This window comes from Sus scrofa, chromosome 2 (assembly GCF_000003025.6).
Source record: "Sus scrofa isolate TJ Tabasco breed Duroc chromosome 2, Sscrofa11.1, whole genome shotgun sequence".
In the NCBI taxonomy this organism is placed as follows: Eukaryota; Metazoa; Chordata; class Mammalia; order Artiodactyla; family Suidae; genus Sus; species Sus scrofa.
In genome coordinates, this window is record NC_010444.4 from 56,465,126 (window position 1) to 56,609,304 (window position 144,179).

Sequence of the window (144,179 nt, forward strand, 5' to 3'; positions counted from 1 at the left end):
TTAGGTCCTATACTAAAGCACAAGGAACTATGTTCTATATACTCTTGGGATAGAACATGATGGAGTATAGTATGAGAAAAATGATGACTGGGTCTGTATGCTGCACAGCATAAATTGACACAACACTATAAATCAAATATACTCTAAATATAAAATTTTAAAAACTAATAATAGGAGATGGGGAAAAACCTATTACTACTTCCAAATCTGTTTGTTCAGGCTGCTTGGGAGCAAATGGTGGGGTGAGGGGAAACATCTTGCTTGTCTTTTGAAGGATGGCCAAGTACTAAGAAGAGGAAATCAGGTAGCTGCCTCAGAGTCACCAGCCAAACATTAAGGACACTCTGTTGAGTTTACTAAGAAAAATTTGCAAAAGATCGTGAGAAGGAAATTCATTCTTGTTAGCAAATACGACTTGGTATTTCACCCAAAGAAATCCAAAGTCAAGTAAAATCCCAGCCACTTGAGCACATTACATAAAAGCATGATGGGAGTTCCCATTATAGCTCTGTGGACAAGAACCTGACTAGTATCCATGAGGATGTGGGTTTGAACCCTGGACTCACTCAGTGTGTTAAGGATCTGGTGTTGTTGTGAGCTGCAGTGTAAGTTGCAGACTAGGGATCTGGAGTTGCTGTGGCTGTGGCATAGGCTGCAGCTGCAGCTATGATTTGACCCCTAGCTTGGGAATTTTATATGCTACAGATAAAGCCCTAAAAAATAAAAGCATAATTTATGTATTAATTACAACCGTTATTTAGGATCCAGACTTTTTGTATAAGGTTCTTGTCTTCTGTAGTCTCTTGTCTCTAAATTTTTCACTTGTCACTCAGTCTGTGACCTGATTTACCAAGGAATTTAGGGAAACAGCATTAGTCTGGATATGATATCTGTATGACCTGCCCAACATGCAGATCTAATTATGTCCTGGAGGGTGAAAAATTTGATCTTGTCTAACAACACACCACCAGTAAACATTGCTGACATATTTCTTGTTGCCCTATGCCATGTATTCTTGGAGGGGTCTATAATGTGACAGTTTCTATTTGGTTCATGTTATGGGACCAACAGCTAAGAGGTAGAATAAAATTAACACAATATATGTGTATGTGTATGTGTATATATATATATATACATATTCATCAAAAGAACAACTTTTCTTTGTCCTTAGGTAATTCACAGTAGGATGCTCTCACATGGCATTCAAGTATTGATACATTTTTATGGCCAATTGTTATGTCTTTCCTCATTATAGTATAAGGAAAGACTGAAGCAGTAACCCTGGCACTGTAACATCCTGGTCAACCTCCATCTCCTCAATCTAGAGCAAATCCCTGGGGCAGGCAGATGTGACAGGATTGTTGCACAGACTATATTAAACCCAGCATCAAGGTAAAAATATGCCTGACTATAAGATACCTTAGCAATAGTATACCCCTGCTCTGGAAACACAGTGTCAGAGCTCAGCCAAGTAACCACTGCAGCCAACTGAAATCATGCCTTCTTCTGAATTAGAGGGTTTTTTTTTTGAGCCCTCCAGTCCTTCCTGTCAGAAGCTTTTATTCCTATCTGACATTTCCTTCCTTCTTCCTGATCATCTCCATTTTATGCATGATTTCTATCAGTCTAACTATAGAGTCATTAATCTAAAATGGCACCTCATTTACACACACATTCATTAGCCCAAACTAACAAATTCATCCATCCCTCCAGTCAGTCTTGAAATTTAAAGAACTGCCTTTTTTATCATTTATTTAAATATATAATTTTTCTACTGTGCAGCATGGCAAGCCAGTTACACATACATGTATACGTTCTTTTTTCTCATATTATGTGTTCCATCATAAGTGACTAGACAGAGTTTCCAGTGCTACACAGCAGGATCCCATTGCTGATCCATCCTGAATGGCCATATCACAGTGAACTTGCCTGATCTCATCTGATCTCAGAAGCTAAGCAGGGTTGGGCCCAGTTAGTACTTGGATGGGAGAGCTGCCTTTTTAATGCTTGAGTAAATATTCGCATCACTGCAAAAGTCTCTGCTACAGCCCATGAGAAGTAGCTCATCTCTTAGATGACCATGACAGAGAGAGGAATGAAATAAAAATATATACATCTCTTAGTTTCCTCAAAAGCAGCAACTCATGAGGACTTACTGAAAGACTGGCAGACATAGACACTGTAGGAAGGAAGGAATTAAGAAATTCTGTTGCCAAGGTCCCAGCCATTAGCTGGACACAGTAAATCTTGGCAATGATGAGAGTGTAACAAAGGGGGAAACAGATGGCCACATATCAGAAATAAGTCAATGGCAGTGAGAAGGGAGACTTCAGCTTCCACCAGGGCCACCAGAAAGGAAAGCTGCAAAACACATCCAGTAAAAGAAATGCTGTGCTTCTCAGTCAAGAGGTTCTCAGCATCTTGAGAATGATAATTGATGGACAGAATATATCTAAGAGAAACAGATTTGCCAAAAAGTAATACTGATATGCACAATTTTTTCTCAATTCCAAAGGTCAAGAGAGAATGCCCTCATCAAGGTGACCTGAAAGATGGTGGCAAAGAGCACAAAGAGAGGATATCACACTTCAGGGAAGTCAGAGAGCCCTATGAGGATAACCTAGACACTGTGGTTTGACTATAGATACCCATCTTCTCCATCCACAAACATCCTTCTCAAGGGGATGAAATAAAAAAACACAGAGTAGAGTAAAAAGGCAGTGAGCCTAGCATTAAGAAATTCTTGGAAAAATCATGTGTAGGTGACAATGAATTATATTAGTTCTACTTGAATTAGACATTTCAATTTTAGAATGTTTTAATCATGAAATATCCTATATGTTCATATTTCTCAAAAGATTCACCCTAGCTCTTTATCAAAACGAAGGAGATGATTAAAAATTCACCTTCTCAGTAAATCCATTGTGAACCCACCCTTCAGCAGATTATGCAATTTCACAATTCAGTGAAATCTGATGGTATATTTCTAACACTTGCTTGAGTATTTACCTATTTTTGCTTGTAGTATCTCAATGTGTACAATTTTATGCACTATCTCAATTCTAAGTACTTTTAAGGTGGACATTGTATAAGATTATTCCTTGTTTATAATTTTGATCACTGTTAGAAACTAGCAGACATATAGTATAACAGTATTTATCTAAATAATTGTTGAGAAAAAAGAGTGAATGGTATATTACTTGCATCAACAAAGTTTTCTCTAAAGGAAAGAAATAAATAGGAGAATCACTTTATAGCTTTAAAATTATAATTATTTATATATGAACACAAACATTTATTTTCTACAAAAGTACATTTTAATAAAATTAAACTAGCCTACAAAATATTAATAAAACAAGATTGATAATGCCTGAATGTAACCTAAGCAAGAAACAAATATATTTATCAACATTTAATTTTTACCCTTAGAAGTTAATTGTTTTACCACAAGTATAAGAAAACTTAAGGAAATAAAGAGCTTCAAAAATTATATATGTTTGAACATATTGGCCATTCTAACTCAACTAAATTTCTAATTGAATTTATGTGTATTTCAATAGTGTATGTAATCATAATTTTAAGATTATTTATAAAAAACTTTAAGGTCTACAAATCAACACATTTATAAATTTTTCTGTCACTTTGAAAATGTTTTATTATCACATTTTATTTTAGAATCAAAGAAGGATGATTAAAATATAAAATGCAAAAATAATTTCAATGATTTCCTCCCCACATTTATTTTGACTTAGAGAAATTGTTAGTTATTTCTTTGTTCAGATAAACTATGTATATATATATACATATATATAAATAATACCCAATCATTTATACAAATGAGAAATTAAATTATTTTCTGCCATCCTTTTCCCATGCAATGTTTATATAAGAATCTCAACAGTCTCCATGAGAATGAGGTTTGATCCCTGGCCCTGCTCAGTTGGTTAAGGATCCAGAATTGCTTCAAGTGTAAGTCATAGATTCAACTTGGATCCGTTGTTGCTGTGGCTGTAGTGCAGGCCCTCAGCTACAGCTCCCATTTGACCACTAGCATGGGAACATTCACATCCACAGGTGCAACTATAAATTAAAAATAGATAAATAAAACATAATTAAAGCTTAGTTATTTGCCACCTAATTATAAAATGAAGATGATATTTCTGTTAACAATATATTGCTGATGAAGAGATTTATAAGCATCATTATTAACTGAAGAAACTTATAGTACACATACTAGAGAATCAGAGAAATTCTTATAAGTAATTCCTGATGCTTCAGAGCACTGACATACCTTGGCACATGCAAATCACCATAGAGTCACTAAGAAGAACCATTTTGGGTTTCACAAGTACAAAGTTTTGATAGGCACCCAGACTCTCAGGGCAGTTGATTGGTAAAGTTTATCTCTTAAATAAAATTGGTCTGTCAGGACAGAGAAAAGTGGTCTTTTCAATAATGCACAGAAATCCACACAGAAAGTAAAGAAAAATAAAGAAATGATGGAATAAATATTAAAGAAAACAAAATAACTCACCAGAAACCAACCAGAATGAAAAAAACATGAATGATTTGTCAAATAGAAATTTCAAAATAATGGTCATAAAAATGTTCACCAAGATTTGAAAATAAATGCACAAAGTGAAAATTTAAATGAATACTTAAAAAATTATTTAAATGTAACACATAAAATCATAGAGCTGAGAGATAAAGAAAACTGAACCAAAAATGAAATATAGAACTCTAACAGCAAAATAAATCAAGGTCAGAGGAAAGTAAATCATAATAGAGATAGGTCAGTGTAAATCACCCAATCAGAGGAACTACATTTTTGGAATAATAAAAAGGAATGAATACAGCTTAAGATATTGTGGAATATCAACATTCAACTAATCAGCATATTTTAATAAAAAATTTGCATATTATAACAGGGGGAATATTGTATTCAGATCAGAATGGAAGAAAGGCAAATATATTTCCATCCAAACAAAATCTGCAAGAGTTAATCACTGATAGATCAAATTTAAAAGAAACTACACTAGGATTTCTTCAAGAATAAAAAAAATGGCAGAAGGAAACATAGAATTTATGAAAATAGAAAATACACCAGAAAATATGATATATAGTAAATTTTAGAGTACTCCAATATTGTACAAGTGGTTGAAAAAAACACTTATGAATCTAGTATACAGTAGAAAATATGTATATATAAATAAATGATAAAAAAGACTAAGACACAAAGGTATTAACATTATCTAAACTAATTGTTACTGGTTACACAATATAAAAAGGCAAAATTTGAAGACAAAAATATAAACTGTGTCTGAAGAAGAAATAGGCTAGCATATTTATATAAAATCAAATTAGAATTATCTTTGGATTAAAATAAACTATTAAAACATTTAGTGTTTAATTTTCATGTTAACTAAAAAGTAAATAATTACAGTAGTTATGATAAAAGATAAATAAAAATGAATAAATGATAAAGAGAAAGCAATCAAAATAGAATATCATCAAGTCATAAAGGAAGAGAGAAAAGAGGGGGAAAATATGATCAGACAGTAATAGAACATCCAAGAAACAATTAACAAAATGACAACTGTAAAGACAAATTTATCAAAACTCATTTTAAATAGAAGTCAAATAAATTTTGTAATCAAAACACATAGAAAAACTCAATGGATGCAGAAACAAGTCTCACTTACATGCTGCCTAAAAGAGACTCATATTAGGCTTAAGAATACATATAGACTGAAACTGAGTGGATGGAAAAATATTCAATGTAAGTTGGGAAAAAAGAGAGCAGAAATAACTATACTTTTGTCAAACATAATAAACTGCAAATCAAAAATTGTCCCACGTGGCTGCCAAGGGGGAGGGGGAGGGAGTGGGATGGATTGGAAGCTTGGAGTTAATGGATAAAAACTATTGCTTTTGGAATGGATTAGCAATGAGATCCTGATGTGTAGCTCTGAGAACTATGTCTAGTCACTTATGATGGAGCATGATAAGGAGAGAAAAAAGAATGTGTACATGCATATGTAACTGGGTCACCATGATGTACCAGTATAAAAAATAATTGTATTGGGGAAATGACAATTAAAACATTTAAAAAAATTATCCCATGAATAAAAATCTTCATTACATAATGATAAAGAGTGTGATCCAAAAGATATAATTGTAAATATTTATGTATCCTAAGCTGAAAAGACTATATATGGAGAGAGCCTATATATTTTCATTCATAAATATATGTATATATTTACATGTATACATAACTGAAGGGAAAATTAGACAACAGAATAGTAGGAAACTTCAATGCCTCACATTCAACAATATAGGAAACATTAAAACAGAAAATCAGTAAAGAAAAATTAGATTTGAACTGTGTTCAACCAAATTAACCAAACAGACATTTACAGAGAATTCTATTCAGTAAAGCAGAATACACAGTCTTTTCAAGTGTGCAAAGACTATTCTGCAACATAGATCATATGTTAGACAACAAAACAAATCTTAACAAATATAAGAATATCGAAGTCATATCAAACATCATTTCTGACCATAATGGTATAACTACAGCAATCATTAAATGGGATAAGAACCAGAAAAGGCATAAACACATGGAAATTAAACACTGTACTCAATCAATGAAAAATAAGTAATTTAAAATTATTTCTTAAAATAATAAATAAAAATGGAAACCCAACATACAAAAACATTCAGGATGCAGTTATAAGATGGATATTTACAGTACTAAATGCATACATGAAGACAAAAGAATGTCATTGGTAATTTGATAGGGACTGAATTAAATCTGTAGATTAACTTTGGTAGTATAGTCTTTTTGACAACAAATACAAACAACTCATACAACACAACAACAACAAAAATAAACAACCCAATTAAAAAAAAATGGGCAGAAGACCTAAATAGACTTTTCTCCAACAAATATTTATAGATGGCATGTAGGCACATTAAATAATGCTCAACATCACCAATTATTAGAGAAATGAAAATCAAGCCAACAATGAGGACCTCACACTGGTCAGAATGGCCATAATTAACAAGTCTAAAAATAACAAATATGTTGGACAGGGTGTGGAAAAAAAGGTACCCACATTCACTGTTGGTGGGAATGTAAATTGGTTAAACCACTACGGAAAATATTATGGAGGTACCTAAGAAAACTAAATATAGAACTGCCATGTGATTCAGCAATCCCATTCTTGGGCATATATCCAGACAAAACTTTCACTGAAAAAGATACACACACCCATATGTTCATTGCAGCACTATTCACAATAGCCATGACATGGAAACAACCTAAATGTCCACTGACTGATGAATGGATTAAGAAGATGTGGTACATATATACAATTGAATAGTACTCAGCCATAAAAAAGATAAAATAATGTCATTTGAGCAACATGGGTAGAACTAGAGATTCTCATACTAAATGAAGTAAGCCAGAAAGAAAAATAAAAATACCATAGGATATCACTTATTTGTAGAATCCAAAATATGACGCAGATGATCCTATCTAGAAAACAGAAACAGATCACAGCCAAGGAGAGCAGAATTGTGGTTCCCAGGAGGGAGTGGAGAGGGAGTGGGATGGATGGGGAGTTTAGGTTTGGTAAATGCAAACTATTACATTTAGAATGGGTAAGAAACAAGGTGATACTGTACAGCTCAGGGAACTCTGTAGAATCTCTTGGGATAGAACCTGATGGAAAATAGTATGAGAAAAAGAATATTACATATGTATATAATATATGCATAAATATATATGTAGCTGGGTCACTATGCTGTGCAGCAGAAATTTACACTACATGTAAATCAACTATACTTTAATAAAAATAAAATTAAAATATAATTTAGTGACATATAAACAAATGAGTTAGCCCTATGAACAAAAGTCCAGGGCCTGATGGCTTCTGGGGAATTCTATCAAACACACAAAGAATAATTTGTACCCATCCTACTTAAATTATTTCAAAAGACTGAAGAAGAGGAACATTCCAAAAGACATTCTATGAAGCCACAGTCACCCTAAAATCAATACCAGAGAGATACAAGCAGAAAAAGAAAATGATAGGCCAATATCTTTGATGAATATAGATGCAAAAATTCTCAACAAAATTTTGGCCAAGTGAACCCAACAACACATAAAAAAGATCATACCCCACAACCAAGTGGAATTCATCCCAAGCTCACTAGGATGGTTCAATATACACAAATCAATCAATGCAATGCACCATAGTAACAAAAGAAAAGTAAAAAACCCACAGGATCATTTCAATAGATGCAGAAAAAAAATTTAACAAAACTCAACAATCACTCATGATAAATACTCTTATCAAAGTGGGTATAGAGGGAACATACCTCAACATATAAAAGCCATCTATGATAAACCCACAGTCACTATAATACTCAGCAGAGAAAAGCTGAAAGTCTTCCCATGAAAATATGGAACAAGACAGGGATGTCCACTTTCACCACTCTTATCCAACATATTATTGGAAATCTTAGCCACAGCAATCACAAAAACAAAAGTAATAAAATGTATTCAGATTGTAAAAGAAGAGGTAAAATTATCTCTATATGCAGATGACATGTTACTATATATAAAAAAATCCTAAGGACTCCACACGAAAACTACTCAACTTGATACTAACATTCAGCAAAGCAGCACAATACAAGATTAACATTCAGAAATCAGTTACATTTATATTTACTAAAAATGAAATATAAGAAAAGTAATGTAAAAAATAATACCTTTTAAAATCACAACCCCCAAAATTAAATACTTAGGAATAAACCTGACCAAGGAAGTAAAAGACTTATAATGCTGAGAAGTATAAAACATTGATAAAGGAAAGTGAAGATGATTCAGAGAAATGAAAATATACCTACACTCCTGAATTAGAGGAATTAGGAAAGATAAAATTACCATACTACTCAAAGTGGTCTATATATTTAGTGCAACACCTATCAAATTACCCATGACATTTTTAACAGAACTAGAGCAAACAATCCAAATATTTAGATATAATCATGAAATATCCCAAATGGCCAAAGCAAAGCTGGAGGTATAACCCTCTCAAACTTCAGGAAATACTACAAAGCTACTATATCAAAACTGTGTTTTGCACAAAAACAGACATATGTATCAATGGAATAGAAGAAAACCCAGAAATAAATTTACATGCCTATAGTCAATTAATCTTTATCAAACTAGTCAGGAATATACAATGGACTAAAGACATTCTCTTCAACAAATGGTTCTTGGAAAGCTGGACAACCACATATATTTCAATGAAGTTAGACCACTACCTCACTGCAAATAAAAAATAAACTCAAAATGGCTTAAAGACGTAAATATAAGACATGACACCATAAAACTCCTATAAGAGAACATTGGCAAAACACTCTCTGACATAAATCACAGTAATATTTTCTTAGGTCAGTTTCCCAAGGAAAAATAAATAAAATAAAAAACAAACCAATTGGACCTAGTCAAATTTGCAAGCTTTTGAACACCAAAATATACCATAAACAAAAGGAAAAGACACTTACATACTGAGAGAAAACATTTGCAATTATGCAAGAGACAAGGGCTTAATTTCCAAAATATACAAACAGCAGATAGAACTCAAGCAACCCTATAAAAATGGGCAGAAAACCCAAATAGATATCTCTCCAAAGAAGACATGTAGATGGTCAGTAGGTACCTGAAAAGATGCTCAACATCATTAATTTTATACAAATGTAAATCAAAACTGCAATGAGGTAATTCCTCACATCAGTCAGAATGGTCATTATCAAAAAATCTACTAATAAGAAGTCCTGGTGGAGAAAAGAATATCCTCCTACACTTTTAGTGGGAATGCAAACAGATGCAGTCAATATAGAAAACAGAATGGATGTTCATATGATCCAGTAATCTCACTCCTGAGTGTATAATGGGAGGGGGAGGGAGTGGGAGGGATCGGGAGCTTGGGCTTATCAGACACAATTTAGAATAGATTTACAAGGAGATCCTGCTGAGTAGCATTGAGAACTTTGTCTAGATAGTCATGTTGCAACAGAACAAAGGGTGGGGAAAAAATGTAATTGTAATGTATACATGTAAGGATAACTTGATCCCCTTGCTGTACAGTGGGAAAATAAAAAATAAAAAATAAATAAATAAAGTAGAGGAAGATAAGCCATGGAAAAAAAACGTACAGCCATGACTAAAAATAATTTTATAGAAAAAAAAAGAATAGACAAATACTCTAATTCAAAAAGATATATGCACTTCAAAGCTTATAGCAGTACTATTTATAATATCTAAGACATGGAAGCAACTTAAGTATCCATTAACGGATAAATGGATAAAGAAAATTGGTATAGATATAGATATATAGATATAGATGAAATAGATGTATATAATACACATATATATCTATCTTTCTATATATACACTAATTTACAATGAAATACTACTCAGCCATAACAAATGAAATATTGCAATTTGGAGCAACATGGATAGAACTAGAGATTACCACTAAATGAGCTCTGTCAGAGAAAATAAATAACATATGACATCACTTTATGTGGAATCTAAAAAGTTATATAAACTCTTAACTTATTCTTTGCATTTATTCTCCTCTCAAGGTCTTTGATCATCTTTATGATCATTACCCTTATAGTGTTCCTGGGTACATTGTCTATCTGTATTCATTTTGTTCGTCTGGGGTTTTATTTTGTTCCTTCATTCAGAATATGAGTTTTGCCTAATTTTCTGTTTTTATTTCTATACATCTGATTGATTGTATCCTGAACTTAAATAAGAAGCTTTTTATAGGAGACATCCTTTGCATCCCAACACCATACTCTTAGTAGTTCACCAGAGCATATGTTCTAGAGATGATAGCTGTGTGTCCTTTTTCTGTGGTAGCCTGACTACTGTGGGTGGTCTGGTAGGTTTAGTTGCCCCTGGTTCACTTGGTTGCCACTCTCTGCCTTGTACAAATGCTGCCATGTACCAAAGCTCTCAGGGTCGTGAGAAGGTTGGCTGCAGAATCCCAGGGACTCTGGGACTAGTGTAGACTCACTAGTAGGCAGAAAAGGGGTACAGGATATCCAAGGGCTGATGCCCACCAAGAAATGGGAGAAGCCAGGTCTTGATGTTCCTGCCAGTTCACCAGCAGGCAGAATGAGGTCCTAGGGTCTGGCTTCAGGGTTCAGAGGCTCCAGAGCTGGAGTCAGAGTCCTGGTGAATGGGGACAGTTCCTTTACCCTGCTGGATGTGTGGTCTGAGGTCTCTTGATGCCTGTACTTGCTTGATAGTGTGTGGGACCATGGCCCATTTGGTCCCAGGTCAGGTTCTATACTACTGGTGGGGGTCTTTGTCTATAATCTAGAGACTGTGGTTGTCCAGAAGTAGGTGTCTGCCCAGTGGTGAGTGAATCTGGTCCCAAGGCTAGAGTAGGTTTGCTGGTGGTCAGGACCAAGGATTCTGAGGCTGAAGCCTGCCCATCATTAGGCAAAATTAAGTCCCACGGTCTCTGACTGGCAGGACCCAAAGGGTCCCTGTTCTAGTTTCTGTGGACTGGTCTGCAGGACCTGGTCCTGAGCCCTCTGGCAGGCATGGGAATCTGAAGGAATGGATGAATCATCTGGAAGTTTTAAGGAATCCTCTCTCCTGGTGGGTCGAGCCCACCAGGAAAACCCTCCCTAGTTAATTGCTTGAATTGAGACATTTGATACTGTTGGGCTGGGAAGAACTGGGTCCTGAGGCTATAACTTTTATGTTATCAAAAATACTTTTTTTCCTTAAACCTCATGAACCAACCTTTGCTAGCTTCAAATTTTTCTTCTACAGCTTCCTCACCTCTCTCAGCTTTCATAGAATTGGAGAGAGTGAGAGACTTTCTCTGGATTAAGCTTTGCCTCCAGGGAATGCTGTAGATGTTTTGCTCTCATATCCAGATGATTACAACTTCTCTATGGAAGAATAATCTTTCATTTCTGGTATTTGAGTCTTTCCTCTTTTTGTTTTAAATTACTTATAAGTTTTCCAATTTTGTTAGTTTGGTAAAAATACCAACTATTTTGGGGGGGGCGAAAGACTATGCTTATGGCTTAAAAAAGTTCCCAGGCCAGGGATGAAACCAACTCCACAGCAGCAACCTGAGCCACAACAATGAAAAATACCACAATACCACATTCTTAACCCACTGAGACATCAGGGAAATTCCAAAAAACATCAACTCTTAAAATAATTATTCATTTTATTTATATTTTAAGCCTTTAAAAATTTATTTCTGCAGTTATTTTCATTATTTCCTTCTACATAATATCTTTAGATTTATTTTGGTTGGTTTTATTTTATTTTAAATTAAAGTACAATTGATTTATAATGTTTCTGCAATTTTTGTTGTACAACAAAGTGACCCAATCACATACAGTTCCCTGTGCTGTACCGTGGTATGCCATTGTCTATCCATTACAAAAGTTACAGTTTGCATCTACCAACCCCAAACTCCCCATCCACTCTCTCTCCCCTACCCACTGACAACTGTTTTCCATAGTGGTTTACCAATTTACATCCCCACAAACTTTGAAGGAGAACTGAGGCAGAATAATCTTTGACATAGATCACAGTAACATATTGTTTTATCCATTTCCTAAAATAAAGTCAATAAAACCAAAAATATAGTAATGGGACTTAATTAAACTTAAAAGCTTTTGAACGGTAAAGGAAAATCATTCAAAAAATGAAAAGACAAGTGTCACAGAATGGATACAAACTTTGCAAATGATGAAAATGTCAAAGGCCTAATCTACAAAATATACAAACAACACATAGAACTCAACAAAAATAAAACAAACAACCCAACCAAAAAAATGTGCAGAAGACCTAAATAGACATTTCTCCAAAGAAGACCCAGATGGCCAACAAGCACAAATAAAGCTGCTCAGCATCTCTAGTTATATTTTAATCTTAAATAAAAATATCCCAGTTCAGAAAAATCCCAGAACCAGATGATTTCAAGGGTGAATTCTACCAAACATTTAAAAGCATTAATGTTTATCCCTTCTAAACTCTTCTAAAAAAATTAAAAAGGAACAAAAAACTGCCAAACTAGTTTTAAGAGGCTTACATAACCCTATAACTAAAGAAAGAAAAGGGTCCTATAAGAAAAAATATATAGGTTAATATCTGAGATGAATGTAGATTTTAAAATTCTGCTCACAAAATTAGCATATTGAATTAAACAGCACATAAAAAAGTCCATTCATGATGATCAGTGGGATGTATACTTGGGATTCAATGATGCTTCAAAATATACAAATCAATAAATATGTTATGCCACACTAATAGAATGAAATATAAAATCATATAATCTCAGTAGGTGAAAAAACATATTTGACAAGATACATTTTTCATGTTAGATACACTCAAAAAATGGATATAAAAGTAATATACTCTTGGGCTTCCTTACAAATTTTAAAATGTACTGTTCTAATTCTGTGAAGAATGTCCTTGGTAATTTTATGGGCACTGCATTGAATGTGTAGATTGCCTTGGGTAGTATATTCATTTTGAAAATATTGATTCTTCCCAACCAAGAATGGTGTATCTTTCCATCTGTTTGTGTTGTCTTTGATACCTTTCATCAGCATCTTATGGTTTTCAGGGTATAAGTCTCTGTCTTTTTAGGTAGGTTTATTCCTGAGTATTTTGTTCTTTTTAATGTGATGGTAAATGGGATGGTTTCCCTGATATTTATTTCTGATATTTCATTGTTGGTATAGGGAAATACAATTGATTTCTTATATAAGTTTGTAAACAACAAATTTGCCAAACTCAGTGATGAGTTATAAGAGTTCTCTGGTGTTGTCTTTAGGATTTTTCTCAGTATAGTATCATATCATCTGCAAACAGTGAGAGTTTTACATCTTTGTTTCCAATTTAGATTCCCTTTATTTATTTTCTTTCTCTAATTGCTGTGGCTAAGACTTTCAAAACTCTTTTGAATAGTAGTGGTGAAAATGAACATCCTAGTCTTATTTCTGATTTAGCATAAATTTTTTCAATTTTTCACCATTGAGAATGAAGTTTGTTGTAGGCTGTTCATATATGATTTTTATTATGTTGAGGAGGTTGTTCATATTATGATTTTATTATGTTGAAGTTTGTTGTGGGTTGTTCATATATGGTTTTTATTATGTTGTTCATATATGGTTTTTATTATGTTCTATGCCTAGTCTATGGAGAAATTTTATCTGAAAATGTGTTGAATTTTATCAAAAGCCTTTTCTGCATCTTATTTAGGTATTCATAATGGCTTTTATTTTTCATTTTGTTGATGTGGTATATCACATTCATTTGTGGATATTGAATAATCCTTGCATCCCTGGGATAAATCCCACTTGATCATGGTGTATAATTCTCTTAATATATATTTGGATTTGCTTTTCTAGTATCCTGTTGAGGATGTTTGATTCTATGTTCATCAGTGATATTGGCATGTAATTTTCATTTTTGTGGTATCCTTGTATAGCTTGGTATCATAAGAGACCCTGGATAGCCAAAGCAATGTTGAAAAAGAGAAATGAAAATGGAGGAATCAAGCTTCCTGACTTAAGACAATACTATGAGGCTACAGTTATCAAAACAGCATGGCACTGGCACAAAAACAGAAATGTAAATCAATGGAACAGGATAGAAGGCCCAGAAATAAACCCAAGCACCTATGGTCTACTAATCTATGACAAAGGAGGCAGAAACAGTGGAAAACAAGATAGTCTCTTCAATAAATCATGCTGGGAAAACTGGAAGCCTACATTAGAAGAATGAAAGCATAACACTAACTTGATACAAAAAATATACTCAAAATGTATTAAAGATCTAAATACAAGGCCAGATACTATAAAATTCCTAGAGGAAGACATAGGCAGAATACTCTTTGACATAAATCACACAACATCTTCTTTGAAACAACCCCTAGAATAACGACAATAAAGACAGAAATAAACCAATGGAACCTAATGAAACACAAAACTTTTTCACAGTAAAGGAAGACATTAAAAAATGAAAAGGAAACCTACAGAATGGAAGAAAATATTTCAAATGATGCAACAGATAAGGGCCTAATTTCCAAAATATATAAACTCATATAATTCAAAAACAAACAAAAAATCCAACTGAAAAATTGGTAGAAGATCTAAATAGATATTTCACCAAAGAAAACTTACAAATGGCCAACAGGAACATGAAAAAATGCTCAGCATCACTAATCATTAGAGAAATGCAAATGAAAACTACAAAGAGGTACCACCTCACACCAGTCAGAGTGATCATTTTAACACATCAACAAATAACAAATGCTGGAGAGAGTGTGGAGAACAATGTACCCTCCTCCACTGTTGGTGGGAATGTAAATTGATTCAACCACTATTGAAAATAATATGGCGGTATCTCAGAAAACTAAATATAGAACTACCATATGATCCATCAGTCCCACTCCTGGGCATGTATCAGAATAAAACTCATTGAAAAAGATACATGCACAGTGCTATTCATAATAGCCAAGACATGAAAACAACCTAAATGTCCATCAACAGATGAATGGATTAAGAAGATGTGGTACCATATACAGTTGAATAGTACTCCGTCATAAAAAGATAAACTAATGCCATTTTCAGCAACATGGATGAAACTAGAAATTCTCATACTAAGTGAAGTAAGCCAATAAGAAAAAGAAAAATACCATAGAATATCACTTATTTGTAGAATCTAAAATATGGCACAGATGATCCTATCTACAAAACAGAAACAGATCACAGCCAAGGAGAGCAGACCTTTGGACACCCAGGGAGGGAGTGGGGAGAGAGTGGGATGGACAGGCAGTTCAGGGCTTTTGGATGCAAACTGCTATATTCTGAATGGAGGGAATATAGGGCCCTACAGTACAACACAGGCAACTGCATGTGATTGGGCCACTTTGCTATAAAACAGAAATTGAAGTAACATTATAAATCAACTATACTTTAATTTTTTTTAATGTAAGGAAAAAATTAAGTAAGTAGAGGACCAGGATTTTTTTTAAATAAACTAAAATAAAATAAATTTCCACATTTTTATTTACCCAGAAGAAAAGTAATATACCCAATAAAGCTCTTAAATTTCAAACCCACAGCCAACATCATACAAATGAGTAAAATTTGAAAACTTTTCTCTAAGAGCAGGAACAAGGTAAATGTGCCCACTATCTTCACCTCTATTCAGCATAATGGTGGTAGTCTTGGCTAGAACCAGAAGGTGAGAAAAAGAATAACAGACACCCAAATAGGAAATTTTTAAAAATTGCATTTCCTGGCAGGTGATATAATCTAATACCTAAAAAAAAATCCTAATGAAATCCCAATAAATTTCTAAAACTAAGCAATAAATTCAGTAAAATTGTGAGAAACAAAGTCAATATAAAGAAAATAATATATTTCTGTAAACTAACAAAAAATCTTTAAATAATTAGTCCATTCAAAACAGAGTGGGATAGATGGGAATTTGGGGGTTTTTTTGGATGAAAACTGTTATATTTGGAATGGATGGGCAGTGAGATACTACTGTACAGCACATGAAAATGTGTGTGACTGGGTCATTGTTGTACAACAGAACTTGACAAAACATTGTAAATCAACTATACTTTAATAATAATAATAATAATACATAAAAAGCATCAAAATTAATAACATACTAAAGAATAAATTTAATCAGAGGTAAAAGACATCTGCAATGAAAACTACAAGATATTTGATGAAAGCACTGAAATACAAAAAAATGGAAAGACATATTACATTACATTCATGAATTAGAAGAATTAATATTGTTAAAATGTCCATATAAGCCCAATTCATCTTTACATACAATGCGACCCCTATCAGATAGCCAATGATACTATTTATAGAAATAGAATAAATAATTCTAAAATTTCTACCGAGCCACAAAGGAACCCTAACATCAAAAGCAATCCTGAGAAAGAAGATCAAAACAGGGAGCATCACACTTTCTGTTTGCAAACTATACTGTAAGGTTATAGTATACAAAATAGGGTAGTGGCATTAAAAAAGACACATTGACCACAAACAAACAAACAAATATAATTGAGAGCCCAGAATAAACAATCATATACATGGTCAACTAATATTTATGAGGGAACCAAGAGTACTCAAAGAGGAAAGAACAGTAACCTCAAGAAATGGTATTGAAAATGTAAAATCACACGCAGAAGAATGAAATTGGACAAGAAACTTATAACATTCTCTTAAATCAATTTGAAATTACTTAAATATTTAATTTTAAGACTTGAGAACTTAAAACTCCTAGAAGGAAAAATAAGGGGGAGGGAACTATCTTTACACTGGTTTTTGCAGCAAATTCTAAGATATGGACAGTATAATATAAGCAACACAAGTAAAAATAAAAAAGCAGACAGCATCAAACTGAAAGTTTCCTTTGTACAGCAAAAGAAACACTCTACAAAATGACAAGGCAACCTACAGAATGGGATAAAATATTTGCAAATTATATGCCTGATAAAGGGCTAACATCTAAAACATAAAGAACTCAAATATTTCAATAGCCATAAAACCAACCTAGTATTTTTAAATGCCTAAAGAAATTAGTATGCTTTTTTTTCCCACAAAGATGATATACTGCTAATAATGACAGGTACATTACAAGATGTTGAGCATCACTAAACATCAAATAAATACAAAGCAAAACCACATGCAACTCACTATCAGAGAAAAGCTCATCAAAAAGACAAAAGACAACCAGTGTTGGCAAAAGTTTAGAGAAAAAGGAACACTGTGCACTATTGCTGAGACTATAAACTAGTTAGTGACACTATGTAAAAGAGTATGGACATTCCTTAGACATTAAAAATAGAATTACCATAAGATCCAGCCTTCCATATCTGAGTGTATATACAAAGGATATGAACACAGAATCTCATAGAATATCTGCACTCCCATGTTCATTGTTTATTGCAGCATTTTTTATGAGCCAAGATATGGAATGAACTAAAGTGTCTGTAAATGAAAAAGATGAGATTGAAATTTTATATGTATAAAATTATATTCACATTTTCTCTACGCATTTACACTACTATTAAAATCTCAGCTACATCCCATGAGAAGCAGGACAGATGACTGTCAAATGATTTGGCCAGGTTGTGTCTGATGACAGTAATTTTTAGAAAGGAAAGAAGAGAAAAATAAAATAAAGACATATTGATCTCTTACTTTTTCAAGAAGAACAAGCCCTGATAAGAGTGCAAGAGAAAAAATGCCTTCATCAAAGTATTGCCAGCTCTAAATTTGAAGTCCTAAATCCACAATAGGAGAAAATATATCATTCAGCAATTTCATCCAAATATTTCATGATTTTATTTTTTATTTATTTATTTATTTATTTTTTGTCTTTTTGCCATTTCTTGGGCCGCTCCCACAGCATATGGAGGTTCCCAGGCTAGGGGTCTAATCGGAGCTGTAGCTGCCAGTCTACACCAGAGCCACAGCAACACAGGATCCAAGCCGCATCTGCGACCTATACCACAGCTCAGGGCAACGCCGGATCCTTAACCCACTGAGCAAGGGCAGGAATCAAACCCGCAACCTCATGGTTCCTAGTCGGATTTGTTAACCACTGCGCCATGACAGGAACTCCAATATTTCATGATTTTATATTCTTGGGTACTACACTAATATTTCACTCAAAATATTAAAGAGAGGATACAGAGACAAAGTCTTTGGTTTTGCTTGTACATTTCTTTTCTTCAATTAATAAGTAAAATTATAATTATCTTATATCAAAACAAAAAAGCATAGGGAATTCTAGAACTTCCTTTTAGTTACAAATAAAATTTTCCTTTATTGGCCAAGGCCAGAGTTGTGGATTATGAGGTGAGGCAACTATTGTTTCCAATAGGACAGAATTAGATTCCAGATTTGTTTACTAATAAAGATATAACCCCAATGTCTTTAAGAATATTGCATTCAGACAAGAAGTGAAACATAAAATAAATGTTTGGATATCTGGTATGTAAAATGAGCAAATGGTTGAGCTCTTAATATTTTATTCAATTTTCTATGCTGTTACATAAAGAAATCCCAAGCATTTTTTATATGATGAGGACTTGATTCTTTCACACCACATGCAAACTTGGAAATAGAGCATAAAATAAGGAATAAAATACAACAAATAACAAATTTATGAGTCTAGTAGTGTTATTACTTCATTTATTTTTCCATGTATGCAAGGATTTTCCCACTCTTTCTAATATTAGGTTGGTGACTATGGTAGCGGGTTTACTCACCACACCTCCATGAACATCCCTCTATGTTGTGGAAGAGGTATATTAGGTCAATGCTCAATTTTTACTGAAAATGTAATTAATCCCAAAGCATGTCCTCTAACTCATGTGGCACAAGTACATATGATCAGGCTACCATTTGGTAAAATTTTGAAAATCACTAAGAAATCCATGACAATGCACAGGAGGAAGTGACAGGCTGTTTTTGAATAACATAATACCTCACTAGTGATATTATTCTATCATTTAGTGGTAATGGAAAGACAAAATGCAGATAGAAGGACAACAAAATATAGTGAAGGCCAGACAATGAAGAGAGAATGAGAAATGCAGAGAGTGGGGATATGTTGATAGTGATCATTGGAGAGTCTATTTTGAAAGTAATCGGGATGTCCAGAGTGGGCAGAACTTATGAGAAAAATTATACATGCTTTCTGACTTAAAGCAGTAGGGCAAAGAAAATAATCCTATCTCTACATGTGACAAGAAGAGGAAAGGTAGTAAAAATGGTGTATCCTCCACAGTCAGAAACTAGACTTCTCTATGCAAAGTTGATCAAAGTGCTGAGACTGGTCTCTTTCACAAACTTTGAGTAGCTAGGAAAATTGATTAAAAGATACAAGGTAGCACATAAAAATGTATGTATGTGTATTAAGTGATGATACTTTCAGTTTTCACCATGTTGAGGCTAAGAGGAGAGTAGTACAGTGAGCTGAATTAGATAACTAAATCAGAGACAAAACTAAGTACCTGTATTGTAGACACATACAGAACTGAGAATGGATAGGGACATCAAAAAGAGAGAGAAATAGAAATATAGAGGAGGTGGAAGATAAAACTGAAGAAATTGAAAGAAAAACATTAAGGAGAAATGCCATATTCAGTCAATCAAATAAGGGAAAGGAGCATAAGGATGATCTATAGATATTTATTTATAAGCAGATGAAAACATACAGATAATATGGTTTTTTTAAAATATGGTCTTTTTATCATATGGATACAAATATGACTTGAAGTCCAAGTTAACTTTATACAGGTTCACTTTAAAACTGATACACTAGTGAAATTATTAACATTTCTGTGCTTACATTAAAAAATGTCACATATTGGATGACAAGGTTCAGGTGGATATATAGATATAATTCTATAGAAAACTAATTATAGACATTTGTGTCTGTAAAGGTAACTATGTATTCTATATACAGCAGAAGAAAAATATTTTACAAATTATGAATTTATTATAAGTAAACTTTGAATCATTCACTTTTTTAAATTTAATTTCATTGGAATATAGTTGATTAAAAATTTTATATTAGTTTCAGGAGTACAGCAAGGTGAATCAGTAATACATATAAATGCAACAATTCTTTTTTTCCCATAGAGGTTATTACAAACTATTAAGTAGATTTTCCTGTGCCATACTATAAGCTCTTGTTCATCTATTTTATACAGTAGTTTGAATATATTATTTCTACCCTCCCAATTCAACCCTCCCCCAATTTGTATCACCTATGGTGACCATAAGATTTAATTTGAAATCATTGTTTGTTTTGTTTTTTTTAAAATATGGCCTTTTTATCATTTTCACTAGATTACACATATAAGTCATGTCACATGATATTTAATATTATACTTAGTGTAAAAATCCTCTATGACATAAGACCCTTCTGACTGCTCCTTTCACCTCTGTGTTTCTCAGGCTGTAGATCATGGGGTTTAACATTGGGGTAACAATTCCATATAACATGGAGATAAGTCTGTCTATTCCTGGGGAGTGTTGACTGGAATACGGGCGTACATAAGTAAATACCGTTGTGCCACCAAACAAACAGACCACTAGAAGGTGGGAAGCACATGTGGAAAAGGCTTTTCGCTTCCCTTCCACTGACTGGATCTTCAGGACGGTAGATATGATGTAGAAATAAGAGATAAAGGTGACCAGGAAGGCACTGATTCCCAAGATACCTGCTTCCACCAAAATAAGCATTTCTGCCACATAGGTGGATGAGCAGGAGAGGGCCACCACTGGTGGGATGTCACAATAGTACTGGTTAACTAGATTGTACTTACAGAAAGAAAGGCGGAACGTGGACACAGTATGAAGGAGGGAATTGAGAAACCCTGCTGTCCAGGTCCCAACAGTGAGCTGAACACAGCGGACCTTGGTAATAATTAGGGTGTAACGAAGAGGGAAACAGATGGCCACATAACGGTCATAAGCCATGACAGAAAGAAGGAAGACCTCAGTCCCCACCAGGGCCACCAGAAAATAAAGCTGTAGAGCACACCCAACAAAGGAAATACTGTGGTTCTCAGTCAAGAGGTTCTCCAGCATTTTAGGGACAGTGGTTGAAGGGCAGAATATGTCTAAGAGGGCCAGATTTGCCAAGAAGTAATACATGGGTGTGTGCAGTTTTTTCTCAGTCCCAATGGCCAAGAGAATGGCCCCGTTTCCCACCAAGGTGACTTGATAGATGATGGCAAAGACCACGAAGAGAGGGTAGCGCACCGCAGGGAGGTCAGAGAGCCCTATGAGGATAAACTGAGTCACTGTGGTTTCATTGCAGATGTCCATATCCTGTGTCCACAAGGGTCTTTCTGAAGGAAATATAACGAACAAACATGGGTTAGAGTCAAAAGCCAAGAGGCTAACAATGAGAAAGTCTTGCAAAATAGTTGGTCTGTGGTTGGTGATAAATTATATTACAATTATATTTTAATTAGAGATTTCAATTGTTTAACTACTTTAAAAAAATCATCTGTGTCCCTGATTCCTGAAAAATTCTTCCTCAGTTCCTTATCAAGAGGAAGATGTCAAGAAATAAACAACATTTTTTGAAATTTGCTACTCTGAACCCTTTAGGAGTGCTTGTGATTTCACAATTCAGTGACAGCTGAGATTTATCACACCTCTTGGATATTTATCTTATTTTGCCTTGTATAATCTTCATGTGTACAGTTTTATGTACTACCTCAAAACTATCATGAAAGTAGCAATAGTGTATTATTTGTTGTTATATAAATTTTAGTACCTGCTGTAAACCTGCAATCATTTTATGAGAATATTTATCTCAATGACTGCTGAGTAAAAGAATGATTGTTGTTTTACCTACTCAGATAAAGTATTTCTATGAGTAAAAATAAATATGGAAATGCTTTCCTAACTTCAAAAATCATACTATTTTAAACATCAACAAATAGGTATTTTCTTTCTAGAACATACATTAATAAAATTCTTTTAGAATATACTTTAATAAAATTAAATTAGCCTATAAAATATAAATTAAGTTTGGTTGATATTGTCTGAAAGTGACCCAAGCAAGAAGCAAATGTATTTATTAATATTCAGTTTCTTTTTCCTATTAAAATTTTAAGTTTTACAATATGTGTGAGAATATTTAAAGAAATACAGGTTTTCAAAAATTGTGTATGCTTGAACATATTGGGGATACTATCTCTTGTTCAGTTTTCTAGTTTCATTTGCTGTCATGTAATTATTGACATAATTATTGTGTTAAAATATTTACAAAAATGAATTTAATTGAGGTTCTACAAATCAATAGATCTGTGGATTTTTTGTCCCTCGGAAAATTAACTTTTTTTTTTTTTTTTTGTCTTTTTGCTATTTCTTTGGGCCGCTCCCGCGGCATATGGAGGTTCCCAGGCTAGGGGTCGAATCGGAGCTGTAGCCACTGGCCTACGCCAGAGCCACAGCAACGCGGGATCCGAGCCACGTCTGCAACCTATACCACAGCTCACGGCAACGCAGGATCGTTAACCCACTGAGCAAGGGCAGGCACCGAACCCGCAACCTCATGGTTCCTAGTCGGATTCATTAACCACTGCGCCACGACGGGAACTCCGGAAAATTAACTTTTTAAAAATATCACTTCTGATATACAAAAAGAGGATTAGAAAATAAAAGGCAAAACTCACTTTCATTGAGTTTTATCTGCCTAGTGGCAGTTAATGATTTCTTTCCTGAGAAAAAATACATTGGTACAAATAATACAATACATACACAATGATACCTTTAAACACAGGAAATGAAATTACTTTCTGCCACCTTTTCCCCATGAAATATATAAATAATGATCTCTGAGATACTTTGGAAGTTTTTACTCTTTCCACAAGCAGCACCAGATTTGTACCATGCTTGGGAGGAAAAGAACAAGAAATTCTTTTATAAATAATATTCATATCACGAAATGTAGGAAAGAAAATACTCTGATATTTTCTAAATGTGTAAATATCATAGCTCAATAAATAGAATATGTTAGAAGAGTGAGTTCAAAAGATCAAACATCTTTCTTGCCAGTTCTCAAATTCTCACATTTACAAGATTCAACTGAGCTGTGCAATTTCACTGAATCTACATCTTTATAAATTAATACTTTGAAAATAATATAGTAAATTTATGACATTTAAAAATATTTTAAGGAGTTCCCATTGTGGCACAGCAGAAACAAATCCAACCAGTATCCCTAAGAATGTGGGTTCAATCCCTTGCCTCACTTATTTGATGGGGGATCCCGCATTGCTGTGAGCTGTGGTATAGGTAGCAGATGTGGCTCAGGCGTAGGCTGGCAGCTGTAGTTCCAATTTGACCACTAGCCTGGGAAATTCTGTATGCTGTGGGTACAACCCTATTAATAAAAAAAAACACTTTGAAGAAAAATTAATATCTTGAGACAGTAAATATTAGGTTATATGTTAAACACTCATTAGACACTCATTTTCCTTATTTCCATACCTATTACTTTGACTCATTGATTTTTTTAGCAAAGATTATAAAAACAAAAACAACCTGAAAAACACATTAGTTAGTTCTACATCAGGTTACATAATCAACATGCATATTTTAAAAAGTAATAGACTTTCCTTAAATTTTGTAATTTATCAATTAAATTTATTAAAAGAAACTCAACAGTCTTAGAATGTAAAGTGCAGAATTTGCTCATCTGGGGTTGGACATTTTACTCATATTAACAAACTCCTCCTTTTTAATCAAACATAATTCAAACAAGTTATTTCCCATTAAATTAGAGACTAAGAATACCTTTGATTGTAAATGATACATTCTGAGAAAGAAATGCTATAACGTTTTTGTTAAACCAAGAGGTTGCTAACACATATATTAAAGAATCAAAGAAATTCTTATGAAATAAAACCTCTCACTTGCTTTTTGTAATTAATTGGTATAAATATAAGCATATGAGTGTATGAAGAATTCTAACTGAAATCAGTTTTTTTGTCATAAGCAGCCAAAAATATAATGACAATTAAACCTTGGGATGCGTGGTTTCATATTAGCCTTCTCTTGGAAATTACAAAGAAAACAAACTTTCTTATTTTCACATATGACATATACTTTTGCATATGGCAAAACCCAAGTGCACCATATATGAAGATTTTTTCTTCAGCAAAGAGTCTCTTCAAGCTTCCACTATTAGAGAAAAAGAAAAGTGGTTAAGCAATAATAATCACTGGAAAATATTAGATTTTATGATAATTCAAAATTTATAATTTAATACATCAATATCAAAAATTACATTTAAATTTTCTTTAAAAATTGGGATTTTTGGTTAAAACTATATTGCTAAAGAGGTTCTATAGTGTTCATTTTTAACTTTTGAAGTGATAGCCAATAAAATAAAGAAATTTTAAAAATCCTTTTTAAGTTTAATATCTCCACTTGCTTTGTGACATCTTTGTTACTTGAGGGTCTCATAGACCCCATTTTCTGGAGAGCATACACTCATATCAGAAAATTTGATTAGATACAGGAACATTTCACATACAGAGGTTTTGGCAACACAATTGTGTGGTTATACACAACTTTTAGGATTGATATTAGACAATTGAAAACATTTACATAGACAACCATTCTATAATATTTGAAAATTTTCAGTTTATCTTACACAATTAGTATTCAGCTTTAACTAATTTCTTATATGTGTACCTTTTCTCATCATATTATATATCTTTACAAATATCAAGTTATCTTAGATTTAAATGTCTAGAATATACTGCACAGTATTCTAGCCTTTTCAGTTTCAGAGGGCTCATTGCAAAAATATGAATATTCACTAAAAGTAAAGTAAGATGTCTAGTTCCTTCTCCTCCCAAAAAAGGTTCAGTAAACTAAAAGCAAAATTCTCATTCCTTTATAAGGTGTGCATTGCAATTTATTCCATGGTTTATATTATGCCCCCTTTTCCCTTAGGGGGAATAAACACAATAATAAGGACTGTAGAGAGTATATCCTTTTCTTCTACATAGTCTAAATTACTACCTACCTAACAATGGACAGTTATTAGTAATAATGGGCACTTACTCTATTGGTAAACAATTTAATGTAAATTGAAAATAAAACTAAAATATAGAGGGGTTAAATTTTCTTTAATTTTCTAGAGTGCAAATAAATGAAATATTTTCCCAGAATTGAATTGCCAGACAAAAGGTAGGATAAATTAATATTATTGATATTTTTTCTGTAAGCAGACTAATCATTTAGCAACATGTGGTAACATCATCCACTTTCTGTAATCTGCATATTTTAAAATAGATAATAAAATTTAACACTATCTGCATGCATTAAACACATGTTTTAAATTGTCTACCATCATGAAAAGTTGATTGCTACAATGATGCATACTTGAATTAAATTTCAACCTGTAACTGAAAATAAATTTTCTAGGAGAAAAACAGTTTATGTAAAACTAACTTAGATATATAAATTTCAAATACATATGTGTAGATAAAACAATATGTGTATATTTAGTGAATTTAAATGAGGGTTTATTTTGCCACTTGCATTTTTTTATAGCTTTGTAAATGTTCATTATTTTGAAAATATTAATGTTGAAGAAAAATTAATCATGAACTTTAAAAATTACAGAGGCAAAAATCAATTCTTCAATCCACTCTGGTGCCCACATACCTACCCAACCATTCTGCTATTGAAAAGAGCATCTGTATTTAACCCTACACTCCAATTTTCTTTTGGAAACATTACATTCCAGTGTATCCAGAGTAATTTGTCTACATGGGCTTCTCCTCTGTTTGCCTTTTTCATTTTTCAATACTTGTTTACTGAAAATTTGAAAGATTTGTAATCTCTTTTTAGAACTTTACATGATTTCTCTTGTACTTTATGAAATAGATTTTAACCACCATGGTTTCACGTTACTCTCAACTTTTAGGACTTTGTTCAATAGCGATGGATGCTCTCTTTAGAAATAATGTGGAAATGCCTATACATTTCTTCCCAAATCATCTTTTTTTTTCCTCTGCTGGAAGTTTGATGATTATGTATGTGCTGGAAATCATGATACCCTTGAATCAGAGAATATCCCTCAAGAATATTGTTAAATAAAAATTACAGTGTTCATTATTTTTCCAAGCTAAAGAAATATGGAAGAGAAATGACATCCCTAACCTTCACTAGGAACCTAGGCTCCTTTACGTTTGCCTTCAGCACTCTAACCCTATGGCTCTAATTCTCAGGAACCAAAGTCAGCATGGCAGCTCCAATGATCCAAGCACTACACCCACTGAAGTTACAAACATCCCTACACTCTGACTACAGCATTTCCAATCATTCTTTAGGGTCCCAACACTTGAAAAGAAAGAAAGGAATGTACACTTAGTTGAGCCCTGTAGAAGAACCTTTCCTAAAAGCAGTTCTACCAAATTCTACTAACTCTATTTGAAAGGGTTCAGTTTTCTGACCACTTCAAATGCAAGAGTCCTGGTTACATTGTTTTCATTTGAGGCAGCTCTTAGGAAAACAATCATAGATTTTAAGGACCACATATATTCTAAATTCTTATTCTGCTTAAATACATGTCTATATAATAACATACTAGTTTTATGTGCATATTTTTAAACTGTTTATTGATATTCAGGCTTAAGTGTTTGCTCTCAGGCTTATATAACATTCCAACCTTGTCTGGCTCAGAATTTTCATTTGTTACTTTGATAAACTACGGGTTGTCCATTAATATTTTTTTCTCATTTTTAAGATGGGAGTAGGGCTGGAGTGAGAGAATTTCCAATTTAAAAGTTATTAGTAAGCATGTCTTCCAGATTAATGGTTATGATATTCAGCCTCTCTTTTAGCTAAATGGAACAGTCATTTGATGTGCGTATTGTCCAACTTATAATTCTAAAAAAGGTAAGAAATTTGTTCTACACTCCTATTCTTAATACCCTTAATATTTCTATAATTTCAAATTGATAGCTTTAATAGTTTTGAAATAAAAAATTAAAATGTAATGTTCATATATATTTCCTTAACTTTAATTATTAATTTATATATTGGTATATGGACCTGCTTCTCTGGGTTTCTCTCTACAGGCAGAGTGCATTAGTTATAATTCCTATAATTATTATTTGTAGGTTTTTATCATTTTAAAAATTACTATTAAAGCAACTATACTTAAAAACTTTGATAAATATAACATGGATTTTTCCTCTTTATTTTTCCATTACGTATTTTTAGTTAATATTACAATAATATTAGCTTTCTTTTTTTAGTATACAGTTCTTTCAAGCACTTGTATTTGTTCTTTGTAACTACCACTACAATCAAATAGATACCTATTTTTCCACACCCCAAACCCTATGATTTTCCTTTGTGGTTACTCTGACTCAGTATCTAAACTCTGACAATGAATAGTCTGTTCATTACTATAGTCTTGCTATTTGGAGAATGTCATATACAAAGAATCTAGATTATGTAACATTTTGAGACTGCTTCTTTCACTCAACATAATCCTTCTGAGATTCATCCAAGTTGTTTCACATATTTACAGTTCATTTTTATTGCTGAGCTGTATTTCATTTTATAGGTATTAAACAGGTTGGGTATCCAATCCTCATTTGGATTGTTTCCTGATTTTGGTGTTCACAGAGTGGCTATAAGTACTCACATGTGCATTCTGCTTTAAATGTAAGTTTTCATTTCTCTCAAATGTATAGTAGTGTAATTTCTTGGTCATATGATTATTATATGTTTAACTCTATGATAAACTGAATTTTTCTTAGTGGCCATACAATTGTACATTATAGTCACCAGCAATGTGCGAGATTTTCAGCTGTACATCCTCACTATAATTTGGCATTGTTGATATATTTTATATTAATAATGCTTCCTCATGTTACTTTAAATTTGCATTCCCAATGTTGCTATGGATATTAAAAGTTTTCATGTATGTATTTATCATTTGTTTATCCTTTCAGTAAACTATTTTTTTTTCTTTTTGGTTGACACCCACAACATATGAAAGTTCTGCCACAGCTGCAGAAATATTAAATCCTTAACCCATGTTCTGGGCCAGGACTGGGATCAAACCCATGCTGTTGCAGAGACAATGCCAGATCTTTAATCCATTGCACCACAGCAGGAACTCTGAAGGGTCCAATTTTAATTTTTGTTTACTTTCTTCCTCTTAGGTATTAAGTGATTTTATTTTATTTTTATTTTTTAATTTTTTATATATAATGATTTTTATTTTTTCCATTATAGCTGGTTTACAGTGTTCTGTCAATTTTATGCTGTACAGCACTGTTACCCAATTACACATACATGTATGCATTCTTTTTTCTCACATATTCATGCTCCATCATAAGTGACTCAGTATAGTTCTCAGTGCTACACAGCAGGATCTCATTGCTTATCCATTCCAAAAGTAGTAGTCTGCATCTATTAATCCAAAGTTCCCAATCCATCCCATTCCCTCCCCCTCTGCCTTGAAAACCACAAGTCTATTCTCCAAGACCATGATTTTTTTTGTGGAAAGGTTCGTTTGTGCCATATATTAGATTCCAGATATAAGTGATATCATATAGTAATTGTCTTTTTCTTTCTGACTCACTTCACTTAATATGAGAGTCTCTAGTTCCATCCATATTGCTGCAAATGGCATTATGTCATTCTTTTTTATGGCTGAGTAGTATTCCACTGTGTATATATACCACTTCTTCCTAATACAATCATCTGTCGATGGACATTTAGGTTGTTTCCATGTCTGGGCTATTGTGAATAGTGCTACAGTGAACATGCGGGTGCATGTGTGTTTTTCAAAGCAAGTTTTGTTTGGATATATGCCCAAGAGTGGGATTGCTGGGTCACAGGATATCTCTATGTATAGTTTTCTAAGGTACCTCCATGCTGTTCTCCATAGTGATTGTACCAGCTTACTTTCCCACCAACAGTGCAGGAGGGTTCCCTTTTCTCCACAGCCCCTCTAGCATTTGTTGTTTGCAGACTTATTAATGATGGCCATTCTGACTGGTGTGAGGTGGTATCTCATTGTAGTTTTTGATTTTTTTTTGAATATTCTTAACACAAGTCCATTGTCAAAAGGTGCTGTTCAAATACCTTCTTCCAAAATATTGTGTACTTTGTCTTATTGTTTTTCCACAAACATTTATTACTTGTTTTAGTGTAGTCACTAATAAATAAGTTCACAGAAAAATAGAGGGAGAAGTATAAAGACTCCCCTTATACACCCTATCCCCATTATCAACATGCCCACACTTCCCCATTATCAACATCCTCAACCAGAATAATATATTTGTTACTATGGATAAACCTATATTGACATATTATAATAATAATCATATATTTTACTTCTTATTCACTGCTGCTATTGTATTAATCACCACAGTATCATAGAGAATAATTTCATTACCCTGAAATCTGTTTATTGAGTCCTATCCACTCTGCTCCAGCAGCCCCAAGAGCCACTGATTTTTTAAATTACTTAATGAATTTTATTACAACTATAGGTGTACAACAATCATCACGACCAAATTTTACAGCATTTCCATCCCAAATGCACATTGTATCCCCCACCCCTCAACCCTTCTCATTTGGAAACCACGAGTTTTTCAAAGTCTGTGAATCAGTATCTGTTCTGCAAAGAAGTTCCTTGTGTTATTTTTTTTTAAATTCCACATGTAAGTGATAGCATTTGATGTTGATGTTTCATTGTCTGATTGTCTTCACTTAAGATGCTAATTTCTAGGTCCATCCATGTTGCTGCAAATGCCATTATTTCTTTCCTTTTAATGGCTGAGTAATATTCCATTGTGTATATGTACCACATCTTCTTGATCCACTCCTCTGTCAATGGGCATTTAGACTGTTTCCATGTCTTGGCTATTGTATATAGTGCTACAGTGAACTTTGGAATGCATGTGGCTTTTCGAGTCATGGTTTTCTCTGGATAGATGCCCAGGAATGGGATTGCTGTATCAAAAACAAAACTAAAAATATGGGCCTTAATTAAACTTAAAAATTTCTGTACAGCAAAGGAAACCCTAAACAAAACAAAAAGACAACCCGCAGAATGGGAGAAATATTTTCAAATGAATCAAGTGACAAAGGACTAATCTCCAAAATTTATAAACTTCTCCTACAGTTCAATACCAAAAAAATAAACAACCATATCAAAAAAATGAGCAGAAGATCTAAACAGACAATTCTCCAAAGAAGACATATGGTTTGCAAAAAACCATGAAAAGATATTCAACATCATTAATTATTAGAGAAATTCAAATCAAAACCACTAAGAGGTACCACCTTACACTGGCCAGAATGGCCATCATCAAAAAGTCTACAAACAATAAGTGCTGGAGAGGTTGTGGAGAAAAAGGAAACCTATTACACTGTTGGTGGGATTGTAAATTGGTGCAACCACTGTGGAAAATAGTATGGCGATTCCTCAGAAAATTAAAAATAGAATTAAGATTTGATCCAGCCACTGATTTTTTCTCTGTCTCCACAGTTTTGCCTTTTGCAAAATCTCATATAGTTGGAATCATATAGTTTGTAGCCTTTACAAATTGGCTTCTCTTACCTACTGACTTGCCCTTAGGGCCCTTCTTTTATTTATTTATTTATTTATTTTTAATTTTTTTTTTTATTTTCCCACTGTACAGCAAGGGGGTCAGGTTATCCTTAGATGTATACATTGCCAAGGCTTAGGGCCCTTCTTGATTTTCAAGTCTTGATAGTTCATTTCTTTTAGCACTGAGTAAATAGTCCATTGTCTGGATATACCACAGTTTGGAAAGTGTTGGTTGTTTCCAACTTAAAGTTTAGAAAGCGTTGGTTGCTTCCAAGTCTTGGCATTTATGAATAACACTGCTAGGAACATTGATATATAGGTATTGTGCAGACCCAATTTCAAATCCTCTTGGTAAAGACAAAAAAATCATGGCAGCTGTATTGTATGGTTACAGTGAATTTAGTTTTTTTGTAAGATGCCACAGGACTGCCTACCAAAGAGACTATACCATTTCAAATCCTTTTTGTAATTGTTATTTCCCCAACACAATTTTTTTCCAGTGTTCAGTTACCCAGCTACCAGTTACATATACATGTATACATTCTTTTTTCTCCCATTATCCTCCAAAGATGGCAAGAATCTCTTGACATAACTGGGTAAAACAACAGAAAAGAGGTAAGAGAGAAAAGGGGAATCAGGACAGGATGGGACTAGCATTCCTGAGAGGGAGCTGTGAAGAAGAAAGGGAACCTACACCCTGGGAAGCCACCTAACTGACAGAAAGATCAACCTAGTCAAAGGGCTCTCCAGGACACCTAGAAAAGCAGCAGCAGGTCTGAGAACTGAAAAGATGCACAGAGTGAGAGACACACAGATCATATGAATCACTGGCACAGACAGCATTTTAAATTCTTAAGAGTAATGAATGAGCTCCACATCCTTGGTATTATCAGCATTCTGGCTTTTGTCATTCTTCTGGGTAGGTATTAGTTTCTCATTATTGTTAATTTGTATTTCCATAACATATGATGTGGTGTATCTTTTCATTTGCTTGTCATCTGTATATCATATTTGGTATATTCTGTCAGAACTTTGGCATGTTTTTAAGTGAATAGTTTTTACTTATTCTTGAGTTTTAAGATTAAAAAAAATTCATATAGCAGTCTCTTATCAGACATATCATATTTTCTCCAAGACCGTGGCTTTTCTCTCCTTTTTTTGACACTGCATTTTGCGAGAAGTTTTACACTTTAAAGAAGTCTTGCTTATTGGTTAATTATATGAATAATTATCACAGATTTTGTCATTAGTCTTTTTATTTTTTTAATTTATTTCAAAAGTAGGCATTTATTTTCCAAAATTTCTTCCTGTCTCCACTCATTGGTGATTTTAGGTAACAGATTTTTATTTTGATAAAGTCCAATTATCTTTTCCTTTTATAGAGTGTGCTTTTGGTGTTATGCCTAAGACTTCTAACCAGATTTTCTTTGTGCTTCTTTCTCCAAGTTTTATAAATTTATGATTTCTTTTAACAGGTCATATTTTATAGAATATGAGGATTAAGTCAAATTTCCTATCACATATAGATGTCTGAATATACTAACACCAATTTCAAAATATCATCCTTCTCCATTTAATTGCTTTTATATGTATATTTGTTAAAAATAAATCGCCACATTAGTATGGGTCAATTTTTTGGACTTTTCTAAAAACATGGAATACCATTTCACTTAACTTGTAATTTGATATCTTTCATCAATATTTTAAAGTTTGCATTGTACATATTCTGTACATACTCTACTTAGATATTTACATAATATTTTGTTTATGTTAATTGTATTCATTGTTCTTTTATATGTTGTATTCCAAAATTTTAACTCTATATGAGAGAAATACAGTATATTTTTATTTTCCTCATGTATCCTAAGATCTTGCTGCACTGATTTATTAAATAAACAGAGGGTGTTTTGTTTTAGCGCATTTTTATACTGGACATTTGATATTTTGATTTTACTATACATACACTTTGATCATATTGATGTTAATATTTTTATATTAAAATCATGTCTTCGGGAAATAGAAACATGTTAAGGTCTATTTTTTATCTCTATGACTTTTATTACATTTCCTGTCTTATTGCAATGGTGAACTCTTTAGGATAATGTTGAATAGGACTGTGGGGATTGAGATAATTGCCTTTTTCCCTAAGATTATTTTAGCAAGAAATCATGCTTATCATTAAGTATGACATTGAGTTTTATATAGATGATATTTCTTAGCCGATAGAATCGATTGGCTAATATTTTGTTGAGCATATTCATCCCCAAGTTTATGAAAGTTTTGTTTGTTTGTTTATTTAATTTATGGTACACATTGGTGTTGGTTTGGGATTCAAAGTCAGGAACAGAGTGTCAAATAAATGTCACATTTCACATCTTTCCGACTTACTCTTCTGCCATCAGTACGAGAAAGTGCTCTGTTTTTAAGACTTCAAGTGATTCCATAGGATCCACATGGATAATCCAGGATAATCTTCTGCTTTTAAGGTCAACCTTGCCACATGAGATTACAAAATAATGAGAATGATTTCTTATCATATTCACAGGTTCCAAGGAGTAGGACATGTAAACCTGGAGCAGTGTTAGACATTTTCCAAACACAATTAGACATATTAATTTTTCAGAGAATACTTTGGGTCAATATTTTTCCATTTTAAGTAGAGTGTAGAATTTTATCACCATATACATCCTTTTACCTCTCATCTTGATGTGTTTTGGTCTGTATGTTTTGACATCTCCAAACATTATACACCTCATGACACAAATTACACCTATCATAGTCTAACAACCAACATATTTTAAGGAATTCAAGCAAGAATAATTGATTAGCATTGTTTGACCCTTCATTCCTGCTGATTCCAAATTTCTATCTGATCCCATTTCTCATCTATCTAAAGAATATTTATTTAAATAAATTTTAACAAATTTGAAGGCAACAAATATTCTTAGTTTTCATTTAGCTGAGATTTTTTATCGCATTTTTATTCCTGAAGTATATTTTCATTAGGTAGAGAATTCTGGATTAGCTATTATTTTTTAGTACTAGAAACATTGTTCTAATTCCTTCTGTTCTCCATGGTTACAGATTAGAATGTGTACTCATTTGGCTTATTACTTACCTTATATAATATATCATTTTTCTGATTTCTATCAAGGTTTATCTTTGAGTTTAATTTTTATCAGGTTTGATTATATTGTGAGTATGCAAATACATGTCTGAATTTATTCTCATTAAGACTTCTTTAACTTCTGGAATCTATAAATTTGTGTTCTTTTCCAAATTTGGAATGTTTTCATCTATAATTTCTCCCAATGCTTTTTTAAGTATGAATTCTTTATCATTTCCTTTTGGGACCACAGTAAGAAGAATAACAGATTTTTTTTATTTCCAGTTTTTCATAAAGTTACCTGACACTTGATCTTTTCAATCTGCAAACTTTGATGTCAATATTACTCAGCTTGAAAAATTTCTAACAAAGTATCACAATATTTTCTGGTTCTTTCTTCTATGATCTTCACTCATTTGAGTTTATCTACTAGCATGGTGTCTGTTTTTTCCTCTAAAATTTCTGTTTGTTTTTGTTTTGTTTTTCATTCTTACAAGTTTTGGTATTTTTAAGTACTCTATGTATATTTTAAACTTTTTTGTAGATCATTATCAATGAAAAAAGAGTATTTGCAATGTTGTGTGTTTCAAGGGTACAGCAGTAATTAAGTTACACACAAAATATTGAATATAGTTCTTTGTTCTATAGAGTAAGTCCTAGTTGGGATATATATAAAAGAGATATACACACTGCTAAATATCTATATATAAACACACTGCTATGTAGATATGTGTGTGTATGTGTTAATCCCAAACTCCTAAATTAATCTTCCATCCAAACTTTAAACTTTGGTAACCATAAGTTTGTTTTCTATGTCTGTGTGTTTATTTCAGTTTTGAAAATAAGTTCATTTTTTAAGATTCCACATGTAAGTGATATCGTATGATGTTTGTTTTTCTCTGTATTGCTTATTTCACTTAGTGTGATAATCTCTAGGACCATCCATGTTGCTGCACATGGAATGGTTTCATTCTTACAGCTGAGTAATATTCAACTGTATAAATATACAACATCCCAGAATTTCCCATGTGTCTCAGAGGTAACAAACCTGACTATGAGGGTTCGGGTTCAATCCCTGGCACTGCTCAGTGGGTTAAGGATACAGTGCTGCCATGAGCTGTGGTATAGGTCTCAGATGCAGCTCAAGATCTGGCATTGCTGTGACTGTGGCATAGGCTGGCAGCTGTAGCTCTAATTTGAACCCTTAGCCTGGGAACTCCCATATGCTATGGGTGTGGCCCTAAAAATAGATAAAAAGATAAATAAATAAATAAACCACATCCTATTTATTCACTCCTCTGTTACTGGACATTTAGGTTGCTTCCAAACTCAGCTTTTGGAAATGGTGCTGCGATGAACATTGGGGTGGATGTAATATTTGAATTATGGTTTCTCCCCATAGCTGCCCAGGAATGGGACTACTGGATCATATAATAGTTCTATTTTTCATTTTTTCTGGAAACTCCATATTGTTCTCAAAAGTGGTTGTACCAATTTACATGCCCATCAACAGTGTATCAAGTTTGCCTTTTCCCAAACCCTCTCCAACATTTATTATTTATAGAAGTTTTGATGATGACTGTTGTGACTGGTATGAGGTGATACCTCATTGATGTTTTGATGTATATGTCTCTAATAATTAGTGATGTTGAGCATCTTTTCATATTTTTGTGTGTTTTTGGGCATTTATCTGTCTCCATTGGAGAAATGTATTTTAGAACTTCTGCCTATGTTTGTTTTTGTACCATTGAGCCATATGAGTTGGTTGTAAATGTGTGTTTAATCCCTTGTCAGTTACATCATTTGCATAGACCTTTCTCCCATGTAGTAGGTTGCCTTTTATCTATTTCCAAATCAAAGTTACAGATCAATCATCCCAATAATGCTCTCTTTTTTTACTGATTGTTTTATGTTATTTCTACCTAATGTTTTCTTATATTCTTCCTCCACTTATTCTCTATTTCACTCTGTCTCCCCTTTTCCTATGACACTTTCCATTCTCAGTTCTGCGTGTCCCTACAAGGAGTGAATCTCTGATTTAGATATCTAAATGGCTCAATATATTATCAGCATCTTAGCCTTTACATGGGCATAACTGACAGTATCATGATTTAATTTACACCACATCTCATAGACAGACCCATACACAGAACTTCTAATTAGGTACCTTATGATTTTTTTTTACATAATGAGTTTTATTTTTTTCCATTATATTTGGATTACAGCATTCTGTCTATTTTCCATTGTACAGCATGGTGACCCAGTTACACATACATGTGTACGTTCTTTTTCTCTCACATATTCAAGCTCCATCAAAAGTGACTAGACATAGTTCCTGGTGCTACACAGCAGGATCTCACTGCTAATCCATTCCAAATGCAATAGTCTGCATCTGTTAACACCATACTCCCAGTCCATCCCATTCTCTCCCCCTCCTCCTTGGCAACCACAAGTCTATTCTTTAAGTCCATGATTTTATTTTCTGTGGGAAGGTTCATTAGTTCCACATATTAGATTCCAGATATAAGTGATGTCATATGGTATTTGTCTTTCTCTTTCTGACTTACTTCACTCAGGATGAGAGTCTCTAGTTCCATCCATGTTGCTGCAAATGGCATTATTTCATTCTTTTTATGTCTGAGTAGTATTCCATTGTGTATATATACCACATCTTCCTAATCCAATCATCTGTCAATGGACATTTGCTTTGTTTCCCCGTCTTGGCTATTGAGAATAGAGCTGCAATGAACATGCAAGGGCATGTGTCTTTTCTAAGGAAATTTTTGTCCAGATATATGCCCAAGAGTGGGATTGCGGCATCATATGGAAGTTCTATGTATAGATTTCTAAGGTATCTCCAAACTGTTCTCCATAGTGGCTGTACCAGTTTACATTCCCACCAGCAGTGCAGGAGGGTTCCCTTTTCTCCACAGCCCATCCAGCACTTGTTATTTGTGGACTTATTAATGATGGCCATTCTGACAGTTGTGAGGTGGTATCTCATGGTAGTTTTGATTTCCATTTCTCTAATAATCAATAATGTTGAGCATTTTTTCATGTGCTTATTGGTCATTTGTATCTCTTCCTCAGAGAAATGTCTATTCAGGTCTTTTGCCAATTTTTCCATTAGGATGTGGATTTTTTTGCTGTGGAATTGTATAAGTTGCTTGTATATTTTAGAGATGAAGCCCTAGTCAGTTGCATCATTTGAAACTATTTTCTCCCATTCTGTAAGCTGTCATTTTGTTTTCCTTTTGGTTTCTTTGACTGTACAAAAACTTGTCAATTTGATTAGGTCATTTTGGTTTATTTTTGCTTTTATTTCTGTTGCTTTTGGAGACTGACCTGAGAAAACAGGTTGATGTCATAGAATATTTTGCCTATGTTCTCTTCCAGGAGTTTGATGATGTCTTGTCTTATATTTAAGTCTTTCAGCCATTTGGAGTTTATTTTGGTGCATGGTGTGAGGGTGTGTTCTAGTTTCTTTGATTTGCATGCAGCTGTCCAGGTTTGCCAGCAAGAATTTCTGAAAAGACTGTCTTTTTGCCATTTTATGTTCTTGCCTCCTTTGTCAAAGATTAATTGACCATAGGTCTGGTTTTATTTTGGGGTTCTCTATTTTGTACCATTGGTCTGTATGTCTGTTTTGGTACCAGTACAACACTGTCTTGAAGACTGTGCCTTTGTAATAGTGCCTGAAGCCTGGGAGAGTTATTCCTCCTGCTTTGTTTTTGTTCCTCAGAATTGCTTTGACAATTCTGGCTCTTTTGTGGTTCCATATAAATTTTTGGATTGTTTATTCTAGTTCTGTGAAAAATTTCATGGGTAATTGGATAGGGATTGCATTGAATCTGTAGATTGCTTTGGGTAGTATGTCCATCTTTACAATGTTAATGGTCCAGCCCAGGGCATGGAATATTTTTCCGTTTCTTTACCTCTTCTTTAATTTCCTTGATTAACGTTTTATACTTCTCAGCATATAAGTCTTTCACCCCCTTGGTCAGGTGTATTCCCAGTTATTTGACTTTTTGTGGTATTTTAAAAGCTATTGTGTTTCTGTATTTCTTTTCTAATATTTCTTTTTTAGCATACAGAAATGCGACTGATTTCTGAATGTTAATCTTATATCCTCTTACTTTGCTGAATTTGTTGATCAGTTCAAGTAGTTTTGGGGTTGTGCCCTTAGGGTTTTCAATATATAGTATCATGTCATCTGCATAGAGTGACAGTTTTACCTCTTCTCTTCCTATTTGGATGCCTTTTATTTCTTTTGTTTGTCTGATTGCTGTGGCTAGGACTTTCAGTACTCTTTTGAATAACAGTGGTGAGATTGGGCATCCTAGTCTTGTTCCAGATTTTAGTGGGAAGGCTTTCAGCTTTTCTCCACTAAGTATTATATTTCCTGTGGGTTCATCACAAATGGCTTTGATTATGTTAATGTATGTCCCTCTATACCCACTTTTGTAAGAGTTTTTATCATGATTGGATATTGTACATTGTCAAATGCTTTTTCTGCATCTATTGAGATGATCATATGGTTTTTGACTTCCCTTTTGTTAATGTGATGTATGATGTTGATTAATTTGCATATGTTGAACCATCCTTGAGCACCTGGGGTGAATCCCACCTTGTCATGGTGTATGAACTTTTTGACATGTTTTTGGATTTGGTTGGCTAAAATTTTATTGAGATTTTCTGTGTTTTTATTCATCAAAGATATTGTCCTATAGTTTTCTTTTTTTGGTGGTTTCTTTGTCTGGTTTTGGAATTAGGTTGATGATGGCATCATAGAATGGCTTTTGGAGTGTTCCTTCTTCAATCTTTTGAAAAAGTTTAAGGAGTATGGGCTTAAGTTTCTCTTTGTATGTTTGTTAGAATTCACCTGTGAAACAATCTGGCCCTGCACTTTTATTCATATGGAGTTCATTTATGACATATTCAATTTCATTTTTGTGATCCATCTGTTCACTTGATCTATTTCTTCTTGATTCAGTTTTGGCAGGCTGTAGGTCTCTAGAAAGTGGTCCATTTCTTCTAAGTTTTCAAATTTGTTAGCACACAGTTTTTTTAGTATTATCTCATGGTCTTTGTATTTCAGTAGTGTCTGTTGTGACTTCTCCTTTTTCATTTCTTATTTGGTTTATTTGGGTTTCTTATTTCCTCTTCTTTGTGAGTATAGCCAGAGGTTTTTCAATTTTGTTTAACTTTTCAAAGAACCAACTGTTGGTTTTATTGATTTTTTTTCTATAGTTTTTTAAATATCTATTTTATTCATTTCCTCTCTGATCTTTATGATTTCCTTCCCTCTGCTGACTTTAGGCTTTTTTTTCTAATTCATTTAGGTGGTGAGTTAAGCTGTCAATTTGAGATTTTTCTTCTTTTCTGAGGAAGGCCTGTATTGGTATGAATTTTCCTCTGTGTTCTGCTTTTGTGGCTTCCCATAGATTTTGAGGTGTTTGTCTTCATTATTATTTTCTCAAGGTAATTTTTAATTTCCTTCTTGATTTCCTCATTGACCTATGGGTTTTTTAGTAGAATGTTGCTTCATCTCCATGTAGTCATATTTTTCTCACATCTTTTCCTGTGATTAATTTCTAGGTTCATGCCATTGTGGTCAGAGAAGATACTTGAAATAACTTCTATACTCTTAAATTTGTTGAGGCTAGCTTTGTGCCTCAAATGTGATCAAATCTTGAGATATTCCAAGTGCACTTGAAAAGAAAGTATATTCTGATTTTTTTGGATGTAATGTCCTGAAAATGTGTATTACATCTAACATTTCTATTATCCTTTAGGATCTCTGTTGCCTTATTGATTTTCTGTCTAGAGGATCTGTCCATTGATGTGACTGGGGTGTTAAAAATCTTCTACTATGATTGTATTCCCATCAATTTCTCCCTTTATGTCTGTTAGTATGTGTTGGAAGTATCTGGGTTTTCCTATATTAGGGCATATATACTGATGATTGAATATCCTCTTCTTGAATGGGTCTTTTAATCATTAAATAGTGTTCCTCTTTGTCTTTCTTTATGGCCTTCATTTTAAAGTCTGTTTTGTTTGATATGAGGATTGCAACTCTGGCTTTCTTATCTTGTCCATTGGCATGAACTTTCTTTTCCAATACCCCCACTTTCAATCTATATGTGTCTTTTGCCCTAAGTCTCTTGTAGGCAGCAGGTTGAAGGTTTTTGCTTTTTTATCAAATCTGCCACTCTGTTTTTTGATTGGAGCATTCAGTCCACCATGGCCATTAAGGTGATTATTGATAGATATGTATTGATTAACATTTTAAACGTTGTTTTCCAGTTGAATATATGTTTCTCTTTTCTTCTTTTCTTTTTTGGGTTTGGGGCTTGAGTACTTTTTTTTTCAGTTTTTGTGAATGTAATGTTCTATTTTGATTTGTGGTTGCCCTGTTTTTAAGGATGTTAACCTCTTGCTATATATGCTTGTTTTAGCCCAATAGTCATATAGGCTGAAACACATCATTAAAATAAAAAAATAATCTCTATTTTCTCTCTTTCCTTCCCCACATTGTATGATTTTGATTTTTTTAATATCTTCATGTTTAGAACTGTATGCTGGCTTATTTAAGTGACTGCTTTCCAATTGTGGTTTCCTCCATCCTAATTCTTCTTCTTCTTCTTCTTTTAAATTAGAGAAGCCCTTTAAGTATTTCTTTTACAAAGGCTTTGTATTGCTGTACTCTTTTAGCTTTTGTTTGTTGGATAAATTCCTTATTTCCCCTTCTATTATAAATTATATTCTTTCTGGATACAGTATTCTAGGTTGCATTTTTTTTTCCTTTCAGCATTTTAAAGGTATCTTGCCACTCCCTTCTGGCCTGTAGTGTTTCTGTAGAGAAATCAGCTGAAAGCATTATGGGGGTTCCCTTATAATTAATGCTTGGCTTTTTCTCTGGCTGCCTTTAGAATACTCTCTTTATCTTTAATTTTGCCATTTTTATAATAATATGACTTGGTGTGGGCCTGTTTGGGTTCAACTTGTTTGGAGCCCTCTGTGCTTCCTGTATCTTGATGTCAGTATCCTTTATATTTGGAAAGTTTTAGTCATAATTTCTTCAAATATATTTTCAGTCCCCTTTTGCTTTTTCTCCTCTTTCTGGAATTCCTATTATACATAGATTGGCCTGCATTATATGATCCCATAGGTCTCTTATATTGCTTTCTTTTTTTTTAATTTGGTTTTCTGTCTTCTGTCCTGATTGGGTGATTTCCATTATTCTGTCTTCCATGTCACACATTTGTTCCTCTGCATCATTCATTCTGGTCTTTATTGCCTTTAGCTCAGTTTGTATGTCTGCAAATGAATTTTCTAGTTTTTCTTGGCTCCTCCTTATATCTTCTAGTTCCTTTCTAAAGGAATCTGCGTTACTGTCCATATACTCTCTTAATTCCTTCAGTATTTTCACTATCTCCCTTTTGACTCCAATTCTGTCAGGCTGCAGAGGTCTGTTTCACTGTTGACTGCTTTAGGTGAATTCTCCTGTTGCTTTAACTGGGAATCATTTCTGAGCTTCTTCATCTTGCTTGTGTTTTTATTTTTCTGTGAGTTTGGGGAAGCCAAACTGTAGTCTTGTGAGGCTACTTCAATGCAAATATACCCCTTTATATTTTTTGGGTGTTACTATTTACTTTTTGTGTGGGAGTTTGAATATTTGGTGTCTCTTTCTTCAGTGAGAGTAGGCTGTTATCCCCAGGATGTTCAGTGTGTTTTCAGGGAGAAGGAGGCAATGGGTAGGGCCCACAGTCAGTGTCTGTTTTTTGGGCTTTCAACAGCAGCAAGGATCTTCAGAAAGGTGGCACAGGCTACTCCTAGTTTCAGGGACCTGGGAAGTGGTAATTAGCTCTAGGCAGATCTACAATGTGACCAGAGCATTTGGCAGTAGCAGTAGCAGGGTGCATGAGTTCTCAGGTGGGAGGGAGAGCAATAACAGCTTGTATTTGATTGCAGTGTCCTCCTCTGAGGTGATTGGAACCCAGGTGGTGCCTCTCTGGGGACTCCTAGTGGGAACAGGCCATGACCACCTCTAGAGTCAATGATAACTGTGGTGATTTGCCCCACCCCACACACATATAGACCATCCATGAAACATCCCACCTCACTTAGCCCACATAGGAGGTGCTATACAGGCTGCTCCTAGTTGCAGGATCCTGGGAAGTGACAGAAATCAGGCAAGTGGGTACTGCCTGGTACATTTGGCAGTGGCAGCAGCAGAGTGGGTGTGTTCCCAGGGATAGGAGAAAACCAACAGGTGATTCAGTCACAACGCCCTCCTCTGTGGTGACCTGGAGCTGAATGGGTCTGCAGGTGATATCTGTGCATGGAACTCTAGTGATGGTGAGCCACTCCTACCTCTGGAGCCAGAGAAAACTGCATTGGTTTACCCCTGCCTCCTGTTGACCATGCCAGAAACACCTCATCCTGCTTAGCTCCACAGGAGGTGCTGAACAAGCTGCTCCTAGTTGCAGGTTCCTAGGAAGAGACAGTGATCAAGGGTCTGGGCAGTGCCCAGAGTGCTTGGCAGTGGCAGCAGGACAGGTGTGCTCCCAGGGGTGCTAGAGCAACAACAGGTATTGTTCGGTTGCAATGTCCTTCTCTCTGGTGCCCGCTGAGGTGGTTGGTGCTGCAAGTGATTTTTGTTCAGGTATCCATAGTGGCGGTGCACCATGCCCACCTCTGGAATCAGGGATAACTGCCATGGTTTGCCCCTGCCAACTGCTGACCATGCAAGAAGCACCTGTCCCACTTAGCCCACACAGAAGGTGCTGCACCAGTTGCTCCTAATTGTAGGATTATGGGAAGGGACAGTGACCAAGTGTCTGAGTGCTGCCCAGAACAATTAGCAGTGGCAGCTGCAGGGTGAGTGTGTTCCAAGTGGAGTGAGAGCAACAGCATATGGTTCTTGGTTGCAGTGCTCTCTTTTTTTCTTTTTTGACAACCCCTGAGGTGACCAGAGTCACAGGTGTGGCGCACTCACAGGCCCCTACTGGTGGAAAGCCACACCTCCCCCTGGACTCTGAGACAACCACTGCTGTCTGTCCCTGCCACCTGTAGATTGTGCAAGAAGCACCATATCACACTTATCCCCCAATGCCCTTAACCCACACAAGAGGTGATGGCCACAGTAGCCTGCATGAGAAGCACCCCATCTCCCCTTAATGATCAAGAGGCTTCTCTACCACCTGTAGCTTGCCCCAGAGCATCCCCACCTTCTGAGAGCCTGCAGGCATGAACATACTCAGGTGCAGGGAATTTCCTATGGTGGTCCACCCTTCCTCACTTGTCCTCCCCAACAATGGTGCCTTGACTCTCCTGTGGGCCCGGATCTTCTCCCGGGTTCCCTCTGCCTATCCCTGGCATTCCCCTACTCAGCCTGTGGTGTACCACTCCCCCACCCATGGCACATTGCTTCTTAGCTCTCAGGCTGTCCCCACAGTGCCATCCCTGGTCATTACACTGGACTGACCTCCAGAGCCTAAGTCTCAATGCTCAGCCCCCACCCAAGTGTCTCAGGTTGTGCTGTCCAGGCTAGTGGTTCATATTATTTGTGCAGCTCTCACTCTGCTTTGCTATTCTCAGTCCAGCTGCTGCACTTTTCTAAGCGACTTTGAGGTCCCTCCAACTTGGCTGATCTTCCTGTCAGTTAGGTGGCTTCCCAGGATGTGGGTTCCTTTTCTCCTTCACAGCTCCCTCTCAGAAATGCTAGTCTTATTCTGATTCCTTTTCTCTCTCTCTCTTTTTAATTTGTTCTACCTAGTTATGTCAAGGTTTTCGTGCCTTTTTTGGAGGTTTAAATTCTTCTGCCAGCATTCAGTTGATGATCTGTGTGAGTCGTTTCACATGTGGATATGGTTTTTTGATGTGTTTGTGGGGGAAAGTGAGCATGATCTCTTATTCTCTGCCATATTGATCTACCTTATGTTGTTTTAATCAGTTTTCTCCCACTATGCAAACTAAAAATCATGACACCAGACTGCTTTGCATTGAAGTCCAGCACTTCCATTAAATTTGCACCGAGATCTATAATTTCTGACTGTGGATGACACATCATCATCATCATCATCATCATCATCATCATCATTCCATTCACTTTTCTTGTCACATGTACAGATAGGAATATCTCGTACTGCTTTAAGTCAGAATTCATGTATAATTTCCCCCACTCTTGACATCCAGATTACTTTCAAAATTTACCCTCCAATCTGGTGATCACTAACAATATATCCCCACTCTGCATTTCTTACTCTCTCATCACTCTGCCATACAGTTGTCTTCTTCCTCCAGTCTACATTCTGTCTTTCTAAAATCACTAAGTGTTGGAATAACATCATAGTGAGGTATTCTGATGTTATTCAAAAACACCCTGTCTCTTCCTCCTCTGGACTGCCATAGTTTTCTTAATCATTTTCAGAATTTTACCAAATGATAGCTTGATAATATATATTCTGCCATGTGAGCTAGAGTATAAACACCTTGAGAGGCCATGCTTTTGGATTAATTACATTTTCAGTAAAAGTTTAGCAGTGATCTAATATACTACTTCCACAATATGGGCTATTCTTAGGTGTGGTGAGTGAACTCACTACCAGGGTCACCAACTTAATTTTAGAAAGAGTGGGGAAATCCTTGTATATGTGAAAAAGAAATGAGGTAATAGCATCACTATTATAAATTTTAGATTCATCTTACTTTTTATTTCTCATTTTATTCTCTATCTCCAAGTTTGTATGTGGTTTGAAACAATCCTGTCCTCATCATATAAAGACAGAATACATGAGATATGTTAATGCAACAGCATTATAAAATTGAATAAAATATTGTTTGGCCAATAGTTAATTTTATATACCAGATATGAAAATATTTATTTTATATTTCAGCATTTATTTGAATGTAGCATTCTTAAAGATATTGGAGTCATATCTGTGTTAGAAAACTACCCTGGAATCTATGGAGTTCCTGTCATGGCACAGTAGAAATGAATCTAACCAGGAGCCCTGAGATTGTTGGTTCAAGCCCTGGCCTCGCTCAGTGGGTTAAGGATCTAGCATTGCTATGATCTGTGGTACAGGCTGCAGATACAGCTTGGATCTGGTATTGCTGTGGTTGTGGCATAGGCTGGCAGCTACAGCTCCAATTCAAACCCTAGCCTGGGAACCTCCATATGCTGCAGGTATGGCCATAAAAAGACTAAAAAAATAAAGAAATAAATAAAAAATAATAATAATAAAAAGAAACCTACCCTGGAATCTATGTCCTATCAAAAACCACAGGTTTCCCACCAAATTCTCCCCAAGTCAGGTCTTGATCAACAATAGAAAAAGTTTTGGGAAATATCTTAAAAAGGAAAAAAGTTTCTAGAATTTTCTATGCTTATTTGTTTTAACATGAAATTATTGTAATTTTAGTTTCTTCTTTAGGTGTAGGAAAAACGTCCTCAAAGTACAAGCAAAATCATAGAATTTGTTTTTCCGTCCACCCTGTAATATTCTGTGTGAAGTATGTAATATCAAAGATAGTAACGTCATGAAATATTTAAATTGGATGAAATGAATGGCTGACAGTCTCTCCTTTACCTTGAAGCTATAGGACTCCTCAAATTTATGGATGGTAAAACTTTAATAAGAACATATCTGTTCACTTGAATATACATCAGGATTTGTTGCCCTTGAAAAAAGCAAAGAATGGATATGTCTATTTTATTTTCCTCTGCTCTCCTCTCTAAAATTCACAGTCATCTGAGAAAACTTGGCCATCATTTGACATCCTTCTGAGCAACTTTTCATGGGATGTAGCTGAGATTTTATCAGCAGTTTAAAAGCATAGATAAAATTTGCATATAAATACATACAATTTCAATCTCACACCTTCTTTCTTCATCTGTTCCTCCACTGACAGACACTATGGTTATTTTCACTTCTTGGCCATTGTGAATACTGTGGGTAAAACTACAAAGAATCTTATTCTATAAGATTCTGTTTTCCTTTTCCTTTGTCTATAAACCCAGAAGTGGGACTGCTGGATCATATATGAGATCTAACTGTGACTTTTATTTTTTTTTTCCTGAAAGAAAAAGATTTATTCAGGATCAGCAGAGAATTGAAACTTGGTTTTGAAACCATGTCACCATGGCAAGCCACATGACAAGGGAAAGAAAAGGCTCTTATAAGAGGGGAAGGAAGTCGGGAGGGCTATGGAAACACAGCCCATGACTTGTCATTAGCTGAGCCCTTGCCAGGTTCTTGGAAGAGTCTATTCTTACTGTTGGTCTCAGCTATTATCACCAGGTGTGAGAGCTTTCCCTTCTGGTACCCCAATTCTATTTGTTTGCACTTTCTAGTTTATTATTTATTTTGGTCACACTGAGTTTTATATGAAAAGCATCTCAACTGCAAATCAAAACTTTCATGTTCAAGAAATCTATATGAACTACATTCCCCCTCAGACTCATCACTATTGCTCCACACTTCCTTAGGACATATGGCCTGAATTTCTCATTTGGAAGTCAAGCACAATTTGCACTCCTGTGGTGCAGCACTGAAACTGTTTAGAGGATGATTCTATATTTTTTCAAGTGACCCAGGATCTTCAGAAGAATTTTTGCAGTCACCTAGTCTATTCTGATCTATATATAAATCAGAGTTATACAAATGTTCACAAATATTTTGTTAACATTTTCCTGCATTCTCAGTCTCTCTTGAAAAGAATTATGTTCTCGTTTTCTTCTTGAAAAGCTTCTTCAAATTCTTCAATGAATAAATACCAATTATATGATATACAATAATGAAAGTCACAACAACTCAAATATATACTCCTAAATATGAAAATCTTTCCTAACTTTCCCCTTCCTGAAGAATGACTATTTCTTTACATATATATATTTATATTATATATATATATATAACATATATATAATGATTTTATTTATTTTCTTATTACATCTGGTTTACAGTGTTCTGTCAATTTTCTTTTCTTTTTTCTTTTTAGTTAATTTTTTCCCACTGTACAGCAAGGGGATCAACTTATGCTTACATGTATACATTTTTCCCCACCCATTGTTCTGTTGCAATAAGAGTATCTAGACATAGTTCTCAATGCTGCTCAGCAGGATCTCCTTATAAATCTATTCTAAGTTGTGTCTGATAACCCCAAGCTCCTGATCCCTCCCACTCCCTCCCCCTCCCATCAGGCAGCCACAAGTCTATTTTCCAAGTCCATGATTTTCTATTCTGTGGAGATGTTCATTTGTGTTAGATATTAGATTCCAGGTATAAGTGATATCATATGGTATTTGTCTTTGTCTTTCTGGCTCATTTCACTCAGGATGAGATTCTCTAGTTGCATCCATGTTGCTGCAAATGGCATTAGGTCATTTTTTTATGGCTGAGTAGTATCCCATTGTGTGTATATACCAAATCTTCTGAATCCAGTCATCTGTTGATGGACATTTGGGTTGTTTCCATGTCCTGGCTATTGTGAATAGTGCTGAAATGAACAGGCGGGTGCATGTGTCTCCTTTAAGTAGAGTTTTGTCCGGATAGATGCCCAAGAGTGGGATTGCAGGGTCATATGGAAGTTCTATGTATAGATTTCTAAGGTATCTCCAACTGTTCTCCATATTGGCTGTACCAGTTTACATTCCCACCAACAGTGCAGGAGGGTTCCCTTTTTTCCACAACCCTTCCAGCACTTGTTATTTGTGGACTTATTAATGATGGTCATTCTGACTGGTGCGAGGTGGTATCTCATGGTTGATTTGATTTGCATTTCTCTTATAATCAGCGATGTTGGGCATTTTTTCATGTGTTTGCTGGCCATCTGTATATCTTCCTTGGAGAACAGTCTATTCAGGTCTTTTGCCCATTTTTCCATTGGTTGAGTGGCTTTTTTGCTGTTGAGCTGTATAAGTTGCTTGTATAGTCTAGAGATTAGGGCCTTGTCAGTTGCATCATTTGAAACTGTTTTCTCCCATTCTGTAAGTTGTCTTTTTGTTTTCTTTTGGGTTTCCTTTGCTGTGCAAAAGCTTTTCAGTTTGATGAGGTCCCATGGGTTTATTTTTGCTCTAATTTCTATTGCTTTGGGAGACTGACCTGAGAAAATATCCATGATGTTGATGTCAGAGAGTGTTTTGCCTATGTTCTCTTCTAGGAGTTTGATGGTGTCCTGTTGTATATTGAAGTCTTTCAGCCATTTTGAGTTTATTTTTGTACATGGTGTGAGGGTGTGTTCTAGTTTCATTGCTTTGCATACAGCTGTCCAGGTTTCCCAGCAATGCTTGCTGAATAGACTGTCTTTTTCTGATTTTATGTTCCTGCCTCCCTTGTCAAAGATTAATTGACCATAAGTGTCAGGGTTTATTTCCGGGTTCTCTATTCTGTTCCATTGGTCTGTCTGTCTGTTTTGATACCAGTACCACACTGTTTTGATGACTGTGGCTTTGTAGTATTTGTAGTATTTCTTGAAGTCTGGGAGAGTTTTTCTTTCTCAGGATTGCTTTGGCAATTCTGGGTCTTTTGCTGTTCCATAGAAATGTTTGGATTGTCTGTTCTAGTTCTGTGAAAAATGTCCTGGGTAATTTGATAGGGATTGCATTGAATCTGTAGATTGCTTTGGGTAGGATGGCCATTTTTACAATGTTGTTGATTTTTCCAATCCAGGAACATGGAATATCTTTCCATTTCTTTACATCTTCTTTGATTTCTTTGATTAAAGTTTTATAGTTCTCGGCATAGAGGTCCTTGACCTCTTTGGTCAGGTGTATTCCGAGGTATTTGATTTTGTGAGGTGCAATTTTGAAAGGTATCGTGTTTTCGTATTCCTTTTCTAATATTTCATTGCCAGTATATAGTATTGCGACTGACTTCTGAATGTTAATCTTCTATCCTGATGCTTTGGTGAACTTATTAATCAGTTCAAGGAGTTTTGGGGTTGAGTCCTTAGGGTTTTCTATGTATAGTATCATGTCATCTGCATACAGTTACAGTGTTATCTCTTCACTTCCTATTTGGATATCTTTTATTGCTTTGGTTTGTCTAATTGCTGTGGCTAGGACTTCCAAAACCATGTTGAAGATCAGTGGTGAGAATGGGCATCCCTGTCTTGTTCCAGATTTGAGTGAGAAGGCTTTCAGTTTTTCCCCATTGAGGATTGTATTTGCTGTGGGTTTGTCATAAATGGCTTTGATGATGTTCAGGGATGTTTCCTCTATACTCACTTTGGCAAGGGTCTTGATCATGAATGGATGTTGGACTTTGTCAAATGCTTTTTCTGCATCTATTGAGATGACCATATGATTTTCGACTTTTCTTTTGTTAATGTTGTCTATGACATAGATTGAGATTCGTGTATGTCAAATGATTGCTGTGAACCTGGGATGAACTCTACCTGGTCATGGTGTATGATATTTTTGATATGTTGTTGGATTCAGTTGGCTAAGATTTTGTTGAGAATTTTTCATCCATATTCATCAATGATATTGGGCGATAGTTTTCTTTTTTGGTGGTACCTCTGTCTGGTTTTGGAATTAGGGTCATGTGGCATCATAGAATGTCTTTGGCAGTATTCCTTCTTCAACTTTTTGAAAGAGTTTAAGGAGGATGGGCACCAATTCCTCTTTATATGTTTGATAGAATTCGCCTGTGAAGCCATCTGGTCCTGGACTTTATTTTGTAGGGAGTGTTTTTATGACCTCTTCAATTTCATTTCTAGTGATGGGTCTGTTCAGTTGGTCCGTTTCTACTTGATTCAGTTTTGGCAGGCTGTAAGATTCTAGAAAATTGTCCATTTCTTCCAGATTGTCAAACTTGTTGCCATATAGTTGTTCATAGTATTCTCTTATGGTTTTTTTGTATTTCTGCTGTATCCGTTGTGATTTCTCCTTTTTCATTTATAATTTTGGTTATTTGGGTTCTTTCTCTCCTCTTTTTAGGAGTCTGGCCAGGGGTTTGTCAATTTTGTTTACCTTTTCAAAGAACCAGCTCTTGGTTTTATTCATTTTCCCTATTGTGTTTTGAATCTCTATTTTATTGATGTCTTCTTTGATCTTTTTAATTTCCTTCCTTCTGCTGACTTTAGGTCTTTTTTGTTCTTCTTTGTCTAGTTCGTTTAGGTGGAGAGTTAAGTGGTCAATTTGGGATCTTTCTTCTTTTTTGAGAAAGGCCTGTATCGCTATAAATTTCCCTCTGAGCACTGCTTTTGTGGCATCCCATAGATTTGGAGAGGTTGTGTCCTCATTATCATTTGTGTCAAGGTATTTTTTAATTTCCTTCTTGATTTCCTCATTGACCCATTGGTTTTTTTAGTAGCATGTTGTTTAGTGTCCATGTAGTAGGTTTTTTTCTCTTAGCTTTTCCCATGTTTGATTTCTAATTTCATGGCATTGTGGTCAGAGAAGTTACTTGAGATAATTTCTATGCTCCTAAATTTGTTGAGGTTAGCTTTGTGTCCCAATATGTGGTCGATTCTTGAGAATGTTCCATGAGCATTTGAGAAGAATGTGTATTCTTATCTTTTTGGATGTAGTGTCCTGAAGATATCAACTAAGTCTAACTTTTCTATGGTTTCCTTTAGGATCTCTGTTGCTTTATTGGTTTTCTGTCTAGAGTTTCTGTCCATTGATGTGAGGGGGGTATTAAGGTCTCCTACTATGATTGTATTCCCATTGATTTCTCCCTTTATGTCTGTTAATATTTGTTGTATATATCTGGGTGCTCCTGTATTTGGGGCATATATATTGATGATAGTAATATCCTCTCCTTGGATGGATCTCTTAATCATTAAATAGTGTCCTTCTTTGTCTTTATGTCTTTTGTTTTAAAGTCTATTTTGTCTGATATGAGTGTTGCAACTCCTGCTTTCCTGTCATGTCTATTGGCGTGAAATATTTTTCCCCACCCCTCATTTTCAATCTATATGTATCCTTTGTCCTGAGGTCAGTTTCCTATAGGCAGCATATTGAAGGTTTTTGCCTTTTTATCCACTCAGCCACTATGTGTCTTTTGATTGGAGCATTCAGTCCATTGACATTCAAAGTGATAATGGATAGATGATTATTTATTGCCATTTAGATCCTCGTGTTCCAGTTGATTCTATGGTTCTCCATTCTTCCTTTCTTTTTTTTTTTTTTTTTTTTTTTGGTTGGATGATCTCCGGTTCTTATCTGTTTGAGTGGTTTTTTTTTCATTTTTTGCAAATGCAATGTTTGGTTTTGGCTTGTGGTTGCCATGTTTTTTAAGTATGCTAACCCCTTCCTATAATTGTGTGTTTTAGCCTGATGGTCCTGTAGGTTCAAACCCATTATTACTATACTAAAATTAAAAAGAGAAACAAACAAACAATGGCTCTATTTGTTTCCTTTCTTCCCTTGCCCACATTTTATGATTTTGATGACTCTTTTTTTTCTTTTTAATTTTATTTTGTTTGAAGCATATTCATGATTAAATCTGTATGCTGGCTTATTTGAGTGACTGCTCTCTGATTGCGGTTTCCTCAGTCCTAGTTCTTCCTCTTCTTCTTCCTTTTTTTTTTTCCTTTTTCCTCCCTTTCTTTCCTTCCTTTGTTTTTGGTTTAGAGAAGCCCTTTCAGTATTTCTTTTAGTCTCGGTTTGTATTGCTGTATTCTCTTAACTTTTGGTTGTTGAAAACAAAAATTATTTCCCCTTCTATTTTAAATGATATTCATGGTGGATAGAGTATTCTAGGTTGCATGTTTTTTCCTTTTAGCACTTTAAATATCTCTTGCCATTCCCTCCTGGACTGTAGAGTTTCTGTAGAGAAATCAGCTGATAATCTTATGGGGGTTCCCTTGTAGGTAACATTCTGCTTTTCTCTTGCTGCCTTTAGGATCCTCTCTTTATCACTAACTCTTGCCATTTTTATTATAATGTGTCTTGGTGTGGGTCTATTTTGGTTCAGCTTGTTTGGGGCTCTCTATGATTCCTGTATCTTGAACTCAGTATCCTTTAGATTTGGGAAGTTTCCAGTGATAATTTCTTCAAATATATTTTCCATTCCCTTATCTTTTTCTACTCCTTCTGGAATTCCTATTATGTGTAGATTGGCCTGCTTTGTATTATCCCATAGGTCTCTTATATTTCTTTCCTGCTTTTTGATTTGGTTTTCTGTCTGCTGACCTGATTGGGTGATTTCCATTATTCTATCTTCCATATCACTGATTCGTTCTTCTGCATTATTCATTCTGGTTATTACTGCCCTTAGTTCATTCCTTTGTATCTCTGCAAAGGAATATTCTAGTTTTTCTTGGCTCCTCCTTATATTTTCTAGTTCCTTTCTGAGGGTGTCTGCATTACTGTTCATATCTTCTCTTAATTCCTTCAGGATTTTCACTATTTCTCTTTTGAACTCCAGGTCTGTCAGACTGCAGAGGTCTGTTTCATTGTTGACTGCTTTAGGTGATTTCTCCTGTTGGTTCAACTGGGGGTGGTTTCTCAGCTTTTTCATCTTGCTTGTTGTTTTCTTTTTCTTGGTGGAGTTGTACTCCCCGTGGCTGGGTAGGGTTTGCCTTGGCACTGCTATGGAATATTTTCTGAGGGCTGGTGTTGTTGGTCAGCCTTTTTTGAGCAGTGTGGCTTTTCTGGAGTGTTGGCAGAGCTAACAGGGTCTCTCTGAAGCAAAGGAGGACTTCCTGAGGGCAGACAGGACTGGGAGATCCACACCATGATGATAGCAGATTTCACTTGGCCAGGCAGAGTTTGCTCTGATATTTTTGGGCTGTGGGGCTCTTCTAGGGGGCTGGTGGTGTAGGGCAGATGTTCCACAGGAGTGCAGCACCACCCCCAGGGTTGGAGCAGCTATATGGGTCCCTAAGATCCTAAGAGGCTCTTCCTCAGGCAGCCTGACTCAGAAGGACTGTCTGAGAATCTAGGCAGATCTTTTCACAGCCCGGCCAAGCTTTTTCTAGCTTTTTTATGGGCTGCAGGGGCTCCTTCAGTGGGCTGGGGGTGCTGAGCAGCTATTCCATGGGAGTGCAGCACCCTCTGAGTGCTGGAGTGGCTAGCTGGGTCGTTGTGAACCCAAGAGGCTCTTCCCCAGAGCAGCCTGACTCGGAAGGACTGTCTGAGAATTAGGCAGATCTTTTCACGACCCGGCCAAGCTTGTTCTACATTTTATGGGGTGCAGGGCTTCCTGCAGGGTGCTGGAAGTCCTGGGGAGCTGATCTGTGGGAGTGCGGCACCTCCCGAGGGATGTAGCAGCTAGCTGTGCTGCTGCAAATCCAAGAGGCTCTTTTGAGGGCAGCCCAACTCAGAAGTACTTTCCAAGAATTAGGTAGATCTTTTCATGGCCTGGCCAAGCTTGTTCTAGCTTTTCTGGGCTGCAGGTCTTTTCCCAGGGGCTCGAGGTGTTTGGTGCTGCTTCACAGGGGTGTAGCCCCTCCAAAGGGCAAGCAGGCCAGGGCAGTGGCAGCCCCTGTGGTGGTAGGCTTCAGGCAATTGTTGAGGCCAGCCCTCCTGGATGGCAGGCAGCCCCAGGTCGGATGTATACGAACTGGGTGGTGGGGAGGGGGGGAATTCACTGGGAAGCACAACTTTCTGATAGCTAACATACTGGTAAGCTTGTTTGGTGTGGGGAGAATTCTATGGGGGCCCACCCTTTCTTCTCTCCCCTCCCCAACACAGACCTGGCGCTTCTCCCAGGTTCCCTCTGATGTGACTTTCCACTTCCCCACCCTTAGCATATTGCTCCTTCCCCCTGTGATGCTCTGCTTTCTAGTCTCCCAGGCAGTCTCTGTCCTGTCAAACTTGACAGACCAGTTTCTAGACCTCCAAGCAGTCTCCCCTCCACCCCACCCCCTCCAGCCCTTTCCCAGGGACTAACCTGTGGAGCCAAGTTCTCGGTGCCCAGCCCCCACCCAGGTGTCTCAATTTTTGGTGACTGCGCTCGTAGTTCAGATGATCTGTTCAGTTCTTGCTCTGCTTTTCAGAACTCCGACTTACTGCTACACTCTTCTCTGCATCTGGTGATTCCTCCAGTTCGGTTGATCTTTCTGTTGATCTAGGTGACTTTCCAGGGTGCAGGATCCCTTTCTCCTCCACAGTTGCCTTTCAGGAGCATCTTTCCAGCTCAGATTCCCCTTCTCTCACTCTCCTCTTTTCTCTTGTTTTACCTAGTAATGTCATGAAATTCTTGCCATTATTGGAGCTTAGGTTCTTCTGCCAGCAATTGGTTGCTGTGCTGTGTGAGTCATTTATCTGTAGATGTGTTTTTTTGTTGTGTTTGTGGGAGAGGGCAAGCGTGTCCCCCTACTCTTCCACCATCTTGCCTTCTCCTCTAATTGTGACTTTTAAGAAACCTCCGTATTTCTTTCCACACTGTTTCTAACCAACCGACATTCTCACCAACAGTGCACAGGGTTCCTTTTTCTCCACATGCTTGCCAAATATTTTTACCACTTGTCTTTTCAATGAGCCACTCTGTCAATTGCATGTTGCATATGGTTTTGCACTGCATTTATTTAATGATATTGATGCTGATCATCTTCTAATGTACCTGTTGTCATTAATATAACATCTTTGGGGAGAAAGTGTATTTAGTTACTCTGTCCCTTTAAAAATATTAGATTATTTGGTTATAGTGCCATCAAATTATATCAATTATTTATACATTTTTGATATTAGCCCTTTATCAGATATACACATTGCAAATATTTTCTCTCATTCTGTAGGTATCCTTCTCATTTGTAGATTGCTTCCTTTATTGTACCAAGAAATCTTTCAATTTAAGTCAGTCTGTGTTTTTGTTTTTTTGTGATGCTTGTACTTACAGTGTTGTAACTCATATTTTTATGATCAGATCAACACAAAGAAGTTTTTTTTTTCCTATTTTTCCTTCTAGGAGTTTTAAGTTCTCAGGTCTTATGTTTAAGAATTTAATTATTTTATTATTTATATTAGCGAGTGTTATACAATACTGGTCCAATTTTATTCTCCTACATGTAGTTATCCAATTTTTCAACACCATTTCTTACTATCCTTACCTCAATGAGTACTCACGTCTCTCTTCTAAACATTAGTTGATTATATATGAGAGTTTATTCTAGGATTTCTTTCTTTCTTTCTTTTTTTTTTTTTTTTTTGGTCAATGTGTCTATTTTTATGCCACAGCCCTGCTATTTTGATTACTATAACTTTACAGTATTCCTTGAATTCAGGAAATGTGATGTCTTATGCTTTGTTCTTTCTTAAGATTGCTTTTGATATTCAGAGTCTTTTCTTACTCAGCACCAATTTTAGGATTATTTATTCTGCGTCTGTGAAAAGATGCATTGGAATTTTTACATAGAATTTCAGCACATTTATTGTATATTTAATGGCTATAGTTTTATCTTTTTTCATTTAAAAAAATTGGGGTTGTGATTGATTTAAAATGCTGTGTTAGTTTCAGGTGTACAGCAAAGTGAATCTGTTTAACATATAAACCTATCTATTGTTTTTTTAGATTCTTTTCCAGTATAGTTTATGATAGAATATCAGAGTTTTCTGTGCTATACAGCAGCTCTCATTTGGCCAAAACTTCCATATATGTCAGTGTGTATAAGCCAATCCCAAACACCCAATCCATCCCTCCCTCCCACCTCTCCCCATTGGTAACCGTAAATTTGTTTTTGAAGTCTGTGATTCTGTTTTGTAAATAAACTCATTTGTATTATTTTTTAGGATTCTACATATAAGTAATATCATATATTTGTCTCTCACTGTGTGACTAACTTAACTTAGTAAGATTATTTCTACCTCCATCCATGATGCTGCATTGGGCATTATTTCATTCTTTTCATGGCTGAGTAATATTCCATTGCATATATGTATATATATATATATATATATATATATATATATATGCAACATCTCCTTTGTCCATTTCTCTGTCAGTGGACATTTAGTTTGCTTCCATATTTTGGCTATTGTAAATATTGCAATGAACATTGGGGTGCACATATCTTTTTGAATTTTTATCTGGATAGACACCCAGGAGTGGGATTATTAGATCGTGTGGTAGTTGTATTTTTAGTGTTTTCAGGAACTTCCATTTTGTTCTCCATAGTGTTTGTACGAAGCATGCCCAACTACATTCCCACCATCAATGTAGAAAGTTTCCTTTCCCCCACACCCTCTCCAGCATTTATTGTTTGTAGACTTTTTAATGATGGCCATTCGGATTGGTGTGAGATGATACCTCATACTAGTTTTGATTTGAATTTCTCTAATAATTCAATGAAATATGTTGAAATAATATTGGAAATATATGTTTAATAATAATAAATATAGGTTGAGCATATTTTCATGTGTTTTTGGCCATCTGAATATATTCTTTGGATAAATGTCTACTTAGATCTTCTGCCCATTTTTGTTTGGCTTGCTTTTATCTTTTCTTTTCTTTTTTTCCCTAGCTTTGTGGGTTATTTGAATATCTTGGAGATTAATCCATTGTCAATTGCTTCATTTGTAGATATTTTCTCCTACTCTGGGTAGACTTTTCATTTTGTTATTGGATTTAATTGCTGTGTAAAACTTTTCAGTTTAATTAGGTACCATTTGTTTATTTTTGTTTTTATTTACATTACTGTAGAAGGTGGGTCTGAAAAGATATCGCTGTGATTTATATCAAAGAGCGTTCCGCCCATGTTTTCCTCTGAGTTTTATAATATATCTTACTTTTAGGTATTTAATCCATTTTGAGTTTATTTTTGTGCATGGTGATGGAGAGTGTTCTAATTACATTCTTTTACATTTAACTGTCCAGCATCACTTATTGAAGAGACTGCCTTTTTTTCCATTGTATATTCTTGCCTCCTTTGTCATAGATTAATTTACCATGGGAGTGTGGGTTTGTTTATGGGCTTTCTATCCTTTTCCAATGTCTATATTTCAGTTTTGCCAACATATTTTATTACTTTGATGATAAAGGTTTGTATCATAGTCTGTAGTCAGGGAGACTGATCCCTCTAGCCCCATCCATCCACCCCCAAACATGACTACTTTGGCTTAAGAGTCTATTGTGTTTCCATAAAATTAAAAAAATTATTTGTTTTACTTCTGTGAGAAATGCCATTGGAAATTTGATAGGGATTTCATTGAATGTGTAGATTTCCTTAGATAATACAGGCACTTTGAAAATGTGGATTCTTCCAATCCAAGAGCACAGTATATCTTTCTATATGTTTGTGTCATTTATAATTTCTTTCATCAGCACTTACAGTTTTTAGAATACAGATCTTTTATCTCCTCAGGTACATTTATTCCTAGGTATTTTATTTGTTTTGATGCAATGATAAATAAGGATTTCCTTACTTTCTCTTTCTGATCCTTCATTGCTAGCATATATAAATGATAGCAATTTTTAATTTTTTATTCTGCAACATACAAAATTCATTGATGAACTCTAACAGAGCTAGTCATATCTTTAGGACTCTTACGTGTTTAGGACTTTCTATAGTGCCATGATATTTGTAAAGAGTGACAGTTTTACTTTTCTTTTCCAATTTATATTTATTTTCTTTCTTTATCATCTCTGATTTTAATAGCTAGGACTTCCAAAACCACATTGAATAAAATTGGTGAGAGTGGACATCCTTGTCTTGCTCCTGATCTTATAGGAAATACTTTCAGGTCTTTGCCCTTGAGAATTATGTTGGCTTTGGGTTTATAACATATGCTCTTTACTATGTTCAGATAAATTCCCTCTATGCCCACTTCCTGGAGAGTTTTTATAAACAACTGTTGAAATTTGTCAAGAGATTTCCTGCATCTACTGAGATGAGGTTTTATCTTGTTCTTAATTTGGATCATATTTATCTGCCATCTCATTTTGTCAAGCTCTCTGCATTTTTAATCTTCTTTTCACAGGGCATAACATAGTAGTTCCTCTTGCTTCTGATGTCTGCCCTCTGTTGGGTGAGGTTGGTCCAGGGGCTTGTGGAGTCTTCCTGGTGGGAGGAACTGTTGCCTGCCCACTGGTAGAAGTAGCTTTGTTTTGTCTCTTTTGTGGGCAGGGATGTGTCAAGAGGTGTGTTTATAAGTGGCAGTGAACTCAGTACAGCTTTAGACAGACAGTCTGCTGATGGGTGTGGCTGTGTCTCTATCCTGCTGGATGTTTTTCCTGAATTGTTGCAGCACTGGGACCTATAGGTTGTTGGGTAGTGTCAGGTCTGATGCCAAAATGGCACCTTCTGGCAGAGCTCATGCTGGACAATATTCCCTGGGGCATCTGCCACCAGTGTCCTCCCTGACATGAGCCTCAGCTGACCCCTACCTCCCTAGAGACCCCAAGATCCATAGGTAAGTCTAGCCTAAGCTCTTATGGAGTTATTGCTTTGTACTGAGTCCCAGTGTATATGAAATCCTGTGTGAATTCTCTGAGAATGGAGTCTCTGTTTCCCAGCTCCATTAACTCCTGCACTCAAGGCCAGTTGGCCCTCAAAGCCAAAGGCTCTGGGATTTGCTCTTCCTAATGTCAGATCCTCAGACTTGGGAGCTAATGTGAGGCTCAGAACTCTCAATATTGTGAGAGAACTTCTACTATATAATTATTTTCTAGTTTATATTTCACTCAACTTGTGGATAGGTGATTATGTCACAAAAGTGGCCTTCTAACAATTTTGTTGTGGTCTCTTCTTTGTCCTTGAATGAAAAATATATTTTTTGGTATTTCTAGTCTTTTATGTTGATGATTGTTTAGTAGGTAGTTGTGATCTTGGGGTTTTCCTGAAAGGAGGTGAGCTCAAGTCTTTCTACTCATCTTGTTCCCAATCGAGGAGTTGATTTTAGTTTGGATGCATGTTGCCTATTTACTCAGTGTGTGCTGGCTGTTATCTTCTTGATGTAGAGTCTGCAGGTGTGGCACACCTTGAGCCCTCTGAGGACATTGGGGACAGTCTTGGTGCTTGTTCCCATACCCTAAAGGGGTGGCTTGAACCCACACACTCATGGGACACTGGGGACAGAACTCAGGATCTCTTGTGGGTTTGGCAGAGGAAGCTGGTGCTAGAGCACTTCTGCAACAGTAGGAGCAGGGCCCAATACCCTCTCATGGATCCAGAAATGGCAGCCGTATGTCCCCCATTCCCCAGAGAGTGAGGACAGGGTCTGGGGCTCATGTGTTTTTTTTCAAGGGTGCCTTGGATTCACACACCTCCAGGATAGCATGAGCAGGCAGAAATTAAATAAATAATACCCAAATTGATTAAATTAAATTAAATAAATTAATTTAAATTTAAATAAATAATAATAATAATAATAATAATAATAAATAATAATAAATAAATAATAAATAATAAATAATAAATAATAATAATAAATAATAATAAACAAATTAAATAAATAATACCCAAATCAGAGCTACAGCTGCTGACCTACACCACAGCCATGGTAACACAGAATATGAGCTGCATCTGCCACTTATACCACAGCTCATGGCAATGCTGGATCTTTAATGCATTTAGCAAGGCCAGGGATTGAACCTGCATCCTCATAGATGCTAGTCAGATTCATTAACTGCTGATAAAATGGGAACTCAAAAAGTTTATTTTTAAAATATAGTGTAGCTGATTAGAATGTGTGTGTGTGCGTGTGTGTGTGCACTTTGCTGGGTAGAATATTCTTGGTTCTGGATTCCTCCTCTTCATCACCTCAAGTATATTTTGCCACTCCCTTCTGCCTTATAGAGTTTCTGTGAGAGATCAGCTGTTATCCTTATGGGAATTCCCTTATATATGATTTGTTGTTTCTCCCTTGTGGCTCTTAATATTTTTTTCTTTGAATTTAATTTTTGTCAGTTTGATTAGTATGTGTCCTGCTGAATTTCTTCTGGGGTTTATTTTGCATGAAATTCTCTGTGCTTCTTCAACTTGAGTGAGCATTTCCTTTGCCAAATTTGGGAATTTTTCAGATATTATCTCTTCAAATATTTTCTCTGGCCATTTTTCCCTCTCCTCCCCTTTGGGAACCCTTATGATTCAAATGTTGGTATGTTTAATGTCCCAGATGTCTCTTAGAATCTCCTGGGTTTTTTTTCACTCTTTTTTCATTATACTTTTCTGTAGCAGTGATTTCCACCACTCTGTCTTCCACCTCACTTATTCGTTCTTATGCCTCCTTTAACCTGCCATTGGTTCCTTCTAGATTATTTTTTATTTCAGCTATTGCACTATTCATTATGCTACTCAAATCCTCTAGCTCTTTTTTTAATTTACTTTCATTTATTTTATTTTTTTGTCCATATATTCATTGATGACACAATTGGTAAAATAATCTAGCCTTTTTTGTTCTTGTTGTTTTTGAGAGTAATTTTATTTATTTCTTTATTTTTATTTTTTTACTGTTATTTCTGCCAATATAATTTTTTCCACTGTACAGCATGGGGACCCAGTTACACATACATGTATAAATTTTTTTTTCTCCCATTATCAAAACATTCTGTGACAACAACCTTACAAATGTTTTCTCAGTCATTCTCCCAAAGCAACAGAAAGAAAAGCAAAAATAAACCCATGGGACCTAATCAAAATGAAAAGCTTTTGCACAGCAAAGGAAACCAAAAAGAAAACAAAAAGACAACTTACAGAATGGGAGAAAATAGTTTCAAGATGCAACTGATGAAGGCTTAATCTCTAGAATATACAAGCAACTTATGCAACTCAACAGCAAAAAAGTCAACAACCCAATAGAAAAATGGGCAAAAGACCAGAATAGACATTTTTCCAAGGAAGAGGTACATATGGACAACAAGCACATGAAAAAATGCTCAATATCAATCAATCAAAACTACCATGAGATACCACCTCACACCTGTCAGAATGGCCATCATTAATAACTCCACAAATAACAAATGCTGGAGGGGCTGTGGAGAAAAGGGAACCCTCCTGCACTGTTGGTGGGAATGTAAGCTGGTACAACCACTATGGAGAACATGATGGAAGTACCTCAAAAATCTATAGATAGAACTACCATGTGACCAAGCAGTCCCACTCTTGGGCATATATCTGGACAAAACTTTCCTTGAAAAAGGCATCAGCATCCACATGTTCATTGCAGCTCTATTCTCAATAGCCAAGACAGGGAAACAACCAAAATGTCCATCGACAGATGATTGGATTAGGAAGATGTGGTATACATACACAATGGAATACTACTCAGTCATAAAAAGAAGGAAATAATGCCATTTCCAGGAACATGGATGGAACTAGAGAACCTTTTACTTAGTGAAGTAAGTCAGAAAGAGAAAGACAAATACCATATGATATCACATATCTGGAATCTAATATAGGGCACAAATGAATCTTTCCACGGAAAAGAAAATCATGGACTTGGAGAATCAACTTGTGGTTGCCTGGGGGGAGGGGGAGGGAGTGGGATGGATTGCAAGCTTGGGGTTAAATGATGCAAATTATTTCTTTTGGAATGGATTAACAATGATATTCTCTAGTTATTTTAAAAACATTTCTTTTAAGTTCTCTATCTGTGTTGCCGTTTTTTTCCATGATCTTGGATTATCTTTACTATCATCACTCTGAATTCTTTTTCAGGTAAAGCACCTATCATTATTTTGTGGGGTTTTTTGGGGTTTTTTCTTGTTCCTTTGTTTGATAGCTGCTACTTTGACCTCTCATAGTGTCTATCTTTCTATTTATCTTCTCGTTGACAGTTGATAAGTATATGTTGAAGCAGGTTCCTGGTCCTGGATTTCCCTGGGGTTCATGTATACCTTACTGCTGTGTAGGCTCTAGGAATATAAGAGCAAGTTCAATTGTACTGCCAGCACACTCCTTGCTTGGTCACTCTAAGGATCTCTCTCTAAAGCCTTGGGGTGGGGGGCTTCTCTCTACTTGTTGTCCACAGGCTCTCTCTGTAGCAGCAGAATATGTATTTCTGGTGGTCTCTCCCCCTGCCTTGCTGTTGGTAGGAGTGCTCTCTGAAGCCCTGCAGATTGGAATGTGTGTTAATGGGCTTTCCCGGGCTCCCATGGTATGAAACGAGTGCCACTGGCATGAGCCTTCACAGGCCACTTGCAGGGGTCCTGTATCTTGTGCTTTTTGCTAGTTGGGCAGCCCACAGCTCTGTTAGAGAGCATGCACCCCCTGTCCTTTCATGGGAATTGGAGCTGCCTTGCTGGTCCAAGCTTCTGCAGATTCTTTGGGCAGAGCTAAGGCACCTGTGTTATCCCTGATCAACAGGGAGTGGGCAATGGCAGTCTCTCATGGGAATGAACATGACCACACTGGCATGAGCCTCTGCAGATTCCCTGGGCAGGGCTGAGATGCCCGTGTTAGCCTGTGTTTTCCCTGCTCAGGCAGGTCACTGCTTTTTCAGGATGTGGGCACTGCTGCCAGAAGTTGTTTTTGGTGCTGCTTTGCTGATGTGAGCCACTATAGATTCTCTGGGCAAAGCCAAGTTGCCGGTGTTGTCCCTGAGTGGCAGGGAATGGGCACTAGTGACCTTTTTGTGAGAATGGGTGCAGCTTCTCTGGGAAGACTCCCTGTTTTACCTGCTCAAGCTGCCACCAGCAGCTTTTCTGGTGCTGCCTTGCTGGTCAGGTCCTCTGCAGATTATCTGGGCGGGTGAAAACTACCTATGTTTTCCTTGATCCCTCAGGGGATGAACCCCCCCCCCCCAAGGAGCTGTTCTGGTATAGGTTCGGCTCCACTAGCGTGGGTTTCCCACCAGGAGGAACTGGAAACTTGTGTTATTCCCCCAGGCAGTTACTCCACCTGCTCTAAGAAGTCTGTAGCCCTAAGGGTGGGGCTGCTTCCCAGTCATTACTAGGCAGCCCCTATAGCAAAGTGGTTCTAGAGATGATGCAGGCAGTGTCTTTCCCCTTGAGAAAGTGGTCTTAGGGGAACAAGACTGTAGTGGTGGATCCCACCCCTTCACCCTGAAACAGTGGTGTCTAGTCTGTAAGCCCAACTTGTTTGCCTCTGCTTAGAGGCCCTCCACTGGGGATGCCCTATACTCTAGTCCCTGCAGCCTGTTTCCACAAGGCCACCCTCAGTTTTTTTGCACATAGCCAAAAAAACCTGATCTCCCTCTTTGGGTCTGATCTCTTAGGCCAAATTTTATTCCCAATACCTGCTGGCACCTGTCTACAGTTGTCTTTTGCCCATAGCACTGACCATTTGTGTAGGACTGTCTCCTTCTTAACTGCTACAGGCCATTTGTGTAGAGTTCCTCCTCCATTTTTGGCTGTTATTGTCACTGCTGGGGGATCTTCCTGGGGTGGAGGAGATATTCCTCTTTCCAGCTCTCTCCTGGGAGAACAGGACTCATCACTTTTCCTTTCACTTCTTTTTCTCTTATTCTTCTTTTTTCTTATGTCCTATTTGGTTTTGTAATATTTTTCTTGTTCTATCATAATCTTTATGTCTTTTGATAGTTTTTGGAAAATTTTCTGTGTGAATAGTTCTACATATAGTCATAATTTCAATGCATTTGTGGGAGTAGATTGGCCGTACTTCCTGCTACTCCACCATCTTAGACATCTCTCTCTGTACCATATTTTCTTTTTCCATTCCTCTGTTCATGAACATTTAGGTTGCTTCCCTGTTTTGTCTATTGTAAATAGTGCTTCAACAAATATTGGTGTGCATGTGTCTTTTCAAATTATGTATTTCTCCAGATATATTCTCAAGAACAGGATTGCTGGATCATATGGTAGTTCTGTTTTCAGTTTTTAAAAGAAATCTCCATACCATTCTCCATAGTGGTTGTACCAATTTACATTCCCACCAGTAGTGTAGCAGGATTGCTTGCTCTCTACACCCTCTCCAGCATATATTGTTTGTAAACATTTTGATGATGGGCATTCTGACCAGTGTGATATGATACTTCATGGTAGTTTTGATTTGTATTTCTCTAATAATTAGTGTTATTGAGCATCTTTTCATGTGCTCATTGGCCCAATGCTTATCTTTTTTTCAAATTTTGCATAATTTTGGTCAGGTCATTCATCTATTTATTCCTGAGTTTCAAGCATTCAAGCTCAGGCAATTTTCATGGTTTTATGGTCTAATAAATTAGGAATGTGTAGTTCTTAAAGCAAATTTAGAATCTATTTCAAGGAGAAAGAGCAAAACTATTATACTTTGATGTGGATTTATCCATTAATATGTGGACTTCGAATTGACTGATATATTTAACAATTTGAAAATCCTTAAATACCTTGACACGAGTTTTTGGGGGCAATGCCCAATCAGAGCTGATTCAAGAGGTAATGGCAGGATATTATTGTGAATTGAAACGAAAAGTTTACTTCATAGTTTCAGGAGCATTTCAGGTAAATAGAATGTTGCTAAATCACAGTAAATACTGTATTTGTAAGAGAATAGGAATAAATCTATAGAAAAAAACAGTAATGCAAAAAGGACTTAAGGAGACATAAGAATTGCTATATTAACATTACAGCAGCTGGAATAGGAAGTGAGAGCTAGTACACAAGGAAAGAAACTGATTTTAGATAAGAAGGTTGATAATTCACTGGCAGTCAGTAATGACACAAGAAACTGCTTCAAGTAGTTTATCTCTTGCTCCAATGCTTTGACAGTTAACAAAAATACATTTTAGCAGTGAGTGACTTCAAGTATGTTTTATGAGCTACCCAGGTGAGTACCCTAGCATACTTCACTAGCATCTTACAGCAAGTCCTGATATCATTTCAGCACACAATTTCTTGCCCATCAACATCCAGCAGCACCTCAGCATATTTATCCACTAACCACTGATTCATAGCCACAGACATATTGATGAGGTCTGAAACTCATCCTAGAAAGGCACAAATTTCCAACTTTTCTCTCCATATCTGATATTTTTATTTCCCTAGAATTGTTTTTTCTGTCATCTTCAATAATGTTAGATATTGAAAATAATTTGATTATTCCATGACAATTCTATATCAAACAGTTTTCTTTGCACATGGAAAAAAACAAAAAACAAAAACATTGGGAATATTCTGTATATAAAACAATAAGTAACCCCACTGAACAAATTCCCATTAAATTCTCTCCTTGATGGTATGAGAATATGATCAGAAAACATTGATTATGCACACTATCAACACTGTACAATCACATGTTTAGAAAAAAGAAAATATTTCTTGCAAATTACATAAGTGGCAAACATAAAAATACTTGATGCTGTTTTCTGGGTGTTCATTATGGGGAAACACACAGCTCTAATTATGATTGGTCAACCCAGGCCAACACAATAGTCTCAGTAAAAATTTAGAAATCGTAAGTGTTTGTTTTTTCACAATTGCTCTTTATACTATGTGTTAACAATATAAACACAACATAAAAGATCAAAGTATACATATGCCTGTTGTTTCATAGCTCTGTGCATATGTATTTTTTTCTTTTCTTTTCTTTTCTTTTGCATTTAATGGAAGCCCACAGCATATGGAAGTTCTTAGGCTACAGGTTGAATCAGAGCTACAGCTGCGGGCCTACAACCTGATGCCATAGCCACAACAACAAGGGATCTGAGGCATGTCTACAACCTGCACCACAGCTCATGGCAATTCTGGATCCTTAACCTACTGAGTGAGGCCAGGGATTGAACCCACATCCTCATGGGTACTAGTTGATTTCCTTAACCACTGAGCCACAATGGAAAGTCTCCTAATAATTATTAATATTCTGAAAAATTGTCCCACAGCCAGTTTACTTATTGCCAGGACCTAGCTGTCTTGTCACAGTCACGGCTGATTTTCTCTTTCTCATGCACCAATATTAGTTGTGTGCCTTGCCTTACTATTCTGAGCTTGCACCAAATATATATTCTTTGTATATTCTTTGAACTATGCCCAGGTATTTCTTCTTATGGTTGTAAGAAAATCTCAGATTAATTTGAGGAGGGAAATCAAGGCAATAGTGATGGTTAGCACAGAGACCTGTATCACTTTTTTTGCTGATTTTTTTAATATGGATTTTCTATGCTCCATATTTGCTATTCTAATTCCATTGTAAATTGAAAAGCTGTAGGGTGGGAGCAGGACAAAGATCCCAGAGGAGTAAGACTTTACACTCACTTTCTTCCACAAACACATCCAAAAAAACCATTTACATGTGGGATGATTTGCACAGATTATCTATTGGATGCTGGGAGAAAACTTTAGACCTCCAAAAAAGGCAAGAAACCCTGCACAAAACTGGGTAGAACAAAAGGAAGAAAAAAGAGGTAGAGAGAAGATTGAAAAAAAGATATCAGGATAAGACAAACACTCCTAAGAGGGAGGTTTGAAAGAGGAAAGGAATTTGCACTTTGGGAGACAACCTAAATGATGGGGAGATCAGGGTGAATGGGGGGGACATCTCAAAATCTCAGAGAAAAATGGAATAGCTGGACTGAATATGGCAAAGCAGAAAGAAAAGAAAAAAGAGAAGGAGTTTGAAAAATATTTTACGAAATATAGGCTGAAAAATTTCCAAAATTAAAGTAAACAGATATCAAGATATGGGAAGCACAGAGGGCCCCAAAAATGTTGAACCCAAAAGGCCCACAGCAAGACATATTACAATAAAAATGGCAAACTTTAAAGACACAAAGAAGATTCTAAAGGCAGTAAGAGAAAAACAAGAATTAATTATAAGGGAACCCCCATAAGGCTATCAGCTGATTTCTCTACAGACACACTACAGGCCAGAAGAGAGTGGCAAGATACATTCAAATTTCTAAAAGGGAAAACTTGCATCATGGAATACTCTACCAAGCAAGATTATCATTTAAAATAGAAGGAGAAGTAAAGAAATTCTCCAAAAACAACAACAACAAAACTGAAAGAATACAGCAGTACTAAAACCATTCTAAAAGAAATACTGAAAGGTCTCCTCTAAATAGGAAAGAAGTAATATAGGATGGATGAAATTAAAACTGGAATACAATAATTTAAATAAGACAATATAAGGTCTAAAAGAAAAAAAACTTAGAAAAAGTGATAATTAACAAAAGGAAAAGCAAAAAGATAAACATGAAGATGTAAAAAACATCAAAATTTTAAAATGCAAGGAAGTATATTAAAAAAATCAAGATTAATTTTTAACAAGTGTAATTGAGCCTATGTGATTATCAGGCTAAAGCAAGCAGTTATATGAAAGGGTTAACTTACTTGAAAAATAGGGCAACCACAAATCAAAACCGCACAATACAATCACAAAAAAATAAAAATAAGACACAGCATAAAATAAAAGTAAATCACCCAAACAAAAAATAAATGAACAAAGGAGAAACAGAATCAACTGGAAATCAATGTTTAAAATGGGAATAAATACATATTTATCAATAATTACCTTAAATGTAAATGTACTGAATGCTCCAATCAAAGGATACAAAGTTTTAGACTGGATTAAAAAAAAAAGGAGCCTATACCATGCTGTATACAAGAGACTCACTTTAGGGCAAAGGACACACCTAAATTGAAAGTGAGGGGATGGGAAAAGATATCACATGTTAATGGAAAAGATAGGAAAGCAGGAGTGCAATACTCATATCGGACAAAATCAACTTTAAAATGAAGTTGATAAGTAAAGAAAAGGACACTATTTGATGATAAAAGGATCAATTCAAGAAGAGGGTATTACACCTCTCAGTATATATGTCCCTAATATAGGAATACCAAATGCATAGAACAAATACTAACAGGCATAGAAAGAGAAACTGATGAGAATATACTAATAGTAGGAGATTCTAACACCCCTCTCACAACAGACAGATTTTCCAGACAAAAAATTTAAAAAGGTGACATATATCCTAAATGACACAATAAAACAGATAGAGTTAATTGATATTTTCAGGACATTACCCACCCCAAAAAAACCAGAATATGCAATTTTTCAAGTGCACATGCAACATTCTTTAGGACTGACAACATACTGGGGTACAAGACTATCTCAAAAAATTAAAGGTTATAGAAATTATTTCAAACCTCTTCTCCGACCACAATGGCATGAAACTAGAAAATCAATCACAGTAAAATAAATGAGAAAAAAATGCTGACTACATGGAGACCAAAAAACCTGTTACTAAAAACACCAATGGTAAATGAGGAAATCAAAAAAGAAATTTAAAAATACCTAAAGACAAAAGACAATGATAAAGCAAACATTCAAAATCTCTGGGGTGCTTCAAAATAAAATCTTAGATGAGCATTCATAGCAATATTGGTCTTTCTCAGAAAAGAAAAAAAATCTCAGGTCAAAAACTTAACATACCAATTTTAAAAATAAGAATATAACAAACCTTAAGTCAACAAAAGGAACGAAATCACAAAGGTCAAAAGGAAATCAATAAAACAGAGATTCAAAAACTCCAATAGATTAAAAAAAAAGAGTTGGTTCTTTGAAAGGGTAAACAAAATTGACAAACATTTTGCCAGACTCACCAAGAAGAGAGGGAATCTAAATAAACAAAATAAGGAATGGAAAAGAAGAAATCTCAATGGTAAGAGTTTTGATCATGAATAGATATTGGACTTTGTCAAATGCTTTTTCTGCATATATTTAGATGATCATGTGGTTTTTTACTTTTCTTTTGTTAATGTGTATGACATTGATTGATTTTCATATGCTGAACCATCCTTGTGCACCTGGGATGAATCCCACTTGGTCATGGTGTATGATATTTGTAATATATTGCTGGATTTGATTAGCTAAAATTTTGTTGAGAATTTTTGTATTCATCAAAGATATCAGCCTATAGTTTCCTTTTTTGGTGGTATCTTTGTTGTTGGAATTAGGGTGATGGTGGCATCATGGAAAGTCTTTGGGAGTGTTCCTTCTTCTTCAAACTTTTGAAAAAGTTTAAAGAGGATGGGTATAAGTTCTGTTTGTATGTTTAGTAGAATTCGCCTGTGAAGCCATCTGACTTTTATTTGTAGGTAGTATTCAATTTAATTTTATGATGTATTCAATTTTGTTTCTAGTGATCTATTTCTAGTGATCTATTCATATGATATATTTCTTCTTGATTCAGTTTTGGCAGGTTGTAAATCTCAAGAAAGTTGTTCATTTCTTCTAGGTTGTCAAATTTATTGTCATACAATTGCTCATAGTATTCTCTCGTGGTTTTTGTATTTCTGTGATATCTATTCTGTCTTTTCCTTTTTCATTTCTTATTTTGATTATTTGGGTTTTTTCTTTCCTATTCTTGGTGAGTCTAGTCAGATGTTGGTCAATTTTGTTTACCTTTTCAAAGAAACAGCTCTTGGTTTTATTGACTATTTCTGTTGTTTTTTGAATCACTATTTTATTGATTTCCTCTCTGAGCTTTATGATTTCTTTCTTTCTGCTGACTTTATGTTTTGTTTGTTCTATTTTTCTAAGCCATTTGGGATAAGTTGTTGATTATATAAGACAAGACACCATCAAATTCTTGGAAGAGAATATAAGGAAAACATTCTCTGACATCAACCTTAAAAATTTTTTCTCAGGTCAGTCTCTGAAAGCAACAGAAATATAAGAAAAAATAAACCAATGGGATGTAATCAAACTGACAAGCTTTTGCACAGCAAAGGAAACCAAAAAGAAACCAAAAAGACAACTTACAGAATGGGAGAAAATAGTTTCAAATGATGCAGCTGATGAAGGCTTAATCTCTAAAATATACAAGCAATTTATACAACTCAACAACAAAAAAGCCAACAACCCAATGGAAAAATGAGCAAAAGACTTAAATAGACATTTCTCCAAAGAAGATATACAGATGCACAAGAAAAAATGCTGAACATCCCTGATTATTAGAGAAATGCAAATCAAAACTACCATGAGATACCACCTCACACCAGTCAGAATGGCCATCATTAATAAGTCCACAAGTAACAAATACTGGAGAGTGTGTGGAGAACAAGGCACCCTCCTGTACTGCTGGTGGGAATGTAAGCTGGTACAACCACTATGGCGAACAGTATGGAGGCACCTCAAAAATCTATACATAGAACTACCATATGACCCAGCAATCCCATGCTTGGGCATAAACCCAGACAAAACATTCCTTGAAAAACACACATGCACCCGCATGTTCATTGCAGCATTATTCACAATAGCCAAGACATGGAAACAGCCCAAATGTCCATAGACAGATGATTGGATTAGGAAGATGTGGTATATATACACAATTAAATATTGCTCAGCCATAAAAATAACAAAATAATGCCATTTTCAGCAACACAGATGGAACTAAAGACTCTCATCCTCAGTGAAGTAAGTCAGAAAGAGAAAGACAAATATCATATGATATCATTTATATCTGTAATCTAATATACTACACAAATGAACCTTTCCACAGAAAAGAAAATCATGGACTTGGAGAACAGACTTGTGGTTGCCAAGGGGAAGGGGAGGGAGTGGGATGGTCTGGGATTCTGGTGTTAATAGATGCAGACTATTGCCTTTGGAATGGATAGGCAATGAGACCCTGCTGTATAGCACTAGGAACTATGTCTGATGACTTGTGATGAATCTTTACATGTATTATAACCGGGTCACCATGCTCTGTGGTAGGAAATTGACAGAACACTCTAAACCAGCTATTATGGAAAAATAAAAATCATTCTTAAAAATCTCAAGGAATGCTGCAGTAATTAAAAACATAAGAAAATATAATGAACAATTATATGCCAATGAGTTTGAAAACATAGATGAAATGTGCATCTTTCTAGAGACATACAGCCCACCAAAACTGAATCAAGAAGAAATAGATCAACTGAACAGACTGATCATGAGAAATAAAATTGAAAATATAATAAAAATACTCCATATAAACAAAAGTCCATGACCACATTTCTTCACAGTTGAATTTTATCAAACATACTAAGAAGAACTTATACCCATAATTCTTAAGCTTTTCTAAAAGATTGAAGAAGGATCACCCCAAAAGACATTCTATGAAGCCACCATCACACTAGTACTAAAACCAAAGATACTACCAAAAAGAAAATGATAGGCCAATATCTTTGATGAATATAGATGCAAAATTTTTCAACGAAGTTTACCCAACTGAAACCATGATCATATAAATAATATCATATACAACCACCAAATGATATTCATCCAGGTTCACAAGGATGGTTCATCATACAAAAGTAAGTCAATGCCATACATCACATCAACAAAAGAAAATAAAAAAAAAATCATTTCCATAGATTCATAAAAGGCAATTTAATTTTAATTTGACAAAATTCATCATCCATTAATGATAAACTCTTACCAAAGTGAATATAGAGGGAACATACCTTAACATAATAAGAGCAATTTATGACAAACACACAGCCAGTAAAATACCTAGTGGAGATAAGACAAAATCCTTCCCAATAAAATCTGAAACATACAAGGATCACGACAGATGACTCTGAGCCAATGCAATGGCATAATATGTATGCCAATAAAATGAACAACCTAGAACAGATCCTTACAAATGTACAATGTACAAAGAATGAACCAGGAAGAAACAAATTATGAATAGACATATCACAAGTCTGTCACTGAGAATGTGGAAAAAATAAAAATCATTTAAAATGCGACTTAAAAACTTCCAAAAATCAAAACTCCATTACCTGATGGCTTTGCAGCTGAGTTCTACCAAACATTCAGAGAAGAGCCAACACCTCTTCTCCTGAGACGTTTCCAGAAAATTGCAGAGGAAAGAACACTCCAAAGCTCATTCAAAGTAACCTGATACTAAAACCAGACAAAGATACCAAAAAGAAAAAAAATTAGAGGCCAATATCTCTGAAGAACATAGATGCAAAAATCCTCAACAAAAGTTAGCAATATTGGTACAAATGTACATTACAAAAATCCTACACCATGTTCAAGTAGGATTTATCCCAGGGATGCAAGGATTCTTCAATATCCACAAAACTATCAATGCGATACACCACATCAAAAAACTGAAAAGTAAAAACCATATGATGCTCTCAATAGATGCGGAAAATCTTTTGACAAAATTCAACACCCATTCCTGATTAAAAACTCTCCAGAGAATGGACATAAAGAGGAACTTAATATAAAAAAGCCACTTATGACAAAACTACAGCTAACATCATTCCCAATGGTGAAAAACTGAAAGCATTTCCACTAAGATCAGGGAGAAGACTAGGATGTCCTCATCTTTCACTAAGGCTTTTCAACATAGTCTTGGAAGTCTTAGCCATGGCAATCAGAAAAAAAAGAAATAAAAGGAATCCAACATGGAGAAGAAGAAGTAAAACTGTCACTGTTTGCAGATGATATGATTCTATACCTAGAAAATCCTAAAGACATTACCAGAAAACTATTACAGCTCATCAATGAATTTGGTAAAGTTGCAGGATACAAAATTAATACACAGAAATTGATCACATTTCTATATCTAACAATGAAAGAGCAGAAAGAAAAATTAGGGAAACCATCCCATTTATATTGCATCAAAAAGAATAAAATACCTAGGAATAAACAAAAGACTTGTACACTGAAAAGTATAAGATGTTGATGAAAGAAATCAAAGAAGACACAAATAGAAAAATATACCATGCTCTTAGATTGGAAGAATCAATATAATCAAAATGACAATACCTTCTAAAGCAATCTACAGATTCAGTGCAATCCCTCTCAAAACATCTATGACATTCTTCGCAGAACTAGAATAAAATATTTTAAAATATGTATGGAGACAAAAGACCTCGAATAGCCAAAGCAATGTGGAAAATAAAAAAACGGAACCGGAGGAATCAGACTCCCTGACTTCAGACCCTACTACAAAGGTACAGTCATCAAAATGGTATGGTACTGGCACAGAAAACAGAAATATAGATCAATGGAACAGGACAGACAGTTCAGAAATATAGCCAAACAACAATGGTTAATTAATCTATGACAAAGGAATCATGAAATACAGTGGAGGAATGATAGCCTCTTAAATAAAAGGTGCTGGGAAAACTGGACAACTGACTACAAGAGAATGAAATTAGAACATTGTCTAACTAACACCATATGCAAAAATAAACTCAAAATGGATTAAAGACCTAAATGTAAGGCAAGACACTCTAAAACTCATAGAGGAAAACAGAGGAAGAATTCTCTTTGACATAAATCACAGCAGCATCATGTTTGATCTACCTCTTAAAGACAAAAAAGCACTTAAATAAACCAATGGGACCTAATTCAAAAGCTTCTGCACAGCACAGGAAAACATTAAAAAACAAAAACACAACCCACAGAATGGAAGAAAATTTTTGCAAATGACTCAACCGCCAAAGGTTTAGTCTCCAAAATACACAAATAACTCATACAACACAACAACCACAAGAAAGCAAACCAATTGAAAAATGGGCAGATGACCTGTATAGACATTTAACCAAAGAAGACATAGAAATGGACAGCAGGCACATGAGAAAAATGTTCAACATCACTAATTAATAGAGAAATGGAAATTGAAACTATAATGAGGTACCACCTCACACCAGTTAGAGTGGTTGTCATTAACAAGTCAACAAATAACAAATACTGGAGAGGATGTGGAGAAAAGTTAACCCTCCTACACTGTTGGTGGGAATGTAAATTGGTACAACCATTGTGGAAAACAGTATGGAAATCACTCAGAAAACTAAATACAGAATTACCCTTTGATACAGGAATCCCATTCCTGGGCATGTATCCAGAAAAATCTTTCATTGAAAAAGATACACGAACTTATATGTTCATTGCAGCACTGTTCACAATAGCTGAGACATGAAAACAACATAAATGCCCATAGACCAATGAAAGGGTTAGGAAGAAGTGGTACATATATATATACAATGGAGAACCACTCAGCTATAAAAAAAGGACAAAATAATGTCATTGCAACAAAATGAATGGAACTAGATACTCTTATACTGAGTAAAGTAAGTCAGAAAGAGAAAGACAAACAGTATATAATATCACTTACATGTTGGGTGTAAAATATGGCACAAATGGTCTACCTACAAAACAGTAAAGATCATGGACATGTAGTACAGACTCGTATTTGTCAGGGGGTGGAGGAAGGAGTGGGATGGACTGGGAGTTTGGGGTTAGTTGATGAAAACTTTTTCATTTGCAATGGACAGGAAATGAGATCCTGGTCTTCAGCACAGTGAACTATATATCTAATCACTTGTGACAGAAAATGATGGAGGATTATGTGAGAAAAAGAATGTATGTATATATTAAGACTGGGTCACTTTGCTGTATAGCAGAAATCAACAGAACTTTGTAAATCAATCATAATAAAAAATTAAAAATGCTCATATAACACAAAAATGTCACAAAGTGACATTTCTCTATACTAACAATTAAATAATAGAAAATGAATATAAAAATAAAACACCTTTTAAAATTGCACCCAAAAAAAAAATTCCTAGGAATAAATCTGACCAAGGAGGTGAAAGATTATATCCTGAGAACTATCAAACATTAGTCAAGGAAATTAAAGAGGATTCAAAGAAATAGAAAGATATCCCATGTTCCTGGATAGGAAGAATTAATATAATTAAAATTTCCATAGTCCCCAAAACAATCTACAGATTTAATGTGATCCCAATCAAGTCACCCATGACATTTTCCACAGAACTAGGACAAATAATCCAAAATTTTATATAGTGCTAAATTCCAGAATTGCCAGAGCAATCCTGAGGAAAAAAATATAAAAAAGCAGGATCTGGGACAGAAACTCTCCCAGACATCAGACAGTATTATAAAGCTGCAGTAATCAAGACAGTGTGATGCTGGTAGAAAAATATTCATAAAGTCCAATGGAAGTAGAACAGAGTGCCCAGAAACATACCCAGACACCCACACTCCATTAATTTTCAATATAGGAGTCAAGAATATAAAATGGGAAAAAACAGTCTCTTCTGTGAGTGGTGCTGGCAAAACTGGAGAGTTGCATGTAAATCAGTGAAACTGGAACACACCCTAACACCATGAAAAAAATAAATGGAAATGACTTACAGACTTAAACATAGGAAACCGTAAATGTCCCAGAACATAAAATATGCAAAACATTCTCTGACATCAACCATACAAATATTTTATTAGGTCATTCTCCCAAGGAAATAGAAATAAAAATAAACCAATGGGACCTAAACAAACCTAATCAAAGCTTTCGCACAGTAAAGGAAACCTAAATGAAATGACAGCCTGTGGAATGGGAGAAAATAGTTGGAAACAATGCAACCAACAAGGACTTAATCTCCAAAATATACAAACAACTCATGCAATTCAAGAACAACAACAACAAAAAAAAAACCAAAAAACCCAATTGAAAAATGTGCAGAATACCTAACTAGACATTTTTTTGAAAAGGACATATATGGCCAAGATGCACATGAAAAAATGCTCAACATTGCTAATTATTACAGAAATGCCAATCAAAACTACAATGAGGTACCACCTCTCACCAGTAGAATGGCTATTAGTAAGTCTACAAATAACAAACATTGGAGAGGGTGTGGAGAAAAGGCAACCCTCCTACTCTATTGTTGGGAATTTAAATTGGTACAACCACTATGGAAAACAGTATGGTAGTACCTCAGAAAACTAAATATAGTACTACCATATGATCCAGCAGTTCTTCTCTAGAGCACATTTCCAGACAAACTTTCATTCAAAAAGATACATGCACCCTTATGTTTATTGCAGCACTATTCACATTCAAGATATTGGAATGATCTAAATGTCCATCAGTAGATGAATGAAGAAGATGTGGTACATATGCATGATCGAATATTACTCAGCCATATAGAAGAACAAAATAATGCCTTAGCAGCAACACAGATGTAGCTAGAGATTCTCATTCTAAGTGAAATAAGTCAGAAAGAGAAGGGCAAATGCCATATTATATCACTTGTATGTGAAATCTAAAATATGGCACAGATGTATCTATCCACAGAACAAAAACAGACTCACTGACATGGAAAACAGACTTGTGGTTTCCAAAGGGGAGGTGGACAGAGTGGTGTAGATTTGTAGGTTGGGAGTACATGCAAACTATTACATTCAGAATTGGTAAGCAATGAGGTCCTGATGTGTAGCACAGGTAAATATATCCAATCACTAGTGATAGAATATGATAGCAGATAATATGAGATGTTCCCATTGTGGCTCAGCAGGTTAAGAACCCAATTAGTATCCATGAGGATTTGGGTTCAGTCCTTGGCTTTGCTCAGTGGGTTAAGCATCTAACATTGAATGCCTCAGAAAATCCACAGAATCAAACATAATTCTCAACTTTTAGGACATGATTTTTTTTCAGTTGACATACATAATTAATATTTAACAGATTTAGAATGCATAAATAAATACACACATTTTAAAAAGACAATATATAGAAATTTTAAACTATAAAAATGAAATACTATGTTAATTAGATGATCTCAAACAAGATCACAGAGGAAAGAATCAGAAAACTGTAAGAGTTTAATAGTAATTTTTAAAGTGATCAATATTGATATAAAATGTAAAAGCACAGAATCTCAGGAAACTTTAGGGCATACAACAAAGAAAATATCTGGCATTTTTATCACTAGGATCTGAAAAGAAGATGACAAAGAGTAAAGCAGAAAAAGCATTAGATGAAATTAAAGCTGAAAACATCCCAAATTTGGAAAACAACATAAATTTATAGATTCCAGAAATTAAAGAAGGTTTAACTAGAATAAACCCAAACATATATTTGCCTAATCACATAATAATCAAAGCAATAAAAAAGTCAAACAAAAAACTTGAAAGAAGTCAGAGAAAATTAATATGAATATTTCATAGGGGAAAACAATGATTCAAATGATTATGGATTCTCATCTATAACCATGTAACACAGAAGGAAGTAGTACAAAATATTTGTAACGCTGAAAAAAATTAGTTAACCCCGAAATATTTACCAAATTAAAATATCCTTCAGGAGATGAAAGAAAATCCAAGATAGGGGAAAACTAAGACTATTAATTGCCTTCAGGCTTGTTAAAAGCAATTCCCTTAGAAAAAAGTTTTGCAGTCCGATGTGAAAGAAAGAAATTTTAAATACCAGGAAGAGCGAAGTGTAACTGAAAAGCTAAATAAATGATTATTGTTTGAATGGTTTGAAATATACTTGATGGTAAAATACAGTAAGTATAATTTGTCCCTTTAAGTATAAAGTGGTTGGAGATGTCAAAATATACAGACAAATACACATAAGGGGAGGAAGGTAAAAGGACGTATGTGGTGATACAATTCTACATTCTACTTAAAATGGAAAAATATTGACTCTAAGCAGACTGTGAAATGTTAATGTGTGTATAGCAATCCCAAGCTTGTAATTTATCTACACTTCCCCACATTTCCCCTTTGGTAAAAGTAGGTTTTGAAATCTTTGAGTCTGCTTCTGTTTTGCAAGTTCTATTGTATAATTTCTATTAGATTCCACACATTAATGATACCATACATTCTATGTCGTTCTCTTTCTGACTTACTTTACTTAGTACGAGAATCTCTGGTTATACCCATGTTGCTGCAAAAGGCATAATTTCATTCTTTTCTTTATGGCTGAGTAGCATTCCATTATATATGTATATGTACCACACCATCTTAATACATTCCTCTGTTGATGGACATTTAGGTTTCTTCAACATCTTGGCTATTGAAACAGTGCTGTAGTGAACATTGGGATACTTGTATCTTTTTTAATAATGGGGATATATTACATGGCAAAGGGAGAATGACTCAGTATTGTGTGGTAGCTTGTTTTGGAAAAGAACCTGAAAAGGAATGGGTAAATGTATATGTATACTGATTTACTTTGCTGTACATCTGAGATTAAGCCAATTTAGTGAGTCAACTATATTCCAATAATTTTTTTTAAAGAGTTAGCATATCTAGTTGTGTTGAGAAAAAAGTCTAACAATGTTTCCCCAAGTTTGTGTCTCCTACTATCTGGAACCTGTGAATATGATGTAACATTAATTCCATTATTTTGTAATACTGTATGGAACAATTGACCTTAAGATAGAATGATTATTCTGGATTATCTGTGTGGGTGTACTGGAATAATATGTGGCCTTAAAAACAGAATTTCTTATACTAGTGGCAGAAGAGTAAGTCAGAAAGATGTGAAATGTGAGATTGGTTTGACATCCTGTATTTGTACCCCACAAAGTACAATAAAAGTAAACTAACAGACAATGGCTTTCATGAACAAAGAGATAAAATATCCTCAATATCCTCAATAAAATATTAGAAAATCAAATATACGAGCTGATAAATATCATTCACAAGAATTTTAAGTTATTATCTTATTTCTTAATGGAAAATTCAATACATTCTCTTTAGAATAGATAACAAAGCATGTGCCCCCACTTTTTTTTTCCTTTTTTTGTTTTTTTTAGGGCCACACCTGTGGCATATGGAAGTTCCCAGGCCACAGCAACCACCAGATCCTTAAACAAATGAGCAAGGCCAGGGCTCAAACCTGCATCCTCATAGATACTAGTCTTAATTCCCACTACTCCTGTTTAACATTGTACTAAAGCCTCAGACATTGTAATAAGACCAGACATGTAATAAAATCAATAAAAATACAAATAAAGAACTTAAAATGTTCTCATCACAGAAAGCATGATTTTCATTATAAAATGATTTTTTAAAAAACTACACAAAAACTACATCAAAACAAAACCCCTTGTAATTAATAAGTCAGTTCAGCAAGGTGAAAGATTACAGAATCAAAACAAAAATATACCATGAAAGTATGTTTAATAGTATATTTATATTTAATATAATATTATATATTTAATAAATATAAATATACTATATCTTAATGAAACATAAAATGACTAATTTAATAAGTATTCCATGTTTATAGACTACAAGAAAGAACATAATAAAGTTTTTCAATTCTTATCACATTTATCTATATGTTTAGCAGAGTTTCAGTGAAAATACCACTGAAGTTTTATAGATATATATAAGTTAATTCTAAAATTATACAGACTAGGAGAAGAAATTATTATAGATATAGTAATTTTGAGAAAAAAAAATAGGTGATTAGGCTATCTAATCTCACAAAATTATAAGAGTACAATAATCAGGACTTTGTGGCATTTATAAAGGAATGGATGAATAGGTCAGTGGGTAAATGTAGAGTCTAAAACTAGACTCAAACATGTGTGGCCGTTTGATTTTTGACAGATATATATGAAAGCAACTAAATGTTGAAGGATAGTATTTTGAAATTTGTATTAGACAATTCAGGAATCCCTGTATGAGAAATAATATTTGACTTAACCATTAAACTGCATAGAAAAGGTATTTCATAATACTTTTGTAAATTTGTAATACTTTTAGAAAAAAGCATAGGGAAAATTTCAATAATTTGAAATTAGTGTACTTAGAAAAGACACCAAAAGCACAGCCAGAAAAAAGGGAAAAATAAATAAATAAATAAATAAAACTATGAACTTTATCAAAATTTGAAATTGATTATTTAAGAACACTAAAAACACAAACTGTGATAATTACCCAGGATAATTTACTGATAAGGAAATTAAGATTATTTTTAACATTTAAAAATTATTTTGGTTGATTTACAAAGTTCTGTCAATTTATGCTGTACAGCAAAGTGACCCATTAATACATATATATACATTTTTTTTCACATTATCTTCCATCGTGTCCATCACAAGTGATCAGATAGAGTTCCCTGGGCTATGCAGCAGAATCTCATTGCTTATCCATTCCAAAAGCAATAGTTTGCTTCTACTAACCCCAAACTCCCAGTCCATACCATCCTTCTTGGCAACCATAAGTCTGTTCTCCACGTCCATGAGTTTGTTTCTCTTCTGTAAATAGGTTCATTTGTGCCTTATATTAGATTCTAGATAGTAAGTGATATCATATGGTATTTGTCTTTCTTCTTCTGACTTACTTCACTGAGTCACTAGTTCCATTCAGATTGTTGCAAATTATATTATTTTGTTTCTTTTTTATGGCTGAGTAGTATTCCCTCGTGTATATACACCACATCTTAATCCATTTATCTTTTGATAGACATTTAGGTGGTTTCCATGACTTGGCTATTGTGAATAGTGCTGCAATGAACCTAGGGGTTCATTGTTATCTTTTCCAATGAATGCTTTGTCTGGATATATGCCCAAGGATTTTATTGCTTGATCATATAGTAGTTCTATATTTAATTTCCTGAGGTACCTCCATACTGTTTTACATAGCGGTCATACCAATTGGCATTCCCACCACAAATTTAGAAGTATTCCCTTTTCTCAACACCCTCTCAAGCATTTGTTATCTGTAGAATTATTAATGATGGACATTCTGACTGGTGTGAATTTTGATTTTCTTTTCTCTAATAATTAGTGATGTTGAGCATTTTTTTTTTCATTTGTCTGTTGTCCATCTGTATATCTCCTTTGGAAAAATGTCTATTCAGGTCTTTTGCCCATTTTTCAACTGAGTTGTTTCTTGCTGCTTTTGTTGTTGAGTTGTATGAAACATTTGTATATTTTGGAGATTAAGTCCTTGTTGGTTGCATCATTTGAAACCACTTTCTCCCATTCCGTGGGTTGTCTTTTCTTTATGGCTTCCTTTGCTGTACAAAAGCTTGCAACTTTGATTAGGTCCCATTGGTTTATTTTTGTTTTTATTTCTGTTTCCGTGGGTGACTGACCTAAAAAAAATTTGTAAAGTTGATGTTAGAGAAAGTTTTGCCTATTTTCTCTTCTATGAGTTTTATGGTGACTTCTCTTACGTTTAGAGTTTATTTTTGTGCATGGTGTTAGGCTGTGTTCTAGTTTCATTGATTTACATGAAGCTGCCTAGTTTTGCCAGAACCACGTGCTGAGAAGACTTTTTCTTATTTTATATTCCTGCCTCCTTTGTCAAACATAGGTGTCTGGAGTTTATTTATGCATTCTCTATTCTGTTCCATTGGTCTGTCTGTCTATTTTGGTACCAGTTACCCTGTCTTGATTACTCTAGCTTTATGATATTGTCCGAAGTCAGGGAGAGTTATGCCTCCTGCTTTTTTTTCCCTCAGGATTCCTTTGGCAATTCTGGGACTTTTTATGTTTCCATATACATTTTTGCATTGTTAGTTCCACTTCTTTTAAAAGTGTCATGGGTAATTTGATAGTGATCACATTAAATCTGTAGATTGCTTTGTGTAGTATGGCCATTTAAAAAATATTATTTAATCTAATCCAGGGGCATGGAATATCATTCTATTTTTGTGAATCCTCTTCAAGTTCCTTGATTAATATTTTATAGTTCTCAGTAGATAGTCTTTCACCTCCTTGGTCAGGTTTGTTCCTAGGAATGTAAATTTTGGTTTCAATTTTAAAATGTATTTTTTCTTACATTCCTTTTCTAGTATTTTACTGTTAGTTTACAGAAATGCAACTGATTTCTGAATGTTAGTCTTGCATCCTGCTACTTTGCTCAATTCATTGATCACGTTGAGTAGTTTTTGTGTGGAGTCCTTAGAGTTTTCTATATATAGTATTATGCCACCTACATAGAAGTGGGAAGGCTTTCATCTTCTCTCCATTAAGCATTATAGTGGCTGTAGGTTTGTCATAAATGGCTTGATTATGTTATCTTCCCTCTATACCCTTTTGGAAGGTATAGAGGGAAGTGGAAGTTGAATTTTGTCAAATGCCTTTTCTGCATTTATTGAGATGCTTGTGTGTTTTTTGACTTTTCTTTTGTTAATGTGGTGTATGACGTTGATTGATTGAGTTACATATGTTAAACCATTGTTGCGAACCTGCAGTGAATTTCTCTTCGTCGTTGTGTATGATCTTTTTTATGTGTTGTTGGATTTGGTTGGCTAAATTTTGTAGAAAATTTTTGCGTCTATTTTTATCAAGGATATTGGCCTATCATTTTCTTTTTTGGTTGTATCTATGGTTTTGTTATTAGGGTTATGGTGGCTTCGTAGAATGTCCTTGGGAGTGTTCATTCTTCAAAATTTGTAAAAGTTTTTAAGAGGGATGTGTATAAGTTCTTTGTATGTTTGATATAATTCACCTGTGAAGTTATCTGGTCTTGGCCTTTTGTTTGTAGGGAGTGTTTTTATTACATTTACAATTTTATTTCTCGTGACTGGTCTGTTCAAGTGATCTGTTGCTTCTTAATTCAGTTTTCGTGGGCTGTCTCTAGAAAATTGTCAGTTTCTTCTAGGTTGTAAAAATTGTTGGCGTATAATTGTTCATAGTATTTTCTTATTTCTTATTATTAATATCATTTTTTATGTATTTCTGCAGTACCCAGTGAAACTTCTCCTTTTTCATTTCTTACTTTTTTGGGTTCTTTCTCTCTTCTTCTTGGTGAGTATGTCCAGAGGTTTGTCAATTTTGTTCACCCTTTCCAAGAACTAGTTCTTGGTTTTATTTATTTTTGAATTTTCTCTTGTTTTTTGAATCTCCAATTTATCAATTTCCTCTTTAATCTTTATGATTACCCTCCTTCCAATGACTTTAGATTTTGTTTGTTCTTCTTTTATTAATTATTTTAAGTGATAAGTTCTGTAGTTGATTTCAGATTTTTCTTATTTTTTGAGGAAGTCCTCTGTCACTATGAACTTCTCTCTAATAACTGCTTTTGTGGCATCCCATTGGTTTTGAATGGTTGTGTTTTCATTATCATTTGTCTTGAAGTGTTTTTGTTTTGTTTTGTTTTGTTTTGTTTTGTATTTGCTTTCTAGGGCCAAAACTGCAGCCTATGGAAGTTCCCAGGCTAGGGGTAGAATCCAAGCTGCAGCAATGCCAGGTCCAAGTAACATCTGTGAGCTATACCCCAGCTCAGGGCAATGCTTGATCCTTAATCCACTGGGGGCAGGGGCAGGATTGAACCTGAGTTATCATGAATACTAGTCAGGTGCTTTACGGCTGAGCCAAAATGGGAACTCCCTGTCTTGAGGTGTTTTTTATTTACTAATTGACCCATTGTTTTTTTAGTATCATGTAGTTTAGTCTCCATATAGTCAGTTTTTTTAATTTATTTTTCTGTCATTAACTTCTAGTTTTATGCTATTGTGCTGAGAGAGGATGCTTGAAATAGTTTCTATATTCTTAAATTTGTTGAGGTTAGTTTTGTGCCCCAGTATGTGGTCAATCCTTGAGAATGTTCCATGTGTATGTACTTGAAAAGAATTGTATTTTCTGTTTTTTTTTGGGGGGGTGTAATGTCCTATAAAATAGTATTTAGGTATAACTATTCTATTTTGTCTTTTAGAGTCTCTCTTGCCTTATTTATTTCTGTCTAGAGAATCTGTCCATTGATGTAAATGGGGTGTTAAAGTCTACTCTTATCATCTAGCCAACAATCTCCTTTTGTGTCTTCTAGTACTTGTTGCATGTATTTTGGTGTTCCTATGTTAAGGGCATATATATTGTTGAGTGTAATATTCTCTTCTTGAATTAATCCTTTCATCATTAAATAGTGTCCTTCTTTGTCTTTGTTTATAGCCTTTATTTAAAGTCTATTTTGTCTGATATGAGTATTGCAACTCATGTTCTCCTGTCTTTTCCATTCACAAGAAATATCATTTTCCATACCCTCACTTTTAACTTATATGTGTCCTAAGATGAGTCTCTTGGAGGCAGTATTATGTAGGCTATTGTAGGCTCTTTTTTTTTAATCCAGTCTGCCACTCTATGTCTTTTAATTGAAGTATTCAGTCCATTAACATTTAAGGTAATTATTGATGAACATGTATTCATTGCCATTTTAAACCTTGTTTTCATGTTGATTGTATGTTTCTCCTTGGTTCCTTTATGTTTGGGGATTGATTTCCTTTTATTTCATGCCAGTGTCCTCTTTTTTTGTTGTTGTTGTTAATATATTGTTTGGTTTTGATTTGTGGTTGCCCTCTTTTTCAAGTATGTTGAACCTTTCCTATATCTGCTTGCTTTAGCCCGATAATCATATAGGCTCCAAAACATTCTAAAATAAAAGAGTCTAGATTTTCTTACTTTCCTCCTCCACATTTTACGATTTTTGATGTCCTTTCTTACATGTTCATGTTTAACATTTTGCTCTTCCTTTTGTTTATCATCTCTTTTATGAATAGTTTTTTTTTCTTTTAGGGCTGTATAATGGCTTATTTAAGTGATTACCTCCCATTTGTGATGCCTTCCATCCTATATATTCTTACTCATTTCCTATTTAGAGGATATCTTTCAGTATTTCTTCTAGAATGGGTTTAGTATTGCTATATTCTTTTGGTTTTTGTTTGTTGGAAAAATTATTTATTTCTGCTCATATTTTACATAATATTCTTGTTGGGTAGTGTACTCTAGGCTGCAAATTTCCCCTATTAGCATTTTAGTTTTATCTTTCCAATCTCTTCTGGCCTATAGTGTTTCTGTAGTGAAATCAGCTGATAGCTTTATGAGGGTTCCCTTATAATTAACTTTGTTTTTCTCTTGCTGCCTTTAGAATCCTCTGCCTTTAGAATCCTCTCTTTATCTTTAATGTTTTCCATTTTATTATAATATGTCTTCCGTGCGTTCAACTTGTTTGAGGCCTTCTGTGTTTTCTCTGTCTCTCCTTTCTAAAATAATCTGCATTATTATTCATACGTGCTCTTAATTCCTTCATATTCACTCTTAATTCCTTCAGTATTTTTAAAATCTCCTTTTTTTAACTCAATGTCTGTTAGACTTCAGAGGTCTGTTCAATGCTTTTCTCCTTCATGGGAATTCTCCTGCTCTTTTAACTGGGAATTGTTCCTGAGCTTCTTTGTTTTTCTTATTCTTATTCTGTGAGTTTAGGGGAAACCACTGCTATAGTCCAGGAGGGTTGTTTAAATGCAAGCGTGCCCCTGGGTAGTTTGTGAGGACTGTGTGTGTGTGTGTGTGTGTGTGTGTGTGTGTGTGTGTGTGTGTGTGTGCGCGCGTGCATGCATGAGGGCTGTTTTTAGTTTGGATGTTTGCTGCACTTTCCTCATTGTGTGCAGGCTGTTATCCCCTTGATAGGGGATCTGTGGGTGTACAACCTGTGTCTTATTCCAGGGAGATGGAGGCAATGGTCAGGGCTAGTTGCCAGTGTCTGGTTTCTGGGCCTTTGATATTGGTGAGGATCTACTTGGGGATTGTGCAGGCTGTTCCTGGTTGTAGGAAGTGACAGTGACCCTCAGGCCAGTGTAGGCAGCACACAGAACATTTGGAAGTGGCAGCAGTAGTGTGTGGGTTTCCAGGTGAGTGACAGCAACAATGGGTGGTGCTCAGTTGAAGAACCCTTCTCTGCCATGACCCCTGAGTTGACTGGGGCCACAGTTGGTGTCTCTTCACAGACTGATAGTGGTGGGGGGGACTCTCTTAATTCTGGAGTCTGAGATGGCTGTGGTGGTTTTCCCCTGCCACCCATAGCCTACACAAGAGGCACCCCACTGTCTGAGAACCCACACCTATTCAGAGAAAGATATTCCTATGGCAGTCCTGCCTCTCCTCCTCTCACCCTCCCCCAAAACATTGCCTTATTATCCTGCAGACACAGGCCTCCTCCTAGATTCCCTCAGCTATGGTGTTCAGCTCCTTAGCCTGTGATGCACTACTCCCTATCCCCCTCAAGCTGTCTCCACATAGCAAACCATGGTCCTTTCCCTGGAATTGACCTCTGGAGCTTGAGTCTCAGTGCCTAGCCCCTGTCTCAGCCTCTCATGGTGTTGTGTCTGGTGGCAGTGGTACCTATGATCTCTGAGGCTCTCTCTGCTTTGCCCTCCTCAGTCCAGCCTTCGTCTGAGGCTTTGAGGTTGCCTCTCCATTTCCTGCTGATCTCTCTGTCAGTTGGGTGGCCTTCCAGGGTGCAGATTCCTTTCCTCTTTCACATGTCCATCTCAGGAGTGCTGGTCCCATCCAGTTTCCTTTTTGTTTTTCTCTTTTCTCTCTCTCTTTTTTTCTTTTGTTATACTCAGGTATATGGAGAGTGTTTGGCCCCTTTTGGAGGTTCTGCCAGCATTCAGTAGTTGTTCTATGTGAATCATTCTACATTAAGTTTTTTTGTTTTTGTTTTTTGGGTTTTTTTGATGTGTTTGTGGGAGAAGGTGAGTGCCATGTCTTTCTCCTCCACCATCTTGATCCCACCTCCCAACACACAGTTTAGCAAGGCTCTTATGTTGATAACATATAAAAATCACTCACTACTAAAGGAAATAAACAATTAAAAATGGATGCTTCACTAATAGGAGAAGCAAACGATAAACAAACACATAAACATATTCAATACCAATAGCCACTCTGAAAATACAAATTTAAGGTAATATGAGAGGCTATTATTAAAATAAGATCTTTCAACAATGCCAATTATAGTGAGGGTGTATGATAAATGGAAGTTTCACATATTGCTAGTGGCCATGTACAGTGGTATGGCCATTATGAAAAATTCAGTTTATCATATAGTTAAACATATATTAATCACATGACCAAGAAATCGCACTCCTAGGTATTTGAGAAAAATGAAATCTTCCATTTATAGCAAAATTTATTTATGAATATTTACAGCCACTCTAAACATAATCACCCAAACTGGGAAGAAAATTCAAATGTTTACATGTCCTTAAGTGAGGATTAGATAAACAATCTGTGATACAGCCATAAAAAGAAATACTACTTAGCAATAGATGAACTTTAGAATATGTGAAACAACTTGGATGAATCTCAGGACTATGTTGAGTAAAAGAAGCAGTCTCAGAAGGTTGCATATGGTAGATTCTTGGTGTATGACATTTCCCAAATGGCAAAACTGCGGAGATGAAGAGACAAATAATTGCTAGGGGTTAGGGATTGAATGAGGGTGTAACTATGAAGGGATATCAGAGGGTTGGGGGGAGGAATTGTTGAGTATTCTGATTTTAATGGTAGATACAGGAATTTACACATGAGATAAAATTCCTAAAACTGTATACCAAAAGAGGTGTCAATTTTATGCAATATTAGTATAAAATGATTAATTAAAAATAATGAAGAGTTCCCATCATGGCGCAGTGGTTAATGAATCCGACTAGGAATCATGAGGTTGCAGGTTCGATCCCTGGCCTTGCTCAGTGGGTTAAGGATCTGGCGTTGCCGTGAGCTGTGGTGTAGGTTGCAGACACGGCTCAGATCTGGTGTTGTTGTGGCTGAGGTGTAGGCAGGAGACTACAGCTCCGATTTGACCCCTAGTGTGGGAACCTCCATATGCCACAGGAAGTGGCCCTGGAAGAGGCAAAAAGACAAAAAAAAAATGAGAAAGTCCTTGTTATATATATATGATCTTAATGGGTTTTTACTCCAATATGAATTTTAATAATGATAATAATGGACATAATAATAACTAGCAGGAATTATAACACTTATGCACCCTGCCTGGGGAGAGAAATCCAGAGGAACATGACTATATGTCAAAATATGAATTAATAATTAAAGGGACTATGTATGAATGTTAAAATTTAAATTGTCATAATATAAATGCAATTAATTTGATAATATGGAAATATTAAGGGTATTAAGAATAGGAGTATAGAGGTCAATTACCAACTTTTAAAAATTATGACATGGACCATACATACATAAAATTTACTAATTGCTCATTAACTTGGACTTCATTAGATTGTTCCTTCTAGCTAAAAGAGAGTCTGGAAATTATAACCATTAGTCTGAAAGACATGCTTGCTGATAACTTTTAGATGGAGAGTTCTATGTCTCTAGCCCCACTCCCATCTTAAAAAAGAGAAAAAATATTAGTGTCCACCTCATAGTTTACCAAGGTAACAAAAGAAAATTCTGAATTAGAGGAGTTTGGAATGTAACATAAACCTGATAATTGTCAAATACTTCAGCCTGGGTAAGAACATATGCAGTTTAAAGATATGTATATCAAAATACTATGCAAGTATATATATTACATATCAGAATATATATAATTGAAGGAAATAAGAATTTAAAATATAGGCAATACTTGATATTTCTTATTGCTTTTCTAAGAGCTGCCTCAAATAATAACAATGTATCCAGGACTTCCTGGCATCTGAAAGTGGTCAGATAATTTAACCCTTTCAAATACAGAGTTACTGGAATTTAGTAGAACTGCTTTCAGGAAAGTTTCTTCCAAGGGCTCAACTCAGCTTATATTTACTTCCTTCTTTTCAACTATTAGGACCCTAATGGAATAATCGGAGATGCAGCAGACAAAGCGCACGGGTGTTTGAAGCTAAAGTGGGTGGAGCTATCATGATGACTTTGATTCCTGAGAATTAGAGCCATAGAGTTGGAATGCTGAAGGGAAACTTAATGGAGCCCAGGTTCCTGATGATGGTTAGAGGTGGCATTTCACTTCCATATTTCTTTAGCATGGAAAAAAATAATAATAAAAAACCCTAATTTTTCTTAAAGAGTATTCTTGAAGGGTACTCTCTGATTCAAGGGTATCATGATTTCCAACACAAACATAATCATCCAACTTCTAGCAGAGGGAAGAAAAAGAGGATTTGAAAGGGTTTGGAAGAAATTTATAGGCATTTCCACATTATTTCTTAACAGAGTATCCATCTGTATTGACCGAAGCCTAAAAGGCTGAGGTATCATATGAAGCAGTTGAGGTTAAAATCTGTCTTGTAAAGTAGAACATAAACCATGCAAAGATCTAAAAAGAAATTCCAAATCTTCCAAATTTCCACTAAACAAGTTTTTAAAAATGAAAAAGGCAAACAGAGAAGCCCAAATAGCTAAATTACTCTGAGTAAATGGGAATAGAATCTTTCCAAAAGAAAACACAGCATGGAGTTAAAAGTATTTGTTACTTTCACAATAATGGAATGGTTTAATAGGCCTGGGAGCATGGTAGTAGATTGCAACACTGATGTTTCCACTTGTCATTTTTTATGTTCATGTCTGATTTTTCCATGACACTTCATTTTGAACATTTATAAAGTTATAGAAAAATTGAAAATGTATAATGAACATCTACGTACACTACAACTGGATTCACTAAACATGCATATTTTTGAAATTTATAGATATAAATTATTTTTACATGAAATCATTATTTATTTTTTTAAAATAATTACCCTGGTTGCAGGAAAATATCATTAACATCAACTTATCCTCACTTTTTCCTCACTTTTATCTGGCAATATATTCCTGAAAAATATTTTGTTTAATTGTACTCTAGACAGTTACAAAAAAACAAACTGTTCATTTTTCTATATGTTAGCTTTTTTAACTTACATTAAATTTGTTAACAATGCATTAAGTGCCTATTATTATTAATGTGTCTGTTATTGTTAATAGATGTCCATTGTTAGGTAGGTTATAATTTATTATTTATATAAATAATATTTATTATTTATATAATAAATAGGTAGGTTATAATTTATTTATTATTATTACTGGAGCTCCAGTAATTTAGATTATTAAGAAGTATGTACTCACCATTGTCTTTATTATTGTTTTTATTCTCTCTAAGGGAAAAGTGGGCATAATATAAAGCCTAGAATAAATTGCAATATGCGCCTTGTATAGAACTGAGTAGCTGAGTTTTGGGGGATGGGTCACTTTATTTTCTTCTTAGTCAATGTTTGTATTTACAGTGAGTCCTCTGAAACTGAAAAAGGTTAGAAAATTGTTAAAGTCTAGACTTTTAAGCTAATATAAATAACTGGATTTTGTAAAGATATTAACATGGTGAGAAAAGGCACACATTAAAAAACATGTTAGGTAGTTCCCATTGTGGCTCAGCAGTAATGAACCCAACTAGCATACATGAGCACATGGGTTCAATTCCTGGCCTCACTCAAGGGGTTAAGAAACCAGCGTAGCTGTGAGCTGTGGTGTGTAGGCATGGCTCAGATCCCACCTTGCTGTGGCTGTGGTATATGCTGGCTGCTGAAGTTCTGATTTGACCGCCAGCCTGGGAAATTTCATATGCCACAAGTGCAGCATTAAAAAAAAAAAACCCAAAAGTTAAAACTAGATGCTAGATAGTGAGATAGTGAGATAAAATGAGAAATTTAAAATATTTTAGAATAGTTCTTTATAATGGTTATAAATTGTTTAATTTCAATCCTAAACATAGTACATCCCCATCATCTATCAAGTCACCTTGGTGGGAAATGGGGCCATTCTCTTGGCCATTGGGACTGAGAAAAAACTGCACACACCCATGTATTACTTCTTGGCAAATCTGGCCCTCTTAGACATATTCTGCCCTTCAACCACTGTCCCTAAAATGCTGGAGAACCTCTTGACTGAGAACCCAGTATTTCCTTCGTTGGGTGTGCTCTACAGCTTTATTTTCTGGTGGCCCTGGTGGGGACTGAGGTCTTCCTTCTTTCTGTCATGGCTTATGACCGTTATGTGGCCATCTGTTTCCCTCTTCGTTACACCCTAATTATTACCAAGGTCTGCTGTGTTCAGCTCACTGTTGGGACCTGGACAGCAGGGTTTCTCAATTCCCTCCTTCATACTGTGTCCACGTTCTGCCTTTCTTTCTGTAAGTACAATCTAGTTAACCAGTACTATTGTGACATCCCACCAGTGGTGGCCCTCTCCTGCTCATCCACCTATGTGGCAGAAATGCTTATTTTGGTGGAAGCAGGTATCTTGGGAATCAGTGCCTTCCTGGTCACCTTTATCTCTTATTTCTACATCATATCTACCGTCCTGAAGATCCAGTCAATGAAAGGGAAGTGTAAAGCCTTTTCCACATATGCTTCCCATCTTCTAGTGATCTGTTTGTTTGGTGGCACAATGATATTTACTTATGTACGACCATATTCCAGTCAACACTCCCCAGGAATAGACAGACTTATCTCCATGTTATATGGAATTGTTACCCCAATGTTAAACCCCATGATCTACAGCCTGAGAAACACAGAGGTGAAAGGAGCAGTCAGAAGGGTCTTATGTCATAGAACATATTTACTGCAAGTGTAATTTTAAAAGCAAATTACTCAATGCTCAGTTTAGGATGAATCCATGTAAATAATTCATAGGATAATTTTCAATTCATGTAGGAATTTATGAAATACAAACTGATACATAGAAATTTTTACACACCCATATATGTATATAACATTAGTTATATTTATCTATATGTGTATATCTCTATCTTTACAAACTAGAAAATTTAAGTTTGTCATCCAAAATTTGATATTTCAAGGGTAGGCAGAGAACTGTTAACAATTGCATGTATATACAATTAAATTAACTTAGATCTATGGACATATCCATATCCATATATTAGCCAAATGATTTTCTCAGAATTTGTTTTTATTTTTCAAAATTATTTTTTTCTTTTAAGAATAATTCATTACAACATTATATTAGTTTCAGGATTATAGCAAAATGATTCAGGTATACATACACATTTCTTTTTTTTTCAGTTTCTTTTCCCTTATAGGTTATTACAAAATATTGAATACATTTCCCTGCGCTATACAGTAGGTCCTTATCAGTTATCAATTTCATGTATAGTAGTTGTATATGCTATTTCCAAAATCTAATTTGTCCCTCCCTCACTTCCTTATCCCTTTGATAACTGTAAGTTTGTTTTCTGTGCCTGTGAGTCTATTTCTCTTTTGCACCGTTTTTTTTAATTTCACATATACATAATATCATATGATATTAATTGCCTAACTTACTTTACTTAGTATTATTATCTCTGGAACCATCTATATTGTTGCAAATGCCATAATTTCACTCTTTTTTATGTCTGAGTAATAATCCAAAGTAAATATGTGCCATATCTGATTTATCCACTCATCTGTCAGTGGGCATTTAGTTTGCTTCCATGTCTTTGCTATTATCAATAGTAATTCTGGAGTTCCCATCATGATGCAGAAGAAACGAATCTGACTAGGAACCATGAGGTTGTGGGTATGATCCCTGGCCTCACTCAGTGGGTTAAGTAAGGATTGAGCATTGCTGTGAGCTGTGGTGTAGGTCACAGACATGGCTCGTATCTGGTATTGATGTGGCTCTGGCATAGGCTGGTGGCTACAACTCCAATTAGACCCCTAGCCTGGAAACCTCTATATGCCATGGCTGTGGCCCTAAAAAGACCAAAAAAATACATAAATAAATAAATAGTAATTCTCTGATCAGTGGAGTGCATGTATATTTTCGAATTATGGATTCCTCCCAATATATTACCAGGAGTGGGATTGCTGGATCCCATGGTAGTTGTATTTTTAGTTTTTGCAGAAACCTCCATACTGTTATCCATAGTGGTTGTACTAATTTTCATTCCCACCAGCAGATAGGAAGGTCTCATTTTCCCCATTCCCTCACCAGAATTTATTGTTTGTAGACTTTTCTTTCTTTTTGGCTGTGCCTGTGGCAAGGAAGTTCCTAGGCCAGGAATCAAATTTGTGCCACATCTGTAACCAGAGCCACAGCAGTGAAAAACACTTGGTGCTTAACCCTCTGAGCCATAAGGGAACCCCTGTTGGTAGTTTTTTGATGATGACCTTTCCGATTGGTGTGAGCTGATACCGCCTGAAGTTTTGATTTACATGTCTCTAAATTAATGATGTTGAACATTTTGGGGGTTTTTTTTGGCCATCTGAATAACTTCTTGGGAGAAATGTCTACATATTCTGCCCAATTTTTGATTAAATTATTTTAAGTGAGTTGAATGTTTTTGTATGTGTTGGAGATTAATCCCTTGCCAGTTGCTTCGTTTGTAAAGATTTTCTTCCATTTTCTAGGTTGCATTTTCATTTTGCCAGTGGTATCCTTTGCTGTGAAGAAATTTTTTTAATTTCTATTTCCCCAAAACAATTTTTTTTCTTCTGTACAGCATGGTGACCCAGTTACACATACATGTATACATACTATTTTCTCATACTCTCATGCTCCATCATAAGTGACTAGACATAGTTCCCAGTGTTACACAGCAGGATCTCATTGTTAATCAATTCTAAAAGCAATAATTTGCAACTATTAACCACAAGCTCCCAATCCATCCCACTCCCTCCCACTGCTTCTTGGCAACCACAGGTCTATTCTTGAAGTCCATGATTTTCTTTTCTGCGGAAAGTTTCATTTGTGCCCTATATTAGATTCCAGATATAAGTGATATCATATGGTATTTGTCTTTCTCTTTCTGACTTACTTCACTCAGGATGAGAGTCTCTAGTTCCATCCATGTTGCTGCAAATTCTTTTATTTCATTCTTTTTATGGCTGAGTAGTATTCCATTGCGTATATACACCACTCCTTCCTAATCCAATCATCTGTCAATGGACATTTGCTTTGTTTCCCTGTCTTGGCTATTGTGAATAGAGCTGCAATGGACATGCAGGTTCATGTGTCTTTTTATTTATTTTTTTTATTTTTTTTGTCTTTTTGCTATTTCTTTGGGCCGCTCCTGCGGCGTATGGAGGTTCCCAGGCTAGGGGTCGAATCAGAGCTGCAGCCACTGGCCTACGCCAGAGCCACAGCAATGCGGGATCCGAGCCGCGTCTGCAAACTACACCACAGCTCACGGCAACGCTGGATCATTAACCCACTGAGCAAGGGCAGGGACCAAACCCGCAACCTCATGGTTCCTAGTCGGATTCGCCAACCACTGCGCCACAACGGGAACTCCTCATGTGTCTTTTTAAAGGAAAGTTTTGTCCAGATATATGCCCAAGAGTAGGGTTGCAGGGTCACATGGTAGTGCTATGTATAGATTTTTGAGGTACCTCCATACTGTTCTCCATAGTGGTTGTACCAGCTTACTTTCCCACCAACAGTACAGGAGGGTTCCCCTTTCTCCACACCCCCTCCAGCATTTGTTATTTGTGGAGTTATTAATGATGGCCATTCTGACAGGTGTGAGGTGGTATCTCATGGTAGTTTTGATTTGCATTTCTCTAATAATCAGAGATGTTGAGCATTTTTTCATGTGCTTGTTGGCCATCTGTGTATCTTCTTTGGAGAAATGTCTATTCTGGTCTTTTGCCCATTTTTCTATTGGGTTCTTGGCTCTTTTGCTGTTAAGAAAATTTTTAAGTTTATTTAGGTCCCATATGCTTATTTTTGTTTTCTTACTCTTTCATTACTCTAGGAGGTGAATCTGAAAAGATATTATTGGGATTTCTGTCTGAGTATTATCCCTATGTTTTCCTCTAAGAATTTTATAGTGTCTACATTATGTTTATGTCTTTAAGATATTTTGAGTTTATTCTTGTGTACAATGTTATAGAATGTTCTAATTTCATTTTTTACATGTAACTGTCCTGTTTTTCCAATACCGCTTATTGAAAAGACTGTCTTTTCTCATGAAGTTTTGATATAGCAATCTATATATCTGTATCTATATCTACCTAGCTAGCTAGCTATATAAAAGATTGTCTTGAGTTGCTGAACTTCTTAATTTCAAGTTAATTTTCTATATCCTGAATTTGTATTCTCTTCTCATGTTTTGGTGATTTTTTAATCAAAATTGTGTGTGGATGATTTCCTACTTTTCCTGTGTGTTTGCTTTTATTGGTGAGCATTCCCATTCATGAACTTATTATTTCTAGTTGTAGCTTTTTTTTATCATCTAGAGCAAATCCTTTAGCATTTTTTGTAAAGCTGGTTTGGTGCAGCTCTTACATGAGTGTATAGCTTTTGATTTCTCCCCCCAACCTGAATGAGAGCCTTATTTGGTAGAGTTTATTCATTAGAGTTTTTCCTTATTATCACTTTAAATACATAGTTCCACTCTCTTCTGGTGTGCAGTGTTTCTGATGAAAAAATCAGCTAACAATCTTATGGGGAATTAGAGGCTAAGAGGTTAATTGGAGCTGAAACTGCCAGCCTATGCCACAGCCACAGCAATGACAGATTCAAGCCACACCTGTGGCCTACACCACAACTCATGACAATTCCAGATTTTTAACCCACTGAGTGAGGCCAGGGCTTGAACCAACAATCTCAGGGTTCCTGGTTAGATTCATTTCTACTGTGCCATGACAGGAACTCCATAGATTCCAAGGTAGTTTTCTAACACAGATATGACTCCAATATCTTTAAGAATGCTACATTCAAATAAATGCTGAAATATAAAATAAATATTTTCATATCTGGTATATAAAATTAACAATTGGTCAAAATAATATTTTATTCAATTTTACAATGCAGTTGCATTAACATATCTCATGTATTCTGTCTTAATATGATGAGGATTGATTGTTTCAAACCGCATTCAAACTTGGAGATAGAGAATAAAATGAGAAGTAAAAAGTAAGACAAATCTAAAATTTATAATGTTAATGCTATTACTTCATTTTTTTCACATATACAAGGATTTTCCCACTCTTTCTAAAATTAAGTTGGTTCACTTTCCACACCTAGGAACAACCCTGTATGTTGTGGAAGAGGTATATTAGGTCACTGCTTAACTTTTACTGAAAATGTAATTAATCCCAAAGCATGGCCTCTCAAGGTGTTTATACTCTATCTCACATGGCAGAATACATATTATCAAGCTTTCATTTGGTAAAATTCTGAAAATGATTAAGAAATCTATGGCAATCCAGAGGAGGAAGTGACAGGGTGTTTTTGAATAACATCAGAATACCTCACAATGATGTTATTCCATCACTTAGTGATAAAAGAAAGACAGAATGTAGATTGGAGGAAGAAGATAACCAAATGGCAGAGAGTGATGAGAGAGTAAGAAATGCAGAGTGGGGATATGTTGTTAGTGATCACAAGACTGGAAGGTAAATTTTGAAAGTAATCAAGATGTAAAGATGTAAAAAGTAGGGAAAATTATACATGATTTCTGACTTAAAACAGCAAAGCTGAGAAAATATTCCTAACTCTAATGTGACAAGAAAAGTGAATGGAATGATGATTTCATCCAGTCAGAAATTATAGCTCTCAGTGCAAATTGAATGGAAGTGCTGGGCTTCAATGCAAAGCAGTCTGGTGTCATGATTTTTATTTTGCATAGTGGGAGAAAATTGATTAAAACAACACAAGGTAGCTGATTAGAAGGTGTGTGTATGGGTTTCTGTGTAAGGTGTGGTGTAAATTAAATAATGATGCTGTCAGTTTTGTCCATGTAAAGGCTAAGATGCTGATAGCATAATGAGATAAATTAGATATCTAAATCAGAGATGCACTCCTTATAGGGACAGGCAGAACTGAGAATTAAAAGTGTAATAGGAAAAGGGAGAGAAAGAGTGAAATAGAGAATAAGTGGTAGCTAAATTTGAAGATGAGGAAGAGTATAATGAAAACATTAAGTAAAAATAACATAAAACAATCAATAAAATAAGGGAAAGAAGTATAAAAATGATTGAATCATAACATTGATTTAAAAATAGGTAAAAGACAACCTACAACATGGGAGAAAAATCTATGCAAATGATGTAACTGACAAGGGATTACACTCAGAAATTTACAACCAACTCATACAACTCAATAGTACAAAAACAAACATGGGCAGATGTTCTAAAATACATTTCTCCAATTGATACAGATGGAAAAAAAAAACCACAAAAATATGAAAAGATGCTCAACATCATCAATTATTAGAGACAACACATCAATGAGGTATCACCTCATACCAGTCACAGTGGTCATCATCAAAACTTCTACCAATAATAAATATTGGGGAGACAAAATGGCAGAAGAGTAGGGGGACACGCTCACCCTCTCCCACAAACACACACACAAAAAAACACATCTACAGGATAAATGACTCACACAGAATAGCAACCAATCGCTGGCAGAAGAACCTAAACTCCAATAATGGCAAGAATTTCGTGACATTACTAGGTAAAATGAGAGAAAAGAGGAGAGTGAGAGAAGGTGAATCTGAGCTGGACGGACACTCCTGAAAGGGAACTGTGGAGGAGAAAGGGATCCTGCACCCTGGAAAGTCACCTACTCGATGGAAAGATCAACAGAACCGGAGGAATCTCCAGATGCAGAGAAGAGTGTAGCAGTAAGTTGGAGTTCTGAAAAGCAGATCAAGAACCGAATAGATCATCTGAACTATGGGCACAGTCACCAAAAATTGAGACACCTGGGTGGGGGCTGGGCACCGAGACCTCAGCTCAGGAGGTTAGTCCCCAAGAAATGGCTGGGGGGGAAGGGTGGAGCAGAGACTGCTTGGGAGGTCTAGAAACTGGTCTGTCAAGTTTGATGGGGCAGAGACTGCCAGGGAGACTAGAAAACAAAGCTGTCGCAGAGGAAGGGAGCAATATTCTAGGGGTGGGGAAGTGGAAAGTCACATCAGAGGGAACCTGGAAGAAGAGCCTGGTCTGTGCCCATGCTGGGGAGGGGAGAGAAGAAGGGGTGGGTCCCCATAGAATACTCCCCACGCCACAGCAAGCTTACTGGCCTGCTAGCTAGCAGAAAGCTGTGCTTCCCATTGCATCCCCTCCCACCACCTCTGCCACCCCCTATGCACTCGCTGGACCTGTGGCTGCCTGCCATATGGGAGGGCTGGCCTCAACAATTGCCTGAAGCCTACCACTGCAGAGGCTGTCCCTGCCCTGTCCTGCTTGCCCTTTGGAGGGGCTACACACCCGCAGAGCAGCACCAAACACCACCAGCCCTCGAGAAAAGGCCTGCAGCACAGAAAAGCTAGAACAAGCCTGGCCAAGCCATGAAAAGATCTGCCTAATTCTCGGACAGACTTTCCAAGTCGACCTGCCCTGGGGAAGAGCCTCTTGGGTCTCAGTGGCACAGCTAGCCACTCCAGCTCTCGGAAGGAGCTGCACTTCTGCAGAACAACAGAACAGGACTGACAGCTACCGGCAGGACCCCCCACACCCCAGAAAAGCTAAAACAAGTCTGGCTGGGCTGTGAAAAGATATGCCTAATTCTTGGACAGTGTTTCTGAGTCAGGCTGCCCTGGGGAGGAGCCTCTTGGGTTTGCAGTGGCCCAGCTAGACGCCCAAGCCCTCAGAGGGTGCTGAGCTCTTGCAGATCAGCTGCATAGGACTGCCAGCTCCAGGCAGTTCCCCCTGCAGCCCAGAAAAGCTACAACAAACCTGGCTGGGCAAGGAAAAGATCTGCCAAATTCTTGGAAGGTCTGTCTGAGTTGGGCTGCCCTGGGGAGGAGCCTCCTGGGTTCGCAGCAGCCCGGCAAGCTGCTCCAGCTCTTGGGAGGATCCGCACTTCTGCAGAACAATGGCACAGGACTGACAGCACCGAGCAGGACCACCTGCACCCCAGAAAAGCTACAACAGGCCTGGCCAGGCCTTAAAAACATCTGCCTAATTCTCAGACAGTCTTTCTGAGTCGGGCTGCCCTTGAAAGGAGCCTAGTGGGCTTGCAGTGGCGAGTTAGCTGCCCAAGCCCTCAGAGGGAGCTGAACTCTCAGGGAACAGCTGCATAAGACTGCCAGCTCCAGGAAGGACCCACTGCAGCCCAGAAGAGCTACAACAAGCCTGGCTGGGCCGTGAAAATATCTGCCTAATTCTTGGACAGTCCTTCTGAGTCGGGCTGCCATGGGGAAGAGCCTCTTGGGGTTTCAGTGGCCCAGCTACATGCTCCAGCCCTCGGGGGGAACCACAATCTTGCAGAACAGCTGCATATGACGGCCAGCTCTCTGCAGGACCCCCTGCAGACCAGAAAAGCTACAACAAGACTGGCCAGGCCGTGAAAAGATCTGCCTACATTTTCAGACAGTCCTTCTGAGTTGGGCTGATCTAGGGAAGAGCCTCGTGGGTTCTCAGTGACCAAGATAGCTGCTCCAGCCCTCAGGGGATGCTGCACTCCTGAGGAACAGCTGCCCAACACCGCCAACCCCCTGCAAGAACCCCACAGCCTAAAAACACCAGAGAAAGCTCTGCCTGACTGAGTGAAATCTGCTACCATTGTGGTGTGGCCCTCCCAGTCCTGTCTGCCTTCAGGAAGTCCTCCTTTGCTTTAGAGAGACACTGTTAGCTCTGCCAACACTCCAGAAAAGCCACACTGCCTCAAAAAAGACTGACCAACAACGCCAGCCCTCAGGAAATATTCCACAGCAGTGACAAGGCAAACACTGCCTGGTCACGGAGAGTACAACTCCACCAGGAAAAAGAAAACTACAAGCAAGATGAAGAAGCTGAGAAACGACCCCCAGTCAAACCAACAGGAGAACTCACCTAAAACAGTCAACAATGAAACAGACCTCTGCAGTCTGACAGACCTGGAGTTCAAAAGAGAAATAGTGAAAATCCTGAAGGAATTCAAGAGAAGATATGAACAGTAATGCAGACACCCTCAGAAAGGAACTAGAAAATATAAGGAGGAGCCAAGAAAAACTAGAAAATTCATTGGCAGAGATACAAACAGAACTAAGGACAGTAAAAACCAGAATGAATAATGCAGAGGAACGAATCAATAATGTGGAAAACAGAATAATGGAAATCACCCAATCAGGTCAGCAGACAGAAAACCAAATCAAAAAACAGGAAAGCAATATAGGAGACCTGTGGGATGACATAAAGTGGGCCAATCTACACATAATGGGAATTCCAGAAGGAGTAGAAAAAGATAAGGGAATGGAAAATATATTTGAAGAAATTATCACTGGAAACTTCCCAAATCTAAAGGACACTGAGTTCAAGATACAGGAAGCACAGAGGGCTCCAAACAAATTGAACCCAAACAGACCCACACCAAGACATATCATAATAAAAATGGCAAGAGTTAGTGATAAAGAGAGGATCCTAAAGGCAGCAAGAGAAAAGCAGAATGTTACCTACAAGGGAACCCCCATGAGATTATCAGCTGATTTCTCTACAGAAACTCTACAGGCCAGAAGGGAATGGCAAGAGATATTTAAAGTGCTAAAAGGAAAAAATATGCAACCTAGAATACTCTATCCAGCAAGAATATCATTTAAAATAGAAGAGGAAATAAAATTTTTTTCCAACAAACAAAAACTAAAAAAATACAGCAACACAAAACCCAGGCTAAAAGAAATACTGAAAGGGCTTCTCTAAACCAAAAAGAAAGGAAAGAAAAGGGAAGAAAAAAGAAAAAAAAAAGAAACAGAAGAAGAAGAAGAAGAAGAGGAAGAACTAGGACTTAGGAAACCGCAATCAGAGAGCAGTCACTCAAATAAGCCAGCATACAGATTTACTCATGAACATGCTTCAAACAAAATAAAATTAAAAAAAAGAATCATGAAAATCATAAAATGTGGGCAAGGGATGTTCGGAAATACATAGACCCTTTTTGTTTGTTTGTACGTTTCTCTACTTAATTTTAATATGGTAATGAAGTGTTTGAACCTACAGTAACATCAGGCTAAAACACACAATTATGGGAAGGGGTTAGCATACTTAAAAAACAGGGCAACCACAAGCCAAAACCAAACATTGCATTTGCAAAAAAATGAAAAAAAAAAACAAACAAAAAAAACCATTCAAACAGATAATAACGAGAGACCATCCAACCAAAAGAAAAAAAAAGAAAGAAAGAAAGGAAGAATGGAGAACCATAAAATCAACTGGAACACGAGATTCAAAATGGCAATAAATAATCATCTGTCAATTATCACCTTAAATGTCAATGGACTGAATGCCCCAATCAAAAGACACAGAGTGGCTGAGTGGATAAAAAGGCAAAAACCTTCAATATGCTGCCTACAAGAAACTCACCTTAGGACAAAGGATACATATAGATTGAAAGTGAAAGGGTGGGGGAGTTCCCATCATGGCGCAGTGGTTAACGAATCCGACTAGGAATAATGAGGTTGCGGGTTCGGTCCTGCCTTGCTCAATGGTTAACGATCCGCGTTGCCGTGAGCTGTGGTGTAGGTTGCAGACGCGGCTCGGATCTGCGTTGCTGTGACTCTGGCGTAGGCGGTGCTACAGCTCCGATTGGACTAGCTGGAATCTCCATATGCCGGGAGGCCAAGACAAGAAATAGCAAAAAGACCAAAAAAAAAAAAAAAAAAAAAAGAAAGTGAAAGGTGGGAAAAATATTTCACGCCAATAGACATGACAGAAAAGCAGGAGTCGCAACACTCATGTCAGACAAAATAGACTTTAAAACAAAAGACACAAAGAAAGACAAAGAAGGACACTACTTAATGATTAAGGGATCCATCCAAGGAGAGGATGTTATTATCGTCAACATATATGCCCCAAATATAGGAGCACCTAGATACATACAACAAATATTAACAGACATTAAGAGAGAAATCAATGGGAATACATAGTATGAGACTTTAATACCCCCCTCACATCAATGGACAGATCCTCCAGACAGAAAACCAATAAAGCAACAGAGATCCTAAAGGAAACAATAGAAAAGTTAGACTTAGTTGACATCTTCAGGACCCTACATCCAAAAAAATCAGAATACACATCCTTCTCAAATGCTCATGGAACATTCTCAAGAATCGACCACATGTTGGGACACAAAGCTAACCTCAATAAATTTAGGAGCATAGAAATTATCTCAAGTACATTCTCTGGCCACAATGCCATGAAATTAGAAATCAACCACGGGAAAAGGAAAGAGAAATAACCTACTACATGGACACTAAACAACATGCTACTAAAAAAAACAATGGGTCAATGAGGAAATCAAGAAGGAAATTAAAAACTACCTTGAAACAAATGATAATTAAGACACAACCTCTCAAAATCTCTGGGATGCTGCAAAAGCAGTGCTCAGAGGGAAATTTATAGAGACACAGGCCTTTCTCAAAAAAGAAGAAAGATCCCAAATTGACCACTTAACCCTCCACCTAAATGAACTAGACAAAGAAGAACAAAAAAGACCTAAAGTCAGCAGAAGGAAGGAAATTAAAAGGATCAAAGAAGACATCAATAAAATAGAGATTCAGAACACAATAGAGAAAATGAATAAAACCAAGAGCTGGTTCTTTGAAAAGGTAAACAAAATTGACAAACCCCTGGCCAGACTCACTAAAAAGAGGCGAGAAAGAACCCAAATCACCAAAAGTATAAATGAAAAAGGAGAAATCACAACGGATACAGCAGAAATAAAAAAAAACCATAAGAGAATACTATGAACAACTATATGGCAACAAGTTTGACAATCTGGAAGAAATGGACAATTTTCTAGAATCTTTCAGCCTGCCAAAACTGAAACAAGAAGAAACAGACCAACTGAACAGACCCATCGCTAGAAATGAAATTGAAGAGGTCATAAAATCACTCCCTACAAATAAAAGTCCAGGACCAGATGGCTTCACAGGCGAACTCTACCAAACCTATAAAGAGGATCTGGTGCCCATCCTCCTTAAACTCTTTCAAAAGGTTGAAGAAGAAGAAGGAAGACACCTAAAGACATTCTATGATGCCACCATCACCCTCATTCCAAAACCAGGCAGAGATACCACCAAAAAAGGAAATTATCGCCCAAAATCACTGATGAATATAGATGCAAAAATTCTCAACAAAATCTTAGCCAACCGAATCCAACAACATATCAAAAAAATTATACACCATGACCAGGTTGGGTTCATCCCAGGTTCACAAGGATGGTTCAACATACGCAAATCAATCAGCATCATACACCACATTAACAAAAGAAAAGTCGAAAATCATATGATCATCTCAATAGACGCAGAAAAAGCATTGGACAAAGTTCAACATCCATTCATGATCAAGACCCTCGCCAAAGTGGGTATAGAGGGAACATTCCTGAACATCATCAAAGCCATTTATGAGAAACCCACAGCAAATATAATCCTCAATGGGGAAAAACTGAAAGCCTTCTCACTCAAATCTGGAACAAGACAGGGATGCCCATTCTCACCACTGATCTTCAACATGGTTTTGGAAGTCCTAGCCACAGCAATTAGACAAACCAAAGCAATAAAAGGCAGCCACAGCAATTAGACAAACCAAAGCAATAAAAGGCGTCCAAATAGGAAGAGCAGAGGTAAAAATGTCACTGTATGCAGATGACATGATACTATACATAGAAAACCCTAAGGACTCAACCCAAAAGCTCCTTGAACTGATTAATAAATTCACCAAAGCAGCAGGGTAGAAGATTAACATTCAGAAGTCAGTCACATTTCTGTATACCAGCAATGAAATATTAGAAAAGGAACACAAAAATACAATACCTTTCAAAATTGCACCTCACAAAATCAAATACCTCGGAATACACCTGACCAAAGAGGTCAAGGACCTCTATGCCGAGAACTATAAAACTTTAATCAAAGAAATCAAAGAAGATGTAAAGAAATGGAAAGATATTCCATGTTCCTGGATTGGAAAAATCAACAACATTGTAAAAATGGCCATCCTACCCAAAGCAATCTACAGATTCAATGCAATCCCTATCAAATTACCCAGGACATTTTTCACAGAACTAGAACAGACAATCCAAACATTTCTATGGAACAGCAAAAGACCCAGAATTGCCAAAGCAATCCTGAGAAAGAAAAACTCTCCCAGACTTCAAGAAATACTACAAATACTACAAAGCCACAGTCATCAAAACAGTGTGGTACTGGTATCAAAACAGACAGACAGACCAATGGAACAGAATAGAGAACCCGGAAATAAACCCTGACACTTATGGTCAATTAATCTTTGACAAGGGAGGCAAGAACATAAAATCAGAAAAAGACAGTCTATTCAGCAAGCATTGCTGGGAAACCTGGGCAGCTGCATGCAAAGCAATGAAACTAGAACACACCCTCACACCATGCACAAAAATAAACTCCAAAGGGCTGAAAGACTTCAATATACAACAGGACACCATCAAACTCCTAGAAGAGAACATAGGCAAAACACTCTCTGGCAACAACCTCATGAATATTTTCTCAGATCAGTCTCCCAAAGCAATAGAAATTAGAGCAAAAATAAACCCATGGGGCCTAATCAAACTGAAAAGCTTTTGCACAGCAAAGGAAACCCAAAAGAAAACAAAAAGACAACTTACAGAATGGGAGAAAACAGTTTCAAATGATGCAACTGACAAGGCCCTAATCTCTAGACTATACAAGCAATTTATACAGCTCAACAGCAAAAAAGCCACTCAACCAATGGAAAAATGGGCAAAAGACCTGAATAGACTGTTCTCCAAGGAAGATATACAGATGGCCAGCAAACACATGAAAAAATGCTCAACATCACTGATCATAAGAGAAATACAAATCAAAACAACCATGAGATACCACCTCACACCAGTCAGAATGGCCATCATTAATAAGTCCACAAATAACAAGTGCTGGAGGGGCTGTGGAGAAAAGGGAACCCTCCTGCACTGCTGGTGGGAATGTAAACTGGTACAGCCACTATGGAGAACAGTTTGGAGATACCTTAGAAATCTATACATAGAACTTCCATATGACCCCACAATCCCACTCTTGGGCAACTATCCAGACAAAACTCTACTTAGAAGAGACACATGCACCCGCATGTTCATTGCAGCACTATTCACGATAGCCAGGACATGGAAACAACCCAAATGTCGATCAACAGATGACTGGATTCAGAAGAAGCGGTATATATATACACAATGGAATACTCCTCAGCCATAAAAAAGAATGACCTAATGCCATTTGCAGCAACATGGATGGAACTAGAGAATCTCATCCTGAGTGAAATGAGCCAGAAAGACAAAGACAAATACCATATGATATCACTTATAACTGGAATCTAATATCCAGCACAAATGAACATCTCCTCAGAAAAGAAATTCATGGACTTGGAGAAAAGACTTGTGGCTGCCTGATGGGAAGGGGAGGGAGTGGGAGGGATCGGGAGCTTGGGCTTATCAGACACAACTTAGAATAGATTTACAAGGAGATCCTGCTGAGTAGCATTGAGAACTTTGTCTAGATACTCATGTTGCAACAGAAGAAAGGGTGGGGAAAAATATAATTGTAATGTATACATGTAAGTATAACTTGACCCCTTGCTGTACAGTGGGAAAAAAATAAAATAAAGTTCAAAAATTAAAATAATAATAATAATAATTAATATCGGAGAGGATGTTGGAAAAGGCAAACTTGATACACTGTTGATGGCAATGTGAATTGTTACAACCACTACAGAGAACAATATGTAGGTTACAGAAAAAATTAAAAATAGAACTACCATATGATCCAGTAATCCCACTCCTGGGCAAATATCAGGAGAAAACATAATTCAAAAATTACAACCACCACAATGTTCATTGCAGCGCTATTTCCAAATGCTGAGACATGGAAACAACGTAAATCTCCATTAACCAAGGATTGAATAAATAGGATATGATTTATTTATTTATTTATTTTTTTATTTATCTATTTATCTATTTTTAGGGCCACACCCATGGCATATGGGAGTTCCCGGATAAGGGTTGAATTAGAGCTACAGCTGCCAGCATATGCCACAGCCACAGCAATGACAGATCTGAGCTGCATCTGAGATCTATTCCACAGCTCATAGCAGTGTTGGATCCTTAACCCACTGAGCAGTGCCAGGGATTGAACCCACATCCTCATGGATACTATTCAGATTTGTTACCTCTGAGCCCCATTGGAAACTCTGGGATGTAGTATATTTACACCATGGAATATTACTCAGCCATAAGAATGAAACCATTCCATGTGCAGCAACATGAATGGTCCTAGATATTTTTATACTGAGTGAAGTAAGAGATACAGACAAAGACAAACATCATATAATATCACTTACATGTGGAATCTTAAAAACGATAAAAATGAATTTGTTTTCAAAACAGAAATAGACACACAGACATAGAAAATAAACTTATGGCTACCAAGGTTAACAGTGGGGGAAGGAGGGATAATTTAGGAGTTAGGTATTAACACATACACATAGATATCTATATAGTAGTGTACTTATATATTGATATACATTACTTCAACAAGGGCTTACTCTATAGCACAAGAAACTATATTCAATATTTTTTGTGTGTGTAACTTAATTACTACTCTACTCTTGAAATTAACACATCTCTGATTTAATCAACTAATATTTTGATTAAAAATTATCTACAAAAATGTTTAAATTATACAAAGTGTACTTAAAAATACAAATGTTTGTAAAAATAATAAACAAAACAAAACAAAAACAGAAATTTTAGAGGAAAAAACAGACACCATGCTAGTAGATGAACTCAGAGTGAAGATCATAGAGGAAAGAATCAGAAAATATTGTGATACTTTGTTAGAAATTTTTCAAGCTGAGTAATATTGACATCAAAGTTTGCAGATTGAAAGGATAAAGCGTCAGGTAACTTTACAAAATACAAAAATATGTCATTCTTCTTACTGGGGTCCCAAAAGGAAATGATAAAGAGTTCATGCTAAAAAAAACACTGTGAGAAATTATAGATGAAAATATTCCAAATTTGGAAAAGAACACAAATTTATAGATTCCAGAAGTTAAAGAAGTCTTAATTAGAATAAATTCAGACATGTATTTGCATACTCACAATATAATCAAACCTGATAAAAATTAAACTCAAAGATAAACCTTGATAGAAATCAGAAAAATGATATATTATATAAGGTAAGTAATAAGCCAAATGAGTACACATTCTAATCTGTAACCATGGAGAACAGAAGGAATTAGAACAATGTTTCTAGTACTAAAAAATAATAGCTAATCCAGAATTCTCTGCCTAATGAAAATATACTTCAGGATAAAAATGCGATTAAAAAATCTCAGCTAAATGAAAACTAAGAATATTTGTTGCCTTCAAATTTGTTAAAATTTATTTAAATAAATATTCTTTAGACAGATGAGAAATGGGACCAGATAGAAATTTGGAATCAGCAGGAATGAAGGGTCAAACAATGCTAATCAATTATTCTTGCTTGAATTCCTTAAAAATGTTGGTTGATAGACTATGATAGGTGTAATTTGTGTCATGAGCTGTATAATGTTTGGAGATGTCAAAACATAACAGACAAAAACACATCAAGAGGGAGAGTTAAAAGGATCTATATGGTGATAAAATTCTACACTCTACTTAAAATGGAAAAATATTGACCCAAAGTATTCTCTGAAAAATTAATATGTCTAATTGTGTTTGGAAAATGTCTAACACTGCTCCAGGTTTACATGTCCTACTCCTTGGAACCTGTGAATATGATAAGAAATCATTCTCATTATTTTGTAATCTCATGTGGCAAGGTTGACCTTAAAAGCAGAAGATTATCCTGGATTATCCATGTGGGTCCTATGGAATCACTTGAAGTCTTAAAAACAGAGCGCTTTCTCGTACTGATGGCAGAAGAGTAAGTCAGAAAGATGTAAAATGTGACATTTATTTGACACTCTGTTCCTGACTTTGAATCCCAAACCAACACCAATGTGTACCATAAATTAAATAAACAAACAAAACTTTCATAAACTTGGGGATGAATATGCTCAACAAAATATTAGCCAATCGATTCTATCGGCTAAGAAATATCATCTATATAAAACTTAGAGTTAATGTCATACATGATAAGCATGATTTCTTGCTAAAATAATCTTAGGGAAAAAGGCAGTTATCTCAATCCCCACAGTCCTATTCAACATTATCCTAAAGATTTCACCATTGCAATAAGACAGGAAATGTAATAAAAGTCATAGAGATGAAAAATAGTCCTTAACATGTTTCTATTTCCAGAAGACATAATTTTTAATATAAAAATATTGACATCAATATGATCAGAATTTAATCAAGTGTATATACTAAAATTAAAATATCAAATGTCCAGTATAAAAATGTGCTAAAACAAAACATTCTCTGTTTATTTAATAAGTCAGTGAAGCAAGATCATAGGGTGCATGAGGAAAGTAAAAATGCACTGTATATCTCACATATAGTGTTGAAAATTTGGAATACAACACAGAAAAGAACAAATACAATTAACACCATAAATAAATTAAATATTATGTAAATATCTAAATAGCGTATGTACACAATATGTACAATGCAAACTTTAAAATATTGATGAAAGATATCAAATTACAAGTTAAGTGAAATGGTATTCCATGTTTGTAGATTATAAGAAACAGCATAATAAAATTATCAAACATTACTATATTTATTTATAACTTTAGCAAGATTCCAGTCAAAATACCACTGGGTTTTTATAGATCTACACAAGCTGATTGTAAAATTTATGTAGACTATGCTAAGAAACTATTAGACCAAACAACTTTGAAAATAACTATTTGGATGAATCAGTTTATTCAATCTCAAGACAGACTGTGAGAGTAGAATCATTAAGACTTTGTGGTGTTAATTAAGGGACAGACAAATAGATCAATAAACAAAAGTAGAAAAGTCAAAAAAATTGACCCATACTAATGTGGCCATTGATTTTTAACAAATATACATATAAAAGCAATTAAGTGAAGAAAGATGATATTTTGAAATTGGTGTTAGTACATTCAGACATCTATATGTGGTAGGAAATTTGACTTAATCCTCATACTCTATAAAATATGACCTGTGAAAAGAAATCATAAATTTATAATACTTGGAGAAAGAAGCACAAAGAAAATCTGGTTAGAGGTCTTAGGCATGACACCAAAAGCACACTCTATAAAAGGAAGAGATAATTGGACTTTATCAAAATAAAAATCTGTTGCCTAAAAACACTAATGAGGGGAGATGGAAGAAATTTTGGAAAATAAATGTCTACTTTTGAAATAAATTAAAAAAAAAGACTAATGACAAAATCTGTGATGATTATTCATATAATTAACCAACAAGCAGGACTTTAAAATGTAAAACCTCTCCTCTGCAAAATACAATGTCAAAAGGGGAGAAACAAGCCATGGTCTTGGAGAAAATGTTTACAAAAGATATGTCTGATAAGGGAATGTTATCCAAAAATATTTTTTAATATTAAAACTCAACAATAAGCAAACAAACTATTCACTTAAAAAATCCAAAAGATCTAACAAAATATACCAAATAAGGTATAAAGATGACAAATAAGCATATGAAAAGATATTCCACATCATATATTGTTATGGAAATATAAATTAACAATAATGAGATACTAATACCAACCTAGTAGAATGACAAAAGTTAGAATGCTGTTAACACCAAATGTTGGCAAGGATGTGGAGCTCATTCATTACTCTTAAGAATTTAAAATGGTACAGTCTCTTTGGTAGACAGTCTTGTGACTTCTTACACAACACTAAATTCACTCTAAACATACAATCCAGCAGCCATGATTTTTTTTTTTTGTCTTTGCCAAGAGGATTTGAAATTGGATTTGCACAATACCTACAAGCAAATGTTCACAGAGGCTTTATTCATAAATGCCAAGACTTGGAAGCAACTAACCCTTTCTAAACTTTTAGTTGGTGAACTGTGGTATATCTAGACAATGGACTATTACTTGGTGCTAAAAGAAATGAACTATCAAGACTTGAAAATCAAGAAGTGCCCTAAGGGCAAGTCAGTAGGCAAGAGAAGCCAATTTATAAAGGCTACAAACTATGTGATTCCAATTATATGAGATTCTGCCAAAGGCAGAACTGCAGAGACAGCAAAAAATCAGTGGATGTCAGGGCTGTCAGAGCAGGGTACATAGGTAGGACTGAATAAACAGATTTTTAGGGTGGTGAAATTATTCTATATGATACAGAGATGATCAATACAACAGCAGCAGTGAACCAGAAGTAAAATACATACTTATGATTATTATAATATAGGTTTATCCATAGTAATGAATATACTACTCTGGTTGAGGATGTTGATAATGGGGTAGTTTAGGCATGTTGATAATAGGGATAGGGTGTATAAGAGGAGTCTTTATAATTCTCCCTCTATTTTTCTGTGAACTTATTACTGACTGCTGTAAATCAAATACAAATAAGTGATAAATAGATGTTTGTGAAAAAACAATAAGACAAAGTACATGATACTTTGGAAGAAAGGATTTGCATGGCACCTTTTTACAATGGGCTTGTGTTAAGAATATACAAAAAAAAAATCCCTCAATACCTAAGAGGAAGTATACAGCAGCACTGTTCACAATAGGCAAGATGTGGAAACCACATATGCCCATCCACGGATAAATGGGTTAGGAAGAAGTGGTACATGTATACAGTGGAATAATACTCAGCCATAAAAAAGGACAAGATAATGCTTTTTGCAGCAACACAGTTGGAACTACTCTGGCACTGAGTGAAGTATGTCAGAAAGAGAAAGATAGGCACCATATGATATCACTTATTTGTATAGCCTAAAATATGGCACAAATGATCTATATACAAAATAGAAAAGATCATGTACATGTAGAACAGATTCATGTTTTCCAGGGAGGAGTGTGAGGGAGTGGGATGGATTGCAAATCTGGGGTTAGTAGTTGAAAACTTTTGCATTTGGAGTGGATGGGCAATGAGATCCTGCTGTATAGCACAGGGAACTATATATCTAATCACTTGCAGTGGAACATGATGGAGGATTATGTGAGAAAAAGAATGTATATATATATATATATATATATATATATATATATGTATCACTGGGTCATTTTGCTGTACAGCAGAAATTTACAGAACATTGTAAATCAATCATAATAAAAATTTTTAAAAGATAAAATTATGTGCTACATGTATACAATGGAGTATTATTCAGCCATTAAAATGAATGAAATACTATTTGCAGCAAAATGGATTGACATAGGTATTATCATACCAAGTGAAGTAATTCAAAGACAAATATCACATCATATTGCTTATGTGTTCAATCTAATAAAAATGATACAAATGAACTTATCTGTAAAACAGAAATAGACTCAGAAATTTCAAAAACAAATTTAGGATTTGTTAAGGTAGAACTGAAGGGAGAACATTGGGGGAGGGATAAATTAGGAGTTTGGGATTAACATATACATACTTCTGTATATTAAATAGATAACCAATAAGGGCCTACTATATAGCACAGGGAAATCTACTCAATATTCTGGAACAAGCTAAATGGGAAAATAATCTGAAAAAGAATGAATATATGTGTATGTATATGTATATGTATAACTGAATCATTTCACTGTGTTCCTGAAACTAGTACAATATTATAAGTCGACAATACTCCAATAAATATTTCTTTTAAAGTACAACTTGATAGTTATACATATACATATATACATAAACACACACTCTTGGAAATAATAACCACAGATAAGCTAATAAACATATCCATTAGCACATGTGGGAACAAATTCTCTTTATTCCTATGTATTTGATACAGAACACAGTTTACTGTAGAGGAACAAGTTCTTTCTTCTGGGATTTTATGCTGACTCAAGTACACAAACCATACATGGTCTCCTGTTCCCCATGGCTTACTTAAAAAAAGTGTTAGGAAATGGCTCATCATCACCTCATTACTTGTGATTCTCAATTTCACATACCCATGTGTTTCTTTCTGAAGAATTTGTCATTCATAGATCTCTGCTATGTTTCTGTGATTGTTGCTAAATTTGTTCTCAATTCCCTTATAAAAAGGAACACAATATCCTATATAAAATATTAAAAGGAACACTATATCATTTCCTGAGTGTGTTTTCCATGTGTTTTGTGTGCACATGTGAGTGTTTCTGTGTGTGTGTGTGTTTTGTTCTGCTGACTGGCCATTCTCAGGTAATATCCTATGACCATTATGTGGCTATCTGTCATCCACTGCACTATGAGATCATGAACAAAGAAACCTGTGGACAGGTGCTGTGGTTTTATACATCAGCATAAGAGTCAGGGGTCTCTGGAGCACTGCACATGTCAGCAACATTTTATGCAGAATATATATATATATACATATATATATATATTTATTTATTTATTTATTTATGTATTCATTTATTTTAGGGCTTCACCCATGGCATATGGAGGTTCCCAGGCTAGGGGTTGAGTCAGAGCTACAGCTGCTGGCCTTCACCACAGCCATAGCAATGCAAGATCCGAGTTGTGTCTGCAACCAAAACTACAGCTCACTGCAATCCCAGATCCTTAACTCACTGAGCAAGGCCAGGAATTGAACCTGCAACCTCACAGTTCCTAGTTGGATTTGCTTCCACTGCACCACAATGGGAACTCCCACAGAATACTATATATGTATGTATACATATAATATACATGTCTATATAAATATAAGGAAATTTTATTCAGCCATAAAAAAGAATACAATTTTGCCATTTTTAACAACCTGGGTGGACGTGGAGGTTATTATTCTTAGTTCAAGTCAGACAGAGGATGACAAATAACTTTTTTTTTCACTTATATGTGGAATCTAAAAAATAAAACAAATAAATGTATATAGAAAACAGAAGCTGACTCACAGACATAGAGAATAAACTGGTTACCTGTGGGTTACCTGTGGTCACCAGTGGATAGAGGGTCAAGATAGGGGTTGGGAATTAAGAGATACAAATTACTCTGTACTCTATATGAAAACGATAAGTTGCAAAGATATTTTGCACAGCACAAGGCATAATAGCTAATATTTTATAATAACTTTAAATGGAATATAATATATAAAAAGACTGAACCACTTTGCAGTACACCTGAATCTAATATAATAACGTAAATCTACTATAATTTATTTTTAAGAGAGCTTTCCAACTAAGAAAAAACTAAATATTATATTGCTTTAATTCTACCAAACATTTAAGAGCATAAAAATCTTTACAGAATCAAAAAATAATTTGATAAAATTCAACAATTATTCCTAATTATTAAAAAAAAACCAGCAAAATAGGAATGCTTGGACCATCTTTATTGTGGTACAGTGTAACTATAAAAACAAACATAAAACTTCATACATAAATATGAATTAATACTTGGTATTGTTCTGAATGCAAGAAAAAAACTGATGTTGCAATCAAAGAAAAAGCTGGGATATTTATATAAATCAAGGTGTCAAGAATTATATATACATAGACAATTACAGTGTTGAATAAAGGATAGATAGATATGATCAACTGAACAGAGTTCAAAAATTGACATGCTCAAAGAAAGACAAGTAATGTATGACAAATGTACTACAGAGACAAGGTCAAAATATCATGCTTCTGAGAAAGGATGACAGACCAATCTGATGTTAATAAAGAGCAATTATTAGCTTTATCCTTTACCATGCTCAAAAGGAAGCCAATAATGAAAGAATACTGAACTGTAAAAACCAATACCATCTAGAAGATAACATAGGAAAATATCTTCATGTCCTTGTGTTTAGAAAAGATTTCTTAAGCTAAAAATGATAAATTGAACTACATTATATTTGATTAATTTTGAAAGATACCACAGATAGTATAGAAAATAGGAAGCCATTTAGGAATACTCCAGGGGGAGCTACTTAAATGATACACACACAACAGGTGCTAAAAATTATGAATATGTGAGTTTTTTGTCCAAACATCTCTTTTCCACAGGATTAAGATGGTGGAATAGAAGGACTGGAGCTCAACTTCTCTCCTAAAAACAACAAAATTCACAACTAAAGACTGAGCATGCTTCATCAAAATGGACTGGAAACCTTAAAAAAGATATGCTACTCCAAAAGAAAAAGAGGAGGCCACATCAAGAGGTAGGAGGGGTGATCTCGCGATATAAACAACCTCATACCTCCTGGGTGGGAAGCTCCACAGACTGGAAACTAACTTGTTCACATAGACTCACCTATAGGAGTGAGAGTTCTGAGCCACACATCAAACTCTCACGTGTGGGGATCTGGCATAGGGAGAAAGAGCCCCTGGAGCATCTGGCATTGAAGGCCAGTGGGGCTTGTGCACAAGAGCTCCATGGGACTGGGGGAAATGGAGACCCCATTCTTAAAAGGCTCACACAGACTTTCACGTGCACTGGGTCCCAGGGCAAAGCAAAGTCTCCAAGGGAATCTGGGTCAAACCTGACTGCAGTTCTTGGAAAACAGGGGTGAAAGTGGCTTGCTGTGAGGGAAGGACATTGAAGGCAAAGCTCTCGGGAATATTCAGCAGCCTGCCTTTCTCTGGAGGGGGCCATTTTGGGAAAATCTGACCCCAACCATCAGCCAGCTGCTGAGAAGCCCCAGAGAAAACAACAACACAGGTGGGATCACAGCCCCACCCCTCAGTAAACAGGCTACCTAAAGACCCCTCAGGCACACAGCTGCCTCTAATCCCATCCAGAGACTAAGCCCCACCCACCAGAGGGATTAAAATCGGCTCCTCCTACCAGGGGGCAGGCATCAGCCCCTCCCATCAGGAAGCCTACACCAAGCCCCATACTGACTTCAGCCACAGTGGGGCAGACATCAGAAGTAAGAGAGGCTACAACTCTATTATCTGTAAGAAGGTCACCACCAAAAACCTATCAAAATGAAAAGAGAGAGAACTATAATTCAGATGAGGGAGAAAGGAAAAACCCCAGAAAAACAGCTAAGCCATGAGGAGAGTCTCAGACTCCAGGAAAAAGACTTTGGACTGTGGATGCTGAAGATGATGCAAGACATTGGGAATACACTGGAGGCAAAGATGGATAACTTACAGGAAACACTGACCAAAGAGATACAGGATATAAAACTTAAACAAGAAGAGATGCAAAATACAATAACGGAAATAAAACATTCACTGGAAGCAGCTAACAGCAGAATACAAGAGGCAGAAGAACGAATAAGCGAGGTAGAGGACAGATTAGTGGAAATTACGGATGCAGAACAGAAAAGAGAAAAAAGATTGAAAACAAATGAAGAGGGCCTCAGAGAACTCTGGGACAACGTGAAATGCACCAACATCCATATTATAGGGGTGCCAGAAGGAGAAGAGAGAGAGGAGACAGAAAATATTCCAAGAGATAATAGCCAAAAATTTCCCTAATATGGAGAAGGAATCACTCACTCGAATACAGGAAGCACAACGAGTACCATACAAAATAAACCCAAGGAGGAACACCCCAAGACACATACTAATCAAACTGACCAAAATTAAAGACAAAGAGAAAACCTTGAAAGCAGCTAGGGAAAAGAAACAAGTAACATACAAGGGAACCCCAATAAGATTATCAGCAGATTTTTCAACAGAAACTCTGCAGGCCAGAAGGGAGTGGCAAGATATACTCAACATGATGAAAGGAAAAAAACCTCCAACCAAAATTACTCTACCCAGCAAGACTCTCATTCAGATTTGAAGGAGAAATCAAAACCTTCACAGATAAACAAGAGCTGAGAGAATTCAGCAACACTAAACCAGCCTTACAACAAATGCTAAAAGAACAAAAGAAGAAGGAAAGGAAAAAGAACAGCAAAAACAAAACCAAATTAATACTTGGCAATAAGAACATACATATCAATAATTACCTTAAAGGTGAATGGACTAAACGCCCAAACCAAAAGACATAGACTGGCTGAATGGATACAAAAACAAGACCCATATATATGCTGTCTTCAAGAGACCCACTTCACTTCTAGGGACACATACAAATTTGAAGTGAGAGGATGGAAAAAAATATTTCATGCAAACGGGGATCAAAAGAAAGCTGGAGTAGCAGTACTCATATCAGACACAATAGACTTTAAAATGAAGAATATTTTCAGGGACAAAGAAGGACATTACCTAATGATCAAAGGATCAATCCAAGAAGATGATATAACAATTTTAAATATCTACTCAACCAACACAGTTTCAACACAATATATAAGGCAACTGCTAACAACCTTAAAAGGACAAATCAACAGTGACAAAATCATAGTGGGGGACGTTAACACCCCACTTACAGCAATGGACAGATCAACCAAACAGAAAATCAATAAGGAAACACAGGCCCTGAATAAAGCATTAAACCAGATGGAGTTAATAGATATTTTTAGGACATTCCATCCAAAAGCAACAGAATAAACATTCGTCACAAGTGCACATGGAACATTCTCTAAGATAGGTCATATCCTGGGCTACAAATCCAACCTCAGTAACTTTAAGAAAATTGAGGTCATATCAAGCATCTTTTGCGACCACAATGCTATACAACTGGAAATCAACACCAAGAAAAAAACTGCAAAAAACACAAACACGTGGAGACTCAAAAATATGCTACTAAACAACCAAGGGATCACTGAAGAAATCAAAGAGGAAATTAAAAAACGCCTAGCAGCAAATGACAATGAAGATACAACACTCCAAAACCTATGGGATGCAGCAAAAGCCATTCTAAGAGGAAAGTTTATAGCAATACAAGCCCACCTCAGGAAACAAGGAAAAGCTCAAATGAACAAGCTAACTTTATATCTCAAGCAGCTGGAGAGAGAAGAACAGACAGGACCTAAAGTTCATAGAAGGAAAGAAATCATAAAGATCAGAGCAGAAATCAATGAAATAGAAACAAAGAAAACCATAGAAAAGATCAATGAAACGAAAAGCTGGTTCCTTGAAAAGATCAACAAAATTGATAAACCCCTAGCCAGACATATCAAGCAAAAAAGAGAGGGGACTCAAATCAATAAAATTAGAAATGAAAAAGAAGAAACAACAGACATCACAGAAATACAAAGGATCATAAGGGACTACTATATGCAACTATATGCCCATAAAATGGAAAACCTAAAAGAAATGGAAAAATTCTTAGAAAAGTACAATCTTCCAAGACTAAACCAAGATGAAATAGAAAAGGTGAATGGACCCATCACAAGAACTGAAATTGAAACTGTGATTAAAAAACTTCCAACCAACAAAAGTCCAGGACCAGATGGCTTCACAGGGGAATTCTATCAAACATTTAGAGGAGAGCTAACACCTCTTCTTCTGAAACTATTTCAAAAAATTGCAGAGGAAGGGATACTCCCAAACTCATTCTATGAGGCCACCATCACCCTTGTACCAAAACCAGACAAAGACTCCACAAAAAAAGAAAACTACAGGCCAATTTCACTGATGAACATCAATGCAAAAATCCTCAGCAAAATACTAGCAAACCGCATCCACCAATACATTAAAAGGATTGTGCATCATGATCAACTGGGATTTATCCCATGGATGCAAGGGTTCTTCAATATCCACAAATCTGTCAGTGTGATACACCACATTAACAAACTGAAGAATAAAAACCATATGATCCTCTCAATAGACGTGGAAAAAGACTTTGACAAAATCCAACACCCATTTCTGATCAAAACCCTTCAGAAAGTGGGCATAACGGGAATCTACCTCAACATTATAAAGGCCATATATGACAAACCCACAGCAAACATCATTCTCAATGGTGAAAAGCTGAAGGAATTACCACTGAGATCAGGAACAAGACAAGGATGTCCACTCTCACCACTACTCTTCAACATAGTTCTGGAAGTCCCAGCCACAGCAATCAGAGAAGTAAAAGAAATAAAAGGAATCCAAATTGGAAAGGAAGAAGTAAAACTATCTCTATTTGCAGATGACATGATACTATACCTAGAGAATCCTAAAGACTCTACCAGAAAACTGTTAGAGCTTATCCACGAATTCGGCAAAGTTGCAGGATACAAAATCAATACACAGAAATTGACTGCATTTCTATATACTAACCATGAAAAAAGCAGAAAAGGAAATTAGGGAAGCTATCCCGTTTACTATTGCATCGAAAAGAATAAAATACCTAGGAGTAAACCTACCTTAAGAAACAAAAGACATGTACTCTGGAAACTACAAGACACTGATGAAAGAAATCAAAGATGACACAAATAGATGGAAAGATATACCATGCTCATGGATTGGAAGAGTTAATATTATCAAAATGACTATACTACCCAAGGCAATCTACAGATTCAATGCAATCCGTATCAAATTACCAAGGACATTTTTCACAGAACTCAAACAAAATATTTTAAAGTTTGTTTGGAAGCACAAAACACCCAGAATAGCCAAAGACATCCTGAAAAAAAAAATGGAGCTGGAGGAATCAGGCTCCCAGATGTCAGACTATACTACAAAGCAACAATCGTCAAAACCATACGGTACTGGCACAAAGACAGAAATACAGATTCGTGGAACAGGATAGAAGCCCAGAATTAAACCCATGCAACTACAGCCAACTCATCTATGACAAAGGAGGCAAGGATGTACAGTGGAGAAAGAACAGCTTGTTCAATAAGTGGTTCTGGGAAAACTGGACAGCCCCATGGAAAAGAATGAAATTAGAACACTCCCTACTACCATACATAAAAATAAGCTCAAAATGGATTAAAGACCTAGATAGAAGACCAGACACTATCAAACTCCTAGAGGAAAACAGAGGCCAAACACTCTCTGACATAAACGACAGCAACATCTTCTCAGATCCACCTATCAGAGTATTGACAATAAAAACAAAAATAAACAAATCGGACCTAATCAAACTGAAAAGTTTCTGCACAGCAAAGGAAACCCTAAACAACACAAAAAGACAACCCACAGAATGGGAGGAAAATCTTTGCAAGTGAATCGACTGACAAGGGATTCATCTCCAAATTTACAAACACCTTCTGCAGCTCCATACCAAAAAACCAAACAACCCCATCAAAACATGAGCAGAAGATCTAAACAGACAGTTCTCCAAAGAAGACATACAGATGGCCAAGAAACACATGAAAAGATGTTCAACATCACTCATTATTAGAGACATGCAAATCAAAACCACTATGAGGTACCACCTTACACCAGCTAGAATGGCCAGCATCCAAAAGTCTACAAACAAAAAGTGTTGGAGAGGGTGTGGAGAAAAAGGAACCCTAGTACAGTGTCGGTGGGATTGTAAATTGGTAAAACCACTGTGGAAAGCAGTATAGAGATTCCTCAGAAAACTAAACATAGAACTACCATTTGATCCAGCAATCCCACTCCTGTGCATCTACCCAGAGAAAACCACGACTTGCAAAGTCACATATACTCCAATGTTCATTGGAGCACTATTTGCAATAGCCAAGACATGGAAACAACCTAAATGTCCATCAATAGAGGAGTGACTAAAGAAGATGTGGTACATATACACAATGGAATATTACTCAGCCATTAAAAAGAACTAAATACCAGCATTTCTTGCAACATGGATGGACCTAGAAACTATCATGCTAAGTGAAGTCAGCCATACAACGAGACACCAACATCAAATGCTTTCACTGACATGTGGAATCTGAAAAAAGGACAGACGGAACTTCTTTGCAGAATAAATGCTGACTCACAGACTTTGAAAAACTTACGGTGTCTGGAGGAGACAGTTTGTGGGGTGGGGGGATGTGCCTGGGCTGTGGGTTGGAACTCCTGTGAAATCAGATTGTTATGATCATTATACCACTACAGATGTGATAAATTCATTTGAGTAATAAAAAAATGAAAAAAAAATCTCTTTTCCATCATAACTAGAAACACTGGCCCTGGAATAATAGTATTTGCATCACTTTTGTTCGTACGGAATGAACTGGATAAGACCATTCATGTGGCCTTATTTTATGATAATACTACAACTTAAATTTTGTATTTCTTATTTTATTAAAAGTATATCATCCTCATTTATCCATTTATGAAATATATATATGTTATTCTTATTTCCTTCATAAATATATTTTCAAAAGAATTGAATCAACAGTAATGAGATTACTTAGCATGCAATTACACCTTGGCAAAAAGGCAAGAACTTTTAGAAAACCTAAATTATACTTTCAGAGCATCAGCCTTTATGGAATATACTTACTAAAGATTTACATATTATTATAACAATATACAAGGCACCAAAGGAAACCGTGGTCCATGTATCATTCCAAATTTAAAACATCTACTGTTGTATTCATCACCAATTTAAAAAATGTTCTCTGAGCATATAAATATTACTGTATAAAACACTTATAATTACAAAATATCATGAAACATGGATTTGCCAGAATTCTAAAACATGATGTAAACTGATTGGTTTTATATACAGTTATAACTCATATTAATTTTTTTTATATTTGAGTATCTAGAGTATTCAAAATTGGGTCCCCTTATTTGTACAAAACCAAGTTTTACCTATTTTTTTCTATTTCTTTTGTCACCTACAATAGGAGAAAACTTCCCCATGTTTATTACTAGTCTTTTTTTCACCAGGCAAATGGCAATCTCATCTGAATTCTTACCATAATGTTACTCACTGTGCTTTCTATGGGATTTTTCAAATAAGATGAAGCACCTGTTGGGAGGAAAAGTTTAGATACTCTTCCTGGCAACAGTTAAATAAGGTATCTAGTAGGCTGTGAAGATTTAAACTGTATTGCTTTAAGTGGGGAAATTTATTTGATCATTACATATTTGAATATGACACTGCAAAGTCAAATTTCCATAGGCAACTCTTAGAAAGTATACAGGCTTTTTAACTCAAAGTCTTCTTCAAGGAAATGTTCAGTGTTCACTTCAACCTGAATTGATCAGTGCAAATACTAAAGAGAGATAGCCAACTTCCACACATAATATGAAGACACCTTATCCACAAGAGAAAAACCTCATTTCATATCAATTTATATAAGCCTTTCTTCTTTCCAAATGTACATTACCATAGTTCTGACGACCTAGAAGTCTCTATGCTTTTTTAAAAGAATTATTGCAGTATAATTGACTTACAATGTTGTGTTAGTTTCAGGTATACAGAAAAGTGAATCAGTTACACACATACTTATATCCATTCCATTTCATATTCTTTTCCCGCATAAGTTATCACACAGTATTGAGTTAACTTCCGTGTTATACAGTAGGTCCTTGTTACTTATTTATTTTGCATATAGCAGTGTATATATGTTAATCACAAACCCCTAATTTATCCCTCCTCTCATTGTTTCCCCTCTGGTAGCCATTAGTTTGGTTTCTATTTCATGAGTCTATCTCTGTTTTGTATGTTCTTTTGTATAGTATTGTACTAGATTGACATATTAGTGATCCATATGACATTTGGCTTTCTCTCTCTGACTTACTGCACCCAATATGATAATCTCTGGACCCATCCATATTGCTGCAAGAGGCATTATTTTGTTATATTTTGTGCCTGAGTAATATTCCATACCACATATTCCTTATTGATTCATCTGTTGACAGATATTTAGGTTATATCCAAGTCTTGCCTATTGTAAATACTATTGCAATGAATATTGGAGTGCATGTATCTTTCCACTTAAAGTTTTCTCTGGAGATATGCCCAGGAGTATGTGCAACCATTCTGGAGAGTTCCTTAAAAAGCTAAATATAGAACTACCATATGATCCAGAAATCTACTTTTGTTAATTCCACCGAAATCATATAAATACATTAAACTGAAAAAAAATAAGTACAGCAAAAATAATGTGGAGTATGCAAAAGAATTTCCATCTGCTTATTGATTACTATCCTGTCTTCTTCATAAATAAATGATTAAACATTTGAAAGGCCTTTTATTCAATGATATATATCTCTATGTGTCCATGCATGTGGCGTTTTTAGTGTGTGATGGGCATGCATTTCAGGTTGCATTTTTAATTTAAAATGTCTCAAAATCTCCTAAGTTCATACAGATGTATTACACAATATAGATGAACTATAATGTGTTTAAACTTGTATGGATGAGCATATAAGTTGTTTCTAATTCTCATTATTTCAAAAAATTATTTGATTATGGTTAAGTGCATATTCGAGTCATTAGCTTTACAGAATTAGTTTTCTTGATCAAATATTTCACATTTTTAAAGTTTATTATATGTTCCTGAACTGCTTTTGTTATTTTAGTTAATACATAAACTTTCCATCTCATTATTGGTAATAAGTATTTTTGACATATACCTACATTCAGAAGTTGGAGCAACATCTACAACCATGTGCCAGTGTTAGAAATAAAAGTTTTTTATAATGCCACATCATAGAGCCAAATGGAAAGAAGTGATTGCAAATGTTTATTTCATTACAGTGAAATAAATCAAAGTTATACCACAATTCTCAAAACTATTTCTCATCTAAACCTGATTCACCCATTTGCTTAGTTCCTTCTTTTACAGAGTTTCAGATGAGGAGAAGGGGATGTATAATTAACATTTCATATTCTTATATGGCTTAAATTATTTATTGAGAAGCAGAAACTATTGATTATTCTGATATCATAATTATTCCAACATTATTACCATTCCATTCAAAGATGTAATTCTTTTTTTCTCCATGGAACTTTTTTTATTATAGTGAAATATACACTAAATATTTATTTTTCTCTCCTAATTACTCTGGCTATAATTCTAGCACTAATTTTCATAAGACTGAGAGTGTTGAAAATGGATGGGCACATTTAACCATAGCTCCTTACCATAGAAACAAAGGTTTCAGGTATTCATTATTGAATATTATATTAGCTTTGGGCTTGCCTTATATGTTCTTTACTATGTTGAGGTATTTTCCCTCTATACCCAATTTATTGATAGTTTTTATCATGAAAGCATGTTGAATTTTGTCAAATGCTTTTCCTATATCTGTTTGTGTGATCATATAGTTTTTACCCTTACTTCTGTTAATGCAGTGTGATATATTTATTAATTTGCATATATGCTGAATGATATCCCAAGAAAAATCTCACTTGGTCACAGTGTATGATCTTTTTAATGTGTTGCTGAGTTAGGTTTGCTAGTATTTTGTTGAGGATTTTTTCAACTATGTTCATACAATTATTACTGTAGTTTTATTTTCCCATAGTGTCTTTGGCTCTGGTATCAGGATAATTCTGGCCTCATAAAATGATTTTGGAGGTATCCCCTGGTCAATTTTCTGGAAGTGTTTTAGAAGTGTTGGCATTCATTCTTCTTTAAATGTTTGGTACAATTCACCAGTGACTCCATCTGGTACAAGGCTTGTCTTTGTTGGAAGTGGTGTTTTTATTTTTTTACCACTTTAATCTCCTTACTTGTTAGTAACATGTTCACATTTTCTATTTCTTAATTAATCAGTTTTACTAGGTTATGTGTTTCTAGAAATATATCCATGTCATCTAGCTTAATATTCAGAGACATATGCTTAATAAAAGAGAGATAATCTATTTGGATGAGACAAATAGTTTTTTCAGAGCCACCTGCATGTCTTTGTTTCTCAGACAGTAAACAACAGGATTAAGACTGGGTGTTAGAATGGAGTAAAACACAGACACTAGCCGTCCTTGAAGGGGAGAGTAATGAGAAGTAGGTCTTAGATAAGCTATGCTCCCAGTGACATAAAACAGAATGACAGCAGTAAGATGAGAGGAGCAAGTCGAGAAGGCATTCCAGCGGCCACCAGCACAGTGGATCTGAGCGATGGTAGAGATGATAAGAACATAGGAGATTATGGTGAGGGCAAAGGCACCAAGAATAATACACCCACCCACTGCAAATCCAACTTCCTCATTGGTGTGGGAATCACTGCAGGAGAGTCTCATGATTGGGGAGCTGTCACAGAAAAAGTGGTCAATCACATTGGGCCCACAGTACCAGAGGGAGAAAGTGTTGATGGTGTGAAAGATAGCATAGAGAGCCCCGCTAAACCAGGCCACAATAACAAGCTCCATACACATCTTTCTGCTCATAATGACCCCATAGAGGAGAGGCTTGTGGATAGCTAAGCAGCGGTCATATGCCATGGATGTAAGCAAGAAGCACTCAGCAGCACACATCATTACAAATAAGAAGAGCTGAACTACACATTCCCAAAAGGAAATGACTTCGGAACCCTTGAGTGAATTGATCATTGCCTTAGGGATGATGACTGTGGTGTAGCACACATCCAAGAAGGACAAATTCTTCAGGAAGAAGTACATGGGAATGTGGAGGTGGCTGTCTCTGGTCACAGCTGCTATAACGGAGATGTTCCCCAGGAAGGCAAAGAGATAGATGAAAAGGAAAAATATGGTGCTAATAAGCTTCAGTTCAGGCATGTCTGAGAAGCCCTTCAGAATAAATTCAGTCACAGTGGTCTCATTTGTCATTTCCTTTCCAAGTCATGGCAAGAAAGAATCAAATAATATTCAAGATGGATGTGGTCTTTGTCATATTTAGTACAAAACACACACTCACAAATTAGTCCATGGAGGTGGTCAAAAATAAATTGTTCTCAGCATGGTTCATGAGTTCCATTTACTCTTATTTTTTCTCTCTTGCTCTTTCATTGCTAAGTCTGAGCAATAAGAAATTAAAAATAAATGAAACAGATATGTATTTCTTAAGATACTATGGTTATATGTATGCATGATAAAAAACAAGCTTTGAAATGACGTTAATTATGCAAAAGATGAAATCATTATAATGATTGGCTAACAGGGACTTGTCATATAGCATAGGGAACTCAACCCAATAGTCTGTGATGGTCTATATGGGAAAAGAATCTGAAAAAGAATGGATGTGTGTTACACTGTTGTACAGCAGAAATTATCACAAAATTATAAATCAATTATACCTCAATAAAATGTTTATTTTTTCAAAACTATAAAAAAATCAACTTATTCATTCACTAAATATCCACTTAAAAAGTGTTACATTTACTACGTTAGGTAGAGATTGTCAGATGTGGTGGGGGGAGCTGAAATGGCTATAACACAAATGCTTACAAGAGCTGGTAGTAATGGGATTACTAAGGGTTTCTCTATGAGTTTTCAGTTACTCTAAAGTCAAATCATCACATGTTTTTTAGTAAAAATATATGTGATTTTAGCATAACTTTTCCTAATTTCCAAACATAACAACTGCAGACTGAATTTGACCTAGTCATGCCTGCTTCATGCATGACTATACACAGTCCATGGGTTTTCTCTTACAGTAGAAATCTTGCTAGACTATGATCTTGAAAACCACAGTTATGGGTCTTTTTCCATGAACAGCATGTGGATAGTGACCTGAAATACTGGCACATGACTGTCCTGTTTCAGCAACCACCAGTAGTAAAGATTGCCTCCACCTGTGGCACTTGAGTGGTGGCTGGTTCATCACTCTCACTGCACCTTGAAAGAGCCATAAGAACCCTCACAGGTTTCATTGCTTTGCATGCAGCTGTCCAGGTTTCCCAGCAATGCTTGCTGAATAGACTTTCCTTTTCCCATTTGATGTTCTTGCCTCCCTTGTCAAAGATTAATTGACCATAGGTGTCAGGGTTAATTTCCGGATTCTCTATTCTGTTCCATTGGTCTGTCTGTCTGTTTTGATACCAGTACCACACTGTTTTGATGACTGTGGCTTTGTAGTATTTCTTCAAGTCTGGGAGAGTTATGCCTCCTGCTTGGTTTTTGTTTCTCAGGATTGCTTTGGCGATTCTGGGTCTTTTGTTGTTCCATATAAATGTTTGGATTGTTTGTTCTAGTTCTGTGAACAATGTCATGGGTAATTTGATAGGGATTGCATTGAATCTGTAGATTGCTTTGGGTAGGATGGCCATTTTCACAATATTGATTTTTCCAATCCAGGAACATGGAATATCTTTCCATTTCTTTACATCTTCTTTGATTTCTTTGATTAAGGTTTTATAGTTCTCGGCATATAGGTCCTTTACCTCTTTGGTCAGGTGTATTCCGAGGTATTTGATTTTGTGTGGTACAATTTTAAAAGGTATCTTATTTTTGTATTCCTTTTCTAATGTTTCATTGCTGGTATACAGAAATGCAACTGACTTCTGAATGTTAATCTTATATCCTGCCACTTTGATGAATTTATTAATCAGTTCAAGGAGTTTTGGGGTTGAGTCCTTAGGGTTTTCTAGGTATAGAATCATGTCATCTGCATACAGTGACAGTTTGATCTCTTCTCTTCCTATATGGATGCCTTTGATTTCTTTTGTTTGTCTAATTGCTGTGGCTAAGACTTCCAAAACGATGTTGAAGAGCAGTGGTGAGAGTGGGCATCCCTGTCTTGTTCCAGATTTGAGTGAGAAGGCTTTCAGTTTTTCCCCATTGAGGATTATATTTGCTGTGGGTTTCTCATAAATGGCTTTGATTATATTCAGGAATGTTCCCTCTATACCCACTTTGGCGAGGGTCTTGATCATGAATGGATGTTGAACTTTGTCAAATGCTTTTTCTGCATCTATTGAGATGATCATATGATTTTTGACTTTTTTTTTGTTAATGTGGTGTATGATGTTGATTGATTTGCGTATGTTGAACCATCCTTGTGAACCTGGGATGAACCCAACCTGGTCATGGTGTATAATTTTTTTGATATGTTGTTGGATTCGGTTGGCTAAGATTTTGTTGAGAATTTTTGCATCTATATTCATCAATGATATTGGGTGATAGTTTTCTTTTTTGGTGGTATCTCTGCCTGGTTTTGGAATGAGGGTGATGGTGGCCTCATAGAATGTCTTATGTATTCCTTCTTCTTCAACCTTTTGAAAGAGTTTAAGGAGGATGGGCACCAATTCCTCTTTATATGTTTGATAGAATTCACCTGTGAAGCCATCTGGTCCTGGACTTTTATTTGTAGGGAGTGATTTTATGACCTCTTCAATTTCATTTCTAGTGATCGGTCTGTTCAGTTGGTCTGTTTCTGCTTGATTCAGTTTTGGCAGGCTGTAAGATTCTAGAAAATTGTCCATTTCTTCCAGATTGTCAAACTTATTGCCATATAGTTGTTCATAGTATTCTCTTATGGTTTTTTGTATTTCTGCTGTATCCGTTGTGATTTCTCCTTTTTCATTTATAATTTTGGTGATTTGGGTTCTTTCTCTCCTCTTTTTAGTGAGTCTGGCCAGGGGTTTATCAATTTTGTTCACCTTTTCAAAGAACCAGCTCTTGGTTTTATTAATTTTCTCTATTGTTTTTTGAGTCTCTATTTTATTGATTTCTTCTTTGATCTTTATAATTTCCTTCCTTCTGCTGACTTTAGGACTTTTTTGTTCTTCTTTTTCTAATTCATTTAGGTGGAGGGTTAAGTTGTCAATTTGGGATCTTTCTTCTTTTTTGAGAAAGGCCTGGATTGCTATAAATTTCCCTCTGAGCACTGTTTTCGCAGCATCCCATAGATTTTGAGAGGTTGTGTCTTCATTATCATTTGTTTCAAGGTAGTTTTTAATTTCCTTCTTGATTTCCTCATTGACCCATTGGTTTTTTAGTAGCATGTTGTTTAGTCTCCATGGAGTAGGTTTTTTCTCTTTGCTTTTCCCATGGTTGATTTCTAATTTCATGGCATTGTGGTCAGAGAAGATACTTGAGATAATTTCTATGCTCCTAAATTTATTGAGATTCGCTTTGTGTCCCAATATGTGGTCGATTCTTGAGAATGTTCCATGAGCATTTGAGAAGAATGTGTATTCTGCTTTTTTTGGATGTAGTGTCCTGAAGATATCAATTAAGTCTAACACACCCTCACACCATGCACAAAAATAAACTCCAAATGGCTGAAAGACTTAAATATACGACAGGACACCATCAAACGCCTAGAAGAAAACATAGGCAAAACACTCTCTGACATCAACATCATGAATATTTTCTCAGGTCAGTCTCCCAAAGCAATAGAAATTAGAGCAAAAATAAACCCATGGGACCTCATCAAACTGAAAAGCTTTTGCACAGCAAAGGAAACCCAAAAGAAAACAAAAAGACAACTTACAGAATGGGAGAAAATAGTTTCAAATGATGCAACTGACAAGGGCTTAATCTCTAGAATATATAAGCAACTTATACAACTCAACAGCAAAAAAGCCACTCAACCAATGGAAAAATGGGCAAAAGACCTGAATAGACATTTCTCCAAAGAAGATATACAGATGGCCAACAAACACATGAAAAAATGCTCCACATCACTGATTATAAGAGAAATGCAAATCAAAACAACCATGAGATACCACCTCACACCAGTCAGAATGGCCATCATTAATAAGTCCACAAATAACAAGTGCTGGAGGGGCTGTGGAGAAAAGGGAACCCTCCTGCACTGCTGGTGGGAATGTAAACTGGTACAGCCACTATGGAGAACAGTTTGGAGATACCTTAGAAATCTATACATAGACCTTCCATATGACCCTGCAATCCCACTCTTGGGCATCTATCCGGACAAAGCTCTACTTAAAAGAGACACATGCACCCGCATGTTCATTGCAGCACTATTCACAATAGCCAGGACATGGAAACAATCCAAATGTCCATCGACAGAGGATTGGATTCGGAAGATGTGGTATATATACACAATGGAATACTACTCAGCCATAAAAAAGGATGACATCATGCCATTTGCAGCAACATGGATGGAACTAGAGAATCTCATCCTGAGTGAAATGAGCCAGAAAGACAAAGACAAATACCATATGATATCACTTATAACTGGAATCTAATATCCAGCACAAATGAACATCTCCTCAGAAAAGAAAATCATGGACTTGGAGAAGAGACTTGTGGTTGCCTGATGGGAGGGGGAGGGAGTGGGAGGGATTGGGAGCTTGGGGTTATCAGTCACAACCTAGAATAGATTTACAAGGAGATCCCGCTGAATAGCATTGAGAACTATGTCTAGATACTCATGTTGCAACAGAAGAAAGGGTGGGGGAAAAACTGTAATTGTAATGTATACATGTAAGGATAACCTGACCCCCTTGCTGTACAGTGGGAAAATAAAATTTAAAAAAAAAAAAAAAAAAAAAAAAAAAAAGAACCCTCACAGGACCTAACATTTTGAGAACAGGAATGTGAGTGTAGAGCAAAAGGCTCTGATTTCAGGATGAGCAAGTCAGCTGACCTACATAATTCAAATGAAAGGAAGGTGTTATTCTGAAATCAGTCTTAACCAACAATAGTGCAATAAAAACAACTTGGGACCTATTTAAATTTGATTTTGTAAAATACTGACTTAAAATTTGTTTTGGATGAATTTGTTACCTCTACAACTTTTACTGTTCATATTATACCTTTTGTGTTATTCTAAATAAATAGATTTTTAAAACATGAAAATTAATTTATCACTTATTATAAAGGATTTTTATGGTCTAGAAACTCTGAAATTCATATATGAAATATCATTGTGTTTATCTTTGGGAATGGAAATGGGATAACAATAGTTTCCAAAAGTTAGAATGAGTACCTACTGGTATTTTTAAAAAAATAAAATATTATCAAAATTATTGCAAGAACTAACTTGAGTTTTATAGTTCTAATATTTTGATAAAGCTATAAAGGAGAAATATGTGAATTTTGGAGGGGCTGTTATAACAAAGTAATATATATGGATAACTTAAACATGAGAAATGTAGTGTTTCACAGTTCTGGAAGCCATAAGTCCTACATGAAAGTATTGGCAGGGTTAATTTCCTTGATGTCTCTCTCCTTGTTCTGTAGATGAATGTTTTCTCTCTATATATATCTTCCCATGGACTTTCTTCTGGGTGTTTTTACATTAAAATTTCCTCTTCTTATGAGAACAGAAGTCATATGAGATTGAAGCTCAGCACAAAAACCTCATTTTAACTTAAAAACCTCATTGAAAGCCTTATCTTTAAACTAAGTCACATTTTGAGGTACTGGGCTTGGATTTCAAGATGTGAATTTTAGAGAAGATAAAACTCAACCTATAATGGTCAGTAAGAAAAAAAGCACATTACAAGTTATCTTTGTGGAAGACTGTCATGTCCAAAAACTACTCATCTAGAAAGACAAGATCTGGAGGGAGGACAATCTGATCTGCCTGGCAATAACACTGTTTCTCAGAGACAGAGAAGACTGCTAAATTCAGATTAACTTTTATCTGCCATCAAGCATGAATTGAGTCACCTTTTCTATAACATTTGCCCAGAGTAAGAGTAATCTTTTCCTGATTTACTCTAATATCCAGTCAACGAGAGGGATTGAAAGAATATGTTTTGAATGTCATAGAATGGTGGCCTCAGGGTGACCTGATTTCAAGCTTAGCTAATAATAGTTAAATTACTTAAATTCTAAGCATAATGTCTTAAAAATTTAAATTAAGGAAAGTATATTTATGTCTTAAGTTTGTCTTGAGAGTTAGTGAAACTCTGTGGATCAAGCTCACTGTTTCCTCACTGGCCTAAAGAAGGAGTTTGGACACAATGACTTTGGGATCCCATTCTGACATAACAGCCTCAGAGTCAAGCAGAATGTCCAAGAGTGGCCACAAGAAAACAGAAAACTTCACTTCTGCACTTTCAGTTGCCTCCATTGTGCTCTCTGCTGGAGCTGACTCCTTCCTCCATGGATCTCTGCCTGGCTCACTCCCTCCTTCACATCATCTTTCCATAAGTTGATAGATACCTGATGCCAATCACTCAGATCTCAATACAATAGAATATTATTTCTGCTAGTGATGTCTGGATTTAAAACTGAATGTTTTCTTATCAGTGAAATATGTTTACCTTTATTCTAGTCATTGAGCATTAATGCATGGGTGTAAATTATGGTTTAAGGATAAGATGAATTTATTCCTGACAAGGAGGTTCTTTGTTAATTTGATGAGTCCTTGTGGTTGCATAAAACTAAAATGGTGGCTTTTTCATTACATGCATGTTAGCAGAGAGCACATGGCTTTCATACACATGTATTAAATCATGTTTAAATACATTATTTCTCAAAATATTAAATGTAGAATTTTATCATGTCTACTTTGATCTTAGTGCTTGTTGAATTCAAAGAAATAAGCTGGTGAGCTTTGCAAACCATATTAGAATCAGCAAACAATCCAATGCACACACTGGTAATAGAGATAGCAGTTGTTCTATACTTACAGCAGTTTTCTTTTTTAGCAGGCCTTATTACCTTTCTGTTAATTCCTTCACCTATGAGGCAAAAATAAGTATATTCCTTGCCCCCATTGTTTATTATGAGAAGCTCAATTAGATAATGGACATAAAGTAATAAATACATCTAACAAATAAATCTATAATATTACCATTTCTCTTTAACGAACATACAATAAACAGGTAAGACAACATATAAAAGATAGTAAAAACACAGAGACACGTATTCCACCACAAAGAGAAATTTATAATTATGAATGAAGAATAGAATTTTTCATTGACTCTTTTCTACACAGCTACTTACTTTGCACTTTCTTTTTGCCAGGAATTATTTTTGGATTTTTTTATAATCCTTCTCACTTCTAATCCATTCCTCCCTATTTATTTTATCTATAGTATCTGTTTTTATGCTGTCTTTTTATGAAGAAAGTGTTATCCATGAGGTCAAATATGAACAACAAAAATGTCTGCAAGAACATAGCACCTTTTTTCTTTTTACCTCATTTAACAAAAATTGAATGTTTAAAATATCATTGGTGGAGTTTCTGTTGTGGCTCAGTGGCAACAAACCAGACTAGTATCCATGAGGATGGGGATTCAATACCTGGTCTCGTTAAATGGGTTAAGGATCCAGTGTTGCTGTCAACTGTGGTGTAGGTTACATATGTGGCTTGGACCATAAGTTGCTGTGGCTGTGGCTGCAGCCAGTAGATGCAGCTCTGATTCTACTCCTAGCCTGGGAATTCTCATATGTTATGGGTTTGGCCCTAAAAAAAGCAAAAAAAAAAAAAAATCATTGGACTATAAAAATAAATACATTATAATTTCTGCCTTTCAAGTGTCCATAATGTATTTTAAAGATGTATAAAGTATTACATAAAATGTATCCGATTATTAATACCAAATGTTATATATAGTAAGGACACTACGTAAAATGAAATTTGAAGATACATATATAATTATTTACAATTACAATTTATAGTATGTATCAATTATTATATATACACTTTTGAAATATATGTGAAGTTTGAAATTCAGAAATGACTAAGATACATCTATCTCTTTATTTATCTATGTAGCAGATATCATTGTGTGGTATAGGTATTAAAGAAATCTAGGCACCAGGGAAAACTTTCTGAGTTGTTGGTTAAGTAAAATTTTAAATTACAATATGAAGAATGGGAAGGAGTTTGAGTAAATGAAAATTTCCAGTTTCCAGGTGGAGGAAAGATTCAGGGTTATGGAGATGGAATTGTAAATGACACACATTAATGAAATTAGCATTTGTATAATCTGTGGTGGATAAAGAATTAAGAAACGATTTAAATTGCCATGATTTGTTAAAATTGCATAAATGATCTTTTGATTACATAATTTCATGTTTCCACTATATAAGTATCTGTAGAAACAACGGTTTAAATGGTCTTCCTCATAACATATCAACAATCACTCCAGAGATGATTGACCAAGACTTAAATATAAAAATTCATACATTAAAATGAATAAGAGTGTACTACCTGGGTAGTTTATTTTGATGGTTAATCATTACAATTATTTATCATGTAGATAAAGCCAGATAAAGGAATGATGAGAATAAAATAAAGATGGGACAAAAATAGAAATTTGAACTGAAAAAAGATGGTTATATGGATCATGTAAGAATTTCCAAAGATAAACATTAATTATAAACAGAAGTAAAAGGCATGAGCCAGAGCTATGAGCAAAGACATTCTATATGAAAGCAGTTCCAATACTAACTCACTCATAAACTTCTGATGCTGGTAGACTATCATCTTGGATGATTGCACAAGGATTCTTCCCAATTATCTGAATGCTATAGGATTTACTGTGAGAATTTCTTTTGTACATAATAACAATGTGAATAATTAAACTATCCACCAGTTTTTTATATTAGTACCTTTTATTATTTAAACTCTGGTATCAAACTCACTTGAGGACCAAACATTTGCAATCCCAGAATGTGGGCTATTTTTTATTCCCAGACATTAGACCAGTCAGCATGGATAGGTTAGATTTCCCTGGGGCTAAATTTCTGACAACAATTCCAACAACTCATAAAATTGGGCAAATCAGACTATCCAGTAATTAGTTATTTAGCCTGTATGTATAAAAATTCATCTTAAGTGCCCATTTACTTTTAGAAAATTAGTCAAACTTACTAATAGAAAAGTTAAAATTAGACTTTCTATACAATCTTTTGAATTGTTTGGACTTATTTGACAAGTCAAATGCATTTTGTGATGCAATGTTTCAAGAAGGCACATTTAAAACCTGATGGCTAGTCTGATGTGTGTGTACCTAAGTAATGAATTCATGTAGCTCATAATTTTTTCACACTTAGAGAACACTTTGAACATAGTATATATTAATGTTTATGACATAGCCTCGATAATTTTTCCTCCATTGTTCTGTAATTACCATTTTTTTCCTTTTCAGAGCTTCACCCACAGCATATGGAAGTTCACAAGCCAAGATACAGCTGCCAGCCTATACCACAGCCACAGAAATGCCAGACCAAGCCATGCCTGCGACCTACACCACAGCTCACAGTAACTCCAGATCCTTAACAAACAGAGCAAAGCCAGGAATCAAACCCCCAACATTATGGTTCGTAGTTGGATTCGTTTTTGCTTGCACCATGATGGGAATTCCTGTAATCATCAATTATTGCAAAGTAAATCTCTTGTATTGACATAAACATAATAACAATAAATTCCTTTCTTTTTTATTTTTTATTTTTGTAATTGTTATTTTCCCAATATAATTTTTTTTCTACTGTACAGCATGGTGACCTAGTTACCCATACATGTACACATTCTATGTTCTTATATTATCAGTTCCATCATAAGTGACTAGACAGAGTTCCCAGTACAATACAGGAGGATCTCATTGCTAATTCATTCCAAAGGCAATAGACTGCATCTATTAACTCAAAGCTCCCAACCCACCCCCTCCCCCTTAGTAACCACAAGTCTATTCTCCAAGTCCATGATTTTCTTTTCTGTGGAAAGGTTCATTTGTGTCATATATTATATCCCAGGTATAAGTGATATCATATGGTATTTGTCTTTCTCTTTCTGACTTACTTCACTCAGGATGAGAGTTTCTAGTTCCAATGTTGTCACAAATGACATTATTTTTTATGGCTGAGTAGTATTCCATTGTTTATATACACCATGTCTTTCTAATCCAATCATCTTTCAGTGGATATTTGGGTTGATTCTATATCCTGTCTATTGTGAATAGTGCTGCAATAAACATGTGGGTGCATGTGTCTTTTTTAAGGAAAGTTTTGTCCAGATATATGCCCAAGAGTGGGATTGCTGGGTCATATGGTAGTTCTATGTATAGATTTCTAAGGTACCTCCATACTGTTCTCCATAGCGGTTGTACCAGCTTACATTCCCACCAACAGTGCAGGGGGGGTTCCCTTTTCTCCACAGCCCCTCCAGCACTTGCTATTTGTGAACTTATTAATGATGGGCATTCTGACTGGTGTGAGGTGGCATCTCATGGTAGTTTTGATTTGCATTTCTCTAATAATCAGGGATGTTGAGCATTTTTTCATGTGCTTGTTGGCCATCTGTATATCTTCTTTGGAGAAATGTCTATTCAGGTTTTTGCCCATTTATCCAGTGGGTTGTTGACTTTTTTGCTGTTGAGTTGCATAAGTTGCTTCTATATTTTAGAGATTAGGCCCTTTTCAGTTGCATCATTTGAAACCACTTTCTCCCATTCTATAAGTTGTCTTTTTGTTTCTTTTTGGTTTCCTTTGCTGTGCAAAGTTCCAATGGTCTCATTGGTTTATTTTTGCTTTGCTTTCTGTTGCTTTTGGAGTCTGACCTGAGAAAATATTCATAAGGTTGATGTCAGAGAATGCTTTGCCTGTGTTCTCTTCCAGGAGTTTGATGGTGTCATGTCTTATATTTAAGTCTTTCAGCCATTTTGAGTTCATTTTTGAACATGGTGTGCCCTCATGCACAAAATACTCTTCTAGTTTCATTGATTTGCATGCAGCTGTCCAGGTTTCCCAGCAATACTTACTGAAAAAGACTCTTTTCTCCATTTTATATTCTTGCCTCCTTTGTGAACATAGGTGTTTGGGTTTATTTCTGGGTTCTCTATTCTGTTCCATTTGTTTGTCTGTTTTGATACCAGTACCACACTCTCTTGATCACTGTGGCTTTGTAATACTGCCTAAAGTCTGGGATAGTGATGTTATCCTGCTTAGTTTTGTTCCTCAGAATTGCTTTGGCAATTCTGGGTATTTTGTGGTTCCATATGAATTTTTGGATAGTTTCCTCTAGTTCTGTGAAAAATGTCATGTGTAATTTGATAGGGATTGCATTGATTTCTTTGGGTAGTATGGGCACTTTTACAATATCAATTTTTTTCAACCCTGGAGCATGGGATATCTTTTCATTTCTTTATATCTTCTTTAATTTCCTTGACTAATGTTTTATAGTGGTTGGCATATAAGTCTTTAACCTCCTTGGTCAGGTGTATTCCCATGTATTTGATTTTTTGGGGTGCAAATTTAAAAGGTATTTTATTTTTGTATTCCTTTTCTAATATTTCATTGTTAGTATACAGAAATATGCCTGATTTCTGAATGTTAATCTTATATCTGCTACTTTGCTGAATTTGTTGATCAGTTCCGGTAGTTTTTGAGTTGAGTCCTTAGGGTTTTCTATGTATAGTATCATGTCATCTGCATAGAGTGACAGTTTTACCTCTTCTCTTCCTATTTGGATGCCTTTTATTTCTTTTGATTGATTGCTATGGCTAGGAATTCCAGTACTATGTTGAATAACAATGTTGAGAGTGGGCATCCCTGTCTTGTTCCAGATTTTAGTGGGAAGGCTTTAAGATTTTCTCCAATGAGCATTATATTTCCTGTAGGTTTGTCATAAATGTCTTTAATTATGTTACAGAATGTTCCCTCTATGCCCACTTTGGTAAGAGTTTTTATAATGACTGGATGTTGGACTTTGTCAAATGCTTTTTCTGCATCTATGGTTTTTGATGTTTCCTTTGTCAATGTGGTGTATGACATTGATTGATTTACATATGTTGAACCATCCTTGTGAACTTCAGATGAACCCCACCTGGTCGAGGTATACAATCTTTTTGATATGTTGCTGGATTCAGATGGCTAAAATTATGTTGAGTTTTTTTGTGTCTATATGCATCAAAGATATAGGCTGATAATTTTATTTTTTCGTGGTATCTTTGTCTGGTTTAGGAATTAGGGTGATGGTGGCATCATGGAATGTCTTTGGGAATGATCCTTCTTGAAACTTTTGAACAAATTTAGGAGGTTGGGTATAAATTTTATATTTTGTAGAATTCTCCTGTGAGGCCATCTGGTCTTGGACTTTTACTTATAGGGAGTGTTTTATGACATTCAATTTCATTTCTAGTCATCAGTCTATTCAGTTGATCTACTTCCTCTTGATTCAATTTTGGCAGGCTGTAGGTCTCTGTAAAGTTGTATATTTCTTCTAGGTTGTCAAAATTTGTTGGCATACAACTGTTCATAGCATTCTCTCATAGTTTTTTGTACTTCTGTATTATTCTTTTTAACTGCTCCTTTTTAATTTCTTATTTTTATTATTTGGTTTTTTTCCCTCCTCTTCTTAGTAAGTCTACCCAGAAGTTTATCAACTTTGTTTACCTTTTCAAAGAACCAGCTCCTGGTTTTATTGATATCTTCTATTGTTTTTTGAATCCCTATTTTATTGATTTCCTCTTTGATCTTTATGATTTCCTTCCCTCTGCTGATTTTAGGTTTTTCTTGTTCTTTTTCTAATTCATTTAAATGGTGGGTTGTCAATATGAGATTTTTCTTCATTTTTGAGGAAGGCCTGTGTTGCTATGAATTTCCCTCTAAGCACTGTTTCTGTGGCATTCCATAGATTTGAGTGGTTGTGTCTTCACTATCATTTGTCTCGAGGTATTTTTTAATTTCCTTCTTGATTTCCTCATTGAACCATTGGATTTTTAGAAGTATGTTGTTTAGTTTCCATTTAGTGTGTTTTTTCTCATTTCTTTTCCTATTGTTGATTTCTAGGTTCATGCCATTGTGGTCAGAGAAGATACTTGAAATAACTTCTATACTCTTAAATTTGTTGAGGTTAGCTTTGTGCCCTCGTATGTGATCAATTCTTGAGAATGTTCCATGTGCACTTGAGAAGAATGTATATTCTGATTTTTTTTGATGTAGTGTCCTGAAAATGTTAAGTCTAATGTTGCTATTGTTTCCTTTAGGATCTCTGTTACCTGATTGATTTTCGGTCTAGAGGATCTGTCTATTGATGTGAGTGGTATGTTAAAATCTCCTACTATGATTGTATTCCCATCAATTTCTCCTTTTATATCTGTTAGTATTTGTTGGAAGTATCAGGGTACTCTAATATTAGGGGCATATATATTTATGATTGTAATATCCTCTTCTTGAATGGATCCTTTAACCATTCAATACCGTCCTTCTTTGTCTTTCTTTATGGCCTTCGTTTTAAAGTCTGTTTTGTCTGGTATGAGGATTGCAACTCCTGCTTTCCTATGTTGTTCATTGGCATGAAATATACCCCCCCTCACTTGCCCTAAGGTGAGTTTTTTGTAGGCAGTAGATTGAAGGTTTTTGCTTTTTTATCCAATCTGCCACTCTGTGTCTTTTGATTGCAGCATTCAGTCCATTGCCATTTATGGTGATTATTGTATTGACATGTATTTATTGCCATTTTAAACCTGTTTTTCAGTTGATTCTATGTTTCTCTTTTTTTCTTTCTTTTTTTTTTTGTTTGGATGGTTTCCATTTATTTTATGCTTAAGTGTTTTCAGTTTTTGTGAATGTAATGCTCAGTTTTCATTTGTGGTTGCCCTGTTTTTTAAGTATATTAAAATATTCCTATATCTGCTTGCTTTAGCCTGATAGTCATATAGGCTCAAATACATCATTAAAATAAAAAATAATCTATTTTTTCTTACTTCCCTTGCCCACATTGTATGATTTTGATGTCTTTTTTAAATTTTAAACATCTTCATATTTAGATCTGTACGCTGGCTTGTTTAAGTGACTGCTCTCTGACTGTGGTTCCTCCATCCTAGTTCTTCCTTTTTTTTAATTTAGAGAAGACCTTCTATTCTTTCTTTTAGAATGGATTTTGTATTGCTGTACTCTTTTAGTTTTTGTTTGTTGGAGAAATTCTATACCTCCCTTTCTATTTTAAATTATATTCCTGCTGGATAGAGTGATCTAGTTTGCAGATTTTTCTTTTCAACACATTAAATATCTCTTGCCATTCCCTCCTGTTGAGTTTCTATTGAGAAATCAGCTGATACTGTTATTGGGTTTCCCTTATAATTAACACCCTGCTTTTCTCTTACTGTCTTTTGCCATATTTATTGTAATATATCTTGGTGTGGGTCTATTTCTGTTCAAATTTTTTGGGGCCCTCTGTGCTTCCTGTATCTTGAAATCAGTATCCTTTAGATTTGCAAAGTTTTCTGACATAATTTCTTCAAATATGGTTTTAATACACTTTTATTTTCTTGTCCCTCTGGAATTTCTATTATGTGTAGATTGGCATGCTTTATGTGAACACATAAGTCTCTTATATTGCTTTCATGTTTTTTCATTTGGCTTTATGTCTGCTGTCCTGATTGGGCGATTTCGATTTTTCTATCTTCCACATCACTCACTAGTTCTGCATTATTCATTCTGGTCTTTATTGCCTTTTTTTTCAGTTTGTATTTCTGCAAATAAATAAACAAATTCATTTTTATCGTTTTTAAGATTCCACATGTAAGTGATATTATATGATGTTTGTCTTTGTCTGTATCTCTTACTTCACTCAGTATAAAAATATCTAGGACCATTCATGTTGCTGCACATGGAATGGTTTCATTCTTATGGCTGAGTAATATTCCATGGTGTAAATATACTACATCCCAGAGTTTCCAATGGGGCTCAGAGGTAACAAATCTGAATAGTATCCATGAGGATGTGGGTTCAATCCCTGGCACTGCTCAGTGGGTTAAGGATCCAACACTGCTATGAGCTGTGGAATAGATCTCAGATGCAGCTCAGATCTGTCATTGCTGTGGCTGTGGCATATGCTGGCAGCTGTAGCTCTAATTCAACCCTTATCCGGGAACTCCCATATGCCATGGGTGTGGCCCTAAAAATAGATAAATAGATAAATAAAAAAATAAATAAATAAATAAATCATATCCTATTTATTCAATCCTTGGTTAATGGAGATTTACGTTGTTTCCATGTCTCAGCATTTGGAAATAGCGCTGCAATGAACATTGTGGTGGTTGTAATTTTTGAATTATGTTTTCTCCTGATATTTGCCCAGGAGTGGGATTACTGGATCATATGGTAGTTCTATTTTTAATTTTTTCTGTAACCTACATATTGTTCTCTGTAGTGGTTGTAACAATTCACATTGCCATCAACAGTGTATCAAGTTTGCCTTTTCCAACATCCTCTCCGATATTAATTATTATTATTATTATTTTAATTTTTGAACTTTATTTTATTTTTTTTCCCACTGTACAGCAAGGGGTCAAGTTATACTTACATGTATACATTACAATTATATTTTTCCCCACCCTTTCTTCTGTTGCAACATGAGTATCTAGACAAAGTTCTCAATGCTACTCAGCAGGATCTCCTTGTAAATCTATTCTAAGTTGTGTCTGATAAGCCCAAGCTCCCGATCCCTCCCACTCCCTCCCCTTCCCATCAGGCAGCCACAAGTCTTTTCTCCAAGTCCATGAATTTCTTTTCTGAGGAGATGTTCATTTGTGCTGGATATTAGATTCCAGTTATAAGTGATATCATATGGTATTTGTCTTTGTCTTTCTGGCTCATTTCACTCAGGATGAGATTCTCTAGTTCCATCCATGTTGCTGCAAATGGCATTAGGTCATTCTTTTTTATGGCTGAGGAGTATTCCATTGTGTATATATATACCGCTTCTTCTGAATCCAGTCATCTGTTGATCGACATTTGGGTTGTTTCCATGTCCTGGCTATCGTGAATAGTGCTGCAATGAACATGCGGGTGCATGTGTCTCTTCTAAGTAGAGTTTTGTCTGGATAGTTGCCCAAGAGTGGGATTGTGGGGTCATATGGAAGTTCTATGTATAGATTTCTAAGGTATCTCCAAACTGTTCTCCATAGTGGCTGTACCAGTTTACATTCCCACCAGCAGTGCAGGAGGGTTCCCTTTTCTCCACAGCCCCTCCAGCACTTGTTATTTGTGGACTTATTAATGATGGCCATTCTGACTGGTGTGAGGTGGTATCTCATGGTTGTTTTGATTTGTATTTCTCTTATGATCAGTGATGTTGAGCATTTTTTCATGTGTTTGCTGGCCATCTGTATATCTTCCTTGGAGAACAGTCTATTCAGGTCTTTTGCCCATTTTTCCATTGGTTGAGTGGCTTTTTTGCTGTTGAGCTGTATAAATTGCTTGTATAGTCTAGAGATTAGGGCCTTGTCAGTTGCATCATTTGAAACTGTTTTCTCCCATTCTGTAAGTTGTCTTTTTGTTTTCTTTTGGGTTTCCTTTGCTGTGCAAAAGCTTTTCAGTTTGATTAGGCCCCATGGGTTTATTTTTGCTCTAATTTCTATTGCTTTGGGAGACTGATCTGAGAAAATATTCATGAGGTTGTTGCCAGAGAGTGTTTTGCCTATGTTCTCTTCTAGGAGTTTGATGGTGTCCTGTTGTATATTGAAGTCTTTCAGCCCTTTGGAGTTTATTTTTGTGCATGGTGTGAGGGTGTGTTCTAGTTTCATTGCTTTGCATGCAGCTGCCCAGGTTTCCCAGCAATGCTTGCTGAATAGACTGTCTTTTTCTGATTTTATGTTCTTGCCTCCCTTGTCAAAGATTAATTGACCATAAGTGTCAGGGTTTATTTCCGGGTTCTCTATTCTGTTCCATTGGTCTGTCTGTCTGTTTTGATACCAGTACCACACTGTTTTGATGACTGTGGCTTTGTAGTATTTGTAGTATTTCTTGAAGTCTGGGAGAGTTTTTCTTTCTCAGGATTGCTTTGGCAATTCTGGGTCTTTTGCTGTTCCATAGAAATGTTTGGATTGTCTGTTCTAGTTCTGTGAAAAATGTCCTGGGTAATTTGATAGGGATTGCATTGAATCTGTAGATTGCTTTGGGTAGGATGGCCATTTTTACAATGTTGTTGATTTTTCCAATCCAGGAACATGGAATATCTTTCCATTTCTTTACATCTTCTTTGATTTCTTTGATTAAAGTTTTATAGTTCTCGGCATAGAGGTCCTTGACCTCTTTGGTCAGGTGTATTCCGAGGTATTTGATTTTGTGAGGTGCAATTTTGAAAGGTATTGTATTTTTGTGTTCCTTTTCTAATATTTCATTGCTGGTATACAGAAATGTGACTGACTTCTGAATGTTAATCTTCTACCCTGCTGCTTTGGTGAATTTATTAATCAGTTCAAGGAGCTTTTGGGTTGAGTCCTTAGGGTTTTCTATGTATAGTATCATGTCATCTGCATACAGTGACATTTTTACCTCTGCTCTTCCTATTTGGACGCCTTTTATTGCTTTGGTTTGTCTAATTGCTGTGGCTGCCTTTTATTGCTTTGGTTTGTCTAATTGCTGTGGCTAGGACTTCCAAAACCATGTTGAAGATCAGTGGTGAGAATGGGCATCCCTGTCTTGTTCCAGATTTGAGTGAGAAGGCTTTCAGTTTTTCCCCATTGAGGATTATATTTGCTGTGGGTTTCTCATAAATGGCTTTGATGATGTTCAGGAATGTTCCCTCTATACCCACTTTGGCGAGGGTCTTGATCATGAATGGATGTTGAACTTTGTCCAATGCTTTTTCTGCGTCTATTGAGATGATCATATGATTTTCGACTTTTCTTTTGTTAATGTGGTGTATGATGCTGATTGATTTGCGTATGTTGAACCATCCTTGTGAACCTGGGATGAACCCAACCTGGTCATGGTGTATAATTTTTTTGATATGTTGTTGGATTCGGTTGGCTAAGATTTTGTTGAGAATTTTTGCATCTATATTCATCAGTGATTTTGGGCGATAATTTCCTTTTTTGGTGGTATCTCTCTCTGGTTTTGGAATGAGGGTGATGGTGGCATCATAGAATGTCTTTGGGTGTCTTCCTTCTTCTTCTTCAACCTTTTGAAAGAGTTTAAGGAGGATGGGCACCAGATCCTCTTTATAGGTTTGGTAGAGTTCGCCTGTGAAGACATCTGGTCCTGGAGTTTTATTTGTAGGTAGTGATTTTATGATCTCTTCAATTTCATTTCTAGCGATGGGTCTGTTCAGTTGGTCTGTTTCTTCTTGTTTCAGTTTTGGCAGGCTGAAAGATTCTAGAAAATTGTCCATTTCTTCCAGATTGTCAAACTTGTTGCCATATAGTTGTTCATAGTATTCTCTTATGGTTTTTTTTATTTCTGCTGTATCCGTTGTGATTTCTCCTTTTTCATTTATACTTTTGGTGATTTGGGTTCTTTCTCTCCTCTTTTTAGTGAGTCTGGCCAGGGGTTTGTCAATTTTGTTTACCTTTTCAAAGAACCAGCTCTTGGTTTTATTAATTTTCTCTATTGTGTTTTGAATCTCTATTTTATTGATGTCTTCTTTGATCCTTTTAATTTCCTTCCTTCTGCTGACTTTAGGTCTTTTTTGTTCTTCTTTGTCTAGTTCGTGTAGGTGGAGGGTTAAGTGGTCAATTTGGGATCTTTCTTCTTTTTTGAGAAAGGCCTGTATCGCTCTAAATTTCCCTCTGAGCACTGCTTTCACAGCATCCCATAGATTTTGAGAGGTTGTGTCTTCATCATCATTTGTTTCAAGGTAGTTTTTAATTTCCTTCTTGATTTCCTCATTGACCCATTGGTTTTTTAGTAGCATGTTGTTTAGTGTCCATGTAGTAGGTTATTTCTCTTTCCTTTTCCCGTGGTTGATTTCTAATTTCATGGCATTGTGGCCAGAGAATGTACTTGAGATAATTTCTATGCTCCTAAATTTGTTGAGGTTAGCTTTGTGTCCCAACATGTGGTCGATTCTTGAGAATGTTCCATGAGCATTTGAGAAGGATGTGTATTCTGATTTTTTTGGATGTAGGGTCCTGAAGATGTCAACTAAGTCTAACTTTTCTATTGTTTCCTTTAGGATCTCTGTTGCTTTATTGGTTTTCTGTCTAGAGTTTCTGTCCATTGATGTGAGGGGGGTATTAAGGTCTCCTACTATGATTGTATTCCCACTGATTTCTCCCTTAATGTCTGTTAATGTTTGTTGTATGTATCTGGGTGCTCCTATATTTGGGGCATATATGTTGACGATAGTAGCATCCTCTCCTTGGATGGATCCCTTAATCATTAAGTAGTGTCCTTCTTTGTCTTTCTTTGTGTCTTTTGTTTTAAAGTCTATTTTGTCTGACATGAGTGTTGCGACTCCTGCTTTTCTGTCATGTCTATTGGCATGAAATATTTTTCCCCACCCTTTCACTTTCAATCTATATGTATCCTTTGTCCTAAGGTGAGTTTCCTGTAGGCAGCATATTGAAGGTTTTTGCCTTTTTATCCACTCAGTCACTCTGTGTCTTTTGATTGGGGCATTCAGTCCATTGACATTTAAGGTGATAATTGATAGATGATTATTTATTGCCATTTTGAATCTCGTGTTCCAGTTGATTCTATGGTTCTCCATTCTTCCTTTTTTTTTTTTTTTTTTTTGGTTGGATGATCTCCAGTTATTATATGCTTGAGTGTTTTTTTTTTTCATTTTTTGCGAATGCAATATTTGGTTTTGGCTTGTGGTTGCCCTGTTTTTTAAGTATGCTAACCCCTTCCCATAATTGTGTGTTTTAGCCTGATGGTTCAGTAGGTTCAAACACTTCATTACCACATTAAAATTAAGTAGAGAAACGTACAAACAAAAAGGGTCTATGTATTTCCGAACATCCCTTGCCCACATTTTATGATTTTCATGATTCTTTTTTTTTCTTTTTAATTTTATTTTGTTTGAAGCATGTTCATGAATAAATCTGTATGCTGGCTTATTTGAGTGACTGCTTTCTGATTGCGGTTTCCTCAGTCCTAGTTCTTCCTCTTCTTCTCTTTCTTTTTTTTTTCTTTTTGCTTCCCTTTTCTTTCCTTTCTTTTTGTTTAGAGAAGCCCTTTCAGTATTTCTTTTAGCCTGGGTTTTGTGTTGCTGTATTTTTTTAGTTTTTGTTTGTTGGAAAAAAATTTTATTTCCTCTTCTATTTTAAATGATATTCTTGCTGAATAGA

The 144,179-nt window shown here is 35.6% G+C and overlaps 2 protein-coding genes and 1 pseudogene across 2 annotated transcripts; 1 reads left to right on the forward strand and 2 right to left on the reverse strand.

The window, feature by feature from the left end:
• On the reverse strand, positions 21,007-21,948 carry LOC110259608 (olfactory receptor 5V1-like). Its single transcript, XM_021085084.1, has one exon. The coding sequence runs from the start codon at positions 21,946-21,948 to the stop codon at positions 21,007-21,009; it is 942 nt and encodes a 313-aa protein (XP_020940743.1).
• On the forward strand, positions 27,502-91,252 carry LOC110259609 (annotated as a pseudogene).
• LOC100516783 (olfactory receptor 1019-like) lies at positions 123,193-124,116 on the reverse strand. The gene has a single exon (XM_003123564.1). It carries the CDS (start codon positions 124,114-124,116, stop codon positions 123,193-123,195), a length of 924 nt encoding a protein of 307 aa, XP_003123612.1.

Coding starts and splice junctions, on each gene's coding strand:
- LOC100516783 (XM_003123564.1), bottom strand. CDS start 124,116: ATGACAAATGAGACCACTGTGACTGAATTTATTCTGAAGGGCTTCTCA.
- LOC110259608 (XM_021085084.1), bottom strand. CDS start 21,948: ATGGACATCTGCAATGAAACCACAGTGACTCAGTTTATCCTCATAGGG.